Here is a 144,179-nt window from a genome sequence, read left to right as displayed (position 1 = left end):
AATAATTTTGTATTTGGTTCAACAGGTAGAAATATTATAACCATATCATCTGATCACAATGCAATACAATTTACTTATTAATAAAATGTTAAATCATCTCCCTAAAATATGTAAACATATAGGTAATTCCCTAAATAACTCTTGCATCAATCAAGAGCTCATATATTGTAAAAATGAATAAAGGATACCTGATTTCAGATGAAGTCTGGATGCCATGAAGAGAGAGGTCTCACACATGGACCATTCATCTCACCTTACATGACCAGAGAGGAAAGAGTTCCAAATACCTCAGTAACTTCCCACCACTTGCAGCCAATGCGAAACCACTACAACAACCTCAAATTCTCATTCTCTCCCAATGAATTTCTGTTCAAAACAACTCTTCCCAATTTCCTCCCCAAACCTAATAAAAGCTGGTCTTCCCTTTGGCTCTTTGGATTTGCCAATGGTTTGTTATAGTTTGCTTGTCCCAAATTTCAATTCCACGGCTATTCCTGAATAAACTCATCTTTGTTTAATTAAATGCCCCTAATTTTTTTTGTTATTTTAGATTGACAGATATTTGAAAAGCAAACAGAAAGTTAACAGAACAATACTCAGAGGCAAGTGTTTAAAGTCATAAAATATTATCCTTAATAATAAAAAAATAAAGTTAAGTAAAATAATCATTGAACAACTGAAGTTATTTACATAAAATGAGTATTAGTTCCATAGGAAGGAGGTAATACATATATAAAGGACAAATTAGGCAAGAATTAGAAAGATAAAAATACATTTTAAAATCTAAGAAATTTTTTTTTTTAAGATTTATTTATTTGACAGAGAGACAGTGTGGGAGCACAAGCAGGGGGAGCTGCAGAGGGAGAGGGAGAAGCAGGTTCTCCGCTGAGCAGGGAGCCCTGATGTGGGGCTCGATCCCAGGACTCTGGGATCATGACCTAAATGGAAGGCAGATGCTTTTTTTTTTTTTTTAAGATTTTATTTATTTATTTGACACAGAGAGAGAGAGCACAAGCAGGGGGAGCGGCAGGCAGAGGGAGAGGGAGAAGCAGTCTCCCCGAGGAGCAAGGAGCCCGATGCGGGGCTCGATTCCAGGACCCTGGGATCATGACCTGAGCCGAAGGCAGTCACTTAACCAACTTAGCCACCCAGGTGCCCCTGGAAGGCAGATGCTTAACTGACTGAGCCATCCAGGCATCCTTCTAAGAAATTATTTTTTAAAAATATTTTAATAGAAAAAAACTTCCAGTAAGATTGAACATGAAACCAGAGAAATGATGGAACTATCAAGGTTAGAAATGGAAAAATAATATAGTCACAAATATCAAGTATATTCAAACATTTAGTAAAATACTGTATATAATAATATGCTAATACATAGTATATCTTTATAACTAGACATGTTTTTTGAATAAATAAATATGAAAGATTAAAATAACTAACTGTGCCCCAGAGAGATTAAAATCTCAAGTTATCATTTCTCAAAATATCACCCTCTTTTTATTACTTATTTGTCCTCTACTACAAGTTCTATGCCTGAGAGTTAATACTTCCATGGCAATTTTATTTGCCTTTGGTTTTCTTACTTGCTCTCATTTTATGTAACACTCTGTATAAATGTTAAGCTTCCTCTTCTTTATTATTATTATTTCTCTTAGAATTAAGCATATTCTTCTTAAATCTTTTATTATCTATTCAGTACATTTTACCTATTTCTACAATGTCTGAGATGTTAGGATCAGTACTTTAAGCATTTTATAACCTCTACCGTTATTTTTAAATCTGATGGATTATTCACTATGTATACCAGCATATCTTATGAATTTCATGTATCTGATATTTTACTTTTATTCTTCTACAGTATAACTAAACATCCTCAAATATTAACTAAAGTACACAGTACACCGATACAGATTAAAAGGAGTCATGAGGGGTAAGAATAGAAAGCTAGATGATAGATACAAATATACTTAAAAATGTACATTTAATAAATATTGTAGTCTTTATGAATAAAAATTAGTATCCAAAATCTTTGGCTGACTGTAGGCATTTTTGTGTGTGTGTGTGAAAGAAGGGGTAAACTATCATTTTTAACTAGTATTTTAGTACAAAAATTCCTCATGTATTCAAGATCGGATTATAAATAAAAGAAAAAAATCCCACCAAACTCTATATGACTTTATGTCTTTGTGGTTGGGAAAATTAAAATTACTAAAATCATTTTATCATGTCATTTAGAAAATGCTTTGCTAAGACAGTTTGATGACATGTAAACTAAAATTTGAGATTTTATTTACAAAAGCTGAATTTAGTTATATGCATTCCTTTTAGTATTTATAATTCTACTCAGGATACTGAAGAATGTTTGACTGATACGAATTATAAAATATGACCTCAGCTAAAGTCACTCATCCAACTGAGACATTTTCATGAAATATATACATACTATTTTATGGTCATTACATAAGCAGGCTGTTTTATCTTCTATTACAGTTTCATTTTGCCCTAGGGAATCCAGCTGCCAGAAAATGTGTTATCATTACATGCATGTCAAAGAAGATACTACACACTTCACTAAAATGCACTCATTCAACACATTCATTTGGCAACCCCCAGCTGCTACATATTTAACACAACATTGAAATTATCTGCCATACTGGGAATTGAGAGCAAGATTTATTTCAGTGGAAATATAAAACTAACTGGGTAATGTAATTTGCAGTTTATTCCTTTAAATTCCTGTAAAAACAAACCTCTTTTAGCTAGATAGATTTTTCTTTAACAAAATGAATTCACTACCCTCAATCAGAATATTGTAATATAGCCATCATGATTTAAAGGCATGAGTAAGTGGATTAGGGAAAAATAAGAAAAATATTGATTCTTTCAGGTATATTTTAGGCATGGATTTAGGGGAATTTTTTACACGTGTATAACCAATTGCCTTTTTTTTCATTCTCCTGGCATTTGTGATTCACTCATTTTGACCAAATACATTTTTGTGAGTCAACTCCAGAAAGCTTTTCCTTTTGTCAAGACATATTCAATTAATTCCAGAAATCATTATCTAACCATGAAAAATTCAAGTCTAATATATTAACAATAAAATATATCTATACTTACTTCAAAGCTCTTTTTGATGGCCCTGCTTCAAGATAACAATACACAAAGCTAAAAATTTGCATGCATTTCCACTTTGTCATCAATTGTTCACTTCACAAATATGAGTGCCCTTTTAATCAATATTTTACATAAAAAAATCAAGACTTCACATATATAATAGGAATATGTATATATGTATATTATGCGTACATGTATGCTAACAGGTCTTTTATTTTAAAGACATTAAACAATATGCATATTTGTTATAACAATATTTTTCTAAAATATAGTTTTAATTTCTAAAAATATAATTTCCAACACTGTTTTACTTATAAATCATCTGGACTCTATTCAGATCAACTATGCAAATAGCTCCAAATATCCAAATACATGGTCCTATACCTTAAAATATAAAACAAACTTTTCATCATTAGGGTTTTAACCTTCAGAAATATGAGTTAGAGAAACCAGACAAAACTCACAAACATTCGCAAACACACAGAAGAGACAGAAAGAGAGAGAGATTGAATCTTCCTCCAAAAGTATAGCTCCCTGGAAACTAAAGAAAATATAATCTGGATTTTTTTATCCACAATGAGTATACGTACACAATGCTTCGAATTGCAAATGACCTTATCTTTTGGTTGTTAAGGACTCTGTGAGTCACCTTGTGAAATCAGTAGCTATATTCAGAGCAAATCATGGTATTATTTACAAACTCTATGAGAGCAAAGGAGATTATTTATACCCAAAGGACCTACATACCTCACCTATTGCTTTTATGGATTTAAAGGCGTTAGTTCTTATCTTTTGCTCTGTATCAAAATCCACTGATGGTACCTCTAAAAAGAATTGGGCTAAGGAGATAAATATAATTTGCAATATTTCTGGTGAATGCAAAAAGGAATGCTATGTGTGGTCCTTAGCAATTTGACTGCTTAGCACGGGTAATAAAAATCTGCCTCACTACTCTGTAGTGGATGACTAACATTGAAATACCTCTATGCTACCCAAACTTGAGAAAGCAGAAACAAATTTGAACTTTGGCAGAACTTACAACTGAAATAATTTTGGAAGTGCCTTTTCCTGTAGGACAGGATGATTCTATAGAGAACGGTCACACACAAAGTGATCTCCCCAGCATACTGATGTTCAAAGAAATGTCATAATTGACATCAGTCTCCAAGGCCATCATTATCCAGCTATATGCAAAAGCAAGGTAAGTTTCACTCGTCAGCAAGGATTTAAGTGGTGCACATGTGTATTTTAAAATGAAACAAAGAAATATGGAGTATAAAAATCATATTGATAGGTATGTTTGATAGTCCAAAATCTGTCTCCTCAGTAAATAGGAAATATTTTCAAACAATGCATAATTTTCTTTTTCATGAAATAATTTCATAGAATTAATTTCTCAATGCAACACTTTTTATTGTCTGTGTTTCTTCATTTATTTCTGTTTTAACATTAGAAAATAACAACCCTGGGAAGATGATCAATCTTATCATTTCTTAGATGAGGTAACCAAGGTATTTATTTCTTACAAGGGCTGAAGAACTTTTAAAAAAGCTTCTGATAGGGGCGCCTGGGTGGCTCAGTCATTAAGCGTCTGCCTTCGGCTCAGGTCATGATCCCAGGGTCCTGGAATCAAGCCCCGCATCGGGCTCCCTGCTCAGCGGGAAGCCTGCTTCTCCCTCTCCCACTCCCCCTGCTTGTGTTCCCTCTCTCGCTGTGTCTCTCTCTGTCAAATAAATAAATAAAATCTTTAAAAAAAAAAAGAAAAGCTTCTGATAAACTTCCTTCCTGGATTATATCAATTGTCATTAGATCATCTCCTTCCACTTTTTCTCTTTCACAGCAAATTCTCCTCAAAACAGATTAGAGCAATCCCTTTAAAACATAGATCATATCATTCTACTACTCAATTACTCACATAATCATCACATCTGGGTTAAAAAATGTCAAATCCTACCACATCTCTTCATCAGCTAGCTGCTGGTTCTTCTGTGTCATCTGCTCTGGCCACCTTGTCCTTCATTTGGAGTTATTGTCTTATGGGTGGGTATGAGGTGTATTCTCTCCATGCACTCAAGTCTGTGCTAAGATATGCTAGACATTGGTCAGCTGCTCCCCAAGCCTGCTTTTCCTTACCAGGACAGAGCTAGCAACAGCTACATTGCAGTTCCACTGGAACTGAGGCCCACAAAACTCTCTGGTCAGTAGATGTGGTATGGGCAGGGGTTTGTGCTGGTCTTTGGGGGAGGGGCCCCTCATGCTGGGACAAGACATGCATGACTGAGAAGGGCAGTTCCACACTGGAGCGCAGGGGGTTGTTGCCTGGTGTAAGCAAGTTAGACAGTAAGTGTTGGTATTGTACTGCTTACTTCAGGTGGCTCTGTGCTTATGCTGAGGGGAGAGGGAAAGAAATGGACCGGCCAGCTTCTTAGTTCCTAGAGAGTTATCTCTGTGAATGCTGCCACTCAGGGACATGCTCCAAGAAGTGAGAATAATCTTCCCACTGTGTGCCTCAGGTGTTCTTAAGATTGCTGTTTCCATACTGTCTGTCCCTGGGTTATTTTTTTGCCTTCTCTCCAGGAGCAGTGCAGTACCATTTGGGTTCTCTAGGCCAAGCCCACTGACTTTTAATACTCCAACCCCACCCACTGGTTGCAAGAACTCACAAAATTGAGCCCCTCTTGTTTTCCAGCCAGTGGGTTTGGGGAGATGTTCTCCTTGTGAGTTCCTCTGTGTGTTCCTCTCTGTCTTGCCCTTCTCTGTAGCCACAGCTCCCTCCCCTCTGCAGCAGTCTTAACCCCTTTCTCTCCTAAACCATGTCCCCACACTTCCTTACCTTCTTCAGTATGGCATATTCCCTCCCTTTAGTTGTGAAGTTTCTTCTGTCAGTCTTCAGGTTGATTTCTGAGGTATTTAGGATGATTTGATAGTTACCAAGTTGTGTTGTGGGATGAGGCAAGCCTAGGGTCTTCTTACTCCACCCACCAGCATCTTCCTGCTCCCCACTAAAGTAAAATAAAATTTGTAAAACTTCAGAAAATAAAAATACTTATAAGAACCTTCTAGAGGTGAGAAGAAAATGTCTTTGGTGCATGAAGAAATCACATTAGTACCTCCCTTCTCTACAGCAACATTGACTACTACAATATAATGAAACTTGTCTTAAAATTTCTGCAGGAAATCTTTTTCCAACCTACAATAATATCCAGTCAAACCACCAAATATAAGGATATAATAAGGCATATTCAGATATGCCAACTACATTTTCTTAAGAAGCAGTTGAAGGTTATTCTTTAGCAAATGAGAGAATAAACCAAGAAGAAAGCCCTGATATCTGGGAAATAGTGTAGCTAATAGAAGGGAATGGTTTCAAGAAATGACAAGATGAGAGCTCTGTTTCAGCATGAGTAAGAAAACGTACAGGTTAGAAAAGAAATATGGCTGTCCTAGAAAGAAAGTCTTCAGAAGAAAAAAATTAGGAACCAATTTCATGAGGACATTACCAATATGTCTGTGACAAGGATGTCAGGGTGTGTGGTATATAATACATGATATTTACTCTGCTCATCATTTGCCTACAACTCTATAATTTGGTCCCCATCATTCCTGTGTCCCACAAGAGGCTGACTCCTGCCGACTAAATGTTCCAGGCTTCTTTGTTAAATGGATTCCAGTTAGGTTAGGCAATGGAAGGTGATGGCAGGCGATTGAGAAGTAGGGGAAGGGAGAAGTCAGTGTGTATGTACCCTCCCTACCTTCACCACCCCCCCACACACTGCTACCATTGGCTTTTCCATCTTTGGCTGAATTTCTTCCATGTTCTAATTCTTACCAGCTAGCTCCTCTGTCTTGTGGCCCAAGTTTCTGCTGATCAGGCCTTATAGTAGTTACAGTGTCCCTCAAAGTGACCCTGATTTTTAGGTTCTAGTAATTGTTCACTTGCACAATATTTTTATAAACAATACAATATAAACAACGACTTCTGGTTATATCAAAATATGGTGATAACTGAGGAAGAAGAGAGTGAGATGGGGTAAATATGAGGAAACCTACCCTTACTAGTCAGGAAAAGGATGAAAGTAATGCATAAGATTGAAAAGAATCCAGAAAAATGCTTATTAAATTATGTCCGTATTGAATATAAATGAAATTATTTGGTAAATAGTGAAGTATAAAAAAACAAGAATACTTGAGTTGTAGACTTGCGAAATAATCTTGTTTATTATAGGTCCTTTAGTACCGTTTGATTTTTAAAACTATGTTTAGGAATTACTTTGATATCAACAAAATTATTTTGTTTTAAAATGAAGTACATTGCTATAAAGTGTTGTAGTATAAATCAAGTCATACTTTCTTTTACTTAATCTATGATTGCGATAATTAAATACCTTGCTAATACTAAATATGGTAATTTATAATACTATAGTGCAATTTGAACTGTCAACTATCACATTCTAAAATCCCATCAAGTCACAAATATATCCCACTCATTAGACACTAGTAGTAGATGAAATTGAACACTATTTTATATAAATCAAATTTAAGACTATCTTTGTCAGAAATTGCCCAAATACCATTATTCCTACATAAATAACAATTATACATAGTGTTGATTTTTTTCTGGTTTTTAACTTTCAAATTATCAAGTTTAAGACTATCTTTGTCAGAAATTGCCCAAATACCATTATTCCTACATAAATAACAATTATATACAGTGTTAATTTTTTCTGGTTTTTAACTTTCAAATTATCAAATGCCCAAATAAATATGATATTCTATTGAGAATACTACACTTCAATAAATGTTAGGATGTCAATTACATTTAGTCTATAATGACTCTTAATAAACTTTAAATATTCAGTATTGTTTATTGCTGCCTTAGAATGCGTACTTAAAATACTACTTGCCATTAACATGATGTTACTTATTTTGACTTACAACCACTTATACCTTATGATACTAAATTTAAAAAAGCAGAATACAAACCTCATTTATTAGACACTGATTTAGAAATTTGTGATTTTATTTTAATTCTCTGGCAAGTTTTACATAATTTCTTTACATATTTTAAAAAGATCACTTCATAGAAGTTTTGTATTTGTTTTCACTATTGCAGAGATGATTTGTCCTTCTTCTTCAAAGCTCGGGCATGTTGTGTCAAATGCCAGCATTCCGCACATCAATTTAGGCAATTCTAATTCATGTGTGCAGAAGAAAGGGAAATATTTGATGTATTAAATATTCTTCCGCCATTTGATAAAAAAATATACAGAAGTAGGAAATTGTTTTATTTTTCTTCCATCTGGGAAAATAATGAAAGATATAGATTAAAAATTCAAGAGTTATTCTCCTTGTAAGTTAATCAATTAGCCAAGGAAAGACACTACGTTGATTTAGCTGGGACTTTCATTTCTTTCTCAATAACTTTAAATTATCTTTAGCTTATCATTTAATTCAGGTTTTCCAATTCTTTCCACCAACTTGATAACACTTTATCCTGATTTATTCTAGTAATAGTGGTTCATTCAGGACTATTTTATGAATTATCTTCATTTTGTCATTTAACTCTCAGGTTTTCCGATACTGTTCAGTGATCACATGTCACTCTGCCCTGATTTGTTCTAATAGTCTCTAAGATAATTTTGAAACAAATCTGATGTTATGCCTGGAATTAAATTCTACTTTCCTTATTAGCAAAAACCCTCACATGATTCTACCCATAAACTCAAAAACATATTTGGAAAAAAAAACCCTATTATTTTAATTGGATGTACTCCTAGTATTGTTGTGCATTCCCAAGTTATTTCAAAAATAGAAAATTTGAGAAGTGGCATGGAAATAAATTGAAGCAGAATATAAATGGCATAAAATATGCATACAATTATTGTAATATAACGTAGGTTTGGTATAGATTGACATTTATTTGACTTTGTAAATCATCAAAATGTCTGCTTTTTGTTAGATATTTCATTAAGGGTACATATTGCCATAAATAATATTTATTGAAAACATATGCTATGTATAACCTTGAATAAAGCCTTAGGGAGAATATGATGGCTTTTGTATTACCTGAGCTGTCAATCTAAAAGAATTATTATACATACACAGAAACAACAATTACAAAAAAGTCATTACCAAAATAAAGAATTTAATGAATTATTACATGGATTCCTAAAAGAAGTGTCTTTAGATGGAGAAAGACCTATAAAGAAATATGTAGAAGTGGGCTGTTTATCATAGCCATGACAAATTATATAAAAATTCATATTATGTTCTTACTTTGAGGAGATTTGGAGGTCAATCTCGTTCAAAAGGCCATTTTCTTTGACTCTATTCTACCACATGTCCACAAAGTTTCCTTCCTGGTATATCTTTGAATAACTCCAATCATAAGTAACTTTATATTTTCCAAGGTAGCTAATTTTAACTGTACTGTGTTTAATAGAACAGTTTCAATGGAATATATTTCCTTACAGATTGTAGATATATCATTAAAAGTTCCAACCCCATAATACATACAGAAAAATTTAATAAGATTTATTAATTGCTCCAAAGAGATTGGTTCATGAAGGGGTAGGGGTTATACGTAAACAAACCCACAAACACATTTACACACTTATACAATGAAGATGTGTTGTTAAAATCACTTATACATTCCCATTCTGCTTGAGATAAAATTTTTCAGGAACATATTTACAGGTCACATAAACCTAATATTTTTAAAATTCATTACAAGATTATAAACATAATCTGTTCTGAATGTACTTAGAAGATATCAAGATTTTAATCTATTCTAAGCCAAAAGAGAAACTGTATTTGAGAGCATCTCTCTATTATTATCATTTATATATCCCTTGATTATTGTTGTTTGTGATAGTGGGAATATCCAAATAGTTGGTATTTAATTAGATTTATTACTATGATTTTATCCATGAATATTTTAAACAAAGAGGATCTGCCATTTTGGTAAGATCTCATCACTAAGAATCCCTTAGATGGTATTGAAAAAGTCAGTGATCTACTAAAAATTTCTAAGTTGCTCTGATTTTATGAGAGAGTCACATGTGCCTAAGAGATCTTCCTCTTAGGGGACAAAACTAATAATATATTTATACTTAGTCTCTTTGTTTATTTAGAAAAGAACTGGGGGGAGAGGGGAGCGTTGGCACCTGGGTGCTCAGTGGGTTTAAATATCAGACTCTTGGTTTCAGCTCTGGTCATGATCTCAGGGTCCTGGGATGGAGCCCTCGAAGCTTCCCACTTAACAGGGAGTCTACTTCTCTCCCTCTCCCTCTGCCCCTCTCCCAGCTCACGCATTCTCTGTCTCTGTCTCTCGCTCTCTAAAATAAATAAATCTTAAAAGAAAAGAAAGGAAAAGAACAGGGGTGTCTGAGTGGCTCTGTCAGGAGAGCGTGCAACTCTTGATCTCAGAGTCATGAGTTTGAAACCCACATGGGTGTAGAGATTACTTAAAAAAATTTTTTTAATTAAGAAAGAAGAATAATTTTAATGTAATGTATCCTAGAGGCTATTACTTTCCAAATTTATTTGTTCGGATTTACAATACAATATATGAATGATAGACAAGTAATTTCATTTTTACTGAAACATATTTATTAAAGCACCTACTCTATAAATGTCATCCTGTTAAGTTAAATGGGCTATAAAAAGTGACTACAGCATAATTCCTACCTTGGAAACATAAACAAAATGAGATCAGAAGTATTAAAATGATAGCGTGTATTACAAACTACATAAATATTTTGTATAGTTGAAAAGACTGAATTTAATATAAATGTAGTTTTACAAAAAGATCTTAGGATATAGCATTCACTGTTGGCCAAAATAATAAGAAAGATAATTTCCTATAAGGATATCACAATTCAATTGCTTTTAAAATTCAGTGAATTTTTGACATTAGAGATGACTATTTTTCCTTCACCTCAAATTCAATAAACATAAAGACAGTAGCTTTTGGTAAAGTCCTCTGCTGCACAGTAGGAACTCAATAATTCTTTGCTTTATGACTAATTGAATACATCCCTTTAGGATATTTGGACATCTTCATCCAGAAACAAATAAATTAATAATAATAATTGAATAAAAGGTAGTCATAAATGTACACATATTTGTAAAAAATGTACATTGCACACATTTTTAAATGAAAGACTGAATTAACTTAGCATTACTAATATAGGTTAATGAAATAGCTATAGGCTTTCTAATTTTAAAATTTTTGTGAGTTTTTTTGTCATTTTTATTTTTATTTTTTAAATTTTATTTTATTATGTTATGTTAGTCACCATACAATACATCATTAGTTTTTTGTTGTCTTCCAGTAAGCCACATCTACGAAATATATAAGATTATATTGAGAAATCTGTCAGATACCCTACTTTTCACCAAGTGCTAGACACATTATATTCATGCAGCAAAGCACTTAGAAGAAAGAAAACACAGTTTTGAATCTTGGTCTAGAAAACCAAACCAAAGACTGAACAGAGATTACATCTTCAATAAATACTTACAACAACTAGAGCTTTCAAAATAAATGTTTTTAGTTAAGTTTTATTTTTATATTGTGTTCCTTCTTAGAGTTTTAAAAAAGAAAACCACAAAAATTTTTTTTAAAGAAAATGGAATGATAACTTATTAACACTGCAAAATAATGATGTTCTCAGATGAGAAGTGAAACATGCTTCTCAATTTAGTTGCACAGAGCATGCCTATATTTGTCATGTCATGGAAAATATTACATTAATATTAGGAAGTAGATTATTGCATGGGAGATAGAGTTCTGTCTGGGTGCTGACTGATATGTAAAGGATGTGGCCCTGCTTAAATGCTTAAACACGAGAAGAAACCCATATTTTAAGCATTCCCACAAAAAAGCCTCCATAAATCTTTGGTAGACATTTATCTGGATTGGTGATACAAGCCTGAGGGCTAAAAGAATGCTAGTATGGAATCCTTATTTCAGTTATGAAAGAAATTGATACATACATTATCTAGTGACTCTGTTTGCAATTCCTACTCTATAGTATGACACTTCATTCTTGATTGACTGTGTCTCCAGACCTTGCATAGGTCGATCACATGCTGCTCTTTCCCACCTCAGGGACGGCTCAAGCAATTCTCTTTTCTGTGAACATTCTTCCTTCCACTTTTGTTTTGATTTGTCATTCAGATTATAGACATTTTTTAAAATGCCTTATCCTCAAAGTTCCTACTTTAAAATCCTGTTTAAATATATCACCACATATTTTAATTCAGCACCTGGTTAATGTATTTAAATGTTATAGATATATATTTTTCACACACACACACACACACACATATATATGTAGTGAGAACATTTAAGTTCCATTTTCTTAGCAAATTTCAATTATATAGTATAATGTTATCAACTATGATGAGGGATAGAGGCAGAAAAATATTTACCTTTAGCCCAGAAGGCTGACCTATAGGTGGCGTAGTTTTGATAAAGATCAAATTTGTACTGTTTGCTACATTTTTAAAGGGTCTCATGACTGCCTGTAGATCTCATCGGATAGTTAATATTGAACTGAATGATAAGCACCAGGGAAATCTTGGGAAAGCAGTTTTACAACTAAAAAATAGAAAAAAACATTTATGATCTAATGCTCCCTGCACATCCACTCCCCCTTGAGCACTAAGCATATAACCACCAGCTTCATACAGCGGAAATGCCACTCTTTCTGCCCACTGGTCCTGTTGCTGTGCTACTTAAATGCACTTAGTAAGTTGCACCACACAACCTCTCAAGAATTCTCTCTTGGGCGCCTGGGTGGCTCAGTTGGTTAAGCGACTGCCTTCGGCTCAGGTCATGATCCTGGAGTCACAGGATCGAGTCCCACATCAGGCTCCCTGCTCGGCGGGGAGTCTGCTTCTCCCTCTGAACCTCCCCCCTCTCATGTACTCGCTCTCTCTCATTCTCTCTCTCTCAAATAAATAAATAAAATCTTTAAAAAAAAAAAAAAGAATTCTCTCTTGATGCATGACCCCTCACCCAACTATAGTAACTATGTTTCACTTTAGATGCTCAGACTTTATTCATCTCATCTTTGACTGTACCCTTTTTATCAACCTCTCCTTATTTCCTCCACTGCCTAACCCCAATCCCTGGGAACTAATTTTCTACTCTATTTCTATGAGCTGGTTTTTTTTTTTTTAATTTTATCTTATTATGTTAATAACCATACATTACATCATTAGTTTTTTTAAATTATGTTATGTTAATCGCCATACATTACATCATTAGTTTTTGATGTAGTGTTCCATGATTCATTGTTTGTGTATAACACCCAGTGCTCCATGCAGAACGTGCCCTCTTTTTTTTTTTTTTTTTAAAGATTTTATTTATTTATTTGAGAGAGAGAGAATGAGAGACAGAAAGCACGAGAGGGAAGAGGGCAGAGGGAGAAGCAGACCCCCTGCTGAGCAGGGAGCTCGATGTGGGACTCGATCCCGGGACTCCAGGATCATGACCTGAGCTGAAGGCAGTCGCTTAACCAACTGAGCCACCCAGGCGCCCACGTGCCCTCTTTAATACCCATCACCAGGCTAACCCAACCCCACACCCTCCTCCCCTCTAGAACCCTCAGTTTGTTTTTATTTCAGATTCCACATATAAGTGACAGGCAGTATTTGTCTTTCTCTGTTGCTTTTTTCACTTATATGTTGCCTTCAAGATCCATCCCTGTTGTCACAAATGGCAGTTTCTTTCTTTCTCATGGACGAATAATATTGTATTATGCATATATACCACATCTTTCTTATTTATTCATCTGTTGAGAGATACTTAGGTTGTTTCTCTATCTTAGCTATTGTGAACATATATATTATAAAGTGGATTCTTGTTCACAGCAGTTATGTTCTAAAAATCATCACAAACACTGAATTAGACAATAATGAGACTGAGGGACTTCTTAGGTCTTTTCTAGACGTGCACACAATCCTGCACGTGTACATGGTCTTCTAGATTTCCAGGAATATTTTGGAGTTTTTCAAAGCTCACTATGGACATCTAATTCCTTAGTTTTTCCTTTTCATTTTTATTTTCTCAGCTTTTGTTACTCCCCATGATGATGCTTTGCTGCCTCAGGTAGCTGCACTATTAAACAGTTGCTGGTAATTCTTTTTTCCCCACAAATGCTCTAGCTATAGGGTTCTTGGCACATAATAGCTCTGAGTCAGTTCAAATGAAGACAAGCTCTGGAAGTGGCTGTTTTAAGGAGGTTCCACACGTGTCAACTGGTGGCAATTATGTGGGAAGGAAGCTTTGTGGGAGCTATTCCACCCCCTTCAAATGGCTTCAAAGCTGCTGATTTCATAGCTACTGTACTTGTAAGGGAGGGATGCTGGTTTTCAAAACTACTTTGGATTTGCGGACTGAGATGGCAATCAGACAAGTGAAAATGTCAAAAGCCTCCTGCTCTAACACCCTTTAGACCGTTGCAAGCCTTTGCTAATTTCCAGAGATGTGAAAAAGCTAACTTCGATAATTTTGGCTAATATTCTCATCACTTTTATAGTGGAACAGATTTCTAGGCTTCCTTACATTGCCATTCCTGAAATTCCTCTTGTGTTCATATACATTTCCAATGAACACCTGTGAAAGATTGTATTTAATTTGTTAATTAAGAATGAAAATAGCAATGAGGTAAATTTGTTCCAAGAACATTTGAGGGTATTATATTGTTCATCAGAAAAGTTTCTCTTTTAAAAAAAAGTATATTTGGATAAGATTTCTGAATCTTGTTAATATCCTAAAAGGAAATAAAACAAACAGGGTCACTGACTTTGGGGTTATGTAATTCTTTTTGCAAGTATGTTTATAGGTTAACTTGTAACTTCACTGTGTCCAGGCTTTAAATAAATAAATGGCATAGTCAAACACAGATAGAGTCTTCTGGAAAAAAAATGCATAAATTAGCCTGTTAAACATCTATATTTTGGCCTACCCTCCAACACATTTCCTCTACCTCCTCCATCCGTTTCCTCTTTCTACCAGAAATTAATGTTTCGGTCTTACTAATACATCTTTAGGGGATTCATATATACATTATGCAACCTAAATTCATTTTAAAGGAAGCAATATATGCAGAAAATATTGTCATGCATAAAATAAGATTATGTCTTGCTTAATTAAAATTAAAATTAAAATTCTTAATGTATTTTGATAAGTAAAATCCATAACTCTGTAATGTATGTGAACATTTTTTCATTACTTATAATTCACTTATAATGTCAGTATTATGTAAGCAGTTGCTTAAGACATGACAAATAATTCTCAATATATGTCACTAAGTGATTTAAATAAGTCCTAATGAACTAAAATCACTGTGAAATATTCTGCATTTCTATTTTTCATGAAATCTGTAGTATAAAAGTGAACTTTATTATTTTAAACAGTTTGACTTAAATTTAATACTTGCAAACATTTTATTAAATCCAGTTTTAAACGACAATTTGTAATAGAAGGTACTAACTAGAATATAATCATTTTTGCATTAAAATTTCTTCAAGCTATAAAGTATCATGCACCAAAAAATAATATATAAAATAAGATTACTTTACATAGAAATAGTAATTTAAAAATAAATTAGTAATAATTGAGACACTCAAAAATGTTTTCCTTTTTTTTTTTTCCCAAAAGGATAATTTTGCTTATTCTCCCTATCCAGATGTAACTGCATCCTCATATAGGTATGGTCCTGTATACTAATTAGTTGCCCCAAGGTCTCTACTAGACTTTTGCCTCTATCTCTAGAGCTGCCAGATGAATTAGCAACTGGGATTGCATTTTATATACAAAGGACTATAACCTACTTTTAAAAACTTAGACATTCTGCTATTTGCGCTAATGGACTACTTTTTAAATAACTTGTAGAAGTGTTATCAACTGAAGCAGTGTTTAATGAACAACTGTGTAAAGCTTTAAACAACAAGCACACTGATATGCATTTTGTTTATAAAGACAGTGCATTTGGTGAATCTGTATATTTTTCGTGTTTAATCTTTAAATACATCTGAGATTAAATAGTATGTTTTACATTGATGAATTAGCAGATATAGATATCTCAGAGAATTTCCCGGAAAACCTTTATGAAGTGACATACTCCGCTGGACGGAACCAGTCTCATGTGGATATTTTCCCTGTCCTGTGATGTTATTAATCCAAACTCCAAAAATAAGACATTATATGTAACATTACATGATCCCCCATTGGCATTTTAATGTATCCTCAGGGTGTATTTATAGTATCTACAACAAAATTTGATTGTGAAACTTCAAAAAATTAATGCCTTAGGATTTCTTATATTTAAATATGTACACTAAATAATTTGAAAAGCATAAACTGTCTCAGAGATGAGAATTGGTAATTCTTTGTGAAAATAAATTTGGTGAAAATACAAGTACTATGGAAGGAAAAGCAGGTTTGTATTGCACATTAGGCACTATATGTCTATTCAGTAAAAAATTTGCTTTAGCAGAAATAGTGTTGGAGAAAAAACAGAACGGTAAAAATCACCTAGGAATAAATCATATAACATTGAATTAGAGTTGGATTCATTAATATGAACTTATGTTTAGATATATTTGCACATAGATTTGCACATATACCAGCAAATATATGGTATATGTAAAATTATGTGTTATATATTATATAATTATATTTATAGAGGTCCTAGAAGCAGTGAAATACCAGTTGCAACAATCACATCCTGTACCTGGATCTTGTTTTCTAAATACCAATCTCTAATAAAAATACTATTCTCTGATTTTCAGGGATCCCTGAAAAGTGGCTTATTCTAACACTAGGGCTGTATAAATACAAAATGAGCCTGGAGCATCTTACATTGCCAGAAATAAAGTGTCCCCCTTACCCCCAAAAAAGATGGGGGTTAATAAAACAAACAAGAAAAATAACAGGAGCCAACCCACAACAGTTTCTAATGTGAAAATCTGGGACAATTTTGTAAATAAAATTAATCTCTTAGTATTGTATTATAAGAGATAAAGAACAAAATAAATATCTATGAGTCCATAGCAATATAAATAAGGGATTGAATAATAAATAAATGCCGAAGAGGGGACAATTATTCTGTATAGAAAATTCCAACTTATTTATAATTTACACAGATATTGCCCCATCCATTCCCTTGAGTATGTACTGGGCTTACTGACTAGTCTGAAAGAGTAGTGTACAAAAGGGGAATGAAGAATCTCTCCAGTGGACAAACCTGGAAGATTCTACCTCGATGAGGTGATCAAGGTTAACAATTACGGTGATAAGTCATAATGATAGTATGTATCCCCTGCATTGATATAAAGAGAAATTTACTTATTTTTTTGGTATTTCTTTCCCAAATTCCATACCTTTGTATAAACATGAGGTCAATATCAACAAAACTCAAGTAGAGAGACAGCCTACAAATGTCCAATAGATAATTCTTAAAGCTTTCAAGGTAATGAAAGGTGATGCAAAAGTATTACAGACCAGAGTAGACTAAGAAGGCATCATGAATAAATACAGCGTGGTATACTAGACAAGATCCTGGAACAGAAAAAGGGCACTAATAAGAAAACTAGAAATGTGAATAAATTTTGGAATTTAGCTAATACTGGTGTACAGTTTTTTTGAACAACATCAGTAACAACAACAAGTCTCTTGCAACAATATAGGTGGTTATTGATGAAAACTATGAACAGGGTGTTAAATTAGGAAAGAAAGGAGTGCAAGAGACATAACAAAAGGCAAATGATTAAGCTTGAATTTGATATGACATAGGTACAAAATATCAGAATTAAAAAATTTAACCAGGAATCCTGGGAGAAATGTCAATTATTTAAATAGAATTAGCATAAATCTGAAAAATTTGAATGACTGTAAAATATTTGTGGGCAGTAAAGTTGAGGGGTGAGTTAATTACACATTTGTCAAACCCATAGAATGTACAACACCAAGAGTGAACCTTGGGATAATGGAAATTATGAACTTTGGGATAATGATGTACCATGCATTTGAACACCTAAAAAATATCAGTGATAACTAACCCTCCTTCAGTTTCCTTGTTCTTCAAGTCAGGTAAAATTAAAATATTTAAGGTTTTAATATGCCATGCCAACAGGGGCAGCTAGTCAATTACATGCATATTTATAAATAACAAGAGTATTACTAAAGGGGATGGAAATTTTAAGCTCCTTTCTCCACAAGTGACTCAACTCTGACTACTCTTGTAGTGCTACGTTCCCAGTAAAGAGAGGGTTATTAATTTGATTGATCAAAAATCAGTGATTGGACCACAGTGAGTACTGGACATTCCTTATTTTGTCTTAATAGGAGTGAAACAGAAAATGGCTATTTAGAAAGTTCTGAATCACACTTATACTGAAACTTTGTGTGTTTAATTGCACTGTTTTGTTTCTTATTTTAAAGAGTATGTGACCCTAAAGTATGCGGGTCTTTAGATCAATTACTTTTACAATACCACCCAAGTATTTTTGTAGCACATAACTTTCATCTTCAATCATTTTGAAAGCTCTCAGAAAAACAATTTGAGGTAAATGTAATAAATTATAAGATGGAAATTTTCAATGTCAAGGTATGCTATTATTTTAGTATTATAGTAATATACTTTTAATCATAAATAACTCTTTTTCCTGGGCAGAAATCATGCATTTCTCATAAAAGTGATTTATCTTTATAACTTACATAACTACAATGTCTTTATGTCCACATGCTTTGTAAAGAATTTGATGTGACTTTGGGGTGAATATTTAAAGTTGCACCATTAAAATACAGAGCAGTGGAAAATGATTATACAACTAATCTCGGCTTTTATTATATAGTGTTTAAGTACCTCATTCAATTCTGAGCTTCCTATAAGCCAAGGACAAAATGAAATATACAAAGTGTAAGCATCTCATTTTCTGAAAATTATAGCAACATTATTTTTTCAAGAGATAACACTGTTTGTCTAAGAAATATATGTTTGTGTGTGTTTCACACATTCCAACAAAATTAAATACGATTGAGTTTTCAAAATGGGTATTATAGATTATGCAGAAATATCCAACTTAAGAGTATTTCTTAGACTTTCCAGAAAATGGCAAAGCATTTAAAAAAAATAGTCATCACTTCTTAACATATCTATACTGACATTTGTGAATATTATCTTCATAGTGTTAGGGAAAAAGATAGTAGTGTTAAAAGAAATTAGTGATTAATATTTTGCCGTATGGCTATGTCTAGAGTTATTTATAAGATTTGATTTTAAACACCACATATTTATTTTGTGATGACAGCATTAAACACGGCAGCAGGATGTTTGAGCCTACTTTCCATTCCTCTTGAACATGGATCTGTGAAAAAGCTGTAGCAGCAATGTTAATCAATGCATAAAGGTAGGACTACCATTCCATAATTCACCAGGATAGAGACAAGAAATGGTGGATGCAGTGTTAATATGTGGCGGCACTCGTCTGGATTGCAGTCAGTTTAATTTTAGCAGAAGCTGAGTAGATCATTTATCAGGACTGAATGCATTACTATAATTCATTGCAGTGATTGTAGGGAAACAGTGGTATTATAGATGTGCGGCTGTAACTCATAATGACAACCCCCCCCCCCCCCCCCGGTCGCTTTCTATCGTGCTATTTTCAGCCAGACCAGACTTTCTCCCAGAAATTTTAGTATACTGTTGACTTATTCAAAAAATAAGGTCAGATAAACAAAGCAACATCTTCTAGAATATACTGAGAAAGATTAAAAGTCTGTCAACTCATTTCACAATAAAAGAAGCTCTGGTAAGGCAATTAGGCAATAATTATGATCCCTGATCCTCCCCCTTCTCCTAAAACCACTGTTCTCTGTTTCAGGATGAAAAAACTCTGGCCTCATGCATTCCTTGATATTTTTATAGCTTCTTGCAGAATTTAAATATTTGATCCAGGTGTGCCCATAGTACTTAATATTGAAATCCTAAACCCTAGGAGTTACTTTTTTTTCCCGTCTAACATCGAGCCCCTCCTATCAGTTAAGTGGAAGTGATACGAAGTTATGCATGTTTTCTTTCCTAATCTTATTTGCTTAAAATATAATTAAAACAATGATGTGATTCTAAATTATGTAAGCTCATTTTAGAAACTCTTTAGTGTTTCTAAACAAACCCATGAAGGGCATTATTTTTTTAATCACCTTGGTAATCAAATAAATAATAAATACAGGTACTTTGCTAGGTTTTTCTTTTCTTTTTTTTTCATATTCTGACTCACATATCCATAAAAAGCCTTATTGACAAGTTGCCCTTTGTAAGCAATTTTAAAAATAATTTTTTAAAGATTTTATTTATTGGGTGCCTGGGTGGCTCAGTTGGTTAAGCGACTGCCTTCCGCTCAGGTCATGATCCTGGAGTCCCGGGATCGAGTCCCGCATCGGGCTCCCTGCTCGGCGGGGAGTCTGCTTCTCCCTCTGACCCTCCCCCCTCTCATGTGCTCTCTCTCTCTCATTCTCTCTGTCTCAAATAAATAAATAAGATGTCCTATCAACAGATACAAAAAAGCAAATCTAAACACATAGCAATTCTATTTTAAACTCTTCATAAGTAGATTCACTCTCTAAAACCTCAAATTTACGTCTGAATTCCAGGCTGCCATCCATTGCTAGACTCCTGAATGATTTTTTATTTCACTGTCCATCCCTCTCCCACTCACATCTCACTTTTCACCACACGGTCTCCCTGAGCGCCTTCCTGTTTTAGTGGTGCTTGCTTGCCCAGGCTGTTCATTCTGCTGCAAGAGTCGCTCACCTTCATCAAACCTCTGCTAATCCTCAAATGCTTCACCTCTCACCTGTGTTTTGAGCACTTCTCCGAATTAAGTCCTCCTCCAACTCAAGTGCAATTTTAAGTTATATATACACATACCAGCATGTCTGCTATGCAGTGTATTTGCAGTTGTGTACATCCATGGCTATCCTAGTAACTGAACTCAATTTACTTAATTTCTGCCTTTTTATGTACTTACTCATGACTTTTTTCAGGTTATAAGGATAATGTTGCAGGAACAAAGATAAAAAGCATGCCCTTTACTTTCAAGAAGTTGCAAGTTTATTGTTACATGCATGCACATCTAGCATATGATATATATGAATCCTACGGGAATATGAACTGAACAAATACATGAAGAATTGTAGTCTTCTACACATCTGCTTTCGATGATATCATCAAACTTCTTAGTTGAGACACTTGTAGGCTTATAAGGATTAAATGAAATACAATATATATGTGGCCCTATTTTATATATCTACATAGATAGAACATAATTAATTCTATAATCAATACATAGATCTACACAGATATAACATAATTATATATAATTTATTATATTTAATATAATTTAAATGGATTAATATTTTCACAAATAAGTAATATATGCAAATTACATGTAATATATCAATTTTCTGATTATTCTTTATCTAAAATGTTTTTTCAACTAATTAATTAGCATAATAAAGGGATTCAAATTTGAAAGAATGACAAAGATATCAATTTTGAGATTTCACCTATATCTGCTGAAAATATTTAATTTATAAACTCAAATAGTATATAAATCCTCAGAAGGAAATGATGAACATGTAAGTGGAAACTGGAGAAAGTGCTATCTTTGTTATTTGTAGCAGAAAGCTTAGAAAAATTTTGTCCTGCAGTTATGTGAAAAGCAGAACATGCAAGTGATAAATTACATATTTAGCCAAGGAAATTTCTAAGGAAAGTATTGATGGACATATCTTAGATTCTTCTGCCTTTGGTGGAGAACCTTGCTCTTTTGAAAATAACAAAATGAGAGCAAACATTTTTTTTTTAAAGATTTTATTTATTTATTTGAGAGAGAGAGAATGAGAGACAGAGAGCATGAGAGGGAGGAAGGTCAGAGGGAGAAGCAGGCTCCCTGCTGAGCAGAGAGCCCGACACGGGACTCGATCCCAGGACTCCAGGATCATGACCTGAGCCGAAGGCAGTCGCCTAACCAACTGAGCCACCCAGGCGCCCCGAGAGCAAACATTTTAACTGAGATTCAGAGTTGGAATAAGAATTTGAAGAAAGTTATGACACAGATGTAGTTGCATGGAGGTATCATCAAAAATGATCACAGTTTAATTTCAAGAGGTCAACTTGGCTAGCTATATAGTATCAGTTATTTGGTCAAACCAAGTCTAGATGTTGCTGTCAAGATGTTTTAAGATGTGATTGATATTTAAATCAATATAGTTTGAGTAAAGCAGATTATTCTCTATAATGTTGGTGGGCCTCTTCTAATCAGTTGAAGTCCTTAGCAGTGAAAACTTTGGACTCAAGACTGAAACATAAAAACTCTGCTTAAATTTCCAGCCTGTCTATTCTGCACTGTGAATTGTGGATCAAGACTGTAACATCAACTCTTACCTTAATATTCAGCCTGCTAGTTTGCCCTACAGATTTCAGACTTGCCAACATCCATAATTACATGAACAAGCTCTTTAAAAAATCTCTTTCTCTCTCTCCATATATATAGAGTTTTTAATAGAATATATTTAGATCTAGGGTAGCCTGGGTGGCTCAGTCGGTTAAGCATCTGCCTTCAGCTCAGGTCATGATCTTGGGGTCTTGGTGGGATAGAGCCCTGCATCGAGCTCCCTGCTTGGCATGAGTCTGGTTCTCTCTCTGCCCTTCACGCCACTCATGCTCTGTCTCCCACTCTCTCTCTCTCAAATAAATAAATAAAATCTTTTTTTTTTAAAGAGAATATATTTAGATCTACATATATCTATCTCTCTGGATAACCCTGACTAATGTAGACTAAATTTACAAAATATATTAAATGAACAACTTTATTTTTAGAAAAAGAGAGAGCACAACAAATGGGGGGAGGGGCAGAGGGAGAGGGAGTGCAGAGCCCAATTTGGGGCTTGATCCTAGGACCCTGAGATCATAACCTGAGCTGAAATCAAGAGTTGGATGCTTAACTAACTGAGCCACCCATATGCCCCATGAATTACATTTTTTAAAATAAGTATTTCATCTAAAGAAGATGTCATTCTCAAAGAATGTGTCTTTAAACTTCCACTGTTTGAAATGTAATGGTTGATTTCCATAAGCATTCACAATCTGTAACAAATTTTATTAATTATAATTTTTAACAGTGACCCTATGTACAAATCCTATTGTGTCTGTCTCCCATGTAATAAATAATACGAAATTTCAATTCAGTGAAATTATATAAATGTATATATGTAGTGAACTTAAATGGGTAGATAAAATAAATAATTAGGCCGGATTGGAGGGTTTATAAAAGACCTATAAATTAGTCCTGAATGAGAAGAAAAGAGAAATAAACTAAACATAAAACATATATAAACTAAATATAAAAGTGAAAGATAAAAATCAATGTTACATTGAAATGAAAACAAAATTAATGCTGAAATTTACTAACAGGAATGGAGTGAACTGTGTAGATTTAAGGAAGTGACTTCCCATTAATTGTTCCTTCAGAAATTAATGCTGGGTGATCAGCAAAGGCAGGTTGAATTTTTGCTTATGACAGAACATAATAAATAAGTAAGTAAATAAATAAAATAAGATAAATAACCTTTTTAAAAAAACTATTAAAATCTGTCTTGTATATTATTAAAATGTATAACAAAAAGAAAGGAAAGTGACAGCAATTTAGTGCACACTATGTGCCTAAAATGTATTATTTGAAAGCAAATACTGTAGTGCATTTGTGTGGTTGTAGAAAATAATCAGTGCCTTGAAAGAAAATTCTTAGTATCTATAACAATTATTTATAATATTAAGTCCCTAAGTGAAATAATGCATGGAACAATAATGAAAGATACACTAAATCTGCCACTTTTAAATTTATCACTCTCAAATCTGATCATATACAAATTAATATTTTTAATTGCTTCCATACCCAGTTGCATTTGAAATATGTTTTAACAGATTTATTAATCTTTTGAGACCAACTACAGCTTTTTATTATTTTTACTTCTCAGGCAAATTTATCTCTTTGCTGTGAAATTAACAAATAGCCTACAACAAAAAGGGGACTTTTACACTGATATAGTTATGATATAAATTAATAATGATGAATCATCACACTAGTAGTTATTATTATTATTTTTTAGCACCTGAAGCCAAAGTGTTAACAAGTGGAGCAGAACTGATAAACTTGGGGGAAGAAAGGTCCTTAATTATAGGCTGCTCCCAGCAAGTCGGTATGGGCTGCAGATATTTTCAAGTCACCAACAATACGGATAGTATCAGAAAAGAATCCAAATGGCTACTAAATTTCCTTACTGGGGTTTATTTAAAAAAAAAAAAAAAGCAGAAAAAGACCAAGTGTTCTAAGTAAAAATTTCCAGAAAAAATATATCCTGGGATAACAACTCTAGGGGGAAATGGTAGAGGAAGAATCTAGTTATCCATAAACTAAAACTTTTAGAAATGTCAAGGCATTCACATTATTAAATACTTCAAACTTTCACATAGCAGACCCAATAATCTAAAACCAAAATCTGCAATAAGACAGAACATATGCATTTAAGACTTTTAAAGTAAAGATAATGTGTAAAGTTGGTATAGCAAGAAGAAATCTTTTATGGGGGTGGGCATCACCCATGCTTCTCCAAAAATACAGCTCTAGGTGGAATAGTAATATCCCTGGACTAAGGAAAGAATTTTTCTCCAGCAAAATTAAAGTAATAACTCATCCAATCCATACCATGCCATCTATAGCCATTCTTTTTTTTTTTTTTTAAAGAGTCAAGTGACACTTCTCCTTTTGAGTTGAAACTTGTTAAAAATCAAATCAGAGGACCAGAATCTCTAAATAAATATACTGCCTTCTAAGTCCATATGGAAATCAGCTTCCAAGTCAGCCTAATTCCTGTCAGGCTCCTTAAGAGGTGACCATTTTATAAGAGTTGTTTTCCAGCAACCACCTTTGTCCCCCACCAGCCAATAAGGGAAAGACGAAGAGATAGATTCCTGACTACAAGGAGTAAGGTGCTGAGTGGCCACACCAAACAACTTGTAAGGTTAGGTTTCTGAGGGAGTGGGTGTCTTCCACCCAGGTGCTGGTGGAATTTTCTAGAGAAATGAAGAGTCACTGAAACCCTCAGAAAACATCATGCTGCTGAGATGAAGAGAAAAAAGACAACTGAGAGATCTGAGGCTGTCTTCTCAAGTCTTCTCATGCCATATGTAGAAAATGGATGTCTTGGAATGTAGTAAAGATTAAGAAAGTTTTCTGTTCACTTCGCTCCTCAGGAAATCTTCCTGCTCAGAAAGGGATAGAGGAGAGATTATCTGTGGCAGGAGGTGATTGGACCTAGAAAAGGTGGAGCAATGTGCATAAAAATGAGCAATGTGATGGTCACAGGGGTTCTAAATATGCCTCTATGTACCCCATGGGAGGCAGCACTTGAGTTTCCCAAGACTCAGGTCATTGTAGTCACTAGTCAGAGAAATAGCCACCACCACTAGACAACAGATTATTAGACTCTTACCAACATCTTCTAGTCATTTGGGATCTTACATATTTTTTCCATCTCTTCTCTTAGTATTACCATTTTAAGAAAGCTTAATTTTCTGAGAGCCAGACCATAGCCACATCTTTCTCTCTGTTTCCTAGTTACAACTCAAGTGTTTACTAGGCCAGGAGGAAAATTAATTTTGAATTAGATACAAAATAAAAATTTTTTAAAAGGCAAATAAATGTATACAAATGGCACAAAGAAACTGAAAAAATATGGAATCTGGGTAAGAGGTAGTTAACAGAACCACTATCCAGTGGTGAAGTAAACATGGTTGAGGGACAGTTTTTGAAACAGATTTTTTTCTTGTTTATACTATTGAAGTTGAGATGTCTCAATAAAATAAATGCATACAGTAATGGTGCAATGTATACTCTTCCATCAGTTTTGTGGTACTGCATGCTAACCAGTTTAAGGAGCCATTAGGCTTGACTTTTCATTCTAACCTGAAAAGAATGTAAACAAAAATAAATAACCACTAATTTATGCAACATTATTTTTGCGGCAAACAGGAAGTCTTTATTTTTAAAATGTCTAATTATTCAGATGAATAGTACAAATCAGTAAACCTTTTACTGATTTATAGCACTATTCTTAAGCATAGAAACAATGTGGCTGGGGCAGAGGGGTGGGGAAATTTACTTTTCATCCAGTGTTTTGGCCTTTCAAATTCACAGTAACTGTGTCACAAATTAATGAATCATCAGCTAAATGTTTCTGTACCTCCCATGTAATTGAATGATTCAGAAAATTCTCAGGGATCTTAGCATGATTCATTATTTCACTTTTAACCTTCTTGGATTTAAATATGGAGCTTAAGATAGCCACCTCTATTTTATTTCTATATTTATTACAATAACAATCAGTGGATAGGCAATTATGTGATCTGCCATCCATGCCCCACAAATAGCAATTTTAATAACTTACAAAAACATGACAGTGGTTTCTGCCATAATTATTTATGCTTAAATGACTTCTTTGATAAAAGATAAGAGCCAAATTAATCATAAGCCAGATCTTCCTTACTCTTTTTTAGTACTTCTGATGGTATAGAGTTTAGAGATGTTGATGAGAGGGATTTTTAGCCTGACTTTAAAGTGAGAAATTATAGAATCTAAAAAAAAAAAAAAAAAAAAAAAAAGGCGATTTCTGAAATAACAATCAACATTTGAATGAAGTATTTTGGTTTCATTCCTCTTTTTTCAGATCGTAGGACTAAACACACTGTAAGCTTACATTAGAGAGTATAGTGTCTAAATATGATAGTTTGCTTTTCCCAGATAATTTGTCATTTTCATTTATATCAAAGGATATAAGCAAGGATTTGATTTTGAAATGATGTTACTAACATTCTTTAAAACCTGTCACTGCTCTCAAGCACTATTATAAATAATCACACACATATTTCATATTTAGATTAGGAACACTTTTTATCTCGGGGCACTTATTATTATTTGTGTTCATCCCCAGGGAATTGTAATAGCTCCATGTGAATCTAAAAAATGAAGACTGGTATGTATAACTCAAGTTAGCACCATTGTATATTTATAATTTCATTTTTATAATTCCTATAAATAATTGGCTTTCTATGAAAGCAGTGAATATTGATGAACATAATTTATTGTCTCACTTGAGCAGATTATTGTTTTTGAATGATGACGGGGTACATTATTCTCTTTGCTTTCAGCCAATAGTAGTAGAAGACCTAGTTAGGTACCATTCATTATTGCAGATGCACTACCTATAGATTAGACATGCAAAATTATACAGTCTTACACTTTTTAGTCTGCTTTCCAACGTAATCAATATCCTGTATACACCAATGAGACCCAGCAAGCATGTAGTTTAAATACAGGATCTGAACTGCAGTGACATCTGCTAGGTAGTTTTTCTTACAGAAATATATCCCAAATAGATTCAGAAACAGATTGAGTATAGCTACTCTTAAGACAGGCATATGACTAACTAAATGAAAATACATAGCCTTCTCTCTCCCCTTTGAAAACTGATATTAGGCAAGAACTGCAAGATATTAGAAGAACTCAAAATTCATTCAAAATAAAGACAGGCAATCCTAGTATCAAAACTAAAATTATTTACACAATTTTACTAGTTTGAAATCAATAGTAATAATGTGGGTTTCTCTCTAACAACGGGAGAATTTTCTTTGTTGCAACACTTATTATATTAGCTAGAAAAATAAAGCCAAAATGAAAGTAAGTATATACAAGATATACAAGCAAAATTAAGGAAATACTTGTTCAGAGTAAGTTAAAGTATGTTAATATTCCAACCCAGTAACCCAAATTAGTTCATATTTATAAATATCTGTATTGATTTTTCTCTTTTTCTGACTGATGCTTCCTTTTTTTATATATATATATTTTATTTATTTGACAGAGAGAGACACAGTGAGAGAGGAAACACAAGCAGGGGGAGTGGGAGAGGGAGAAGCAGGCTTTCTGCTGAGCAGGGAGCCCTGATGTGGGGCTGGATCCCAGGACTCTGGGATCATGACCTGAGGGAAAGCAGAGGCTTAATGACTGAGCTACCCAGGCCCCCCGGACGCTTCCTTTTATGAGTCAAATGTTTATCTTTTAGCAACTGTGCCAAGATTACTTAGGATAAATGGCTCAACACTTTATAATTTTAATTATTTGTGATCATTATAGCAAATATGTAATGCAATTGCATTTTGAAGTTAGTCTAATAATGTTATAATTTTGTGTTTATTATAAATAAAATTGTAGTAATCTAAGTATCTGATGAATCATTAAGGAATATGTGAGGTAAATAGTTTCAATGTACATATGGTATTAATTTTTACTTGATATTGTAAGTACTTGAGTATATATATATATATATAGTATCATGACTTTATTAAAACAGTGCTTTTTATGTAACCTCAAGAATAATTGCTTAAGATGAAGAAAAATGTCCTTAAAACAAATTGAAATTTGAATTTAAAGTGAAATTATCTTGTATAGTCGGTGATTTTCCTCTTTGGAATTTCTTAGCCTTGTAATTCGAAGTTGTTTTTTCCCAGACATGCTAAAATGTACTATAGAAGTAACATATCACATAACAAGAATTTATTGGACAACTACTGTATTGATTTTGCATTGTTTCTGCAACAAATTACCAGAAATGTAGTGTCTTGAAACAGCACAGATATATTATTTAAAAATTTTGGAAGTCAAGTGCCTGAAAAATGGATTTCATTAGGCTAAAATCAAGGAGTGGGCAGGGTTATGTTTCTGGAGTCTCCTGGAGAGAATCCATGGCTTGCCTTTGCTTCTAGAGGGTGGTCCCCTTCCAGCAATAGGAAATGACCCCTGCTTTCATTTTCAAATCTCATTTTCTGACTCTGATAACCACCTGCCTCTTAAAAGGACCCTTGTGATTACATTTGATCTATCCACATATTCCAGAATACTTGGTCACTCCATCTCAAGATCCCAAATTTAATTAAATCTGCATAGTTCCTTTGCCATGTAAGGTAACATACTAAAAAATCCTGATGATGACGATGTGGATATCTCTGCAGAGTCATCATGCTGCCTACCCTACCTACTGTAAAAAATCCTTGGCATGTCATCAAAAACAGAGTGCAGTGGTCTGTGTTTTCATGGAACTTGAAGGCCAGAGAAGAATGCAAATATTGAAAATGTGTTCACAGCTAAAATGAGGGCAATGAAATAGAAACTGGATAAAATGAGAGGTAAACCAAAGAAGACATTCTCTGGAAGTTATATTTCAGTGAGATATTAGTAATGAGAGTAAGATATATGGGATACATTTCTAAATGTGGGAAAAATTCAGATTGTGATTGTCCTTTAAGTCATTTATTTTTAATATATTTTATCTTCAGGGCTATTTATCATCTTGGAGAGAATCCATAAGTTGTATGAATATTGTCTATTGTAATGTACTCCCTCATTGCAAAGTGGAGAATGGAGTAACAACACGACAGAGCTAATAATGTTACAACAGCTGTAGATGGTTGCATCAACTATAGTATGAACAAGTTTGTTATGAGATGATAGAGAAAAAGAAAACACAAAAAATGTTGGAAGGAGAAGCAGAATGAATACACTGGGGGATACAGAGTGGATACACTGGGGGCAATGAGTGAGCAAAGTAACACAAATATTATATATTATTACAGCTGCCCTGTATTATTATTTGAATTATTATTTCCAGATGGTGTTGATAAACATGACTTTGTACTGAAACTTGTTGCAAAGCTTTCTTCAGTGGTAGCTATCGATTTGGGTTTAAGCACAAGGCGAGGCATTGCCAGGCACATATACTAAAAAATAAACTTGCAAGGAAATTTAAAATATATGCATAAAAGTAGTTGAAGTAAATAGATTACGTGAGCTTAGTCAAGTACAAGGAAGTAAAGACAGAGGGGTTCTTTTGGAGACACAAAACAGTAGAGAAGGAAGAGCAGGGAGACTCGTGACAGTTGCATTAGGAGTAATGACCAAGTAATCTGAATCAACAGGAAGCTGTCCTTAAGAAGACAAGTCTTTCCTTGTGAAAGTTATAACTTATCTTGTGAAATTTAACAAGTCTTATCTTGTGAAACTTATCTTGTAAAAGGTATAAAGTTGTCAAGTTAAACATTCTATTATGAGGCCAAAGAAAGGAATAGAAAAGAAGTCTAGAGATAAAAAAGGCATTAAACTGACAAGTCAGATGGTTAAATGTTCAATGTCTGGTGGAGAAATATGTTGCCATTTCTGTCATTCCCACTGGTTCTAGGACATACTACAAAAGGAGAAGCTATTTTTCATTACATCATCTTTTCTTGATTACCCTTTCTTCATTCTCCTTATGACTGCTCATTCAAAATCTCTCCTTGCCCCTATTGAAAAAATTATTTTATAATTTAAAATATTTGCATTTACATATCTAAGATTAAAAAAAAGGTTTTTTTTCTCTATTTTAGACTCCTCCTTTTCCCCATAGTAGTTAGTTTAAAATATCTTTATTAAAGCTTATTCAAGGAGGTAGATGACCTTTTAATAAGAAGTTTAAGGGGTGTCTGGGTGGCTCAGTCGATTAAGTGTCTCACTCTTGATTTTGGCTCAGGTCATGATCTCAGGGTCCTGGGATAGAGCACCGTGTCTGGCTTGTCCCTCAGAACTGAGTCGGCTAATCCCTCTCCCTCTGCTCCTTGCCGGGATCTTGCACGCATTCTCTCTCTCTCTCTCTCTCTCAAATAAATAAATAGAATCTTAAAAAAAAGGAAGAAGTCTGAGATACAATTTAGCCTTTGAGGTTTTCCTGCTCTTTTCTGATCTTTACCCATGGATTTTCTGACATATTTCTTAACTTTAGAAAAATGGAAAACTAAAATAATATGTGGAGAAGTGGAAACTGTGTAAAAAAAGTGTCAGCAAGTCTCTTAGCTTTTGTAAAACTGACTAGGAATGCAGATGAGGAAAAAAAAGTTTTGTTCAGAAGATGGGATTATTGGGAAAGGGAGAAAAGTCATCGAGGTCAGTAAGAATAGGTATTAAATCCCAGCACACAGAATTAAGGAGTTTTCATCAATAAGTACGTGTAAAATAAGTGACAAATGATTCATTAGCACAATAAGGACTATGGATCTTGGAGGAGGATTTTTTGTTGTTATATTAGTCACAAAAATGTCACAGAGAAAATTGGAACTGAGTGCTGTATGGAAGAAAGGCAATGAATGGGTTGCTAGTGTGGTAAATGATATAATGTACTATGATTATGCATTGGTATCTGCTAAATTATTTGGAATTTTCACTAATCAATACATTACAGGAGTGGGAAAATGGAAGATGTCTCCATCATGATACACAAATCTAGATATAAAATTTTTCCGTATGTTTCAGAATTTTCTGGCTAGTATCTTCTCAAATTAATATTAGTTATTAATATTTAAATATATATCATGCACTTTTAAAAATTTCCACAATTACCTAAGGAGTTATGAAGTCATATGTGACACTTTCATATAAAAAGTTTCCTTTATAGGAAATGCCTAATTAAATTAATAGAGAGTCATAAAAGTTAACCAAACACACTTGAAAAACAAGTCCAACCATTAAATCCTAATTTAGGAAACTTGCAAAGGGTTATAAAAAAATAGTATGTTTCAGTATAATGATTTAAACCTAAGAGCACATTGAGTACATAGATTCGCATGTCAGCTTGTCTATAAATTCTGAGGAATTATTATCTGAAATATTTACTGAACTCATACAACTCAATAGCAAGAAACAATCTAATTAAAAAAAAAATGGGCAGAGGACTTGAATAGGCATTTTTTCCAAACAAGACATACAGATGGTCAACAGGTACATGAAAATTAACATTTTTAGGTACATAACAGGTACATAAAATTAACATTATTAATCATCAGGGAAATGCAAATATTTTGGTTCCTCAATGTTACGGTTGAGCTGCCTGGATATTTAAGAACCAACAACCTGCAAGCCCCAGATAGGCAGAAATCCAAGCCAAGTTCCCAGGACACAAAATAAGGAAAACAAGAAGGCAATGGCTGTTCCTGGGAGAGAAAAAAGATCAATAGCCAATAAGAGACAACATGGAATTTTACTTTCTCTCCCAACCAGTCAGAGATATTTAGGAGAGCAGACTCTGGTAAGAACTCTCACCCTTTGCCATCTGCTGCCAGTTTCCCAGGATCCCATATACAGGCTCCTGAGTGTGTGGGATTTAGAGTTTGTAGCCCTGTTATCTAATCAAATTTGGCAAGGCCTTCCATTCATTTTAAATTTTAAATTCCCCTTGGCTATTTAAGGGAGTAACTGAGAACAGTTTACTAGAAAAATCCCTTTAAATCCCATCAACTCTAGGAGGGGCCTTTTTCCAGGGTTGATATGGGGACATTCAAATTGGTGTGGCAGGATTTGCATACAAACTTTAAGGACAATTTTTTTCCACTGTTTTTTTTTTTTTTTTTGAGAATAAGACACTGATTTCTGGCCAGTGTTTTGATGATGAACTCTTTTGGGGTTCAGTGGGGGAGGCCCAGGTGTTTTAGGTTTCTGGTCTTGGAGCTGTTCACAGTTGTAAGGTCACTACCTTGGTGGACTCCTGTTTATGGGCTTGTGGTCTCTTTGGATAGAGAATTAGTAGAATGAGTACTCCAGTAGAGTAGGATAAGAAGAAAGCAGTAGGAGTGATATTAGTCTTACAGTCTTTTAGGTGCCTCTGTGTCTTTAATTTTTCATTAACCTTTTGTGATGAATCTTTCAATGAAGCTGTTTTGGAGTCTTGAAGCCTTTTGGAAGCTTCTGCATGCCAACTAAAATAGGTATAGCATTCTGTTTGTGTGACTTGGGAACCCTTGCTTTCTTTTTTCTTTTTTCTTTTTTAAAGATTTTACTTATTTATTTGCGACAGAGAGAATGAGAGACAGAGAGCATGAGAGGGAGGAGGGTCAGAGGGAGAAGCAGACTCCCTGCCGAGCAGGGAGCCCGATGCGGGACTCGATCCCGGGACTCCAGGATCACGACCTGAGCTGAAGGCAGTCGCTTAACCAACTGAGCCACCCAGGCGCCCGAACCCTTGCTTTCAAGTGCACTTCTTAGATGAACAATCTTGTCTAAATGGAACACTCCCCATAATGGCCATGTGACCCTAAGTCATTTTAAATTTTGCCATTTTTTTGTAGATATCTCCAGCTTCTGGGACCACAATTTTTAGACATAAAATAAGCAGATGTGCCAGAGGGTGGAGTGTTCGATTCTTTGTAACTTGACAATCCTGTTTCTTTAGTTAAGCCTTGGGTATCTTGGAGCCAAATTAACACCCAAGAGGAATGTACCACTGGATTGGGGATTTGTTGGTGTTTTACAGTGTACTTCATTGCATGGAAATTGTCTTGAGGCCGGTAGGTGACCTAGTGTCTATCTAACTTGTTCTATGACCAACTTCATCTAGCTCAGGAGTCAGAGTTATTTGCACTAACAGCTTTGAAGTGCTTGAACCAAACCCACCAATCTTTTTTCTTTGGCTTCCAATATTCCCATTACCAACAGATCTATAGTTCCTTTCACAAGATTTCTTTATAGTGACAGAGACCCTAATGGCTTTTAAATTTTTTTTTTTAAGATTTTATTTATTTATTCATGAGAGACAGAGAGAGAGAGAGAGAGAGAGAGAGAGAGAGAGAGAGAGGCAGAGGGAGAAGCAGGCTCCCAAGGAGCAGGGAGCCCGATGTGGGACTCGATCCCAGGACCCTGGGATCATGACCTGAGCCGAAGGCAGACGCTTAACCATCTGAGCCACCCAGGCGCCCCCTAATGGCTTTTAATAGTCTAATATGTTTGATTAGATTTCAGTTTTAATGTTCAAAACAGTCTGAAGTTTTGTCCTAATTTATTTCCCCAAGTCCCCAGCACTTTATGCTGTGGACTTAGGCCTCTAAGCTTTGTGACTCCCCCAGTGGCTGCCACCAATTATGGACACTGGAATTTCTTCTTGAGTCCCCCTAACTGCCACCCATGCAGACCCCAGTATCACTGCAGGGACATCTCTGAAACCGCAGAACCTTTCCGGGGACTTTAAGAAACTCTGGAAGCTTTCTGGGGCCTCAGATCGTTTTTGCTAACTTTAAGAAACCCAGAACCTTTCCATAGCTGCAGAACTTTTCTGAAAACAATTTTTTTTGTTTGTTTGTTTTTGGTTCCCTAAGTGAAGGTTGGATCAGCTTGCTGCACGCGAGGGAGCAAAGCTGCAATTTCTGACCTCCTCAGGCTTCCGTAAAGGAGGAGACTCTTGAAGTCAGAGGGTCGGGGGGGGGGGGGGGGGGGGGGGGGCTCCGCCACAGCGAAGCCTTTGCCCTGGTCCCCACAGGCCTGTAAGACCCAGATTGGGACCCCATTCCTCGTCACCAAAAACTCCAGAACTGATTAAAGAAGACAATTTATGAGATGCAAACAGACTAACACTTCATGACGAGAACTGCAAAATGCGGCAAAGGCAGGAAGCTTTTATAGGGTAAAGAAGGAAGAATGAGGACAAGGAAAAGTAGAAAATACCTGACTGGCAGGGGCCCAAACTGCCAACCTTGTTTGGAGTGAGAAGAAGCGAGGAAATAAGTATAGAAACCAGAGTTGGCTTGACGTTGGCGGATTTGTCTAACGAAATACACCGTGTTTCCGGTCCAGCGGAGCTTTTCCGGGAAGTCGGAAGTTCGGTTTGCTGACGTCACACCTCGGGCAGGAGGGCTCCAGCTTGGGCCGGGACGTTTACTTCAAAAGTGGTAAGTACCCCTTTTTGGAAAAAGGTTTCTCTAGGGCACATGCGCTCCACGTGGAGTCATGCCGGTGTCTCTCTCCTAGGACAGATCGGGCCCAGTTCGTGTTTCTGCAATTCCAGTCCAGGTTTTGCCACAGATCTTGGTCAAGTCTGGTCCTAAAGCCAGTTGTTATAGTTACATTGTTGGAGAAGCAAATCTGGGATTGTAGTAGTTACACACACATATATATATATTTTAAAGATTTTATTTATTCATTTGAGACACAGAGAGCGAGAGAGCATGAGCAGGGAGAGGGGCAGAGGGAGAGGGAGAAGCAGGCTCCCTGCTGAGCCAGGAGCGCAATGCGGGGCTCGATCCCAGGACCCTGGGATCATGACCTGAGCCGAAGGCAGACGCTTAACCACTGAGCCACCCAGGCGCCCCAGTAGTTACACATACTAAGTGCATATTTGGCTCCGTAGATCCTAACGGATATTGATTTTCCTGGCACTCTGTACCATTATTATCGGTGTAGTTGCTGCATGTAGAGCATTGCAGAGGTAGAAGTACCATTGTTGGTAAGAAGAAATTCTAACTATAATTAGTCAATTTAAAGGATGAGGGATTTAGAAGAGGTTTGTCCCATGCATAATGCCCTGGTCATATATACCAGTTGATGAAAGATGAAATACAGTCGGGGTACATTTCCGCGAAACTGAAGTAACGTGCACGAGGATTCCATGTCCAGGATGGGACTTCACCTCTAGCATTAACTTTCTATTTGTTATTGATGACATTGTACTATATTTAGGTACAAGTCATTTATTTCAGAACAAAACTCATGGGTTAAGTGTATTAAGCCGTGTTGAACATAATCAATTTAGAACAGCAGATTCTTTTCCAAATTTGAAAGGATCCTCAGAATTACAAGCTTTCTAAAATTATACTTAATTATACATTATACATTATACATTAAGTATAATGGTGTTTGGGGGTTTGCCTCAAAATAAAGAGAAATAAAGCAGAATGACGTTAACAGGGCACAGTGAGCTCTGGAAATCTAATGTGTACACTTGTATAAGAAAACATTTGTTATTTGTAGGAGGCAAAATTATTTTTGGTCAGTTAGAGGTCGCAAACAGTATTTGGGAAAGAAACTGTTTGAAATTAGGACATAAAGTGTGTATGGACCTCTACATCAAGAGGGAGAACAATCTAACCTGTAAGAAAGAATGAGAAGAAAGTATCGTCCTATGGGCAAGTAAAAAAAAAAAAAATATATATATATATGTATATACACACATGCATATATTTGTATACTTAAATACATATAAAGTTATGTGTACATCATATTTACATATAGAAGTAAATATATATGTGTGTATTCATGTTTAATTCAGCAGTTTATCATTTCATCTAATTAAGATAATTACTTGATTCATGGGTTTCTAGTGTCTGCAAGACATTCTTAAATGGAAGCAATTATAAAATTATCATTTGGTTATATATCATTTTATTTCTAATCTGTTTATTTTTTTGTCCATTCTGCCTACATCATTGCAGAGGTGTTAAGTTTAAAATTGGTTTGCATCTCCATATGATTTTGGAGGTGATTTTATTGTATATATTTTTGAGTTTAAAAAGTAATTGAAAAACATTTAGTCACTTATAAGTACTTAAGATCATCTTCAAATTGACGCAAGAATAGCTGGATCATCTCCTAAATGAGTCACCTCCCTTTGCAATGACTACTGATAGTGATTTTGTCTAAAGTATTCAAACTCACACTGTTTCTTTGACCCTGTTTATATTTATATGACTGCATTCTGACCAGAAAAAAACAAAGACTATTCCTCTGAGTTGCTGTTTGGTTCAGGTAACTTTACATAGTATGATGGATTTTCTCAGACCCTAAAGTCTAGGCATTCTATTGTGAGAAACTGGTAGGGTACTTAAAATATCTGGGCGCCTGGGTGGCTCAGTCACTAAGCGTCTGTCTTTGGCTCAAGTCATGCTCCCAGGGTCCTGGGATCGAGTCCTGCGACCGCTCCCTGCTCTGCGGGAAGCCTGCTTCTCCCTCTCCCTCTGCCTGCCGCTTCCCCTACATGTGCTTGCTGTCTGTCAGATAAATAAGCAAAATCTTTAAAGAAGAAAAAAAAATATCATTCGAGAGAAATATCCTGATCTGGGGAAGGGTACTTATGTTGTTCTGTAATCTGAACAAAGTTACTTTGAATAGCTGATGGCAGGGGTTGTTGGTTGTGTCCGGGAATGGTTTACAGACTGAGTTATAAGAGTTTGACTCATAGGGGCTTAAATCATAAGGGTACAAGTTATATGGACTTTGAAATAGCATGAAACATTGCCATAAAGAACATGTGTTGCTATTTAGCTTGATAGATTAATCTAATGCTGCTTCCTACCATAAATGTGTATACATTCTATGATCTTTATTTGTTTATTAATTTATTGATTTATTTCAGTTTGGAGTCATTATAGGATCAATAGAGTAAAGGGAATTTTTTAAAGCCACTTATGATTTGCCTTGACACGCATTTTGGACAAATGGTATTTAGAAAGAACTCATTTCTATTTTCTTTTATTCCATTAGTCTGGTAAATATGGAAATAGTGTAAGTGATTTCAATCTGGAAGACCAAGATGTCTTTACAGATTTCTTAGTAAAATATGTCAGACTTTACTTTGATAGGAGGAGTAATCACATTTTTAAAAATTATGAGGTAATTTTTCAAAGGAGAGGGGGATCCTACATGTATAGACCAGGGTGTCAAAAGATGACAAAGTCCAAAACCACAAAATATTATAACTGAGAAAATTTACTGAGAAAATGACTTTAAAAACTTTTGATCAGAAGTAGAGTGTAGAAGCAGATAGTTTTTAAAAACTGAATGGTGTATCACTGTTTAGAATACTAAGATCCTTGACAAATTCAGAAGGCAAAGGAAAGTTAAAAGGAAATCTGTTTGGCATAGATTTCCTTGCCCCATTAAGTATCAAAAGCTCAATTTTAAGACCTGCACTGGAAAAAAATGAATCATTTGGATTTAGAGATACAAGCAACTGAAGACAAACTTGATTCCCTTTAGCTCTCCTGGTATGTTTCCAACAAGATCATTGCTGGATTTTGTTAAGAATCCTGTATTAGGATTCTGAAGTGCTAAAATTTCCAGAGCTGTACTTGCTGAAATCAATGACATATTTTGGAATGACCTGAAAATTGGTTATCCTTTTTATCAGTTTGATTTGTTTTGCCTCTTTGTTGGATAATGTCTCCTTTTTAGGGGCATCATGCTCTTGTTAATTTTTGAGCCAGAATCCTGAATTTGAAAGGCTATTAATTTTGATTCTGTCTTCTGTTTTGATAAGGCATTTTTCACAGCATTTAGTTAGTTTTTTAGGCTCAATCAAGAGTTCTGCTTTCTAGATATGGCAAAAAAAATTTTTTTAAAGATTTTATTTATTTATTTATTTGAGAGAGAGAGAGCACAATGGGAGGGGCAGAGGGAAAGGGAGAGAGAATCCCAAGCAGACTCTCTGCTGAGTGCAGAACCTGATGTGCGGCTCAATCCTACCACCCTGAGATCATGACCTGAGCCAAAATCAAGAGTCAGATGCTCAACAACTCAGCCACCCAGGTGCCCTAAAACACTCTTAAAATTAGAGAAAGAACAATTGAAATTGCAGAGCCTAGAATAAGAATTTGCCACTTGCCAATATTTTACTTGGTCATCAGCCTCTTAAACTTCTTTTGTGGTAAGCAGAATAAGAGTGATCCTGTAACTTTCAGTGTTACAAAAAAAGGGAAACTGTGATGTTTAGGGGATGGCACAAGATATTTCTACCTTTCCTAAGATAAAGACACCATAGGGTAGTGGAAAACTAAAGTTTCCTTTCAAATTTAAGTTTGCAAAATTATTTCCCATTTTATAAACCTAAAATGATTTCATTACTATGTTTAAAAGGTCTTTAAAGAGTGTTTAGTCTCATTTAAATATTGAGTTAATTAAATAGCCTAAAAACATTTAAACATACATTCATTAACTCAACTCCATCTTAAGTATTTCAGATTTCTGAGTTAATTAACTAAATCTTCTGGTACTAAATACTGCTAATAAATTTGATAAAATAATCTTACAAATAAGGGAAACATTCAGTCTCTTCACATATTTCCACACGTTGATGATAAACATTGTAAGATTTCAACTTAAAAGGATTCTACATCAATTATTCTGTTACAAATTTCAAATAACTCATAATGCTTTTACTCTAAATAAGCCTATTTCATTTACAGATTTAAATACATCAAATACAAAATATACACAAGTGCTTTTCAACTAAAAATACTATTTTTTTATTATTTTAAAAGCTTCCATATCTTTAAACCTTTCAAATCTTCTTTAATTGGGTATTTTACTATCAAAATTTTGACTGAGACATGGACCTTTACATATTCAGAGCCATTCTTCTCAATACCAGCTAATTATATACCTCTAGTAATTTGGGATCACCTTCTCAACTCCTTGTAGGCAAAAGGTATAGGAAACTGACTTCAATGAAGCTCCCATCAAATTGTTTCATCTTGGATGTTGACTATATATTAATTGATGTTTTTATTTTGAACTTCATAGTTGGTAACAGATAACATTTCGAAATGCTTAGAATGTGCCAGCTCAGTGTTTGGTCTCTTTTGATGACAACATTCAGTGACCAAAGGATGGCACTTTCTGATACTTTATGTTGGAGGCTAGGGGAAAGCTCTAGCAAGTCCGTCATGAAACACTGTGTATAGGTTTAATTTTGCCTACATCTGGCCACTTAGTGTCACAGAATGGATATTAAGGAGTGCAGGATTCTACTAAGATTTCCATTAGACAAATCCATTCTGGATTTCATTTAATTTCTAAGAATGTTAGTACTCAGACTTTTTCATCTATTCAAATTATTTTAACTTTTTAATTTCTGTTTTGCTTTGGATTTAGGTTTTTCCTCTTTTTTCCAGTTTCCGAAGGCAGAAAGCTTGGCCACTGATTTAAGGCCTTTCTCCCCTCTCCCCCTTTTTTAAGGTTTTATTTATTTATTTAAGAGAGAGAGAAAGCAGGAGCAGGGGGAAGGCAGAGGAAGAGGGAGTAGCAGAATCCCCACTGAGTGTGGAGCTCAATCCCAGGATCCTGAGATCATGACCTGAGCCAGATTCTTAATGGACTGAGCCATCCAGGTACCCCCCTTTCTCCTTTTTTAATAAAGGAATTTGAAGCTATAAATTTCCCTCTGAGCACTGATTTTGCTGCATACAATAAGTTTTGGTTTATTGGTTTTTTTGTTTTCATTCATCATAAATTATTTTCTAATTTTCCTCATGATATCTTATTAATAAATTTTAGTTTTATTTGAATCTTTGACCTGTGTTGTTGTAGTAATAGGAAAGGAACTTTTACAGTTTAATGTCTATAATCACAGTCTATTATAGACTTATAAACAACATATCTCAGTGATCTTTTATCGTGTTTTCTCTACCTAGGGATACTATGCTTAGAGAGCAAAATAATGAAATTTGATTTTTAAAATGGCATTCCATTTCATTGATTCATTGCTTCCTTCATGCATAATAGGTCTTTGACTTCAGCTGTTATTTTTGTTTGTTTTATTTATCAAGGTAAATATAATCATTACAATCAAACTAAAAAGCTGGAGGAAAAAATTCTTAAAACAATCACAGTTTATGATCTTTTTGTCTGGATTTTTCTGATCATGTAAAAATGTCTAATTTAGCATTAGATTATTTTTTTCAATTTGTACTTGCCAACCAAAATACTTAATTTTTTAAAAATAATTTATTTATTTATTTATTTATTTATTTATTTATTTATTTATTTATTGGCCTCTGCACTGAGCAGGGAGCTCCATATGGGGCCTGATTTCACAACCCTGAGATCAGACCTTAGCCAAAACCAAGAGTAGTAATGTCAATTGACTGTTCCACCCAGGCTCTCCTGACCAAAATAATTGCGTATTTTACTGAACTTTTACATTTTTATTCTATATACATGATATGTTTCAAAATAAATAACTTCCTGTTGTAATTTCAGATGAAACCTGTTTGCACATTATAATAAAAGCCCTTACAGAATATCTCTAGAGAAAACTTAAAAGAATTTTAACTATGATTAGACTCTAGAGTGTTGTTTAAGCCTTGATTCAGTTAGACTCCCAATACAATTTTTAAATGAGTGATTGAATTCCCTTCTTTTAATCTGCATTTAGTAAACTTCCATAATTTTATTTTTATTTGCCTTTTTTCACTGTGTATTATAGGAATAATCCCTTAGAGGGCAGGACCTAATTAATTAGAATCTTTAAGGAATAATATGAACATTTCATTTATATTCTGATTATTTAAAGACCAATTAGAAAGTCCTTTTTGTTTCCATGCTCTGGGGGAAAAATGTCTAAAACATAACATTTTAATGACTAAGGAAAGTATAATTTATAAATTATTTATGATAATTGATTAAGTTATATATTCTTTCAGTGATCATTTTTAACATTTCTTTTATAGAATGAAGGAGTTTAAAATTTACATGCAGAAATGAATATAAGTTTATTAATAATTAACTGATGCTGGTTGACTGCAATAGCGTTTTTTTACACTAACATAATCTTTGAATATACTCCCAGATAATTAATATTTTCACATAGTTAAGTATTTAATTGGAATTTCACCTTTTTTAAGTAATTGTTTTAATGCCTATTATAATTTCAGGTATATAACTGATAGTGGAAAGTGAACCTACAGATTTTAAATTTAATAAATCTATAGATCTCATGACTTAACATTTTAAACGGAGGTTTGTGAAAATGCCAATATAATCCTACTTATAGCCATATATCTGTGAGTTGTAGTAAGGAGTGATGGTAGGGGGGCACCTGGGTGGCTCAGTCGTTAAGCGTCTGCCTTTGGCTCAGGTCATGATGCCAGGGTTTTGGGATTGAGCCCCAAGTCAGGCTCTCTGCTCAGCGGGAGGCCTGCTTCTTCCTCTCCCACTCCCCCTGCTTGTGTTCCCTTTCTCACTGTGTCTCTCTCTCTGTCAAATAAATAAATAAAATCTTAAAAAAAAAAAAAAAGAGTGACGGTAGGATATCTTCTGAAAAGGAAAGTTAAATAATAAAATAATAAAATTTTCTCCAAAATATCCAACACTCATCTATCACACAGTTTTAAAATTCTTTCTTTTTCTTCTATATATAACTTTTCTTACGGGAATAAAATCTATAATTGCATTATCATATTAAAAATTAATCAATTTATTTGGCTTAAATTTCTCTATTGTGTGTACTGCATTAGTCTGCCCTGTCTGCCATGACAAATGCCATGGACTGGGTGGCTTAAACAACAGAAATGTATTTCTCACAGTTCTTAAACCTTGGAAGTTAAAATTCAAGATGTCAGTGTGGGCAGTTTCTGATGAGAACTCTCTTCCTGGCTTGATGGTTGCCTTCTCAGTGTGTCCTCACATGGTGAAGAGAGGGATCTCTCTTCTAGCTTTGTCTTCCTTATCATATAAAGGCACCAGCCCTCTCTGATTAAGACTCTGCTCCCCCATGACTTCATTTAACCTTTATCACCTTCTCACAGACCCTATCTCTAAATACAATCATATTGGGTTGGGAGTTAGGTGTTCAACATGTGAATTTGGATGGTGGACGGGGACATGATTCAGTCTGTAACATAAATAAGACTAAGTTAGCCTTGGTTATTCATTATTATCTAGCTCATAATATCTGTCTTGTCTTTTCTTTTCTTTCCTCCTCTTTTCTCTTTTTCCTTTCCTTTCCTTCCCTTCCTTTTCCTTTCCTTCCTTTTCCTTTCCTCTTCCCTCCCTCCCTTTCCTTCTTTCCATCCATCAGTCCAACTTTCTTTTTGTTTGTCTTTCTTTCCAGGATTCTCTTGAGAATCAAGAATCTTGAGAATTCAACATGATTATTTTTAAAAATTAGTTGGAATAATTTTGGAAAATGCATATAATATAGTATTTTACATCACCAGTATTATATTTGTTACAATTCAGTAGACTTGAAATGTGTTATATCTTCTATGAATAATGACAGATAAAAATGGTCTACATTGTGAAACAAGAATAAAACTGGTAACATTTTAATTTTTCTTCAGATAGTGTTTATGATTATGCCAATTATTTTTAATTATATGCTATCAGATCACTGCTCTCATGATGATTATGATGATGAAGAAGATAATGAAAATAGTAACAAATATATGGTGAGAATTATATGTATAGGTTATATGTAAAATATTTTACATGGATCATCTAATCCAATCTTTCCACTACTCTGACTTATGTTTATTATTATACCATTTTTTGCTTTGGAAAGTTTAAGAAACTACTCTAAGATCACATATCTAGAAAAATAGGAGAGCCTTTGGGAATAACATTTTTTCTACCAAAGATTATGTCCTTAACCACTTGTTATACTGCCTACCTAAGAAGTTTTCTGAGTTAAAATTAATACTTTGGGTTACATTACATTTATGGTTATCATATATGTTGTGATCCGGTAATGTTTGGATAATTGCATATTTGAAGATAAATGAGCAATAGATGAATTTGCTATTACAGTACATAGCTTTCATTTAATAAAATGTTCAGGCATTATGTTTGAAAGACAAAAAATGGTCAGGATAATTCTATAACTTATTTAAAGAAGATATATAATCTTTGAAACTCACAGAGAATTGATATAGTATATTAAATTCAAATCAAGAAGGGAGTTGTGTTCCACCTAGAATGCAGGAATTTGGAAACAGCATTGGTCCCATAATTACAGCCAAAAAAAAGCTAGATAAAACTGTTTTTAAACCATTAGAGAATTGGGATCACATGGCAACCAAGCAGCCTGAATTCTATGGGAAAATTTCGTGCCACCAAGGAGAGAAAGAACTGGAGCCTGCATCACGTGATGGAGCACGAGGGGAAGGAATACAGGGCACCACAGAAGGGATAGAGGGCATCATAGAAGCAGGGAAGAAGAATTCAGCTAAACTTAAGCAAATTGCTAATGGGAGAGTGTGAGCTAACAGAGAAGCTCTGGAACCACGGACACAAATGAAGTTAAAACATTATGATGGTGTCTTCACCCAGGATTGCCAGTAGGTCCTCATAAGAAATATTGTGGGCAGGGAAAGAATTCAGAAAAAGACTCCCTAGGTGGTGAGGCTTGCAGGAGAGAGTGGTTAGCACTGCAGAAAGACTGAGCATTCCTCCTTTTATCCCCAGACTTTTCTTCCCTGAAAAATAAAAGCCTAAGTCACTAGGGAAAGTATATGGGGTAGAGAGGGGAGAGAAGTTGTTATCTACAAAGGGGCAAGAAGGAACTTTGGAGAAGGATGAAACTGTTCTGTATCTTGATATTGGTGAGGGTTATGTGATTATATACATCTTTCAAAACAGAGAATTCTACACTGTGAAGGGTCAATTCACTCTTTGTAAGTAATACCTGAATAAGCCTGTCTTGCCCACCCCATAAATTTGAAGCAAGTTGTTACTTCAGTGTGGATCTGTGGTTTAAAGTACATGGGTCAAGTTATAACATCTGTATACAAGAAAATCACTTTATTTATTAAAAACATAGTGAAAGATAAGTACTCTGATTATATTTATAGAAAAGCAATAAATGATGTCATAAATATTTAGAAGACTGAGCAATATTTGTGCCGCTGCTTCCTTTTAAATGTCTATGTAAATGTCCTCTCATCACATATTAAATTGTCAGTGCGCTAAGTTGGTGTAAACCTTTGGCCCATAAGTAAAAGTAATTATTTGTAGTTTATCTGATCAGTTTTAGTTAACATCATATTTGCTTACCAAGATGCAGTTCTCAGTGCTAGTAACCATTACTCTCTAAAAATGACCTATCTTTCAAATGCTGAAATTGATACATTTTAAAACTAAGTAGCATTAAAATGATAGCCCTTGGATTTATCATCAGAGATAATATAAAAAGAAAGTTAAAGTTTACAAATAACAAAGGCAGGTTAATGAACAGGAGTCTGAGGAATACATTTTTTCTCTTTGTATGATTGATATGAGGGTCCATTAGGTTGTCCTCTAAACTTAAGATAACAGTTAAATATCTTTGTCTTGTGTTGGGCTTGGGTTTCTCACTTGATAAAGTAATAAAAATATTGGACTTGATTTTTTTTTTAAAGATTTTATTTATTTGACAGAGAGAGACACAGCGAGAGAGGGAACACAAGCAGGGGGAGTGGGAGAGGGAGAAGCAGGCTTCCCGCGGAGCAGGGAGCCCGATGCGGGGCTCGATCCCAGGACCCTGGGATCATGACCCGAGCCAAAGGCAGACACCCAATGACTGAGCCACCCAGGCGCCCCTGGACTTGATTTTTGATATGTTTTTGTGCAATTTATTATATAACTACTTATCCTCTGTTATTGCTTATAATAGATGTGTATTTGGAATATATTTTGTTACTATTTTGAATTTGCCAATATTTTATGAATTTGGTATGTTTAACTGTGAATGTTAGGCTGCTTCAACAAATACCATAGATTGAGTAGCTTAAACAACAGAGAAATTTATTTTCTCACAGTTTTGGAGGCTTGCACGTCGAAGATCAGGGTGCCAGCAGATTTATTACTGGTGAAGACCCTCTTCTTGGCTTGCAGATGACCACTTTTTTGCTCTGTGCTCATATGGTAGAGAGAGGGAGAGATCTTACTTCTCTTTATCTTATAAGGATAGTAATTCCTGTCTTGGGAGCATTATCCTTACGACCTCATCTAAATCTAATTGTCTCCCAAAGTCCTCACCTATAAATATCATCATATTGGGGGTTAGGGCTTCAACATACGAATTTTAGGGAGATATAATCAGTTCAAAACTCTCTCTTTCTCTCTCTCTCTCTCATTTATCCATCATCTGTCTAATAGTCCTTGACCTGTATGCTTCTCTAATTATGTACTTATTTCTCCTTTTATTTATAGCAAGTGTTCTCAACTAAATCACCATGCATCATTGTGTTTATTTTCTACCTTCATCTGCTTGTGAGTGAAAATCAGGATTCTGTCTCTATCACTCTGCCAAAATTATTTTTGTGAATCTAGCAAAAGATTTTCATATTGCCAAACAATGTCTTCAAATTTCTACTTTCATCTTAATTGAATACACAGAAGCATTTGATGTAATTCACTCCCTCTTTCTGGAAACATATTTTATTTTCCTCAATCACTTTATAGATGTTTTCATTTCATCATTTTTTTCTGGCTTAATTTCTTCCTCTTCAACTGATTACTAAAACTCTCGGATTCATTCCTGAGTCCTCTTTCCTTTAATTAATTTTTTTATTGGACGTACTTATAGATTCACATGCAGCTATAGGAAATAATACCAAGAGGTCCTTCACATGTAGTTGGTGTTTCTTGCTTGCTTGCTTCCTCAACTGCAAGTCTTGGATATATGAGTCAAAAAAACAAAAACAAAAATAAAACCGGATACTTGCCACAGTGCCATTGTGTGAGTCTGGAGGTTGTTAGTTGGTCCACTTTTTTATTTCCACCTTCCAGATTTTTCATGTTTGTTTTATATATAATGTTCAGGGTTTAAGTTATTCCTAGTGGAGAAATCAAGAAATATGCATCTATTACGTATTCCCGGAAGTACAAGTCCAATCCTCTTTTTTAATTTTTAAAAAATTATTAATAGACTATATTTTAAAATGGTTCAGTTTCATGGTAAAATAAGTGGAAAGAACAGAGAGTTATCATGTATCTCCTGCCCTAACATGTGCATAGCCTCCCCAGTATTAACATTCCTCAACAGAGTAGTACATTTGTTACAATTGATGACCCTATGTTGACATACTATTATTACCTAAAGTCCACAGTCTCCATTCTTGTTCATTTTTGGTATTGTGCTTTCTGTAGGTTTTGACAAATGTGTAATGACATATGCCCATCAGTATACTATCATACAACATAAATTTACTGTCTTAAAACTCTGTGTGCCACCTCTTCATCCCTACTTCCTCCTAATCCGTGGCAACTATTGATCTTTTTACTGCCTCAATAGTTTTGCTTTTTTTTTTTTCCAAAACCATTTCTTTCCTTTTTTTTTTTTTTTAAAGATTTTTTATTTGTTTATTTGACAGAGAGAGACACAGCGAGAGAGGGAACACAAGCAGGGGAAGTGGGAAAGGGAGAAGCAGGCTCCGCGTGGAGCAGGGAGCCCAATGCAGGGCTCGATCCCAGGACCCTGGGATCATGACCTGAGCCGAAGGCAGACGCTTAGTGACTGAGCCACCCAAGCGCCCCTCAATAGCTTTGCTTTTTACAGAATGACATATAGTTGGACTCCTGCTGCCTTTTCATTTTGGCTTCTTCCACTTAGTAATTTACATTCATATACCTCCCTGTCTATTCACAGCTTGATAGCTCATTTATTTTTAGTGCTTAGTAATATTCTATTGTCTAGCTATACAATAGTTTACTTATCCATTTGCCTACTGAAAGAAAACTTTGTTGTTTTTGAGTTTTGGCAATTATGAATAAAAATGCTATAAACATGCATGTGCAGGTTTTTGTGTAGACACGTAAGTTTTCAACTCCATTAGGTAAATGCTCAAAGAGTGTGATTGCTGGATCATGGGGAAAGATTATGTTTAGTTTTGTAAGAAACTGCAAGACTGTCTTCCAAAGTGGCTATACCATTTGCATTTCTCCCAGCAATGAATGAGAGTATTCGGTTGCCCCACATCCTCAGTAGCATTTGGTGCTGTCACAGTCATATGATGTGTGAGTTTTTTTAAGTCCTTTGTTTTTAAGACTTTTTTTTTAAATCACAGAGAGTTATCTTCCAGTTATTTGGTGTTTCATAGAGTATGTAGACTTATGTTTCCTAAGGCACATCTAGCACAGTGTTAGTAATATTGTTACTACTTAATATGGTCTTGATGCTATGAGTCAGAATTTGGGGCTTGTCTGAATTGTGTGGTTCTTCTAAAAATCTTACCTGAGATAACTTTTATGTAGTTACAGTTTGTGGTGTTTTCTAGTTGGTCATGAGACAAGGAAGATTCAGTTTGGAAAACTCCTCTCTCCACATTTTTCCCCAGTAGTCTAGCCTGCAGTTATTCATGTTAGACTTTTAGTAGAATGAGATAATAAGCCCATTGCACATTCCAAGCCTCTGTTTGCAACATGTTCATCTATGTCTACTTGAGCAAAGGAATTAATGTGGCAATGCTGGGGCCAGTGTGGGAAGAGACTGCAGTGAATCAAGAGATCTTGATTCATAGGACAAAGGTAATAATCCGCGAACACTGACCTTTCATCAGAATCCACTTGGGTATATATAACATCACCAATGAACTATCTAATAAAAATCTCAAAATTGATATCACAAAAACTGACTCATTGGTTGTCCTCATCCTTCCAAATCTGTTTCTTTTGCCATGTTTCTCCTTTCTCATTTTGGTAAATGGTATGCTGTGAACCCATTTTTCAAGCATAATTAAAGTTCAGTCTATCTCCCTATTGTCTTTTCATCTGAACTGTTGTTTTGTTATTCCAAGTCACCACTTTCTAATACTGTTATTTCTTAAATTGTTGCTGTGATCAACCATTCTCTGAAGAGCAATAGTGTACTCTTCTAAAATGTAAATTGGGATATGCTATACATTTGGTTAGAATTCTCCAGTGGGTTAAAAACCACCTTGCAGCTAGATTAAACTAATATGCACAGCTTACATTCAATTTTTACTATCTGATGTTTGCCTAACAGAATGACCTCATTTCCTCTCAATTTCCACTCTGTCTTCTTTCTGTTCCCCCAGCCTTTTAAACTCATATCCATCTTAAGAGCCTTATATACCTTTTCTTTTGGTTTTCAGGGATCTTATTTCTTCCTTTTAAAAAGATGTCAGCACAAATGTGATCTCCTCAGAGAGTTCTTTTTCTGACATACATAAAAGTTTGAAAGTACCCTTGTTCTGCCTGTGTATCTCTACCCAGTTGTCCTGACTTATTTTCTTTGTAATGCTTATCATTACCTTAACAGTTATTGCATGTTTCCTACTAAAGAAGAAGCTTTATAAATTGCTATTTCTTTGTCTGGCTACCTAACCTTATTATCCACAATACTTAAAATAACCCTGACAAGTCATAGGAGCTCTCTAAATATAGATAAATTAATTAGTATAAAATACATACATGCTTTGATGTTCAGTTTCATCTGTCAGCTCATTCAGGCTGGAATACCCAGTTATTCTGTAAAGGTATTTTGTACATGTGATTAACATCTAAAACCAGTTGATTTAGAGAGGAAATAAGATTATATTGAATAATCTAGATGGGCATGTTCTAACCAATTTAGATGCCCTAAGAGCAGAAATAAGATTTCCCTGAAGAAGAAATTTCACTTTGGACTGTAGTCTCAGCCCCTGCCTGTTTCCAACCTGCCCTTCTGTGACCTGCCATAAGTTACTCAAAATTGTCTAGCCAGCCACAATCACATAAACTAATTCCTTGCAATAAATCCTTCTCTCTGTTCTTTCTCCCTTTCCTCTCAGCCCACCTCCCTCTTTTTCTCCCTCTCTCCCCATCTCACTCTCTTGCCCTTTCTCTCTCTGTAATATACTGGTTCTGTTTCTCTGGTATAACACTGACTGATATACATGCATACATATAGTTATTAGTTATACTATCTATTCCATGTTCTCAAAGTAGACCATATGGAATACCTTATAAAATTTGGTAATTACTACAAATTCTATAGTTATACACCACAGAAATAAATACAGAGTTGTTTTGTTTTTGTTTTGTTTTTCAGGGAAATAAGTACTTTTTTTCTTAGCATAAAAAAACGAGTAAAATTAAGATGTAATCACAAAAATTTTAAAATAGTGAATTTTCTAATTTCTTCTTTGATAAAATGAATTAAAATGGGAACAAAATATAAGAAAAGGAAATAGAGTAGTAAAGTTTAGCTAGGAAAGTGTATATAATAAAATTTAAGTTTTCGTTAGGTGCACAGTATTTCTTGCTTGCTGTGCATCACACACACACATATGTGGGATTAAGTATAGCCTCCTACACTTGATTAACTGTAATTAACATTATAGTAAAAAGTTAACAAAAATTTTTAATTATGTCTAGTAAATTACTAATACAGAAAATAAAAGAACTATTTTCTCTCATCAATCCCTGAAAATAGATGATCATGGATTTAACTTAATTGACAGGTCATTGTATCCCAGAAACTCTGAGAGGAAAAGGGTTGTGTTAAATGCATCTAATTTTAGCAGCTACATAGAGTGAACAAAAATGTAAAAATACAGCATTCAAAGGTATCAACTAAGGGTATTTAAGATGGCATCCTAAGTATAAAAAAGGAAAATTAAAAAAAATGCAAGTACTATATAATAAAATAAACATTTCATCCATTGTTCTCCAAAGTGAAACATAACCAATAAAATGATCTCAAAGGATCTGGGCCATCAGTAGTCCTTCCTGCATTGCATTATTTTAGTTTTCCATTGACTTTAATCACAGTCAATTAAAACATCTAGGCCAGCAAAGCGTAAGTTCATTGAGACAGGAAGCAAACATTTTGCTAGTGGGTTATTAGGAGTAATAGTGAGATGGTCATTTGAGCTCTCTCCATATTTTGGCCATTTTTGATAATGCTGCTATAAACATCAGGGTACATGTACCCCTTTGAATCTGTATTTTTATATCCTTTGGGTAAATACGTAGTAGTGCAATTGCTGGATCACAGGGTAGTTCTATTTTTAACTTTTTTTTTTTTTTTTTTTAAAGATTTTTATTGATTTATTTGACAGAGAGAGACACAGCGAGAGGGAACACAAGCAGGGGAGTAGAAGAGGAAGAAGCAGGCTTCCTGCAGAGCAGGGAGCCCGATGCGGGGCTCGATCCCAGGACCCTGGGTTCATGACCTGAGCCAAAGGCAGACGCTTAGCGACTGAGCCACCCAGGCGCCCCTATTTTTAACTTTTTGAGGAGCCTCCATACTGTTCTCCAGAGTGGCTGCACCACCTTGTATCCCCATCCTCATCAACATCTGTTGTTTCCTGTGTTGTTAATTTTAGTCATTCTGACAGGTGTGAGGTGGTATCTCATTATAGTTTTGATTTGTCTTTCCCTGGTGATGAATGATACTGAGCATCTTTTCATGTGTCTGTTAGCTATCTGTGTGTTTTCTTTGGAAAAATGTCTGTTCATGTCTTCTGCCCATTTCTTTTTTTTTTTTTTTTAAAGATTTTATTTATTTGTTTGAGAGAGAGAGAGAGAAACAGCATGAGAGGGGATAGGGTCAGAGGGAGAAGCAGGCTCCCTGCCGAGCTGGGAGCCCGATGCGGGACTCGATCCCGGGACTCCAGGATCATGACCTGAGCCGAAGGCAGTCGCTTAACCAACTGAGCCACCCAGGCGCCCTTCTGCCCATTTCTTAACTGGATTATTTTTTTGGGGGGGTGTTGAATTTATTAAGTTATTTATAGATTTTGGATACTAACCCTTTATCAGATATATCATTTTCAAATACCTTCTCCTATTCTGTAGGCTGCCTTTTAGTTTTGTTGATTGTTTCCTTCACTGTGCAGAAAATTTTGATCTTGAAGTCCGAATAATGACATGATACTCTATGTAGAAAATCTGAAAGACTCCACTAAAAAATTGCTAGAGCTGGTACATGAATTCAGTAAAGTCACAGGATACAAAAGCAATGTATAGAAATCAGTTGCATTTCTATACACCAATAATAAAGCAGCGGACAGAGAAATCAAGGGATTGATCCCATTTACAACTGCACCAAAATCCATAGGTACCTAGGAATAAACCTAACCAAAGAGGTAAAAGATCTCTTATCTGAAAGCTATAGAAAGCTTATGAAAGAAATTGAAGGGGACACAAAGAAATGGAAAAACATTCCATGCTCCTAGATTAGAAAAACAAATGTAGTTAAAATGTCTATACTACCCAAAGAAATTTATACATTTAAAGCAATTCCTATTGAAATACCACCAGCATTTTTCACAGAGCTAAAACAAACAATCCTAAACTTTGTATAGAACCACAAAAATCCCTGAATATCCAAAGCAATCTTGAAAGCAAAGCTGGAGGCATCACAGTTCTGGACTTCAAGCTATATTACAGAACTATAGTGATCAAGACAGTATGGTACTGGCACAAAACCAGACACATAGATCAATGGAACAGAATAGAAAACCTAGAAATGGACCCACAACCAAATGGTCAACTAATCTTCAACAAAGCAGGAAAGAATATCCAATGGGAGAAAGTCTCTTCAACAAATAGCATTGGGAGAACTGGACAGCAACATGCAGAGGAATGAAACTGGACCACTTTCTTACACCATACACAAAAATGAATTAAAAATGGATGAAAGACTTAAATGTGAGACAGGAAACCATCAAATTCCTAGAGGAGAACACAGGCAGCAACCTCTTTGACCTCAGCCTTAGCAACTTCTTTTTTTTTTTTTTTTTAAAGATTTTATTTATTTATTTGACAGAGAGAGACACAGCGAGAGAGGGAACACAAGCAGGGGGAGGGGGAGAGGGAGAAGCAGGCTCCCCGCAGAGCAGGGAGCCCGATGCGGGACTCGATCCCGGGACTCCAGGATCATGACCCGAGCCGAAGGCAGTCGCTTAACTGACTGAGCCACCCAGGCGCCCCCTTAGCAACTTCTTACTGGATATGTCTCCAGAGGCAAAGGAAACAAAATTTTATTCCTAATGGATCTGAAGCATTGATAGCTCTGCCACTATTTGGTTGTGAAGTTATTTCTAATTTTTTTCTATGGAATATTCTAATAACAGAAAGCATCCTAAAATAGGCTGAAAGTTTTACCTTATTCCTCACTGACTAGATCATGTAGCAACAACCATTTATTCTCTTGGAAATGTGTATAATAATGGCAGTAGTAATCATAACACCTCATTTTGCACGTTAAGTCATTGTCCAGAAGACCTCAAAATAGTAAAAGGGCTCTTCTAACTTCTAATTGACACCAGTAGTTTCTCTTCTGTTGAAAACATTCTTTTGAGAGCATTTTGACAAATAGATGGTTAAGACTTGGGACTGGAAAGTTTAGGTGGTGATCAATTCAACAAATATTCATTGAGTACCATTGTCTCAGATACCACAAATTCATGGATATAAAAGAGAGAAGAGATCTTTTTGAAGGACATATAGAAACTCCATTACATTATCTTGCATTCAATTCATTATCATGAGTTCTCGGTGGACTATTGAGATTGATTTTTTTTTTTTTTTACTTTATCATTTCACCCCAAAGCCTTTACAGTATCATCCCCTCTACACTAAGAGCAGTTGTCGCTTCGTTCACCAAATAAGCACATCTGGTAACTGCAGTAACTGTTTGACTGGATTGAGCACCATAGGCCAGCTGATATCTTTCCTGGCATAATAATTGGATCTTCATTTAGTTCAAACTCAGCCAGGTTAGTTATACACTCAAATTCTTATTTCCTTGAAGTTAAGTTACCTGCACACATTCCTGGTGAGAAGTCTTTATTTTTTATTTTTATTTTTTTAAAGATTTTATTTATTTATTTGAGACAGAATGAGAGAGAGAGAGAGCTCATGAGACGGGGGAGGGCCAGAGGGAGAAGCAGACTCCCTGCCGAGCAGGGAGCCCGATGCGGGACTCGATCCCGGGACTCCGGGATCATGACCTGAGCCGAAGGCAGTCGCTTAACCGACTGAGCCACCCAGGCGCCCCGGGAGAAGTCTTTATTGAATGAGAGACACAGAATGGATATACATCACCCTCGTCACCCCCAGCCACGTTCAGCTGATCCCCAGATAAGTGAGTAAAACTTCTTTTAGTCTGCCATTGACATTTTGGAATTGTCTGTTATGCATATGACAGTGGATAACTGATTCAGCCATCATGTGTCTAGAGGTGGAAAGCAAAATTCTGAATGTTTTAAGACTTTCTTAGTAGAGAGGCAGAGTTCTATGGAAAAGAATAAATGTAATTGATTAAAAAAAGGAATGCTGATCTAAATTTGCTGTTTAGACACATTTTCTCTGAATATGAATGCATTTAGGGAAAACATTCAGATTTTAAAATGGATAATGCTTTATGGGTAATTGATTAATAACAATTGTTTTTTATATAGACATTTTAAAGTAAATACTTGCATTACTTTTGAAATTTGCAGAAAGCAAGTCAGTGTAGTTATTACATGTAACATCAACATAAGGTCACAGAATAAAATACAGATTTTTGTTATCATTACTTTCAAACTGCATCAAAAGAGAGAAATAATAGGTACATGCTTATTTCATTATAGTGCTTTAAGAAATTCTATATGTATGTTTACTTTTATATTCTATTGTATTTGTATTTTACTGGATACCTGAAAAGAATGTTTTATTTTTAACAATATTTGTAGCATGTCAAAAGTTACACTCTTTGTAGAGGTGCCTGGGTGGCTCAGTTGTTTAAGCATCTGACTCTTGGTTTCAGTTCAGGTCATGATCTCATGGGTCATGGGTTGAGCCCTACATTGGGCTCCATGCTCCATGGGGAGTCAGCTTGAGGATTGTTTCCCTCTGCCCCTCTCCCCCTCAAATAAATAAATAAGTCTTAAAAAATACACTCTTCGCATTTATTTAAACTTATACCAGACTTTGTGCCAACCTAAAAATGTGTGAATGTTTTAAAAATTCTTTTAGGAGTTTGTGAGCATAAAAGTTTGAAGGCCACTGAATTGGAGTATTTCTAAACCTTATCTTTGCTCTTTCTTATTTTCAAGCTTTATGGCTTTATAGAATAATGCAGGTGTTATGTGTTTTTTCATTTATTTAGTTAGTTATTTTTAAAAGATTTTATTTATTTACTTGAGAGAGCAAGAGAGAGAGAGAGAGAGCACAAGTGGTGGGGAGGGGCAGAGGGAGAGGGAGAAACAGATTCCCCTCTGAGCAGGGAGCCCAACGCTGGGCTCATAATCTTAGGACCCCAGGACCATGACCTGATCTGAAGGCAGTTCCTTAAATGACTGATCCACTCAGGCACCCAGATTTGGTTTGGTTTTGTTTTGTTTTGGGAACACATGATTTCCATCAGGATCTAGAAAGAACCGAACCCTGCCACGTATGTTTGTTTTAAACTTAATGTTCTTAGTTTGCTTTTCTCTGTCACTTAATACCTAAATCTTCATGTACCAGGAAAACCATTGCTCTGTCAAAATTTATCCTTTTAAATTAGTTCAGTTTAGAAGTAGCATGCATGAAGTAAATGAAATAATAAATTTTCATAGAAATTATAGAATAATAGGATCTTATACATAACGTAAGCCATTTTTTTTAATACAGAGCAAGATTCCATTTTATGGAATCCATTATTCAAAAATTGTATGGATGCTCTGATGGTCGTAGTGTTTACTAAATCATAGGGCAACTTGTTCTAATGTGCAGTTCCTTAAGTTTCCATAAATTTATTTATTTTTTTAGACAGGTATTTTTTATTTGTATTGGTGAGACAGGCTTCGGCTAGCATTTAAAATATTGTGTTCTCTGAGGGATCATTAAAGTAAAGAGGTTATAGAGGTGACATGGTATATTGAGAGCAAATGATTAAATTCTCCATGACAGAATTTAAAGGAATACAGCTAGTATAATATCTAAAAATATAGGATCAATTTAGACAGTAAGAAGGTTTTTTATTAGTGGTTTGGATTTTACAGATATCATGCAGTAGAAATGATCCCTTATCCTATCCCATCCTTTAGGATGGGATTCTTTGTCTAATTTCTTTCATTCTCAGCTGTATAAAATGGAGTGTACCAAATAGCTCCTAACGGTAAACAAGGTGCTGGTGCTGATCATTGGTCTAAAAAATGCTAACGTATGGAGAAATAAGGAGGACAGAGGAACTGAGCTGAGAGAGCCCTAGCAGAGCAGCCAGCATTGCGAGTGTTTGTTGGGTGAGAGATACATAGTTTCTCTTTAATAAAACAGAGTTTCTCTGGGGGTTATACTGACATTAGTGTGGGTTTATTAGTTTTCGGTGGTTTTGCCTGAGGCTTCCATAATCATACCTCTAGTCACAGACCAGTTAAAGAGAGCCTATTCCAAAGGCAATGAAAGTGACCATGCATATCAGTAAGTAGTTGAGCCCTAGGCACATGGAATACACTCTTAGCTGTGCGTGGAGAGCTTCCGGTGGCCTGCCAGAAATCAGTTCATCCAAATGGGACGGCCAGATTTTGTAAGCCTGTCATACAGAGAAAACAAGTTCGCAACTAATGCTATACTAGAAGCAGTAAATCAGCACATGATTAAAGATAGCTGTGTTAGGGAAATAGACAAACTATAAACAAGTACTTCTTGCTCTCAGAACAGCTGTGGAGCAAGTAGACAGGAGTGCTAAAGCGTATGTTTCCTCTCTCCTCCTCAGAACTTTATCTAGCCTTTATGGGAAGAATGAAACAGATAAGATATAATGTTGGCACTTATCTTATCACACTAAGTCTTATCACAATAAACTAAAACACCAATAATCAAAATTACATAAGCAGTTTCAGAAGCAGACTGAGATATCAATAAATATATCAATTTCAATCTATCAGAAAAAAAGTGGTTCAGTGGAGCATAGTTGATAACTGTTATTGGAAAAATAAGACCAGATCATATTTATACCTCAATACATTGAGATTTTTGCTTTATGAACATATGTATACATACATATATCTGCATATATATGTGGATATGTGTGTCCGTGTTTGTGTAAGTTAATCCTTTTTCTACTTGTCTGCTCCTTTAATTTTGCTACAAATATTAGGAAATATACAACAGAAGTCTAATTGATTTAATATATATACAAAAGTGATTTGTAAAATTTATGAATTTAATATTTTCTATTAAATATGCATTTACAGTATTAATATTTATGTGATAAAACTCTCATAAGAATTGGCCATTATTATTTCATTGTTACTTGGATGAGAATAGCAGGACTGTTGTCTAATATAGACATGTTTAATCTTCATTCCCACCACAGGCAGACTTACCATGGGGACATGGGACCAGGCCAAGGGTACAAGACTCTAAAAGCTTTAAGTTCCCATAAATTCTGTCAGTTTTCTTATCATCTTCAAGGTCATAATTATTCAGAAACTTGAGAAATATCTTACCTGAGGGATTGATAAAGATCGTATTGTCTACTCACTTTAATACGGAAAGGTTTACTTTCTTAGAAATTAGAAACTTTCACAAAGACTAAAACCAACAGAAGAGATGTATTCAAGCCTAAGTTAATAAAAATGCCCTACAGCTATGATCTGTAAGATTGGAGTCTGATGGGAATTGAATGCATCACTTTACACTCGGAATACTCACATCTTTTGAATTTTTAAAGTTAAAATAAAACCTAGCCTAAAACTTTAAATTTGAATGTCAGTAGAAGACATTTTAAATATTTTATAACCGTGAGCAATTTCAAATTTCTATCGAAAGTGAGAAAAAGCTTTTAAATAAAATAATTTTTTTTTTAAAGATTTTATTTATTTATTCGTGAGAGACAGAGAGAGAGAGAGAGGCAGAGGGAGAAGCAGGCTCCCAAGGAGCAGGGAGCCGGATGCGGGACTCGATCCCAGGACTCTGGGATCATGACCTGAGCTGAAGGCAGACGCTTAACCATCTGAGCCACCCAGGCGCCCAAATAAAATAATTTTTAACTAATTTATTAAAATATTGTTTTAACCAGTTATCAAGAAAGATAAGCTATCATGTTTTAAATTAAATGATCATTACTCTTTAAAAAAAAAAATCTCCCTATGAATTTTCCCAAAACAATAATGTAAAGAGCCATACTAATGCAAATATGTAATTAGAAGTTTTTTCTTTTTTATTCAAGTATCCAATCTACAAGTAGTTTCTGATTGTCCACTACTTCCAGGCACTATTCACAGTGCTTTGAATATAGCAGTGAAAAAAGAAAAAAAGTTCCTTCTAGAAGGAAAAACAAAGGAAACATCCTGTCAGAGTTGGAGGAATAATAGAAAATTTAGATGATGGGTAGAAAACAATGTGGTGTAGGGTGTTGGAAGCAAGGAATAGGGGCAAGTCATGTATGGCCTTCACGTTCAATGTAAGGACTTTATGTGTTAGCTTGAGTGAGATAAAAACCTTTGAAGGATTTTGAGGAGAGTAACATGATCTGAAATGCTTTGAGAAGGATTGGTTTAGATATGTAAGGAGACTATTTTACTAATCTAGAAAAGAGTTGATATACAGAGAATAAACAGTAATGAAATAAATGTGGAAACAGGAAGATAAGAGACTAACTGTAACTGTTTAAGAAGGATGGAAAGGAAGAATAAGGAACAAGTTGAAACTCAGTTTCTGCAATCACAATATGGATAACTCTAGAACTTTCCAGGACCCATCTAATGGGAGTATATTTGTGAACATTTTGTGTGTGTATTTGGGGTTGTGAGGGGTGGAAGATAGTAGGAATAAGCTGCGAAGGGTGTTAGTCATTGTCCTCAGGAGACTAGGTAACAGAGCTCACTTTCTAAAATATGCCATTTTCCTGCCATCCTTGTGCATTGTCACTCACAAAAGTTACTGCTTTGATTAAGCCTCAGCTTTTTGTCTTCCTCCACCCCCACCAAAGAGGTGGGGTTTCTTAATAGTATCCCATTGGATATTAAAAAAAAAAAAAATCCAGATTTTTAGGGGCTTCAGTTTGGAACTGCACATCCAAAATCTTTAGCGACTATGATTCAGGGACTCATATAATTATACAAAAACATTTTCAGTGTTCCTTTCCCTCCTGGGATTACTTCAGAGACTTTTTTGAACATCAGTAGACCACATTAGTCAGGGCTTCTTTTGGGATGCTCCAGTCCTTTCCATTGATCTACATGTTATCCTATGTCGGTACCACACTGCTTTGATTACTGTATCTTTATAATAATTCTTGAAATCAATATGTCTGAGACTTCCAAATTTGATCTTCATTTTTGAAATTGTTTTAGCTCTTTTGTATCATTTACCTTTTCATGTAATTCTTAATGTGAGATTTTTAATTAATTCCAAAAAACGTATTAGGATATCTGTGGTATTACACTATACCCACAGAAAAAATTTGAGAGGTTTGCCATCACAGCAATTTTTAGTTCTTTATTTTATTTTATTTTTTTAAGATTTTATTTATTTATTTGAGAGAAAATTAGAGAGAGCATGAGATGGGGGAGAGTCAGAGGGAGAAGCAGACTCCCTGCTGAGTAGGGAGCCTGATGTGGGACTCCATCCTGGGACTCCGAGATCATGACCTGAGCAGAAGGGCAGTCGCTTAACCAACTGAGCCACCCAGGTGCCCCAATTTTTAGTCCTTTAATTCATAATCACAGTATTTCTCCGTTCATTCTTCTTTAAATATGATTTGTAATATTTGATAGTTTATATTGTACAGATTTTATACACCTCTTAAATTTATTTCTATATCCATTTTAATGATAATTGTGAATGTAGCTTTCAAAAATATTTTCTAATTGTTAATTTCCAGCATATTTATACAATTGATGAATTTATATTGATCTATGTCTTGCTGTCATGCTAAATTCATTGATTGGCTTTATAGATTTTTTTGTGGAAGTAAAATCCTAACCCTAACCTAATAAGGAGTATTTTACTTCTTTCTGTACATTTTACATGACTTTTATTTCTTTCTTTTGCCTTAGTACACTGGCTAAAATTGTCAATAAACTGTTACATACATGTGGTAAGAACACACAACTTTTGTCTTTTTCTTGATGTTAGGTAGAATGTATTGAATCTTTCACCAGTGAGTGTGATGCTAGTCAATAGTGTGCTAGTCAGCCTCTAAAATTCCCCAAATGTTTAAGATTGCAAAAAATAAATTTTGTTTAACTGAACTCTTTATAATGGTAGATATATATATATATATATATATATATATATATATATATATTGAAGATTTTATTTATTTATTTGACAGAGAGAGACACAGCGAGAGAGGGAACACAAGCAGGGGGAGTAGGAGAGGGAGAAGCAGGCTTCCCCGCGGTGCAGGGAGCCTGATGTGGGGCTTGATCCCAGGATCCTGGGATCATGACCTGAGCTGAAGGCAGATGCTTAACGACTGAGCCACCCAGGCGCCCCATTGGTAGATACATCTTTAAAAATAAAAAAATTAATTTATATTCCAGTTCACACACAGTATGATACTAGTTTCAGGTGTACAATTATAGTGCTTCGACACTTCATCTAACACCCCGTGCTCATCACAACAAGTGCACTCCTTACTCCCCATCACTATTTAACCCATCCCCCAGCCCCCTTCCCTCTGGTAACCATCAGTTTGTTCTCTATAGTTAAGAGTTTGTTTCTTGGTTTGCCTCTCTCTCTTTTTTCCCCCTTTGCTTGTTTGTTTTGTTTCTTAAATTCCACATATGAGTGAAGTTGTATGGTATTTATCTTTCTCTGATTTATTTCACTTACTCTCTAGCTCCACCCATGTTGTTGCAAATGGCAAAATTTCATTTTTTATGACTGAGTAAAATTCCAGTGTGTATATATTTATGCACACATACATATACCATATAAAATGTTTACTCCAAAAGAGTATGTATTCACTAAGACTGTCTTAATATTTCCCTCAGCTTAATTAAACTGTAGTCAGACTTCTCTTCTCTGTCCTCCTGACTTTCCTCTCATCCCTGCCTTTACAAAGTCTAGACATCTTGACCAGAGAGATTCTTCTCCTCCCTTTTCTTAGAGGATTTACTATAGGAATCATAAATATGCAAATAATTTCTGCTCATGTGAGTTGTAAATCTTTTTATTGTTTCTTTTTCAGTCATTGTCTATTACTGAACAGAAAAAAAAAATAGAATTACCCTAATTTTCTACTTTACAATTTACACTTAATTCTATAGTTCATCTGTCCTTTGGCCATTAGGGAATAAGTGTTCCTCCTTTCATTTTAATTCTTGGGGGCAAGGATCATGTCTCATGCTTTCTGTGTGTCCTGCCTTTTTTCTTTTTAAACTAAAAATTGTACTTATTTGAAGTGTTCAACATGATGATTTGATATACATGTCCATAGCAAAATGATTAACTGAAGTTATACAATCAAGTTAATTAACATGTCATCTCCTTACTTTGGTGTATGTGTATCTGATGAGAGCACCTAGAATCTACTTTCTTAGCATTTTTCCAGTATTCAATACAGTATTATTAATGAAAATCATCATGTTGTACACTAGTTCTCTAAACTTATTCGTCCTACAAAACTGCAATCTTGTACCCTTTGGCCAGTATCTTCTCATTTCCCCGGTTCCCTGCCTCTGGCAACCACCATTCTACTCTGCTTCTATATATTTAACATTTTTAGATTCCACATGTAAGTGAGATCATGCATTTATTTTTCCTTATGCTTCTGGTTTGTTTCACTTAGCATAATGTCTTCAGGTTCATTCATGTTGTTGTAAAGGCTCCACACTGATCAAGGATCTGCTTGGGTTTCTCTCTCTCTCTGTCTCTCTCAAATAAATAAATAAATCTTTAAAAAAAACACACACACACTTTGGAGAAAGAGACTGCAAAATATCTTGTGTCTGGGTTGTTATGCATTCATGTAAATGCTAGTCATTACATTATAGGGGTAGAAGAGTATTCTAAATTCTGGAAGAACCAGCTATCTACGCCAGAGATACTAAAGTGCTGGCTCTTGAATCGAGAGTTGATGATGTAAGAGGGCTTCAACAAGTCTAGTTCTAGAACAAAAGAAAATGCCAAAATTTTTTTTTAGTAACTTAATGCTGTAAGTCTAAAACAAATGTAAATGGTTGTTTATATGCCTAAATATTGAATTCATCTTAGATGTAACTAATGCATGTCACCATTTTTCTCTCAAACAAAAAGATTTTTTAAAGTAGATAATAGCTAACATTCTTGTGTTCATAGCATTTAAATATTACAACACATAATCTGAAATTAGTTCAAATATACATAAATACACATACATTGGAAATGCATAAGTGGATAAATTTTGACTAAAGATTTTATGGCAAGCTTCTCATACAAACACTGTAGCATATTGAAATATGTCATTGGTTATTTTCTTCTGAATTTCTCCATATTTTTATCTAAATCACACGTGTATAAATATGTTTTTATGCGGAATCAAATAATACCATTGGGTGTATTGTAGTTAAAAGTAGTTCCTATGCCTGCTGTGAACTGAATAGTTATCTGTATTTTAAGCAAAACTTAACTGCCTTGGTTGAATGTGCTACATACAATACAACAATTAAAAATCATAGCAATGAGGGAGACAAACCGTAAGAGACTCTTAATCTCAGGAAACAAACTGAGGGTTGCTGGAGTGGTGGGGGGTGGGAGGGATGGGGTGGCTGGGTGGTGGACATTGGGGTGGGTATGTGCTATGATGAGCACTGTGAATTGTGTAAGACTGATGAATCACAGACCTGTACCCCTGAAACAAATAATGCATTATATGTTAATAAAAAAAAATCATAGCAATGATATATTTTTAAGGAATGGCGATGTATATTAAAATTTTACTTAACACTTCTGTATCCATTGTTCTATGTAATTTACATACTTATTTTTATCTTAGATTAACAGTTTTGGGTTCTTATAGCAAATCAAATATGCCAATTAAGTGGTTAATTAAGTCAAATATAAAAAAGTTATGTTTACTTACAAAAAAGATTTAGGCATTTCTATGACTAGTTTTTTTTTTTTTTTTTTCAAGATTTTATTTATTCATTTGAGAGAGAGAATGGGAGAGAGAGCACGAGAGGGGGGAGGGTCAGAGGGAGAAGCAGGCTCCCCGCTCAGCAGGGAGCCCAATGCGGGACTTGATCCCGGGACTCCAGGATCATGACCTGAGCCGAAGGCAGTCGTTTAACCAACTGAGCCACCCAGGCGCCCTCTATGACTAGTTTTAAGGTGCTTCTTGTTTTAATTTAAATAAATTCTCATCATAAAATGAAGCCCTCCTAAAATGTGACTGATATCTTGAGGAGGAAGGTACTGACTAATCTTTGTCTTTTATTATTTGCCTCTAGTATTAATGTCATCTTAAAATTTGGAATGTAAAATCGACATTTTGCTAAATTTATCAGATATGTAGCTGAATAATAGACTAGATCTAAAATGTTTCCCAAATATTATAACATTATTTTTTCATTTTAAACAATATGCAAATCGTATCAAATTATTAAAAAGTGAGTGCTTAGGCATATTTAATCTTACAGTTACTTAAGAAAGTAAAGTTGATGTCTGTTGGAAAACTATGAAATTGGTTATTAAATTTTCATTAAGTAACAAAACTATGAGGAATACAAATTGAATGTCAGTTACAAATTATCTATTATTTTGGACCCATTTATAAAATAGCAACTGTCAATTACTATTGGATAACTGAAAATCTTCTATATAAAGTTTGATTGAATTATAAACTAATATCTCGTAAAGATGACATTATATTATATGGAAGGCATTCATTCTTTTCTTGTGTATTTCTGTTATATCATACACCTTTATTTTTAGAAGTAAGTATAAGCAGCAGTTGCCTTCTGGTATTTGAACCGGTTTTCTTTTACTTTCATGATTGTTCTGCCCTCAATTGCTGCATCATTTTATGTGTTTAACATGAAATGAATAACCAAATTGTTTAATAATGATTCTTTTTTTTTTTTAAAGATTTTATTTATTTATTTGAGAGAGAGAGAATGAGAGAGAGAGAACACGTGAGAGGGGATAGGGTCAGAGGGCGAAGCAGACTCCCTGCGGAGCAGAGAGCCCGATGCGGGACTCGATCCCAGGACTCCAGGATCATGACCTGAGCCGAAGGCAGTCGCTTAACCAACTGAGCCACCCAGGCGCCCTTTAATAATGATTCTTATAGCAGATTGCAACATAAAATTTAAATAGGTGTAATGATTGTGGTCATCCAATTTTTCCTTTCAAAACAAGACATCAGGTTGTATTAACTTGCTAAATTTACCTAGAATTACTGTGCTTATGTTTGGAAAAGACAAATATAATAATCCCTGTGAATTTAATCTGAGCAATTACTTACATAAACCAAATTATTTGAAATTTGCAATTCACTTTTATCATTTAATGGCTGGTAGTAAAGGCTAAGATGTTTGCTTGTTAATAGTTTTTCTGGTTAATGAATGTTTACAACTATTTTTTTAGTACATATATCAATCATATCTTGAAAATTCAAGCTGAACCTACTTTCAGAAAAGTGAATTTGTAAGCATAATTAACAAGTACTGCCATAGGTGCATATATAAGAAAAAAAAACTGACACAATTGAATTGGCTGGCATATGGGCATGAAGTGTGATAGAAAGATTCTTGCTCTGATTAATCCTGTGTAGACTCTTGATCACCTGAAGCTTGATAGATCTGACAGAACAATTCAATTTTCATTCTTCTGAGTGACTCTCTAAAATCATTTGCAAATTGAATTAATTTGTTACAATTATGTACATCATAGCTAACAACAGATAGCATAGATAACAATGAAACAGTATTTTCTTACTAGAAATTTTATATAGTAAAAAGTATGAATGGGGTGTAAATGATAGCTGAAGATAATTATTATATCTTAACAGAGCTGAGTAAACCTACCTAACTCCAGATATTTAACAGTGAAATGAGATGATGCCATCCCATCGTGTATAGACAAGTAATTGATTTATACCAGTATGGGCTGAACTGAGGCATGATTTTATTTCGAAAGTAAAGATATGTTCTAATTTTTGTATTTCATGAACTTAGAAGTAATTTAACCCAGTAGTGAGACTATTGATTTATTTTATATATTCAGGGATATATACATATAAATGTGTAAATCCCTTCAGATGCTTCTGCAGAACTCTGTGCCAAAATGTAGAATAAGTGGAAAATTGTACACTTCATCATACGTGTATCCTATATACACTGCATCACACACATATATATCCCACACACAGATGAAATCTATACATACACACACAGGCTTTAATGTATAGTGTTAGTGTAAGACATATACATATACACACGTATGTGTGTATCATTTATGTATGGATATATGGATATATATATATATATGGGTATATGATCATACATGTGTGATACAATACATATTTTGTACACGGTGATGTAGTACACAAGTCTTCACTTATTCTGTATTTTGACACAAAGTCTTGTAGAAACATCTGAAAGGATTTACATTATGGACGAGAAGATGCATGGTACAAAGCCAGTCAATGCACGTTCTCATTCAAAGAGGGGAGTTCCACAATGATTTTATGTACTCAAATGACACACAACTTAATTTGATCAAGTTATGCTGTTGCCTTGAAAAATTTAAAACCAATGGGTGGCATGCAAAATAAAACAAATATACTCAAATTACCTTTCTGGGGTGCCCATTCATTGGTCATAAGTCTTAGAGGAAAACAAGTTTGATAATGTACCTATTTCTCCAGGTTGTCCTGAAGGATCAAATATGTAGTCACAGTTACCTTTAAATTTTCTGCTTTCATGTACCATGTTCAATTGATTGCCAAGTTTGTGAATGTTCTTAAATATCTTCTGCATCAATTATTTCCTTCCATGCTCTGTGCCACACATTAATTAAAGGCCTCATGATTTTGCAAAATTATTCTAACAGCTTCTGACAAGTCTTCATAAATTAGTCCTTCACAGTGTTAAAATATCCAATATGCAAATCTATTCATATGAGTTCTCTATTTAAAATCTTCTAAGACATCTTATTGACTATGTGATAATATTGTTTGGTGTAGCATATGAAGTATGAAACCTTTCATGGTCTGATCCTTCAATATTCAACTTCAATTCTGCTAATGTTTCATATACTCTACGTCATCCAAACATTTTAAATGACTGTGATCCTTGAAAGTCAGCCCTGCAAAAATCATTCCCACATTCTGTACTCTTGTTTCTTAATTAGCTGTCAAATGAGTAGCACTACTTATCTGTGAAGATATACCTCAAATGACACTTGTTTGTGGAACCCCCCCCTATTTTGTATACTGTTAGACTACCCCTACGACATTTTAGTCACATCTTAGTGGGTAAGAGCTTAGCCTGATTCATCTTGAATCCTTAGAGCAGGGTAACATGCCTTGCATATTTTCTGCATTTTAGTAAAGAAAGAGAGAGGGGGAATTAATTCTTGTAAATGTGCACTTCTATTTAGACAATTATAATTACCTATCTAGCGAGTATATGCTTGTGCATATACATGCATAAATTTATATCCGTATGATGTAATTATATATATCAAGATGATTTTTTCCTATATTTTTGTTAGTTTTTTAGTAATTAGATGTGGTTTCTCTATCAAATATTTTTCAGTTTTCCTATAATGGTTAAGTTATGGCATTTCTATTTTCCTTTCAATGGTCTTAGATACTAAAATGTTAATGCCCATTATGTTGCTAGATAGTGTTTTCCATTTGTCTATTACATTTAGCAAGATGTTTACTTTTCTTATCGAATACTCCATTGAGAAACTGTCACTTGCTTTCCAGTATTAAACTCATTATCGTTTGCCTTCAAGAAGATCTCTGAAATACTTCAAATATATTACCACATTGCTAGTAGTTTCCACATTATAGATCTTTCAGTGATCATTTAAAATAATGTTACATTAAACTAAAATGACTCTTTTTTGACATGAAAAAACACAGCTTGTATTACTGAGTGATACAGATTTAGGGAAGAAATATCTGTGATGTCATTTCATATATTATAAAAAGATTATTTTGAGTAATAAGAAAAGTCCTATCTGCTCTACAGAAACTGACATTGTAGATATTTATTTTTGGCAAAGATAGATTTGTAATGCAGTTTTAAAATCTGATAGCAAAATTCATCAGCTTATGGTAAACAAAAAGGTTTTCATTTCATTTATTAAATATTTATCTCATTAGTAAAAACTATATATGCCAGGCCTGCATTTCATATATATGTACACATATACATATGCATATGTAACAGGAGCCACTAAAAAGAAGCATGTAGAGAACAAGAAACATAATATAAAATTTGAAATATTTCCTTAAGTGATAATACAATATCTGAATAATATACACATTAATTTAGAATTTATAATGAATTTAATTAAAAGTTTCTTATATCAGACTTTGTGGTTAGATACTGTTATTTAATAATATTAAATAAATTGGCTCTATATTGAAAAAACTTACTTGAGTTAATTTGCTATTAAACTTTGTAGTAATGGAAATATGAATCCCCTTTTGCTCTATTTATACATTCATGGTATCTTAATGGTTAGGATCCACGGAAGGGTAAAGGTATACAACATAAAAATTACAGTGTACTTTATAAGATATATTTACAAAGCAGCTCTGAAATAATCTTCTGAGAATATATGTTGTTACTGCAAAGACCCTTGGTAACCTCTTTACACAAAGAGGCCATGCATGACATCATTGACTAGAATACATAGCAGTAGTTACTACTACATCATTTTGGTTTTAGTCATACCCGCTCTGGGTTATCTATGACAAAAGAAAATTAATTATTTGAATTATATCCTAAGTGATTATCTTGTTGTGGGAAAACCATCATCTATGAATAGTACTAATGTGATAGTTTCAATCCCTTATTTTATAGTCTTGATTGATATGGAATGTGGGTCATCCATCATATAAAATCTATTGAAAACAAATGAAAAGAAAAAAACTAGAAATTACTCTAATTTTAGACTATTTAGGGTGATCTTTTTAAATAAAGATATTTAATAAATGACTTGTCAGTTTGTCAATGAAAGAATAAGCTTTACTGACAATTGATTCTTCTTTATTTATATACCACATGTATAATAAACATGTTTCTCCAATATTTAAATATATTTGAACTTAAAAAATTTCTAGAGTATTAAAATCATACCTAAGATCGCTGATTCACTAAATGTTTTATTTTATTTATTTATTTTTTTTAAAGATTTTATTTATTTATTTGACAGAGACACAACGAGAGAGGGAACACAGCAGGGGGAGTGGGAGAGGGAGAAGCAGGCTTCCCGCGGAGCAGGGAGCCCGATGTGGGGCTCGATCCCAGGACCCTGGGATCGTGACCTGAGCCGAAGGCAGACACTTAACGACTGAGCCACCCAGGCGCCCCTCACTAAATGTTTTAAACCCATTAAACAGAAAAACATACATGAAATGTTACAATGAAAACAAATCTGTAATGCTGCAGTAATATCATCAACTGAATGTAAGAATCAGAGATTTTAATTCAATAAATATACTAATTTTTGCCTTACCGTTTTATGGAGTTAAGTATACTTTGTTATATATTTTTGTTTTTTGTTTGTTTCTTGTACCTACTTTCAGATTTCTACAAATCAAAAATAAAGTAAAACAAATCAAAAATAGCAGACAACACAGTATCTGATTTATTCTTAATAAGATCTTGCTCCAGTCGCAGGTACTTGGTTTTTAGCTCCAGGACATTCTGAGGGTTCTTTTGTCACAGAATTTTATTTGTTACATGGTGGGACACTTTCATCCTATCATGAATATCATATCTATCTATCTACCTATCTATCTGTCAATCGATTGGTCAGTCGATCATCTATCTCTTTAGAACTTTATTTTGAATGCACATATTCCTCATTAATATTTTATTACAATTAGTAGAACTACCATCTTTTATGAAACAAGGGCTTCAGTTTGCATAGTTGCTTTTCTTTCAGGATATTTTGTTAATTCATTAATAGTGAACATACTACTGGAATAATCCTTTTAAGTGCATATTTTATATGATCCTATTATTTTCTGCATACTTACTGTATGACCTCAAAACTGATTGGCTTACAAACTTTATTTAACCATTTTCTACTTCTACAGTAAAACAAGAACATATTGAAACTTATAAACTAGATTTTACAAAGGAAACAAAGCCATGCTAACATCTTACTACTTAATAAAATCAAGACATAAATACATACAGTGATATACAACCTTCTGACTTAGAGTTGCCTTGTCTATGCTGTATATTGACATGCCTGTCAAATACTATGAATTCATCAAGTTTTGCCAAGTTTCTTTACTTTTCCTAATTTATTTCATCGTATTATTATTATTTGATGTTCCAAGTATTACAGCTTACTGAAAAAACCCGTTGAGCGGTCTTCTGGATCTTACCATTGCCTTTTGCTTTTCCTTGAAGCATCTCTAGTTCTGGTGATAGCAGTGTGTTTCAGATGCATCTTGATTTTTCTTGTCCTAGGGTGTAAGATCAACGCTTGCGCAGTGCTTCCTGGTTTCCTTAGCAACCAATTATTTTAGGGATCAAATTCTGAAACCTAATGGTGCTTCTGAGTTCGATAGCGGGCAAAATGATTTGCAGTCACTATTTGTTTACTTCAACATTGACAGAACAAGAAAGTACATATTTTAAGAATGTATTCACAGTGAATTTTTTCCATTTGAGCTCCTTTTCTTGGAGTAGTAGTTGTATCAACTATTAAGATTTCTTCGACTTTAACACAGAGTTTCTGAGGTCAACTTAACCTGACATATGGATAATAATAGGGGTTAGGAGAAAGGGGGAGTTTAAATAGAACACTCATATGTTGAAAGCACAGTGTATTTAAAGAAAAGAAGTATTTTTTTAGGGGAAAATTGCATGAAATAAGCTTGTGTAACATATAGGGAGATAATATGGCCTTTTTTTTGTTCATTTCAAAAATATGTGGTTTTGTTTGTATTGGTTTGTTAGTTTTGTATGTTTAAATTTTTGGTTTCGTTTTGTTTTTGTTCTTGTACTTTTTTCTAGTGACAGTGGGAATTGATTAACAGGGAGATGGCAGAAACAGATATTGTTTTAAAATTTCATTTAATTACTGAGCAGACTGGTGAGTAGGCAAGTAGTGAAAGTTACTACATTAGCACAGTTAAAGAGTTGGCTTGCACCAGAGTGGTGGCATCGTGTACAGAGAAGCAAGTGGATTCAAAAGATATTTAGAACGGAAATGCAAAGATTTTGCATTTAATTGGAAAAGTGGTCAGAAAGGGGAAAAATAATGAAGTGTGAAAGATAAATACCAAATTTAAACCTTTCTGAACTGGGCAGATTTCTGACACATTTATTGTAACAGAAAACACTGGAAAAGGAAGAGTTTGTTTTGTCTTTTTATTATTAACATTGGTAACCTTGAGATATGTTTAAATTAGAATTGTCATTTTGATTATTCACATCAAGATATACTGTAATTAGATTTATGAGGACTTGAAGAAACTGAATCCTAAAGGATAGTAAGCACATAGTTTATCAGAAGTGATAGGTTTGACATTTTAAATGAAGGGAAGTGATTGTGAGTACAGTTCTGAACATGTTATTCATTGGAGTGCCTGTGAGATACTTATTTGAGGGTATCCAAGAGATTCTTTTTTTTTTTTTTAAAGATTTTATTTATTTATTTGAGAGAGAGCACAAGAGGGGGGAGCAGGAGAGGGAGAAGCAGGCTCCTGAAGCAGGTTTTATACATGATAGAATATTTTATTTTATTTATTTATTTTAGAGAGAGAGAGTGTGTATGTGCACGTGAATGAGCCAGAGGGAAGGGCAGAAAGAGAGGGAGAGGGAGAGAGAATCTTGAGCAGACTCCCTGCTGAGCATGGAGCTGATGCTGGACTCTAGCCCAGGACCCTGAGATCTTGACCTGAGCTGAAAACGAGTTGGACGCTCAACCCACTGAGTCACCCAGGAGCCCTAAATATTTTATTTTTTAATTAATTAGATCAGTGAAAACTAATATAGCTTTATATTAGGGGGCATGATGATAATTTGCTTAACTTGTAGCCTGTCATTGGAACACTAAAATAAATGTAATATTTGTGAATGCCAAAGGGTTAATTAAGCACAAGTGAGCACATTTCAGCATCTGCTTTTTAAAATTCTAAAGCAGTTAATACTAATGTATCACCTGTCATATGTATTTATAGTTGGATAATTAATGCAAACTTTGCCATTTCTATGAAATCATGAGCTCTTGAACTTCAGATGGATTCCAATAGGAAAAGTTTGGTTAATGGAGGGCATACTTCGCAGGTGTAATGTCACTTCTGGGCTGATTTCTCTTATTAAAAATCCTACAAAATTAATGTGTTATGTCTGAAGGATCTGGCTAAGATTGTTAACAAGAATAAAATATTTTAAATTGGTATTTGGAAATCATTAAGAAAGTAGAGAATGAGAAAATACATGAATGTTTATGGACATTAGAAGGTTAGAAGTAGAAAGATAATTGTATCAAACTATAGATCAACGTTTAAGGTCAAGTTGTGGTTGACTTTGAATTTTCTGGACTTAAATAATTTTTGGACAGTAGAAATTTATTGTAGTTTTTTTTTTTTTTTTTTTATTTGATAGAGAAATAGCGAGAGCAGGAACACAAGCAGGGGGAATGGGAGAGGGAGAAGCAGGCTTCTTGCCGAGCAGGGAGCCCGATGTGGGACTCGATCCCAGGACCCTGGGATCATGACCTGAGCTGAAGGCAGATGCTTAACGACTGAGCCACCCAGGCACCCGAAATTTATTATAGTTTTACGAGGGCTGTATTTGTCTTGTAATATTATACTTATTTATGTGTACAAGAATGGTTGGAATCTGAAAATCAGATTAGGAGGAGATATTAATGCAAGTGTGATATATTGAGGTTCAAAGTCATTATGGAGACATTTTATAAGATTTGATAACCCTTAATTGGGTGGGGGAATTAAAAGAATATTTCATGGACAGCTAAAAGAGTTGAAGCTGTTAATACTAAGCAAATGCAAGAATGGTGGTAACATTATACTGTGGAAAAACAAGATTTTTGCCAACTGGAAAGTGTGAAAATGAGTTCATTTTGGATGGAAAAAAGCATAAATAACAACTATCTGTGTAACAATTGACAAGTACTTACTGAGCATCTACTGCAAATTCTAGCATGTTGTTAGCTCAATGAAGACCAAAATATATAAAATGTATTTTTTTAGAGTTAGTGAGGGTGGGCAGAGAAATGAAAATAGATTTAATTATTCAGTGATTAAGTCAATCTTGGCAAGGATCTGAATATATGTTCATTTCCATAAGGTGCATCCAGTAGAGTAAGGGACATGAATAAAGGAAGAGAAAGTATATAAAAGAGGCCCAAGGGCTACATTAGACCAAGGACGCTAAGCGACAGCATGGGGGCAAAAGTAGGGGATCAAAGTTATCAACATTTGCTTTCAGCTAGTTTATTCATTCAAGATTATTTATTTTTGCACACTATTTATCAGGCATTGTAATAGAATAATATTTAATAGTTTTACAGTGGTCCCTTACTATATAGAATTTACAATGTAGTAGTAGAACCAAACTTTGAACAAATAATTAAGAACAGTGATGTAATTTCAATTGACGTAAGTGCCATAAAATAAAAATCAAGGTTGAAGAGATTATTTTTTGGTGTGTAACTTAGGAAACAGTACATCGGGTATCATGAAAGTTTTTTGGAAGAAGGGGTATTTACATATGGGACTGAAGGATGTGTAAAAATGTGTGAAGCAAGAATAAAATGGAAATATAAGAATAACAGATGTCATGGCCAGTAGCATTCCTGAGTAAGATAAACGCCTGTTTCTGGAAATTTTCCAGACAATAATAAGAATAAAGAGAGGATTTTAAAATCCTCGTAGTAGTATGCCATGATAAAACTTGTGCTTTAAATGAGGGATTGGCAAACTTTTTTTTTTCCTCCTTAATGGACAAAAAGAGTACATATTTTGGATTCTGCAAACCTTTCAGTCTGTCACAGCTTTTTATATTATTAATAAACTAAAGTTTTTAGAAGAGTTTTAGGTTCAAAGCAAAATTGAGTGGAAGGTACAGAGAACTCTCATATATTCCTTGTCCCTACACATGCCCAATCTCCCCCAGTATTTACATCCCACACCACAGTGGTACATTTGTTACAACCGATGAACCTACACTGACACATAATTATCACCCAAAGTCCATAGTTTACCATCAGAGTTCACTCTTGGACTTATAAATTCTACAGTTTTTTTTTTTTCTTCCCCAAATGTATAATAACATGTATCCACCACTGTAGTGCACAGAATAGTTTCACAGCCTTAAAAATCCCCTGTGCTCCACCTATTTATTCCTCCCTCCCCTTGAGCCCCTGAAAACCACTAAAATATTTACTGTTTCCATAGTTTTTTGCCTTTTCCAGAATGTTATATCGATGGAATCATACAAAATAAAGCCTTTTCAAACTGGCTTCTTTCACTTCGTAGTATGCATTTAAGTTTCTTCCACAGCTTTTCATGGCTTCTATGGATGTACCAAAATTTATTTATTCATTCATCTACTGAAGGACATGTTGGTTGCTTCCAAGTTTTGGCATTTATAAATAAAGCCTCTATAAACAGTCTCTTATGTTTTGCTTCCCTCTCTCTCTTTTTCCCCTTCCCTGATGTTCATCTCTTTGTTTCTTTAATTCCACATACGAGTGAAATCATATGGTATTTGTCTTTCTCTCACTGACTTATTCACTTAGCATAATATGCTCTGGCTCCATCCACGTTGTTGCAGATGGCAAGATTTCATTCTTTTTGATGGCTGAGTAATATTCCGTTGTGCATATGTACCATTTCTTCTTTATTCATCCATTAGTCAATGGACATTTGGGCTCCTTCCATAATTTGGCTACTGTTGGTAATTCTGCTGTGAACATCAGTGCATATGCCCCTTCGAATCAGTATTTTTGTAGCCTTTGGGTAAATACCTAGTAGTGCAATTGCTAGATTGTAGGGTACTTCTGTTTTTAACTTTTTGAGGAAGCTCCATACTGTTTTCCAGAGTGGCTGCACCAATTTGCATTCCCACTAACAGTATAAGAGGGTTCCCCTTTTTCCACATCCTCGCCAACATCTACTGTTTACTGTGTTGTTAATTTTATCCATTCTGACTGGTGTGAGGTGGTATCTCATGGTTTTATTTGTATTTCCTTGATGGTGAGTGATATTGAGTGTCTTTTCATGTGTCTATTGGCCATCTGGATGTCTTCTTTGGAAAAATGTCTATTCATGTCTTCTGCCCATTTCTTAACTAGATTATTCGTTTTTTGGGTGTTAAGTTTGACAAGTTCTTTATAGATTTTGGATACTAACCCTTTATCAGGTATATCATTTGCAAATATCTTCTCCCAGTCTGAAGGCTGCCTTTTAGTTTTGTTGATTGTTTCCTTCTCTGTCCAGAAGCTTTTTATCTTCATGAAGTCCCAATAGTTCATTTTTGCTTTTGTTTCCGTTGCCTCTAGAGACATGTAAGAAGTTGCTACGGCTGAGATCAAAGAGGTTGCTGCCTGTATTCTCCTCTAGGATTTTGATGGTTTCCTGTCTCACATTTAAGTTTTTCATTTATTTTGAATTCATTTTTGTGTATGGTGTGTAAGGTGTAAGTGGTCCAGTTTCATTCTTCTGCATGCTCCTGTCCAGTTCTCCCAGCACCATTTGTTGAACAGCCTTTTTTCCATTTGATACTCTTTCCTTCTTTGTCAAAGATTAGTTGACCATTTGGTTGTGGGTCCATTTCTGGGTTTTCTATTCTGTTCCATTGATCTGTGTGTCTGTTTTTGTTCCAGGACCATACTGACTTGATCACTACAGCTTTGTAATATTTCCTGAAGTCCGAAATTGTGGTGCCTCCAGCTTTGCTTTTCTTTTTCAAGATTGCTTTGGCTATTTGGGGTCATTACTAGTTCCATAGAAAGTTTAATATTGTTTGTTCTAGTTCTGAGAAAAATGCTGGTGGTATTTTGATAGGGATTGCATTAAATGTGTAGATTTCTTCGGGTAGTATGGATATTTTAACAATATTTGTTCTTCTGATCCAGGAGCATGGAATGTTTTACCATTTCGTTGTTTCCTCTTCAATTTCTTTCATAAATATTCTATAGTTTTCAGATAAGAGATCTTTTACCTCTTTGGTTAGGTTTATTCGTAGGTATTTTATGTTTTTGGTGCAGTTGTAAATGAGATCAATCCCTTGATTTCCCTGTCTGCTGCTTTATTATTGGTGTATAGAAATGCTACAGATTTCTGTATGTTGATTTTGTATCCTACAACTTTGCTGAATTTGTGTATCAATTCTAGCAAGGTTTTGGTGGAGTCTTTCCGGCTTTCTACGTAGAGTATCATATTAACTGTGAATAGTGAAAGTTTGACTTCTTCCTTGCTGATTCGGATGCCTTTCATTTTCTTTTGTTGTCTGATTGCTGAAGCTAGGACTTCCAGTACTACGTTAAATAATGGTGGTGAGGTTGGACATCTCTGTCTTGTTCCTGACCATAGAGGAAAAGTTCTCAGTTTTTCCCCATTGAAGATAGTATTATTAGCTGTAGGTCTTTCAAATACGGCCTTTATGATGTTGAAGTATGTTCCTTCTATTCCTACTTTGTTGAGGGTTTTTATCAAGAATGGATGCTATATTTTGTCAGATGCTTTTGCTGCATCTGTTGGGAAGATCATATAGTTCCTATCCTTTCTTTTATTAATGTAGTGAATCATGTTAATTGATTTGCAAATATCGAACCACCCCTGCAGCCCAGGGATAAATCCCACTTGATCATGGTGACTGATTCTTTAAATGTACTTTTGGATTTGATTTGCTAGTATCTTGTTAAGAATTTTTGCATCCATTTTCATCAGGGATATTGGTGTGCAATTCTGTTTTTTAGTGCAGTCTTTGTCTGATTTTGTAGTCAGGTAATGCTGGCCTGGTAGAATGAGTTTGGATGTTTTCCTTCCATTTCTGTTTTTTTTTTTTTTTTAAGATTTATTTATTTATTTATTTATTTATTTGAGAGAGAGAGAATGAGAGACAGAGAGCATGAGAGGGAGGAGGGTCAGAGGGAGAAGCAGACTTCCTGCTGAGCAGGGAGCCCAATGCGGGACTTGATCCCGGGACTCCAGGATCATGACCTGAGCCGAAGGCAGTCGCTTAACCAACTGAGCCACGCAGGTGCCCCCTTCCATTTCTGTTTTTACAGTTTGAGAAGAATAGGTATTAACTCTTCTTTAAATGTCTGTTAGAATTCCCCTAGGAAGTCATCTGCCCCTGGACTTTTGATTTTGGGGGGATTTTTGATTATGAAAGTCTGTTTTGTTTTATAAGAAGCTGCCAATCTATCTTCCAAAGTGGCTGCATTTTGCATTCCCACCAGCAGTGAATGACAGTTTCTGTTGCTCTACATCCTCAGCAGCATTTCAGGTTGTCAGTGTTTTGTATTTTGGTCATTGCAATAGATGTCTAATAGTATTTCATTGCTATTTTAATGTACAGTTTCTACTGACATGTATCTTGAACATCTTTTCATATGCTTACTGCCACCTGTGTATCTTTGGTAAGTTGGTCTGACATGAATCTTTACCTCTGCTCTTGTGTCAAAAAATCAGCCATGACAATAAATAAGTTAATATATTAGTGTGGCCATGTTTCAATAAAATTTTATGAACATTGAAATTTGTATTTCATTTAATTTATTTTTTTAAGATTTTAATTATTTATTTGAAAGAGAGAGAGAGAGAGCGTGAGAGAGCACAGGGCGAGCAGCAGGCAGAGGGAGAAGTAGGCTCCCCACCAAGCAGGGAGCCAGTTGCAGGGCTCCACCCCGGACCCTGGGATCACGACCTGAGGTGAAGGCAGACGCTTAACCGACTGAGCCACCCAGGTGCCCCAAATTTCATATAATTTCTTTGTTTAACTAGGTATGATCCTTCTAAATTTTCCAGTCATTTTTAAAAAATATAAAAACTATTTCTGGCTTCCAAACTGTGCAAAAACAGGCAGTTGGCCTGTAGTGGTCTGTGGGTATTAGTGTGCTGACTTCTGGCCTAAATCACTTAAGTAGGCCACAAATGGAGGCAGGAAAAAGAGTTAGGAAACTGTTAGAGACAGTTACTCCAACAAATAGTTCTGATAGGTGGAAAGAGTGTAGATTTTTAAAAGATAACTAGCTGCTATTTTTCCTATGCTTATTTCCCCCTTGATTTTTTTTAAAAAATATGCTATAATAGGTCCATCACATCTTTGATTGAGAGAGAGACTCAGCAGGAGTTGTCATAGGTTTGGATATATAGGGAGTAAGTTAGAAAAGAAAGCAAGAAAAATACTAAGAATTTTGGGGAAATTTAAAGGACAGTGAAGTATTAACTTAAATGATACTATTGGTGAGATCCTAGAATATATTAATGAAAAAAGGGGGAGGAAGAATATGCATTAAAATGCAACAGTGAGTCTAAAGATTTCACGGATTTTTCTGGAACCTTAAAGATGGAAGAATTTTGCCATGTATTAATAGAGGGGGGCATTCTATGTAAAGACAATAATATGAATAAATATGGGAGAATACGTGATGAATGTGTGTGTATGTGTGTCTGTGAGTTAAGCTTATTCTTTTGTTACATAACATTTTACAGCTACAGTGTTTATTTATAAATAAGGATATTGGCTTCTTGAATGGTTGTGCAGAGATGATTTCTTAAACTATTTTTTAAATTTATTTTTAGTAATCTCTACACCCAATGTATGGTGCTTAAACTCACGTCCCTGAGATCCTGAATTGCATGCTCTTCTGGCTTAGCCAGCCAGGAGACCCAGAAATGATGTTTATATTTAGTAACATAAGCAGGCATAAGCTAGTAGTTACTAAGGTATTAAAATAATTTATTTTAATAAATATTTACAGTGACCCTTTTATAAGGTAGGCATGCTTCTCATTATTAAAATATAGTTAAAAATAAATAACATGGTCTTGATCCCAGAAAGTTCAAGAACTATTAGAAGGTTGAAAACCTTTAGGTAAGGGGCACCTGGGTGGCTCAGTCGGTTGAGCGTCTGCCTTCGGCTCAGGTCATGATCCCAGGGTCCTGGGATCGAGCCCCGCGTTGGGCTTCCTGCTCCACGGGAGGCCTGCTTCTCCCTCTCCCACTCTCCCTGTTTGTGTTCCCTCTCTCACTGTGTCTCTCTCTGTCAAATAAATAAATAAAAATATTAAAAAAAAAAAAAGAAAACCTTTAGGTAAAATGTGATAGCTACTAAATCAGGGATATTAATTAATAACATGCAATATGGGCAACAAGGAAGTATAGACTAATTTTGTTTTACCTTGGGCAGAGGTGGAAGGTAGAAAAGATAACCTGTTCACAATGATGAAAGTTGTGGAAGTGATTTAATATTAAAGAAATAGGTCTAAGAATATCAATAAAATACATTTAGTATATACTGATGTATATATACTTAAAAATGTCATTTTCTACATGATTCTAAATATAACATTTTGGGACATAGAATTGCCTGTTATTTTCTAGTGAGGCAAAATATAGAAATCTGAAGGGGTTTTCTTGATTCAAATACAGAGTATTTCATTAGATTTTATTAAAAGTTGGGACACAAAATCATGTCTTCATTATTTTTCCTTCAAATCTGTAAGCTATATAAGAAGTTGTTTTATAGTTTCTGCTCTATCTAGTGAAATATCCCCAGCCCAAATCAAGTCTTTTATTGCATTTTCCAATCCTCATTACTCAATTCAGAAACACTGTATCCCTGCTTTGTGTGGTTTTATATGTATATTTTATTTGTATATTTAGCCTCTAGATGACTTTACTCCAGTAACACTTTAATTTAATCTCTCTTGGTCATTTGTTGGTAATTGTATCTTGATACATATTGAAGAAATTGAATGAGAAACTTAAAGAAAAAGTTTATTTGTAATATAATGAATATCATGTTTCATTTTTTCTCCTCTCTTTCTCTCCCTCTTTTTTTTCTCTCTCTCTCCAGAAAAAAAAAAACAAGAAACTGAATTTTCACAGAAATGGATTTTCCGAAGTCATATTCTCTTAGCTATGCTCTGTAATTATGTTCACTACCTATAGCAGAGTCATTTTATGTTTAGGTCAATTAAATGACATTAAAACCTTAACTTGATGCCTCCATTTATAAGTTACTGGATAATATTCTCTTGATTCATTAACCCTCATAGCACTGTTTTGCTAAAGAAAAATAATTGCCTTTGAGGCAATTCTATCTCATTCTTTCTGTTCATCACATAGGAGAAAAATGTGATGCTCTATATAATTACGCCAATACATACTTCAAAGCTCACACTATATTTCTTTTCCGTAGCTTGTATAATTGCTTCCCAATCTTAAATTGCTTAAGGCCAATTAAATGGACAATTATTATAATTTTATTATTTCAATTAACCTTTTGTAAACTTTCAAATACTAAATTTTCCTTTATCATGCCTGATGGTAGTAGGTCAGTGTAGCTAATTCTAATTTATGTTTCTGACAGAGATTTAAAACGTATTTGTAAAAGAAAAATTTAAAGATGTGCACACTTCATTATAACTGGATTAAGCTGCTATCATATTATATTTCATATATGTATATATTTTCTCTTTTACTAAAATATGTATCTTGTCATGGTAACATAGGGAAGCAATATAGCAGACTAAATAAGAACATGCATTTGGGGTGCACCTGGGTGGCTCAGTTGTTAAGCACCTGCCTTAATGCTCAAGTCATGATCCCAAGGTCCTGGGATGGAGCCCAGCATTGGGCTCCCTGCTCAGTGGGAAGCCTGCTTCTCCTTCTCCCACTCCCCCTGCTTGTGTTCCCTCTCTCGCTGTGTCTCTCTTTGTCAATTAAATAAATAAAATCTTAAAAAAAAAAGAACATACATTTGCAGTTCAAAAAAACTAGGTCCATCAAAATTCTATTGAAAAACAAAGTAGCTTATATGACTTTGGCAACCTATTTAAACCTTTGAATTTTAGGTTCTTTCCAATCACTCTGTGTGTGTGTGTGTGTGTGTGTGTATGCATGTGGGGGGTAGTATTGCTTCCTTAGTGTGTGAGAAGAGTAGGATTGTATATATATAATCATAATATTTTGCTTCTTTTAGAAATTTAAGGCATGATATTTGGCTCCTCTCCTATGCATTTGCTAATGGAAACAAATGCTACATTTTTGTCATGCTTTATAATGCCTTCTGCCTTCTAATGCCATCCATGCTTATAAAATCTTTAAAAATTCATAATGAGTGTATATGTATGTATCACTGTCTTTTTGTCTTCTGTTTAAAGGCATGATTTAAACTGAGTTGATTTGTAAAGCTTTAAAACACTTTAAATACTTGAGAAGCTAATAGTTTCCTTTAAGTAAACCCTACGTTGACTGATTTGACATCTACATTTGCCATTTTACATTTGCTTTCTTATTTACCCCAAATCATAATCTTGCAAAACAAATTTTGATAACCTCAGCTGTTATTCAAAATGAATGTTTATACTTTTTCTTGCAAAATAGAAGTTCTTAATGATTAGATAAATTTCCCATTAAACCATGGTCAAAAATATAATCCTTTACTTGGGTTTTTCTCATAAATCATGTTTCTGCTCCAAGGTTTAGTGCGCAGCCTCTGAACTGATCTGAAGTAAGTGGCCAGATGTTTGGATAAGTCTCAGACATTGAGCTATTTATTCACAACAAAAATCTGAGTATGGGAAATGTACAAATTAGAAATATACTTTTGGACCAAGATTGTTGAGTAAAAATCATAATATAATAAATCCTGTAAAATATATTAGCAGTAACTAAAGTCAGAATTTAAAAAGTATTTAAAATTGAAAATTGTAGCACTTATATAGTGGTATCACAATGGAAACATCAAAATTTATTTGCCTGCAAGTGTAAAATCACAGGGTAAATGCAGAGCTAAAGTGTTCCTTCTGAGAAAAATTGAAGAGATGAGCAAACCACAAATGGCCAGAAAAAAAAATAAAAAGTATTGCAACAGAAAGAATAGTGCTCATCACATTAAAATGCTGATAGGAAGTGAATATTTATCAGAATACATGAGGCTTAGTGCACCTCAACACAGCTCCAAACTGTACAGTTTATAGAAACACGAAGAAGGTTAACTGAGCAAATTGTATCTTGGAAAACTTATTATCTTTATCTTGAAAAAAGCCAGAATGAGCAAGTATAAGAACTATGGGGAGGAAAGGATAAATTTAAAGAAGAAAACCTTTTCTAATTACCTCCTGTCCTAACAGAGATTACAAAAAATGTATATTTTGTGTTTGCCAGCTATGAGAAAAATGGTAGAATAATGAGAGAAAGATCATCAAAGTTCCAGCGTAATTAGATTCTTCAATAAGCATTTAGCTAAAGAGCAAAATTAGATAGATAGATAGATAGATAGATAGATAGATAGATAGATAGAGGGATGATTGGTAGATAGATAAATGGACAAACAGGTAAAACAGGAAATGGAGGACACAGGAGAGCAAAAACCCAGAAAAGAATATGAATAAATCCAGGCGCCTGGGTGGTTCAGTTGGTTAAGCGACTGTCTTCGGCTCGGGTCATGATCCTGGAGTCCCGGGATCGAGTCCCACGTCGGGCTCCCTGCTCAGCAGGGAGTCTGCCTCTCTCTCTGACCCTCCCCCCTCTCATGCTCTCTATCTCATTCTCTCTCTCAAATAAATAAATAAAATCTTTAAAAAAAAAAGAATATGAATAAATCCTATATAACATCTTGTTATCATTGGAGTGACCATCTCATCACCTTTGCTGGTGGAGGTGAACTAATCTGGAGAGCCAAAATCCCATCATATTCAAGGTCCTATGCACTCTCAAGGGGAGGAGATCACACAAGATATATGCATTAGGGTTTGGAAATCTCGTGGGCCACCTTAGAATTCTGCCTACCACAGTTTACCCTATGGGCCCACAATTGTCCTCTCTCTAAAATGCAAAATACAGTCATCTCTTTCCAAGTTTCTCAAAAATATAATTCCATTATAGCATCAGCTCAAAGTTCAAAGTCTCATTACATGCAACCAGATCTCATTATTTTGTCAGTATAAAGTCCAAAATCCAAATCAGATCCAGGTAGGGATGAAGTTCCTGGCTGTAATCTATTAAGTGCAGCTGATAGAGCACAAGTCCTCTCTCTGTAGAACTTTGAATCTATAGAGACAAGTCATCTGTCTCAAAGTGCCAAAATAAATAATGATGGAAAGGCATAGGACAACAATTATGGGCATTATAATTCAAAAAGGGAAGAATGAAAGGTAAAAAATAAATCAGAAAACCACAACAGTTATGAAATCCAGCCAAGAGAAAGTTGGCTCTTTCTAAATTAGGTTTTAAGTCCTGGGAATCAAGTTTCTTTAGCTCTTGATCTTTTGCGTTGTCCTTCTTTTTGCATAAAAGGTAGAATGTGTTTCTAGTAAAACGTATGGTCCGACAGCCTCTTGCATTTTGTAGTCTGTCTTTCACTCCAAGCTGACAGTTGTTATGCTGATAATGATTTTCTCAAGAGCTTGTGTCTTACATGTATTTTGAGATTTTTTCCATTAGAGAAAATCCATACCCACAAATCGCTGTAAGGTAATCCTTTCTTAAAAATTAGTTGGCCTTATATGCTTTGGTTTATTTTTGGGTTCTCTATTTTGTTCCACTGGCCTATGTGTCTATTTTTTGCAGTACTAGACTGTTGGGATTATTATAGCTTTATAGTATATAATATGGTATACACCTTAAATATATACATTTTTTAATTAAAAACTATTGAAAATCAATGCAATGTGGAATCCTGGGGTGGATCCTGGACTAGGAAAAGGACATCCTTGGGATATCTGGTAAAATTAAAATAAAGTCTGTAATTTAGTTAATTAAAAAAAAAAAGGGGGCGAGAGATGGGCACCTGGCTGGCTCAGTCAGTAGGGCATGTGACTCTTCATCTGGGATCATGAGTTGGAGCCCCACATTGGGCATAGAGATTACTTGAGATTAAAAAAGAGAGAGATGATCTTTTCTCTACCTTTGCCTCCTGCTGTGATGGCTGAGAGAAAATTTTCTTAATCTTCCTAGAAGTCCTCGGGTCTGGTTGAGAAGTTTTACCCTTAATGTCTTGAAAGGGCACTTTGCGTGACTAAATGCACTGAAGTTTTGAATTTAGTTATAGCAAAAAGTTCAATGACACACTCGGTTTTTTTGTTTGTTTGTTATGTTTGTTTTTTCTGTGCCCCTTTGGGCAGCCATATCTGACCACTTAACATCTTCTATCAAACCGGAGGCTGAGACTTTTCAAAATCACCCAGTCCTTGTTCTTTTTTGTTTAATGGTTCTTTCATAAGTTTATGTCTGTACTCTCACCATTCATTGTAAGCAAAGAAATCATGCATCTTCAGCACTTTATTTGGAAATACATCAACTAATTATGTAAGTTCTTTGGTTGCAAATTCTGCCTTCCAGAAGGCAAACCGTATTACTTTTGTTTGAAACTCAATTATATTTTAAAGATACTTAAGCAATCAGAAAAATACATGGTTTATATATTCCTACATGTTCATCACTTTGCTGCACTTCATTTCTTTATGTAGATCAAATATTGGTCTGATACCTTTTCTGTTCCTATCCCTGTATGTAGTGTAGGTCTTCTCTTGAGCAAACTTGCGAGATTTGTATGCTTAAGATATCTTTACGTTTGTGTTTGAAATATACTGCCTATAGGTATAGGACAAAAGTTGCCCATGGTTTTGTTTTCTTTTTCCAATCAATACTTTAAATATGTTGTTTCACTGTTTTCTCCCTTGTTTTGTTTCTGAGAAGAATTCTGATTTGATTCTTTGTTTCTTTGTATGCAGTATGTCTTTATTCTTTGGCTACTTTTAAGATACCTTCTTCATCATAGTTTTAAACAATTTGATTATGATTTACCTAGATGTAGTTTTTCATCTTTTTTTGTGTGTGTTTGGGTTTCATTAATATTCTTAGATCTTTGAATTTATAGTTCTCACCAATTTGGAAAATTCTCAGGTGCTATTACTTCAAATATTTTTATGTCTTCCTTTCTCAGGGCTATCCTTCAAGGACTCCAATTATGTTCGCAGTATTTAAGAACATTTTAATATTTCAGTCTGCTTAAACATTTCCCAAAGTATACTAGTACTTTATTACTTTCAGACTATTTTTTTCTACTTTCAGTTCCAAGTTTGATATTTTCTCTTCTTTTGTCTTCAGGTTTACTAATTGAACTTCTTCCCTTCCGTGTCTAATTTGCTACCAATAATTTTAAGTGCATTTGTCGTCTCAGACATTGTATTTTTCATCCCTAGAATTTTAATTTGGTTATTCTTAAAATATCTTCTGCTTCCTTACTTAACATACTAAATCTGTATTTCTCTACCATCTTAAACCTATTCAGTATAGTTACAGTAACTTTTAATATCCTTGTTTACTAATTCTGTGTTATTTCTGGATCTATTTCTGTTGATTGATTTTTTAATCCTCACTATGGATTTTATCTTCAAGCCTGTTTGTATGCAGCTAATATTTTATTAGATGCCAAAAATCGTGAACTATATTTTGTTAGGGTCTGAATATTTTTATACCCCTATAAATTTTCTTGAATTTGTTATAGGACTCAATTAAATTATTTGGAAACAATTTGAAAGGTCAGAAGCTGACTTTTATGGTTGGTTTGGAAGGACCAGAATAAACTTTAATTCAGAGCATGCAGTGAACAGAAAAATGAAACTTAAATGTTACCTTTCATTCACTGGGATCATCTGATACAGGATGTTACTTGTCTCCTTGACTCCCTAAGCCATTCCAATGTATGTAATGGGGCATAATGACATTTTGGGTCTTGTGGTGTCAGTAATAGTTCAGAACTTGTAATCAGTACGTTTCAAAGTATGTGAAAATTTTCCTTTCCTCAGTGAACACTTACTCATATAAATGGCCTTAAATTCCTCTGGTAAAACATTAAAGAAATCCTTACCTTATGTATTTGCTATCACACTGCAAGCATGGTCTTTTCTCAAGTTGACATTGCTACTCTTTTGAATCAAGGATCTTTGAGTCTGAGAATCGGTTTGAATCTGGAACTAGGTGAAGAATGGTGTATTTCTCACTATGGTGGCTAACGTCACCCTTTGTCATCTGTTCCTGATCATATTTATTATATAGAAAAAATGACAGAATTATGCTACTTCAAGTACATATACATTATTTTAAATTTCCTAAGTGTAGACATATAAACAAATACTAAATTGAATTTTTAAATTTAATATCATAGTCTAAGTTTTAAGATGATAGATTATGTTATCACCACAAAACAGCTTCAGTATAAGATCTTGGCACAAGGAGGACTGGAAAAAAGCTGTGTAATCACTATTCATCTGATTACTAAAATACTCTATGATATAGAACAGTATTTTTATTAGCTAATTAGTTGAGTATATTTTAACATTCTCATTACTTCTTAGTCAGTGGAAATAGGATGCCAAGAAGAGAATTATAAAAAGTTACCTTATATATCCAAAAGGTTAAACACATTAGTACATATATTAAATTTTGTTTAGTTTGTCTTTACAAAAAAAAAGTGTATTAATTTTTATGTTTCAACTAAAATCTTCTTTCTCCCTTACCAGCTTTGTCACTTGTCTTGTATTATAAAACTTCCAAACATTACCTCAAGTCCACCTTAATAAGTAGGACACCTAAAGGAACATTATTAAAGAAGCAAATCTTACCGCCATTAGCAAATTGTCAACTTCTGACAATATAGAGTTAAATAAATCAGTCTTACAGATTTTAGGCATAAGCATGGATTTAGGTGTAATTCAGAATCAAAATCACATGTTAGATTTATTTGTCAATGTGTATTTATTAGGAAAATATTAATAAACATTTTTAAAGGTTAAATTTAGACCCTTTGCATGAAAAGGTATTCATATGTGAAAACCCTTGATTTTCCTTTTATGTCATAATTAACTGTCCAAATTCTAGAGGAAAAAATAGTATACAATGAATAATAAAATAATCTAGATTGCAAACAAAATAATCTGACAGTGTACTTTTGTAGAAACACAGTTGACTATATCTAAAATTGATTTCCTTCATGAAAAAAAATGTTTCAATAGTGCCAAGTATTTTAAAGCGTTAAGGCATACCTCATTTTATTGTGCTTTGCAGATACTGAGTATTTTTTACAAATTGATGGTTTGTGGCAACCCTGCATGGAGCAAATCTGTTGGTGCCATTTTCCCACCAGCATTTGGTCACTTTGCATGTCTGTGTCACAGTTTGGTAGTTCTCACAATATATCAAATTTCTTCCTTATTATTGTATTTGTTATATTGATTTGTGACTACTTATGACTTGCTGAAAGTTCAGTTGATGTAAATTAGGATTTTTGTCTATAAACTTTTTTAAATTAAGGTATGTGCCTTGTTTTTTTCTCAGAAACGATGCTATCGCACATTTAACAATCTATAGTATCGTGGAAACATAACTTTGTATGCACTGGGAAACCAGAAAATTCATTTGACTCATTTTATCGTGATGTTTGTTTTATTGTAGTGATCTGGTTTGCCTGTTATGCGTTTGTTTGTTTTTTTTTCCCAATAAGTTTGAATACAGAAGATTATGCCAGGCTCCTTGCTAGTTTATACAGTCAGTACCTGTGGTACTTGGTTCATACACGCAGGTCTTATATTTTGTTCATGCTATTTGCTCTAAGAGCAGCTATATGTATATGTCACTACGTTGTCAATATTTAATAAGACACCATGCAGGTAGTTGAAAATATTTGTGTTTTGGGCGCCTGGGTGGCTCAGTTGGTTAAGCGACTGCCTTCGGCTCAGATCATGATCCTGGAGTCCCAGGATCGAGTCCCGCATCGGGCTCCCTGCTCGGCGGGGAGTCTGCTTCTCCCTCTCCCACTCCCCCTGCTTGTGTTCCCTCTCTCGCTGTGTCTTTCTCTGTCAAATAAATAAATAAAATCTTTAAAAAAAAAAAAAAAGAAAATATTTGTGTTTTAATTGATCTAATTTTGTTGTACTCGAGATATTTTAATGGACGTTTTTTAGTAATGTTAGAAACAAGCTATAACATTCTTCTTATAGTGAAAAAGTGAAAGATATATAGTATGTGATAGTAGCTTTATTATACATGTTTATTAAATTTGTTCAAATAAGTAGAATTTAGAATTCATTATTTTATGTGACTTCAACGCTATTTCAGTTTCTAATTAAAATTGAGCTTTGGGTTTTTCTTCTTTTTCAAGTTTGATTATCTTCATTTCTTTTTTTTTTTTTTTTTTTTAAAGATTTTATTTATTTATTTGAGACAGAGAGAATGAGAGACAGAGAGCATGAGAGGGAGGAGGGTCAGAGGGAGAAGCAGACTCCCCGCCGAGCAGGGAGCCCGATGCGGGACTCGATCCCGGGACTCCAGGATCATGACCCGAGCCGAAGGCAGTCGCTTAACCAACTGAGCCACCCAGGCGCCCCTATCTTCATTTCTTAAGGCCCTTAAAATTTGTTATTGAAAATGAAAGAAATGGTGCCATATATTGCATGGTAATAATTAGTTCCCTTTTTTAAACCGAAGTTTATAATACACTGACTGAAAATTTCTGCTTCCACAGTAGTTAATAAGAAAATGCTTTTGAAGAAATCCATTTATTCTCTCCTTACCATTTGCCTAAAGACAGAGAAATTTCTACATAGATCAAAGGAATGATTGTAGCTGTTTCACTTGTCTGTGAGTTACAACAGTCTCTACACATTAACACATTCAGTTTTTCCGGTTATTGTTATTGAATCTTTCGCATACCAGGCCTTAAGTGATTTTTGAGTTGATGTACATGCTAAACTGTAAATTATATGATTGACCATTGTGGAATTTCTAATAATGTAGCTCATTTAATAAGTATTGTATTATCATATAAAGACCTATTTTATTTTACTTTTATCATTAATAGAGCCTACTTTAACACTATACCCAGGTATCTATAGCATTGATAGTATTAGAAATATAATTCCCATTATATTCTAACATTTAGGATTATTCAGATGGTCATTTCAAATATACAGTGCTATCATAATTGCAGTAAATTTGCTCGTGAATATCAAGCATCCAGTTTCCTGGAATAAATACTCATATTAAATTTTTATGATGATACGTATAGGTATAAATTTATAATGTTAGTGTTGAAAATTATGAATTAGGAGAGGATATCGTTGCTGATTATATAATGATATATTTCTGGCTCTTGAACTACTCAGGAAATCTTGATATGCTGAAAATACACATTAATGTATTTATTAAATATAAGCAAATAATTAAGTTATTCTGTATAGTTTATATAGACAATATTATTTTAGTACATGGTTATTTTTATACCATAACAAAGTTAAATATAGTGAAAAATACTGTACAAATACCCAAATGTATGTTAATATTATACATTTATTTTAACATATTAGGTAGTGATATTTCATTACTGTTGGCCAAAAACAGTGGATTTCTTACATGGCAAAATTATTAAGAAGTCTTTCTTGAATTAAACCCCTAGAAAATATAAATGTTTCTAAGTATGTTATGATAACCCACCCATTTTTGTGAGAGGTATTGTATTTTATAAACACTTGACAGAAAACTCATTTTATAGAAACACAAGATAATTTTTATAATCCCCTCTTGCCAAATTCACTATTTTATCCACAAATATTTCTGAATGAAATTGCTTTATAACCTTTCTATGACAGCCCTGGCAGCCCTTCTGATTTATGCGATTCTGAGTATACCATGTAAAAAATATTATAATGACTTTAGTTGTATTGGTCATTCCTGTTTGACTTTTCCACAAAGTAGCCCCTCTGGTAAGTGTTTCATTTCTAACCCTTAGGAAGAATTTGCACTGGGGGCAAAGAAACTCATTACTTTATAGCATACCTGTCCTAGTTTATGAGTACCTAACAGAAATACTCGCTTGCATTTTTTTCCCTCCAGTTCCCTATACACCAATGATTTGATGTTGCCACACTGTTTATCCAGTGGACATCACCAACTGTAGCATCAAGCATCAGTGCTCAAAGTTGTTGCAACAAATTCCATAAAGAAAGGCCATCAGCGTTGATTCCGGACAGTAACAAAACAAAACAAAACAAAAAAACAAAGGAAAATACATGAATTTTAATTTTTTTTTCCCTTCAACTTAACTTCTTAATATCATCTTACATATACCTCAACCACTGCCCTTTCCCAAACTGCACAAAAACACTGGGCCTGGAAGTCTTTTTTCTCCCTAAGCATTTTTCAGAAATTTTTGTTTTTACTGTGGTTGTCATTTATTGGCTGTTTGGTTTGTTGTTCCTGGAATTAGTGTTTATACCTCTTTTATGATTTATCTTCAGTCGATTAGAACTATGGAGCCACAAACCTATCCTAATTCATAATCTTGGCAGATACTCTCTGGCAAAACTAAAATGGGTTATTTAAAACATCTACTGTGAGATTCTGCTTGCATAGCTGATTCAGCAAATTCCTGTGCAGTCTAAACCCAGTTGTTCATTGACTTTCCACCCACCAGTTTAGTAGGCAGCATTTCCATGGCCACTAATTCAGTGACCATCCATGCATCTGCTTTTCAACCTTCAAGATACCTTTTTTTTTTCTATTTATTCACCACTTTTCCTCTCCCCCCCCCAAGTTTATATGTTCAAATAGTCATTTTAATGGAGTTTGGGGTAACATGATATAATGAGTACATTTAATCTGTCATCTTTTATCAGAAGTCAGCAGTGTATTTTATGTATAGGGAGAGAAACAACTATTTTTGGGGGAAGTATTAGAAGAGAAAATTTATTTTACCTTTGAAATGATGTAAATGCATATCTTAAAGCCAGGAATGAAAATCCAACATGCAATAAATATTTTTAAATCAAAGGCAACAGGAGGATTTAAAAATATAGTGGTATGCTTTTATTACTCCACTGAATGCTCCATGCTTATTAATATTTGTATCATGGAATTCTTCTTATTTAGTTTGCACTAGAATTGATTTCTCATTCAGGCTGTCGCAGTACACAAAATCCATTCACATCTTGTTATGAATCTGTCAAATTAACACTTTTTATTTATTTTTTATTTTTTTTATTTATTTATCTCAGAGAGAATGGGAGACAGAGAGCATGAGAGGGGGAGGATCAGAGGGAGAAGCAGACTCCCCGCTGAGCAGGGAGCCCGATGTGAGACTCGATCCCGGGACTCCAGGATCATGACCTGAGCCGAAGGCAGTTGCTTAACCAACTGAGCCACCCAGGCGCCCCAAATTAACACTTTTTAAATAGAGCACAGGGTGCAGGATGGTGAGCTGAGGTTCATTAAGAGACCATAAGAGAACTTGAATGGAGAGGTTTATCACTCACAGATCCTGAAGGAAGTACCTGGCATGCCTCAAGGGGCCACACAAGAAGGTCAAGGCAGGGTGCAGGCAAAGATAGAGGCAGGATCTGGGCTACATGCCTTTTAGGGTATGTGAGTGGAAGTGATTTGCAGTTCCCGAGATAGTGCCAGACTGGGAAATTCAAACCTAAAGAGCAAGTTTTGATAAGCTTCTCTGGGATCTTATCTAGAGTGTCCGAAAGGGGAAGGCACTGAGAGTCAGGGGAGACTGTTGATCTCAAGGGCTGTTGGGGAAGTCTTATCAAGAATTTATATTTCCATGGACGGAACTGGAGGGGATTATGCAAAGTGAAATAAGTCAAGCAGAGAAAGACAGTTATCATAAGGTTTCACTTATATGTGGAACATAAGGAATAATGCAGAGGACCGCAGGGGAAGGGAGGGAAAACTGAATGGGAAGAAATCAGAGAGGGAGACAAACCATGAGAGACTGGACTCCAGGTAACAAACTGAGGGTTACAGAAGGAAGGGAGTGGGGGGATGGGGTAACCAGGTGATGGGTATTAAGGAGGGCATGTGTTGTGAAGAGCACTGGGTATTATACACAACTAATGAATCATTGAACATTGCATCAAAAAACTAATGATGTACTATATGTTGGCTAATTGAACTTAAATAATAAAGAAAAAAGTGGAAAAAGAATTTACATTTTCTTGTGACTGTGGGTTGCTGTCTAGGCAACTGTGGGTGGCTGACTGTGGGTTGCTGTGTGAGGGGCTAGTTTAAGTTTAAGGTCTCTGCAGGCTGCTGGGTCAAACAAAATAGATGCTGAGGCATCAGTACCATGGGGTAGTTTAGCTAAACTCTGCATTCACCTTTAGCCAGAAGAAGCAGTGACAGCTACTTTTGTCTAAGACAAGCCTAGGAATTGTCACCCTCTGTGAATCTATGGGATGAAAGCTGTTTCCCGCTTACTTCAGTCATTTCTTAATCAGAAATATTTAAATTATGTAATTCTTACAGAAGTCTCATCCTAGGTTTGACTGATAATTTATTACATTACATCATAATAAATGAAAACTTCATGTATTTAGAAACAGCTGTTTGGTTTGTGATTTATAAAAGACAAGAGCTTAAGTGAGTCTTTTTGATCAGTTTAAAACTGTTTTAAAAGAACACTTTCCTAAAAAATAATACAATGCAATTAAAACATGTTTGTAGAGAATTTCTAATATTAGAGTTTACTATATTTTCTTAGATTTTTTCAAAATTAAAAAATATTTATTTATAGGTATTTGTGATTATTCTTTCCAGTGATTTTTTTTTTCTTTCAAATTAGGTCAGTGGTGGAAGGAGGAAAGAATTTTCACCCCCATCACAAAAATACAATTATAATGGGATCAGTTGAAAAGTTAGTAAGAGATGTCCCAGTTTCTTGGCTAAGTAAATTGGTTCTTTATACAATAGTACAATATTCCTTAGAGGATTCATCAGCAAAGAAAGATAGCTCTCCTTTTTGGGATTTTCTCTTTACCATTTGTAAAGTCGTATTTCCTGTCAACCAGCAAGAGATTCCAATAGTAATTGTTTTGTCACTCAAAAAAATGAAATTTCTGAAACTGTGTAGCAACACATAGCTACAGGGCTATTGTAGCAAATTAAAGCCATTTCTGTTCAAGTGCAAGTATACCCCATTATTCAATAACAAATAAGCTTTATAATCAAATGGGAGTATCCTTTTAAAATAGTTTGTTACTTCATATATTTTTGTTTTTCATTAAAGTGACTGAATCATTTTATTCTATCTTGAGTTTCATATTTCAGAAATAATTCATGAAAATTTGTATTAAGGTAATTTAATGTTTAAATAGTTTTCTTCTTAGTAACAATGCAAATATTATTTAAATAATTTAACTAATTTAAGTATTCATAAAATTCATTTAAATCATTATAATTATGAAAAATGAGTTCCTAGTAAAATAATAAACACATTATCCATGCAGATGAAGTTACTCAATTCAGTCTACTTTAACACCAACATTGAGATGCAAACTCTGTAGATTTGTCTGATGGTAGACTAAATTATTTTTCTTTTTCTTTTTTTTTTTTTAAGATTTTTTATTTATTCATTTGTCAGAGAGAGAGAGCACAAGCAGAGGGAGAAGCAGGCTCCCCGCTGAGCAAGGAGCCCGATGCGGGCCTCGATCCCAGGACCCTTGGATCATGACCTGAGCCAAAGGCAGATGCCCAACAACTGAGCCACCCAGGCACCCTAAATTATTTTTCTTGACAAGAATCTACTTATATGAATATATAAGGAGCCCAGCAGGAAAAGAGTTCATTCTCTGAGAAGAATATCTTTAATAAAATTTGGCCTCATATTTTATCATAGTTTTTTAAAGTAGATATTTTTCTTGACTAGGTCCAATTTTTATAACAATAAGAAATCAGAGGAGAAACTAATAAGATACAGGTGTCAAAATAAGAATGCCACGGCAAATGGAAGGAAATGCATCCTCCCCACTTTACAAAACACACCATATCTAACACACCATTTGTTTTTCTAACAAAAAATGATATCTATGAGAAGTCATACTCTGCATTGACAGAGTAAGCAATAGTGATGAAGAATTAGGATATTTGAATAATATGTCCATGGAAGTGACCAGAAATTTTTATGAAAAGACAAGGCATCCGATGAGAACCGAAAGTTGGAAAAGGGTGGTGTTCAAGGGAAAAATGCAAGAAAATGTAATTGAGATAAGAAATAATAAGCATCATAGTAACACTCTATTTTAAACACTGGCCTGGAGGTGACTGAGGGGTTTACATATCTATATGTCTATATCTGTATCTGTTTCTGTATCTATATCTCTCATCTGGTATTCTTGAACATCAGTTCCATGGAGCATGTCTCTACCATTTTATTTTTTTAAAGATTTATTTATTTATTTGAGAGAAAGAGACCATGAGAGGGAGAGGGAGAGAGAAGCTTGAGCAGGCTCCATGCTGAGCATGGAGCTTGACTTAGGGCTGGATCTCAGGACCATGAGATCACAACCTGAGCCGAAACCAAGAGTTGGACACCTAACCAAATGCGCCACTCAAGTGCCCCTCTACCATTTTAAAGAAGAAGAAATTAAAGCATAGAAAATTTAAGTGATATTTAAAATTGCAAAATTAGTAATTTCAGTGTCTAGAGTTAGAATTGATTGTTTCTAGTCTGATTCCAAAACCAGTGCTTGTTCTTTACAGAAACTTAGGTTTCCTCATTGGTGCTTCTGGTGCTACTGGTGATAAAGGAGTATTGAAGATTAGTGAACAAATTAAATTAGTTGGGGTAGAAGGCACTGTGTAAACTAAATTATTTTTCAAAATATTAAAACCTGCACTTGCCAAACCAAAATGGGGAGGGTATTAACCCTATCACATTGACACTCTATGTGATTAGCCTTTGCATCATGGTTAGTGAAATCTCTTTCCTCAGCTCTGGATGTTAGTCTTATTCATGTGATTTGTATTGCTCCATAAGATGTTAGGGTATTATGCTAAGCGAAATAAGTCAATCAGAGAAAGACATGTATCATATGATGTCACTGATATTAGGAATTCTTAATCTCAGGAAACAAACTGAGGGTTGCTGGAGTGGTGGGGGCTGGGAGGGATGGGGTGGCTGGTTGATAGACATTGGGGAGGGTATGTGCTATGGTGAGCACTGTGAATTGTGTAAGACTGATGAATCGCAGACCTGTACCTCTGAAACAAATAATACATTATATGGTAAAAAAAAAAAAAAAAAAATGAAGGGGAAATCGGAGGGGGAGACGAACCATGAGAGACTATGGACTCTGAGAAACAAACAGGGTTCTAGAGGGGAGGGGGATGGGGGATGGGTTAGCCTGGTGATGGGTATTAAGGAAGGCACGTATTGAATGGAGCACTGGGTGTTATACACAAACAATGAATCATGGAACACTGCATCAAAAACTAATGATGTAATGTATAGTGACTAACATAATGTAATAAAATAAAATTTAAAAAAAGATGTTAACAGTGGTTATGCAATCAGAAGTTTGAAATGTATTTCTGCAGTTGGCTCTGTGCTCTTGTAAATCTGCTGCTGTCACGTGAAGAAATGGTCCAGATAACCCATTGATTGAAGGAGGATGAGACATTGGAGCAGACACAGACTTTGGAGCCAAGCCAAGCTGAGCCCAGCCTTTATTGATCAATCCCCAGCCGATTTTCAGACAAATGAGGGAGAATAATTGGTTATTATTTCAAATAGTTGAGTTTTAAGATGGTTTGTTTAAACAGAATTTTTGTGGAAATAGCTGATAGACACAGTCAACAGCAACATACTTTAACTATAGAATCTCCACTTTAATACTTGAATATATTAGAATTCCAAAAAATTTTTCTCAAAATAAGTTACTCCTCCTTAAAGAGATATAAAACCACTGTTTTATATTATGCTATCTTTAAATTCATTGATACATCATGAAAATGTTAACATCACATTTTTTGCATATTTCATTCTGATCTGTATTCCTCTAAATGCTGTAGAAGCTATATATAACTGACTCATAATCAGTCAAAACATTGTATAGACATTTTAGTAATCTGTCCAGTTAAATCTGCAATCATTTGAGCTACAAATATTTGGAGATTTTATGAGTAGAGAAGCAAATTTTGCCTCATTACTTTCCTAAAAAAGTAGTTTATAAAGAATGTGAGGGAACTGAAATATGCAAAAGAATCCCATATTTATTAACCAAAAGGTGTATCATCATTAACATAAATGAGCACCTGAAACCAAACACAGCCAAATTTGCATAGAACTATGTGACTAGACATACTATATTCTTAGTTCTGGAAATAGAAACACATTTAAAGCATAAAAATTATTCACAATTTTTTTTTTTTGGAGTTGTGTAGCCCTTCATTAGCACACAAAATTTTCTATTCCCTCTTCTTAAGTTCTGAAATATTTATTTATCTGTGTGTGTGTGTGTGTAACTGCAGCATTATAACACTTTAATATCAAATGAACACTTTCATTGAATGCAATGTAAACAAGAGTAATATCTCAAAATAAACAACTATTACTATAATATATTCAACTATTTACTAAAACAATCCAAGAACTTGTTGTCTCCTAGCTTCTGACTAGTTAGCAAAGACATGTACAATTTCTTCTAGAATATGTTTATACACAAAAATCCATCAAGTCTTTTTTCTCTTACATAAATTTATTAGTAATTATCTTTAGAAAAAGAGTTTCTGCTGTCTCATAATTTGCCTGATAGAGTCAAGGTTATGCTTGATTTTAATAATGAATATCTGAACACTGCCGGAATCCACACTTTGGTTAAAAGACATCAAGGGATCTGGCATTCTTTGAATTAGCATATTTGCTAAGTTCATTTCCATTTTTTATTAACAGCATTTATATGGCCCTTCTTAAGACCTAGTTTTTTTTTTTTTAATTACTTGCAAATATTAGCTTATTTAATTAATGTGGTCTTCCTAACAACCCTATGAGTAATAAGAGTAGAACTAATTCAGTGAATTCCAAAAACTACACAGGACAAAATAACACCTGAAGCAACTCCAATTTTGCACTCTGAGTTAGGTCAAAGTCAGCAACCTTTTTCAGTAATTCTCATACAAGTGAATATTTTAGGCTTTATAGGCCGCAAAGTCTCTGTGGCAGTTAAAGTCATGTCTGCTAACGTTGTGCTAAAACAGCCATAGATAACATGGAATAAGGGGGCATTGCTCCAATAAAACTTGCTTTACAAAATGAGGTAATGGGCTGGGTGGAGCCAGTGGGTCATAATTCCGTGTCTCCTAACTTGGATGGTAAGCACAGAATATGATTCTGGTCCTATGAAAGTGTGAAGGAAACCAGGACCACTTGGCACTGAACGCCCCAAACGTTTCCTTGAGGCACTCTCCTTTTGGGGGAACTAAAAGCATTCCATGCTCATTAAAAAAAAAAAAAAAAAAAAAAAGGAACTGTGATAAAAGAGAAAGCAAAATAGTACATGGTACCATAGTTAAATATAATGGAGTCATATCATTCTGTATTTTTTTTTTTTTTAAGATTTTATTTATTTGACAGAGACACAGCGAGAGAGGGAATACAAGCAGGTGGAATGGGAGAGGGAGAAGCAGGCTTCCCGCGGAGCAGGGAGCCCGATGCGGGGCTCGATCCCAGGACCCTGGGATCATGACCTGAGCTGAAGGCAGGTGCTTAACGACTGAGCCACCCAGTCGCCCCATATCATTCTGTAATTTATATGTAAAGCCAAAACAAGCACTTTTTTTTTCATTTGCAATAGATGAAAGGGACTCAAAGAAATGAAAATTCATTTTGAAGATTTTTTATTTATTTATTTGACAGAGACACAGCGAGAGAGGGAACACAAGCAGGGGTAGTGGGAGAGGGAGAAGCAGGCTTCCCGCGGAGCAGGGAGCCCAATGCGGGGCTCGATCCCAGGACCCTGGGACCATGACCTGAGCCGAAGGCAGACGCTTAACCGACTGAGCCACCCAGGCGCCCCGAAAGTTCATTTTGAAAAGGGGTGGTAGTTAGTTATATAAATTTATATATTTATAGTTATATTAAATTATTTCCACAGATTGTACCTGTAATTGTAGACAATTATTTTGTCAGGATCTTTTCTGGGCTTTGACAAAATAGTTGATAAAAGTGAAAAGATCACAACAAATCTTTTCTAATCTTGAATTTTGAAAATACAGTAACTCAGAAACACTAACAGCAGGATAGTAACACTACTTTTACATATGAAAGAGATAACATTTAGTCTCCCTATTGATGAGAAATTTAAGACTTCTGGTATATTTGGCTAGCAGAGAGGAATTGAACAGCATGGCCCTGGTAGAAAGAATTAAATACATCAGTATACTTATTATGCCAAGCAAATGGAACAATTTACAGATTGGGAGCAGTGCAAAGTGTTGTCATTCTGGGCAAGAGCAACATCTATCATCTTATACAGGAATAGAACATTCTGTTCAGAGTGTTCCAGCCTTGGCTCTCAGTTCCTAAGATAAATCTCAACCCAGAACAAGTCAGTGATAGGATTTCAGCAGAGAGCATTATAGGGGCTTGACAACGCAGTGATTAGTTAATTAACCTGAGTACTCAGAAACCAATCCATATGATAGAATGTAGGGAAAACAAACTAGATATGCAAATTTTTCCTATATTTGAAGTGATTCACATTATAAAATAACCCTGACAATTTGCATATTGAAAGTAATAAATGTACATATGCCCTAAATATGGTATTTTAATTCTCAGTACTTTGAGTCAGATTGTTAACAAAGAGTCATATAATCCAATTTATTTGTGGAAAATGAAAAAAAGAATAGATTCTTCGCATTACTCAATAACTTATGTATGACCAAATGACAGATTTCTTTAGGCTTTCATTAAATGTTGTTAATGTAATTAGCAAAGACACTCTTGGATTGCTTTACAATTAATTGTTTACATGTCTATATCCCTTGAAAGAACTAGAGCTACTTGAAAATACAAATTGTATCCATTGGAATTTGTATACCTAATACCATAGTTGGCATAGAATATGTATTCAGTATTCAGCAAGTAATTGTAAAATTACTTCAGTTGAATATAATTTTTTGTTGTTGTTTTGGAAATGATACAGTAGTATATATATGGAAAACACTCTTTTTCTATCCCTTCTGATTCCAAGTTAGTTGCAAAGGTTTATATGTCTTGGAATTTTTAGCTTAAAGTAGCAGTTGAGAAGCACTGTCTGTTGTAGCATTTTCTATGAAACCAAGTAAAAGATCAACTCATGAATCCTAGATATTCAGATATATAAACTATGAAATTTCAAAACCAAGAAAGAATTTCTGCTATCCATATGATAAAAATTAAATCAAAATACTCTTATCTAGACTTTCTCTCAAGTCAAAATAGTGTTTTGTTTTAAAACATTAATTCATTGGGAAAAAAACAAAAACAAAAACTGCTCTAAAAGTCAGAGACCCAGTGTTATAGGTTTGAGTAAATAGTTCACTGAAATAGATGCATGAACCACAAAATGCACAGGCAGGTCACCCAATATACTAGTGTAAATATTAGAGAAAAAAATGTGTTGAATTTAATGTATATTTTAGTAAATAAAAGAGTTCAGATGTTTTAAATACCAGAAGCATCACCCCTTTTTTAAGTGTAAGCATATATAAGATAAGTGAGAACAGTGACTTTTCATTCACTGATTTTCAGATAATCAGTTTTGGTGGTGGCATCATTCAAAATGTGGTTCCAGCAGAGGACCTGAGCAGACATTTTTCCAAAGAGAACATACAAATAGCCAATAGGTACATGAAAATAGTGCTTAACATCACTAATCATCAGGAAAATTCAACTCAAAACCACAATGAGCTATCACCTCACAACTGTTAGATGGCTCTTATAAAAAGACAAAAGATATGTGCTATGGTGAGTGCTGTGAATTGTGTAAGACTGTTGAATCACAGATCTGTACATCTGAAACAAATAATACATTACATGTTAAAAAAAAAAAAGATAGCGGGAAGTTGGAAAAATGAAGGGGGGGAATTCGGAGGGGGGACGAACCATGAGAGACTATGGACTCTGAGAAACAAACTGAGGGTTCTAGAGGGGAGGGGGGTGGGGGATGGGTTAGCCTGGTGATGGGTATTAAAGAGGGCACGTACTGCATGGAGCACTGGATGTTATATGCAAACAATGAATCATAGAACACTACATCAAAAACTAATGATGTAATGAATGGTGATTAACATAACATAATTAAAAAAAAGACAAAAGATAACAAATGTTGGGGAGAATGGAGAAAAGGGAACCATAGTGCACTGTAGGTCAGAATGCACATTCAGACAACCAAGGTGGAAGATAGTTTAGAGATTCCTTGAAAAATTATTCAGCCATAAAAAGAAGAAAATCCAGGGGCGCCTGGATGGTGCAATTAAGTGACTGACTTTTGGCTTCAACTCAGGTCCTGATCTGAGTCCTGAGACCGAGCCCCCCGTTGGGCTCCCAGCTCTGTGCAGATTCTGCTTCAGGTTTTCTCTCCATCTTCTTCTGCCCCTCCCACCCCAGGCTCTCTCTCTCAAATAAAAATAAATAAATCTTTAAAAAGAAGAAGAAGAAGAAAATCCTGCCATTTGCGGCAATATGGATGGACCTTGAGGGCATTACCAGTGAAATAAGTCAGAGAAAGACAAATACTGCATGATCTCACTAATATGTGAATTCTGAAAACTCTAAACTCCTAGAAAGAGTGGATTGGTGATTGCCAGGGGCTAGAGGATTGGAAAAATCAGGAGATAATGGTCAAAGAGTACAAACTACCTTTTATAAGATGAATAAGTTCTATTTAATGTATAGCTTGATGACTATTGTTAATATATACTTAAAATCTTAAATACTTAAGTATACTTAATACTTAAAATCTAAAATACTTAACAATCTTAAATGTTCTCATCACACACACACAGGTCATTATGTGAGGTGATGGTAATCATTTCACAATATATATGCGTATCAGATTACCTTAAATTACACAGTATTATGTGTCAGTTATATCTTAATAAAGCTGAGGGTAAAAGTCACCAGAATAGGATACAGAGGAAATGTATAATGTCATGATGTAATTTCAGTAATTTTTTTAATCCCTAAATTTGGTAGGTCATCTAATGGTCTTAGTTTGCTCACAATCAAGGTAGATGCAGGTATGCAAATAAATAAATTATGTAAAGTCATAATGTGTGTTAGAAAAGACATCGGCAGAAATCAAAATAATTTTGTTAAAAGCAAGCAAAACAATTTTTTTTTGCATTTTATGACCTTTTATAAAGTTTTTTCATAGGCAATATAAAGATGTGAAATGAGTATGGGCTATAAGTAATGGACCAGAGTGTGATTTCACCACTTACTCTATATATAAACTTGGGCATATTGTATTATACTACTTAAATATCTTTCAGCCTGCCATTGCTATTTGTGAAAAAAGGAAAAAAAAAATTTTCTTGCTTCATTATGACACATTATTTAGGAAATGTATCAAAAGACATGTACAGGCTTATTAAAATGGTAATCACTATAAGTTTTAAAATATTTTATTGATGCTATTCATACGAAAAATGTAAGGTGGATATCATCAAGATCACACAGGTTAATGACACAGTACAAGTTATGACTCAAAAATCCTGAAAATACTCCAGTGCTAGAGGAAAAGTGAAAGTTATTTGAACAGAAAAAAATATACATGAGATAAGTCAAGCTGTTAAAATAATAGTAAATATCAGGCGGAGGCAGGCACTTGGTGGGCAGGCCTGTTGGGGGTGGGTCTGCATGGGCCTCGCAGCTGCCTGCCCTCCCTGAGGACAGAGGTCATAGAAGGAGCACACTGCTGTAGCTTGGAGGTCTGACTCCTGGGCTGCAGCCCTGGCCTCCTGCCCTCTGGAAGGGAAAGAGCGAATCCTATCTGTGACCTATGATAGCCATGAAACTCCAAGCAGTGCAGAGCGGATGCATATGATCCCAGGGATCCTCAGGAGCATGGATTGATCTTGCCAAATGGAGACATTAACTGGAACTGCCCATGAGAGTGACCCCAGTGCGGAATGGCCAGTGGCCCCTGTGAGGAACAGTTCAAGTGGGCCTTTTTCTACTTGCACTATAGCACAGAGAATGTCAAGCCATCAGACTGTGTAGACCAATTTTGGGCCATGCAGGAATGCATGCAGAAATACCCCAACCTCTATCTTCAGAAGGAGGACGAGGAGGAGAAGCCAGTAGAACATTTAGAACAGACAGCTCCCACTGAGGCCCTTGCAACCAAAGAAGAGCAGGGGTCAAGCGAATGAGGACCACAAGGCATTGGGTTCCAGTACTTCTGCTTCAGAGTGATATGAACCTTTTGCAAAATGCCTTTTGGTCATTCTCTGATAAGTCTCTTTCCGCTATTGTTCTGTGCACCATAATGTACAAAATAACTTATTTTGATGATCAAGGTTCTTGGTCCTTTGACATATATACTGGAAAAAATGTATGTGTGTCTTACATAAACCTGTCAGCAAATGTAGCTGTCACTGTTGAATTCTCTTCTCAGATTACTCTGAACTTTGAAATAATGTGCTGACTATGCTCAGCAACCAAAAATCATTATCTGGGAATGAGTGAGCTGATTTATTTTGTGAGTGAGCTGATTTATTTTGATTGATTATATCCATTTTAGTAGATTTTATACCCCTTTGGGAAATGAAATAGAAACAAACATCTTCCTTTAAAAATGCTGGAGCGGGACCATTCCTAATACAAGAGGCCAGGTAGATGATCAGATACTAATTTCTTAAGAGCCATCTTGACCTTGAGTATATTAGGAGGTACTGTATTTCATTTCTGATACATTTTGTTTCCATTTTTACATTGAACTCAAGGTTTTCTGTGTTTGGAAATTGGAGCTTTAGACCGTCAGATTCACAATCCTTTTCTAAGTGAAGAGAAAGGCTGGTTTTGCTGTTCTTGTGTTTGCAAAAGCCCTGGTTTGGGGCCTGTGTTCACACTGGCTCTGTCTGTGTCAGATGCAATGTTTTTGAAAGGTGGGGACTTAATTGTTACCAAAGTAGCAGCCAAGAGAAGAAATGATGTGAATTAAGTTGTCAATTAAAAGGAAAACATGGTTTTTACCTGGAAAAAATAGTAAATATCAGATATGAATACTCAAACAACAGAAGAGAGAGTAGAGTGCAGAAATTTTGTGAACCTGGGATAGAGATCCAGTTTATGGAAATATACACACATCTAGCTACTAGTTACAACAGTGGAGGGGAAATGATGACATAAATGTATAGACAGATTTGAGAAATAATGTAAAGGTAGAATGAATTTGTTGGAGTCAAGGAATAGGGAATAGAATAATTCCTGATACATGAGTTCTCTGAGAAGGAGGTTTTCTAAAAGAATAAGGTTAGATATATAGAAAACATAAAGGAGCTAAATGAGTTTTGAAATGGGCTTTTTCAGTGTTGGGCCAGATTCTCTGTGTGTGTGTGTGTGTGTGTGTGTACAGGGGTGGGGGGGTTATTTGATACATTTTGATGCCAAGTTTAGAACTAGTCAATAGATTAAAACACAACTGAAAAAATTTTAAGTATATTGAATGCCATTTCAGTCATGCATTGGTTTTCACTATTTTCAAGCATTTGTAATCAAAGTGATTGAGACTTCTATTGGTATCAACTAAAATAAATGAAACACATTTTTCTCTTGATCAATATTGATAGGTTAAAATTACAAATATGATAGTTTTGCCTCCTAAAAAGATGAAGGGTAGATTTTTGTTTCTGTTAATCCACGTAAAAGAGAAAAGAACCACTGGAGGCTGCTGTACTGTGGTTTCAGATGGTCATTGAACATCCTCTCACTTAATTTATTCTCATTGCTCTGGCCCAGTTCTGTCATTGACTTGAAAGACTTTTTCATATAAATGACACTAATGCTCTTTCACACTGAGTGCTGGCAGCTCATATAGGAATATCATCTAGAAAGTTTTTTTTTTTCTTTATCAACTTTTGATTTGTTTTATGAGAATTGCAAGTGAGTTCACTATAAGTTATTCTTAAAGTCTGAGGAATAAATCAGATTAATCACTATTGGAATAAAAAATAATAGAAAAAATAGAAATGCATTTTGAATCATTTATGTTTTCTTTATTTTATAACTAAATTTTAATATAAAATTATGAAATGAATATTTATTTAAATTAATCAACATTTACATCATGCTTTTTAATGAATAAACCACACACATGTACACACACACAAGTGTGTATGTCTAATAACAGAAAGCAGTACAAAATATTATAAAATTACATAGTAAAGATCCCTATGACATACTAATAATATATCCCCTCCCCAGAGGCAAGAATGTTAATGGTTCTTGTTGATCCTTTGGAAATAATAATAGAGCATCCCCCAGAAGGGATTTGAATGTGTTTCTTCCTATTTTCAATCAAAGGGAAGTTACTGTCCACAATATTTTAAACTGTGTGCTTTTTATTTAAAAAATGTTATCAATTCTAACTCTTATAGATTTGGTCTTCTGGGCTGTCAACCCATTAGGTTACACCATGAACCCATTATAAGGTATCCCACAAGGCTGTAGTTGGCTGCTGTGATTTAAGCATTAAATCTCATGCAAATATTATTTAAGGATTTTTTTTTTGTCAGCTGTAAAATTGGAAGAATAGTATGTAAGTTAAAATGTTTCTGAAAATCTTTGAAAAAATGTCCAACTCAGTCTTAGTTAACTCCCAAATTCTACTTCTGTTGTAAAGCACATTCTCAAGAAGCTAAGGGTCAACTGTATTGTTTTTAAACCTTTTTGAGCCAACATTACGCAGATCATACCTTGGACTAACAGTCTCACACCCATAGGAAAGCATGCAAAATTGCACCGGGAGGACTAGTTCTATGCTACAATCCTAATGAATTCCATCATGCACTTCAACTAGGTTTACCTTGTCTTCAGTAGAAGTTACAATTGCCCTGGCCATCCATAATCCTCTCCATTCTAAAATTTACTCAGAAATTGGTTATTTCCCCTGCAATATCAACCACATGTATGGCTTGCTGTTCTTTTGCTTGTTTACTCTTAAATGGTGACCATATTTTCTGCTCATTTCCTTGATTCTGTGATGGTCACATTTGTCATCAAACAAATCATACCATATTATATAATAATATACTTTGAAATATCTCACTCTTTTTTACACTATTTCTTTCAGGTCACCTTTTCAGGGTACTTTATTAAATTGTACCTCTAGATCTAACCAGAATCATGACATATTCATGGATTCCAACACTTTTTTTTTTGTTACTCTATTCATTTTCCTTTTTATTTTTCCTATGTCCAGACTAAAATCTTTGACTTATAAGAACAGTTACATAGTTGCAAATTATCTGATCCCCTTGTTTCACTTTTTTCTAACTTGCCATGAAACTCAACCTCTGGATAGATCCTACAGTTTATTCTGTCTAGCTGATTGTTGAAAGAAAACAATCTCTGCTTGACTCATTTCACTTAGCATAATCCCCTCCAGTTCCATCCATGTTGATGCAAGTGGTGGGTATTCATCCTTTTAGTAATATTCCATTGTATATATGAACCATATCTTCTTTATCCATTCATCTGTTGAAGGGCATCTTGGTTCCTTCCACAGTTTGGCTATTGTGGACATTGCTGCTATGAACTTTGGGGTGCATGTGCCCCTTCTTTTCACTACATCTATATTTTTGTGGTAAATACCCAGGAGTGCAATTGCTGAGTCATAGGGTAGCTCTATTTTTAACTTTTTGAGGAACCTCCGTACTGTTTTCCAAAGTGACTGTACCAACTTACATTCCCACCAACAGTGTAAGAGGGGTCCCCTTTCTCCACATCCTCTCCAACATTTGTTGTTTCCTGCCTCGTTAATTTTTGCCTTTCTAACTGGTGTTAAGGTGGTATCTCAATGTGATTTTGATTTGAATTTCCCTGATGGCTAATGATGTTGAACATTTTTTTCATGTGTCTGTTAGCCATTCATATGTCTTTTTTGGAGAAGTATCTGTTGATGTCTTCTGCCCATTTCTTGACTTGATTATTTGTTTTTTGGGTGTTGAGTTTGAGGAGTTCTTTATAGATCTTGGATACCAGCCCTTCATTTGTAAAGTCATTTGCAGATATCTTCTCCCATTCCGTGGGTTGCCTCTTTGTTTTGTTGACTGTTCCCTTTGCTGTGCAGAAGCAATTATCATACGGTTTCACTTATATGTGGAACATAAAGGATAGCATGGAGGACATTAGGAGAAGGAAGATAAAAATAAAGCGGGGGAAATCGGGGAGATGAGCCATGAGAGATTGTGAACTCTGGGAAACAACCTGAGGGTTTCAGAGGGGAGGAGGTGGGGGGATGGGTTAGCCTGGTGATGGGTATTAAGGAGGGCACGTATTAAAATGAACACTGGGTGTTATACGCAAATAATGAATTATGGAACACTACATCAAAAACTAATAAAGTACTGTATGGTGACTAGCATAACATAATAAAATAAATAAATAAATAAATAAAAGAAAGAAAACAATCACCCATGTTATAATTTAAATTCTTAATTTCACACTTCAATTTGGACTTGGTATTTTCTTAAAATACTTTTTTTTTCCTCTAAAAGTCAGTGGGAGACAGTTCTCCATGAATGTTTTCACATCCTTTCATGGTCCAGGATTTGGGCATAAAAAGAACTGGTAGACTTGGTAAAAAAAAAAAAAAAATGATTGGGTAGTAAATATGCCTTGGAAACTAGAGATTGAGTATTTCTTAGAAATGATTGATAGACTTATCTCCCCAGGAACCAGTTACTTACAATGCAGTGAAGTGAAGCTAGAGATCTTTTTCCTTTCCGCTATGCACCGTCCCCCCATGGGGATTCATTTATATTCCAAAGTGAAGGTGCTAATGAATGTTTGAAGTTATTTTACTGTATACTGTGGACTAATGGTATTCCATCTCCTACTGGTGGAACACACACACACACACACACACACCTACTTCATATCTAATCTGGTGAGGTAAACTAATACCAGATTCCTAACTTTTGGGTCTGTTACCAAATATTGATACTAAGTACAGTATCAGTGAGGTCCTAGCTGGAAAAGTGATTCACTTGAGGTGTTCTAAGTAATAAGAGAATTAGAAAATCTTAAACAATCATTGTAAGGGCTAGATGAGCGAAAGGTAGAAATCTAGGTGTTTAGAAAGTGCCTAAATTTCTAGGAACCTACAACTAGTGTCTAACCTACCTACAGCAATGAAACAAGTCGTTCACAGGAACTCAGCCAGAAATTAAAAGTTTTATCTTGCTTAGTGCCTATGCATTTTCCTGTAACTGTGGCTGGAAAATAATGTCTTCTCTTCTTTCAAATTTTGCACAACATGTCTCAATCTAGCCTGAATGCCTGCTCTCAAGGAATACCAGGATGTGCAGTTCTCAACCATCTCTTGCGTGGTGCACGAGTGTGTGTAAGATGAATGGAGACGAACAATCCAGGCCACACTGATTTTTTGACAAACAGCTTTATGCTAATGTTGCTTGCCTGTGAGATTTCTTATGCACTTAGCTTTTTTTCATTTTCTCTTTCCTCTGCTTTCCTTCTCCGTTTGACAGAGGGATTAAAGAAGAGTCAATATATCCAGTACCCAATGCTGCACACAAAATAAGGTTGAGTTTAAATCTCAGGATGTGCCATTTCCCTGTAGAAATGTGGTCTGCTTGTCCTTTTCTTGAAACACAACAATTGGACCTTCTTTCTCCATGTCCTTTATATGCTGCATGTCTGCCAGTGCCTTTAATAGCCTTTCCTTCTTAGCCTTAATAATAGTCTTATTATTAAATGCCATAATAATCTGCATTATTGCATGCAGATTAGGATGCCTTTCATTTCATCAAAAACACAGCCTATATCATGTATTTTATTTTCATAATGGTATGTGTGTGTGTGGGGGGGGATTCCTATGAAAAGAATGGGGAAATGCAACATTTTAGTGAGCCAAGCAGAAAAACTACCTTTATTCCTTTCTCAGTAACTGATGCTCCTCTAAGTACTGTTCTAGCCCCAACAGAGATTCTGTTGGAATTTTACTAGTATCCTCATCCTCAATGTAATTTTTTCCCTAAATACCCTATTAATTCCTTCTTAATGCTTGTATTATGTCTGAAACATATCTTAGGGTTTCAGAGTCCTTTGTAGTTTTCATTCACTTTCCACTTGCAGATTTTCATGTCCTTGGGTCTCACTGTAAGTATAACCTTGGATCTTACAATAGTACACTGTAGGGAACTTTAGTCCTTCTTTACCCACCAAGTAGGGTAGGGAGTGTAGGTTTTAGGTTCTTCCTAAGAGAATTTATTTTTCTTACTTTATTAGTGTTTGATCCTTCAATCCCTTCTTCAACCTGGTCTCATTCAAATTCTATCCATCCAGCAATTCTTAGTATTACCTAAATTTGAAATTAAACCTTACCAATCTTCCAGGATAATCATTTAAGAATTCTCTTAATTTAAATTGCTTTTTGATGGAGTGGTTATGTGTTGTACAAAAATTGTTCAATTCTCTATGTATAATTTAATTTAATTTACATATTTAAACTTTTGACCCTTTTTTTCTCTTGCCTCTTCTTTTCTACTTCTTTGTATATTTATTGCTATATTCTGAATATTATCAGTATATCCAGCCAATATAACTCCATCTTCCTCAGTTTACCCTCTGACCTTAGTCAATATCACCTCAATAAATATTTTCTAGATAGCTATTAATTATTTGTCTTAAAATATTTGCCGCAAAGTTTTATGTAAAAGAAAAAACCCTAATGACCACCAGGATTTAAACCATGCAGTAGAGTCTCCTCCACAGAACACAGTAATCTCAACCACATCCATCTAACATTCTTTTACCAGCTCAGTTACTCCTTCAGCTCCATCATCCTTTGTTGAGGGGGCACTTAATTCAGTATGTAAGTTTTCTAAGATGAATTGACTTCCTTTTTTGGTCAGCCCTCTAGGTGTTTTCTCAATCAGGGGCTTCAAGTCACCTTCCAAATACATATTTTCTTCTTGGGAACCATTGTTTATATAAATCTGGTTTTAATTTCATTTGTTGAGTGAATTAGAAGTTCCTTTATTACAACAAGTAACTGTGATAGAAAGATTAAAATAATGCCTTATAAACCAACAACCATTAAAATTACTGCATTGTTCTTTATTTCTTCTTAAAAGACACAACATTTTCTCATGTACCTAACGTTTCTCATAAAAACAAGGAGGGTGACTAGAAGCCATTGTTTAGTAAATTCTGCATTCTGAGTTTGGGATATAACACAGTTTGGGATGTAAAGATGTCACAGTGGAGCTTAAATAGCATCGGCTTTTAGGTATCATGATATAACACTTCTGTGCTCCCCAATTCAGTGCCACTGGTTGTTCCTTTCTAACCCCAAATGATTGCACCCTGGAAAAGGATAAATTCTCTTTCAATCTGTACTACCTGGAAGGTTAAAGACCCCACTGCGTCTAGTGACATTCTGCCATAAGTTAGGTTTGTCAAGTTTCCCATAAATTAATTTATTTTATCTAACTCTCAAACACATCTTTCACCAACAGTGACCTTTAAAAACATTCAATTCCATAGTTCCTACAATATTCATAAACCTTTATGGGTGATGAAACAAGAATGTTCACAGCTTGTTGATGAATATGATATTCTATTAGAATCATCATTATATGGTGAATCCATCCAAATAATGCTTTTGTATTCTCTTCAAGCTGATTTTCTGACATGGGGTGTCTCCTGGAACATAGCTCTCTCTATTGTCCTTATTTACAGCTTTTTAAAATTTCTTTTTTTAAAGATTTTTTTTATTTATTTGAGAGAGAGAATGAGAGAGAGAGAGAGAGAGCACATGAAGGGGGGAGGGTCAGAGGGAGAAGCAGACTCCCTGCCGAGCAGGGAGCCCGATGCAGGACTCAATCCCGGGACTCCAGGATCATGACCTGAGCCGAAGGCAGTCGCTTAACCAACTGAGCCACCCAGGCATCCCTCAACTGTGTATATTTTAACCACTGCCCCCCCCCCCAATTTATCTGTTTGAGGAAGATACCATAACCTTTTTAGTAAAGTCCTTTATGTTAACTTTGGAGAACAGTTATCTGTAATGTCATGACCCCGTCTCTCTTGAAACTGTCGAAGTACTATTTTCATTTTCTTAAAAAAAAATTCTGTCCTCTTTCACATTTGACCTATTCAGAGAAGGATACTAATCTGAGAAATTTAGACCAATCCTTCTCAATATTTGGAGAAATGAAGTACAGTCTACTTTCTTCCCTCACTAGGAAACTGTCCTAAAACTGCTACCTTGATTGTTGAAATACAAAATTCAGTAACTCTACTGTTCAGTAACCAACACCCTACTCAATTTGTTGACAGTACTTTTCCAGGGTGTCTGAGAAAAATAACTAGAAGTCTAAACACAACCTACAAAGTGCATAGCAATAATAACTGTAGTCAACAACGCATAAATTGAGTCCTCAGGTGGTGCCATGTCATTACTTTTCTCTAAATTATTCAGAGGGAGTCTTGAGAATGTGTGTATATCAGCAGGAATCTAATATTTTTCCAAGAAAACAAGTGTATATTTCCCAGCATTTACACCTTTAGTGAGTGTAAGAGCTGAAAGAGATAGCTTACCCTGATTGGCTCAGTGGAAATAACATGTTTAAGTCTTGCCCTGGACTTGATAAACTTCTATGAACACTTTTTCCATTGACTATACTCTTCCTCTATTTCCATTTATTATTTGTTTTGATTATAAATTGATTATAAGTTGACCTAGGGTAGTGTTATTCATGTTTCTTGTGCTTAGTTCTCTGAATTTCTTACACATGTGGTTTAGTACTGTTTTTCCAAATTTGGAAAGTACTCCATAGTCATATCTTCAATTTTTTTCTCTTCTACTTTCCCTCCTTTAGGAACTCCGGTTACCCACATATTAGGCATCTTAAAGTTGTTTCACAGTCCACTGCTATTCTGTTCATTTTTATTTTTCAGCTTCTTTTCCCTTTGTGTTTTATTTTGGATAGTTTCTACTACTTTGTTTCAAATTAATTAAACACTTTTTTATTTATTCCATCAAATATATATATTTATTTATTTATAAAGAGATATCTATCTGTCTATCTCAGGCATCATCATCCTAATCTATAGAAGTCCAGTTAATTTATGTGTGTGTGTGTGTGTGTATGTGTATGTATAGCCTCTCTCTATGTGATACAGTCATTCTTCTAGCTTATTAAACATGTGGAATATACTCAGAATAACTGTTCTAATATCTTTTTTGACTAATTTTAACATCAGTTCTGGTTAGTTTTGAGAAACTGATTTTTCTTATGGATTGTATATATGTATGTATGACTGCTAGTTTTTAATAAATGCCAGACACTGTGAATATTACTTTGTTGGGTGCTATCACCTTAAATATTTGTATTACTATAAATATTCTTCATCTTTGTCCTGGAATGGAGTTTAAGTTACATGAAAACAGATGCTTTTCCCCATTGAGGCTTGCTATTAAACTTTGTCAGGCAATACCAAAGAAGGATTTAATCTAGAGTAGGTCTAAATACTCTATCTAATGTGCCTTGAATTATGTGGCATTCTACTTTGGCTGATAGTAACAGGTGGTATTCACAGTCTTTTGTGAGTACAGGCAATGTTTCTTTAATCATTTTAGGTGTTTGTCCCCTGGTCTTAGGCAGTGTCCTCACATGACTATGTAATAAGTACTCTCCTGAATTCTTGAGGGTGACCGCCTATGATTCTCCAGAGTTCTTTTTCTCTGCAGTTTTCTCTTCCTTATTGCACAGCCTTGTGAACTTTAGACACCTTAGTCACTCCAGACTCATCTCTTTCCTCATTTGGGACTCTGCTGACTCCCCCTGCTTTTCACCTTCCTGTACTGTGGCCAGCAAACTCTCCCAAGGCATTAGTCTATGTGCAGTCATAGGGCTCATTTTATTTTTCTTTCACTGCCCTTTGTTAACCAGACACCAATGTCATGAGAACCATAGCATCATATATTTTGCCTGGGTTTTATGTGTTTCAGGCAAGAAGGAAAATCCAGTCCCTCTTGTTATATTTTGGCCTGAAGTGACACTCTTAAATCCCTTAAACCTATTGCTTTAGAGTAGCAACACATAACACTTATGTCCCACTGTTTTTTGTGCTTCAACTCTGGAGATGAAGAAAGATGGCCTCACCAAGCAGAGGAAGCAAACAGCTAAACTGTCAGACTTATTTCCTGTAGATAAAACTTTTCCTTCTTTTGTTTAAGATCATAACTCTCTCTACAGTCTGACATTAAAAGCATTGGATCTCTCTTGGATATCATGCATGTTCAGAAGCCTTTAGGATAAAAATCAGATCATGTGTTATGTATCATCACATTGATTTACACGGGGGACATTACGTGGACTTTTAATGATACAATATTTGGAGATAAAGTGTACATTATTTTGATTCAGTATTTTAAAAATATGCTTTAACAAAATTCTTAGGCATTCCTTTAAGCAATGTAGGTGTTGGAATAACTGTGGATTTTATAACAATGTTAGCTCTACAAATGGGAAAAGAAATTCTTTAAGATTCAAAAAAAATTACTAAATTTTAAACATATTAGATATCTATATATTCTTTTTTGTTTTTAAAGATTTATTCATTTATTATTTGAGATAGAGAGAGAAAGTGTGGCGGGGGGAGGAAAGGAGAAAGAGAATCCCAAGCAGACTCCCCACTGAGCGTGGAGCCTGACTCCTGGCTTTATCTCACAAACTTGAGATCATGACCTGAGCTGAAATCATGAGTCAGACGCTCAACTGACTGAGCCAACCAGGCGCCCCAGATATTTATATAATCTAATTCATATTTTATTCATACCCAATGCCTGGAAATCTCAACCTGAGCATCATTTATTTTTCTTTTTAAACCAAATTATGCATAAGAGCAAAATGAATAAGCATTATACAAGTTAAGATATTAAAGAAAAAACAAAGGAAAATGGTTTCATAAGCATGATTTAAAATGTACTTGAAATTATCATTGATATAATTTTTGCAATTAAGTAGAACTCTGCAAGAGTTGATAAATAATGAGTTCATTACCATTTCAAAAAGAAACGACTCTTGATACAGCCAAATTGTAAAAAGACAGCCTCATGCTGACAAAGATGTTTTACACAGTGCATCGTTTCTTATCATCAGAATCAAATGAGCACAGTTGGTGTGTGGCACAGTTTATTCTTTAATTTTTGAGTTTTTCAATAGGAAAAACATAAAGAGTACTGAAAGGAAATGTTCATGGAATGTTATCTTATAAATAATGGAATGAATTGATTATCTTTTTTTAAGGCTTCAAATTTATTGTCTCAAATGTATGAAATCAATTTCTTGATTGACTAATCTACATAAGCTATTACTTAGAACATTATTGGGTACTTACAGAGTAAGCACTGAGGATACAGAAGTGAATCACAGACACCTCCGATTTTGGGATTTTGTGACACAATCACATTTTTGTAGATACAGACACATAAATAACTGATACACACTACAATAACTGCCATAATAGACATGTCTGAAAGGGTAATGGGAAGTAGATGAGTGAACCATAAATTCATCCCAGAGTGACGGTACTTGTTTGTTAAGACCTGAAACTTCTTTAGCCAATTTCACTTCCTAATACACAGGTTGGATGAAGTTTAGAAAGATTGCCATGGCTAATATTCAGCTATGCAACAAGAGAGAGTAACTTTAGCATCTTTCTTAAGTTCACTTTGCTGTGTCTATCGAAAGTGAAGATTAAATATGATAAAGAAATCTGGGCGCCTGGGTGGCTCAGTTGGTTAAGCTACTGCCTTCGGCTCAGGTCATGATCCTGGAGTCCCTGGATCAAGTCCCGCATCGGGCTCCTTGCTCAGCAGGGGGTCTGCTTCTCCCTCTGACCCTCCCCCCTCTCATGTGCTCTCTCTCTCTCATTCTCTCTCTCAAATAAATAAATAAAAGCTTTAAAAAAAAAAGAAATCTAATATAGAAACTTGGTAAATATGTGGAAATAAAGTTATGCAAAGTTGCGCATTAGATTACTTTTTTAGTGGGCCTTTAAAAAGATGTGATTAAAATAATAAATTCTGTAAGGAGGATTATTGTTACAAATATATTTGCTGCATTTCTTTTGAAATAATTTTCATTGTTATAATGTAAATTGGAGCTGTTTATGCCATTCAAAAAGACCAATATAATTGAAAACATGTATAAATTAGACCTTTTATTTGACATTGTACCATTATTTTATTTGTACCAATCTAATTATCTACCAGCTAATCCAAGATACTAAGTTTTTCACACACACACACACGCACAAACACACACACACACGTTCAATTCTTATGATGTTTATGATGTTCATCTAAGTGACTTAAATCACTGTGGAAGAACTAATATATGAGCTAAAGTACTCAAAATTGGGCAGGTTACTTGTATTTGAATAATTTGTTACTTTTGAGCAATACTCAAAATATCTAAGAAAATAATGAATTTAGCCAAAGAACAGTAAATTATGGAGAGAAGCTGGGTATAGTGTGCACAGCATATCATTTTTGATCCAACCTACAAATCACTGGGAAATAAATATGTGACTAAATCAAGCTGCTGAGTTGAGGCTAATGCTCTGCCTTCCCATGTGGCTTGGCTTCCTTTCATGTCAACCCATGTTCTGAAACATCCCACTCTAATTTCTTTACTTTTCCTACAATGCTGTCATGCAAACCCGGAAGCCATGGGCTGTCTGTGAAAATGATTCCCTTATTACCACTTTTTTCACTCTTTTCAGGAGAGTAATCAAACTTTTCACCTGGAACAATCACATGTATCAGCTGGAGGTCTCCTTATGCCATGAATGGAGTTCAGATAGTTTATTCCTTTGACACGCTACAGCATCAACTTGTTTTTTTCTGCTTTAAAAGAAAATGGAGAGTGGAGAAAGAAAAAAAGCATAAAACAAAGTGAAATAAAAAGAAGGAGCATAAAAAAATATGAAACAAAATAAGCTCCCACTATCTTTTCAATTTGCTTGAATATAATCTAAGCCTCTATATAAAAAGGAGCATAAACAAACAAACAAAAAGAAACAAAATCAGCTCCCACTATCTTCTCAATTTGCTTGAATATAATCTAAGCCTCTGTATTATTTTTCCACACTTGTTAAAATATTATCTACGTGTTTACTTTCACAAAGTATGAGTCACTTGCCTCTCTGCTTATTGCAAAATAAATCTAAATTTCTCAGAATATGATGACGGTAGCTAATAGTTAATGAAACATTACATTTACATTGAGAAAAGTATAAGCATTGCGTGACTGAAACCTTAAAAATAATTTTTTTTTTAAAGATTTTTATTTATTTATTTGGCAGAGAGAGACACAGCGAGAGAGGGAACACAAGCAGGGGGAGTGGGAGAGGGAGAAGCAGGCTTCCCGCAGAGCAGGGAGCCCGACGCGGGGCTCGATCCCAGGACCCTGGGATCATGACCTGAGCCGAAGGCAGACGCTTAACGACTGAGCCACCCAGGCGCCCCTTTAAAAATAATTTAAAAAAATACAGTGTAGACCTTGGTTATGTACCAAGTCTAGTTCTACTAGTAGTAGTAATCTAGTACTACTGAACAACTATGTTCCGATTTTATTTATGTAGATATATATAATGGTTATATGTACATTTATAAACATATATACATACTACATTTATACACATCTATATGTACATATAAACATTATATAGAGGTATTTACTGCTAAATACTACATTCATGTTACAAATTTATATGGTTTCCATTTGTTTTGTATTAAGATTCCATATGGTCACACGTCTTTGTTAGGGAATAGTTATTGGCACCTACTATATATTTAAAGCACAGTTGTAACTTTATGACATCAAAGGAGAATAAAACTGACAACAAATTGATCTCCAGCATATAGTTGAGCAAGGAAACAATCACAAATTTGTTATTTTGCCAAAAGTCAGATGAGTGGTTTCAAATGTAACAAATTTCTATATTACAGGTTTTGTATAATGCATTCAGTGAAGGGATGTCTTTTTTGGGGGGGGGGTCTTTTTTTTTCTTTGTACATTTCTTAAATTCCTCATATGGGTGAAATCATATGGTATTTGTTTTTTTCTGACTGACTTATTTCACTTAGCATTATACTTTCTAGATCTATCCATGTTGTTGCAAATGGCAAGATTTCATCCTTGTTTACAGCTGAGTACTATTCCATTGTGTGTGAAGTATAGTGTAGTAAAATTTCAAGTGAAATTAAATTAAGAGTATTAGAAAATTGAAAACGGAAGAAAAGGAAAAGCCTTTCAAGGAGTGGGGAAAAGTGCAATTATTTTAGGTCTGGAGAGAGCATGATTTATGAGCAATCGGGTGTCCAGTGTGCTTAGAGCTGAGAAATTGTATTGCCAGGTGATACTAAGTAAACATTTTGTTAAAAAGAAAAAAAAAAAAGATTTAAGTTTAGTACATAACATACTGAAATGTCTCTGATTAAGAAACAACAGAAATGTTTGAAATTTTGTTTCATTTTGAAAGCAGAATATTTTTTTAATTTTTAAAATTTTAATTCCAGTATAGTTAACATATAGTGTTATATTACTTTCAGTATACCGTATAGTGATTTGACAATTCTATACATTACTCAGTGCTCATCATAAGTATACTCTTTTATTGTTGTTGTTAAGAGAGAGGGATGGTGGGGGAGGGGCAGGGGAGAGGAAGAGAGAGAATCCCAAGCTGGCTCCATGCCCAGTGCAGAGCTCAATGAGGGGTTTGATCTCACAACCATGAGATCATGATCCAGCTGAAATCAAAAGGTGGATGCTTAACTGACTAAGCCGTTCAGGGACCCCCATGAGTGTTCCCTTAATCCCCTTTGCCTATTTCACTGTACCCCCACCGAAACCTCCCTTTTGGTAACCATTAGTTTGTTCTCTATAGTTAAGTTTTTTTGTTTTTGTTTTTGTTTTGTTTTTTGTTTTTTTTTTGTCTTTGTACGTTTCTTAAATTCCTCATATGGGTGAAATCATATGGTATTTGTTTTTTTCTGACTGACTTACTTCACTTAGCATTATACTTTCTAGATCTATCCATATTGTTGCAAATGGCCAGATCTCATCCTTGTTTACAGCTGAGTACTATTACATTGTGTGTGTGTGTGTGTGTGTGTGTGTGTGTGTGTGTGGATTCCACAGCTTCCTTATCCATTTATCTATCAATGGATACTTGGGCTGCTTCCACATTTTGGCTATTATCAATAATGCTGCAATAAACATGGGGTCCATATATCTTTTCAAATTAGTGTTTTTGTATTCTTGGGGTAAATACTCAGTAGTGGAATTACTGGATCATAGAGTAATTGTATTTTTAATTTTTTGAGGAACCCCCATACTATTTTCTACAGCGGCTGCACCATTTTGCATTCTTACCAATAATACAAGAGGGTTCATTTTTCTCCACATCCTCACTGACATTTGTTGGTTCTTGTGTGTGTGTGTGATTTTTTTTTTTTTAATTTCAGCCATTCTGACAGGTGTGAGATGATATCTCATTGTGGTTTTGATTTGCATTTCCATGATGATGAGTGATGTTGAACATCTTTTCATGTGTCTGTTCGCCATCTGTTTATCTTCTTTGGAAAAATGTCTATTGATATCTTCCACCCATTTTTTTAACTGGATTATTTGTTTTTGGGGTGTTGAGTTGTACAAGTTCTTTATATATTTTAGATATTAACTCTTTGTTGGATATGTCATTTGTAAATATCGTCTCCCAGTCAGTAGGTTGTCTTTTATTTTTGTTGATTATTTCCTTTGGGGTGCAGAAGGTTTATATTTTGATGTAGTCCTAACAGTTTATTTTTTGAAAGCAGAATATTTTATTTTATTTTTTAAAATATTTTATTTATTTATTTGAGAGAGAGAAAGGGAGCAAGAGAGAGCATGAGTGGGGAAGGGAGGGGCAGAAGGAGAAGGATAAGCAGACTCCATGCTCAGCCTGATGATATGGGACTCGATCCCAGGACCCTGGGATCATGACCTGAGCCAAAGGCAGACACTTAACCGATTGAGCCCCCCAGGTGCCCCTGAAAGCAGAATATTTTAAATTTAGATAATACTTTTTTCTTTTTATTACCTTTTTATTGAAGTATAATTAACATACAATATTATATTGATTTCAGGTGTACAAAATATTGATTCAACAATTCTATACATTACTCAGTGCTCACCATGATAAGTGTAGTTACCATTAGTCACCATATAGCATTATTAAAATAATATTGACTATATTCCCCATGTTGTATTTTTTATCTCCATACAAAGAGAAGTTTGTACCTCTTACTCCCCTTTATCTATTTTACCCAACCCCCACCCACCTTTCTTCTGGAAACCACCAGTTGTTTTCTGTATGTAAGAGTCTCTTTTTTAGGTTTTTTGTTCATTTGGTTTTTATTTTTTAAAGATTTATTTAATTTGGGGGGGTGGGGAAGGACAGAGAGGATGAGAGAGAAAGAATCTCAAGCAGACTCCCCACTGAGTGCAGAGCCTGATGCGGGACTTGCTCTCACGACCCTGAGATCATGACATGAACCAAAACCAAGAGTTGGATGCTTAAGAGACTAAGCCACCTACGTACCCCTCATTTGTTTTTCAGATTCCACATATAGTGAAACCATATTATATTTGTCTTTATCTGCCTGACTCTTTGCACTTAGCATAATGTTCCCTAGGTCCATCTATGTTGTCACAAATGGCAAGATTGCATTCTTTTTTATGGCTGAGTAATACTAGATTGTGTATATATAGTATATCTTCTTTATCCATTCCATTCATCCATTGATGGGCACCTGGATGGTTTCCATATCTTGGCTACTGTAAATAATATTGTAGTAAACATAGGAGTGCATATATCTTTTTGGATTAGTGCTTTTTTTGGGGGGGATTAAATACCCAGAAGTGGGATAGCTAGATCATATAGTAGTTCTGTTTTTAATTTTTGAGGAACCTCAATACTATTTTTCATAGTAGTTTCACCAATTTATATTTTCACCAACAGTGTATGTTCCCTTGTTTCTGTACCTCTCCAACACACATTTCTTGTCTTTTTGATAATAGCCATTCTGACAGGTGTGATATAATATCTCATTGTGGTTTCGATTTGCATTTCCTTGATGACTGGTGATGTTGAGCATCTTTTCATGTGCCTATTGACCATCTGTGTGTTTTCTTTAGAAAAATGTCTATTCAGATCCTCAGTCCATTTTTTTAAATTTAGGTAACAGTTTTTTTAATTGGATTTCATGAAAAGAGATTCATGCCAAAACAGCAAAGATTTTGCATTAAATTAATGAGAATACTAATAAATCTGTATCAGCAGAAAAGAAAACAATGAAAAAACAGAAATTCCCATATGTATGTGCAAAGTCATTACAGATAAACATAATTTTGTTATGAACGATACTACCCTGTTCTGAAATGTTCTGTGATGTAGACAGTGATTCAAATGATTTTGCTTGAGGAAGGAAGGATTGGATTTTAATTTCACACTTGTAGTCTCTTCCTCTGAATAATTTTGGCACCTTATTATAAATACAGTATGTTTTTGAATATCAAAATTTCTTTCAGAATATTGTACTCCTGATCTCCATGAGATTGTGAAATCCTACCCAAAAGTACAAAGAAAGCAAAAGGAGAATTCTTTGTAACTACCAGGGCTTGTGTTTAAACATTAATTTATGTAAGGCTATTTAAGGAAGTGGTCTTAAACAATGTACTTAATATCTAGATTATTAGTTACCTCATTTGTAAAACCAGGGTGCTTACAATACTCTCTCCATATGTATTCTGCAAGAATAAAATAATAAGCTTATGTGCAAACACACCTAGACATGCCTGAATCATATTGTCATATAGACAAATCAGAATCTAAATTAAAAGTTTTTCTCAGAATAATGTAATAAATAGTAATAGAAAATATAGTATTTGATAAATCTATAAACAACCTTCAGAATGACTTTTATTTTTTTTTTTTAAGATTTTATTTATTTATTTGACAGAGAGAGAGAAAGCGAGAGAGGGAACACAGGCAGGGGGAGTGGGAGAGGGAGAAGCAGGCTCCCCGCAGAGCAGGGAGCCTGATGCGGGGCTCGATCCCAGGACCCCAAGATCATGACCTGAGCCAAAGGCAGTCGCTTAACCAACTGAGCCACCCAGGTGCCCCCAGAATGACTTTTAAAAAGTACTTTAGTGTAATAGGCATTGGCTGGGTATATATTTTTCCCTTTCATGCAGTGATAGAATGAGCTCTGATTCCAGTGAGCTATAGCCAAAAGGAGATTGGGAAGGGAAGCCCTCTCTGACAGAGTCAAAGTGATTATAGCCACTTCTCTTCTAGGAGCCAACAATCGAATGGGGTTAGTTCCAGAAGTAATGTCAGTGTTTCTGATCCAGTACTGATGTAGTACTCTATAACAGAACTATTCTTCAAGCTCTTACCAACTTCCCCCTAGCACTGCTTCTCGTTGCTGGGTGGAGAATTAAACCACATTCTTTTTAAAATACATAAAATGATTGAAGAGGTATTTCCATATTCTGGAGAAGAGAGATTTGTTTCCCCAATTGTGACTTCAATCCACCTCAAAAAAAAAAAAAAAAGAGAAAAATGGAGGTGAGCTTGTATTACATAACTTGCTTCTCACAGAGCCTTTTGTTTATAAAAGGCCTCCTTTCTGGGGGTGCAGTGTAATATATGAATCTAAAACTCAGCTGTTCCAGGATGTTTCTGTTTATTCTGTCACACAAATACAAGGCCTTCATCGATATCCTTGTGTTCTTTATATATCACTAGTGCATGAAGAGTTGAGGCTAATAACACTCATCCTTGCTTAGAAGTGGCAGGAGTACTTACTAATCCTCAGTGTGACAATATCTTCTTTTTCCCTAAACAGATATATTTGTAATACCTGTGAACAGTCCTTCTTATACAATTAATTCTAAAATTTACAAGTATAGTTTATATAAGCACTTTTGTTTCTACAAATTTTGTTTACATAAACTTCTATTAACTCAATTTCCCTGATATTTTTTGAGAAAATCTTGAGAAATTTGCTCTTTTCCGGAAAAAAAAGCAGGTAGTCAGTTTATTTACAAAATGTTGACTTGCCGTAAGTGAGAAAATATACACAAACTTAAAATTGACCTCTATATTTTTCATTATAGAGGGAGTTTGAAGGCACTTCTGCGAAGAACACTTTATATTGAGCAGTATTTATTGAATTGTGAATGACTTGTTCTTTCCTCATAAACATCATTTAACTGTTTCCCATTTAATATTAAATGTAGACAGAGATAGGTTATACATATACCTGAGAAGCAAGATGTTTTGAGTTTATTAACCACAAAGCAGTTTAGCCAAATGGAAGCTACATCATCAGCCATGACGTAATAGCATGCCACACATTGCCTATTTTCAAGGCTTAGTTCAAAATATATTTCCCAGTTATAGATACAGAAACCATAGTCACTACAATTACAGCAATAAAGGTATAGATCAGGGCCCCACAGATTCATTCCCTTACTCACTTGTTTGTTCATTTATTCTTCCATTCTTCAATCATTTGAGCATAATGCAAAGAAAAACAGAGGAAGTTCAATGTATTGTATCAAATAATGTGTGTGACATAAAAGGAGAGATGGTTAGATCATTTATAATAAAATGAGTGATTTGGGTTTAATAATTTATATTGTCCATTCTATACCTTTACTTGTAAGACAGAAATTTATAATACATGAATAAATATACACTTATATATGAAAATTGCACTTAAGATCTAAATCCATATGCAGATGGTATCTAATTAGTATTAGTTATTTTATCTACCAACATAAGGAGTAAATATTGACGTTGAAAGTTTAAAGGATAGGAGATGGCTGATATTCTGGGCCTAAAATCTTGGAATTTATTAGAATTGGAAAGTTATATAGTCAGTATACATCCTACAGTATTATTCCTTAATCAACTTAGGAACAGTTATTTGTCTTTAGTATCATTCATATAATATTTTTATTGCACAATCTTATTTTTGGTATATTTCAAACAATTTTTCCCATAGAAATCAATTCTCCTGGGAAGGAGTTAATGTGTGTTGGCCCTATGAATTAAAAAAAAAAAAAATCAAACACACTCTAGAAAACACAGGTTAAACTTGGTTGAGCCATTGTCAAATCCTCTGTGACCTGCTTTCCTTCTACCTTCTTTTAAATATTTTATCTCTGCACTTCTTCATTACTTCTGGTCAGACACTCTCCGTAACTGTCAGGGATTGCACTCATTGAGGAACACTCACATCAGTTCTTTCAAATGTTGACCCTCACCTCCTCACCTAAAAATAACTTGCTGTAATTTGCATTTTCCTTCAGAAACAAGCTGATTAAAAAGAATTCACATTTTTCTGATTCTCATCCATAAGTTCAAGCATCTTCAGTTTTTCACCATCTTCCACACTGAGTTCCATTGTACCACACATATCTTCTATAATCCAACCACCTCCCCATTTTCCCTATTTTTACATTATGCCACCTGAAACTGGAATTCATGGTTACCAAAATTTGCTTTTTTTATTAAAATTACATTTTTATTGCTCCATCCAACTCCTTTCCTTATTTGAAACCCAGAAGTCTGTTGAGATCAGCTTTTCCCCAAAGCCATCTTAGTTTGAAGCACTTTATAATCCAAACCCTAAATAATTGAATACAGAGGCTGAACATACTTCTTGCTTCTCAATGCAGCTTCCAAGTCTTTATTCTCCTGCTCTCTAGTAAATATCTCTGCTGCCCCAAGGTTCAGGGAACCTACAATATTAAACTACTATATCTCCCCAGCTTTGTCATTTGCTCATACACAAGCAAATGGTCACTTTTGAATTTGGTTACTTCCCAAATTCACTGAGGAGTACTTGGATCACTCTTTTCTTTACTGTGCCGATTTCTGATATTTTCATACACTATTTCTCCATCAATGGTTATGTCTCCGAAAATGCACTGGAGTAGATTCCTTTATCTCCTTCTCCCTAATGAATTTCCTTTCCAATCCGTCCCAATTTGAGAACTCCCTGGATCTCATCATTACTTGGAATTAAACATAAAACCTTAAGTGGCCACAGTCCATCAGTTATTACCCCCTTTCTATAGATTTATCCATTCTCTGTTTATGAGTGCTTTCTCAAGATTTAGTGTTGTCTATATTTTTAGAAACAGAACTTTTCTAACATCAGCATCATCTGGAGTTTTTGTAAAAATGCAGATTGATGGGCATCATCCCCCCAATTTTTAATTGAAATAGGTATAGACAGATGTTTCCAGGAGAGATTTTCTGTCTACCCTTCCTCACTTCTCATGACCTCAGTTCACCAAGTGCTAGCATCCATACCCAACACTTTTCTGAAGGGTCTCTAGCTAACATCACCTGCATATTGTTATATCTAATCATACTTTCTGGCCCTCAATTACTTGAAAATTCATTACCTTGAAAGAGTGGACATCAGCATCTACAAATAATGTATTTCACTAGACTCAGTGACAGTCTCCCTTTTATTCCCTTTCAATTTGTTTTTTTAGTCTCATTTGGGAGCACCTCTATGCCACATAACTTTTTTTTTTCTTTTTTAAGTTTTTAAATTCCATTTAGTTGACATATAGTGTAATATTGGTTTCAGTAGTAGAATCTTGTGGTTCATCACTTACAATACCTAGTGCTCATCACAAGTGCCTTCCATACCCATCACATAAATAGGCATATTTGTATTTTCTTAAATACACAGTCATAAGAATATATGATGCTATTTTATGTGGTTCAAATATTACATAAATATTAAACTCTACAGATCATGAAGCAAATGCTTCTATTGAAAATATTAGGGAAATTTATTCATACTTAGATCCTTATGATTTGTACATTCACTAGTTGTTTAGTACTGCATTGTATTTCTAATCCACAATTTACCTATATATCCTCCTACTGAGGAAAAATTAAGTTATTTCTGCCCTGGGAGGATTAATGTAGTGCTATAATCTATATTCCTACACATGTATCCACATTCATCAGTTCCTCCAAGATAAACTACCTGAAAATAGGATTGTTGTATTTATTTGCTCTCTCACTTTTTCATGGGATTGCTAAATTGTATCCTAAAATGGAATTTATAGGGCAACAAAAAAAATTATCAGTTTGTATGGTGTTAAATTTTACCTCAAGGAACTGTTAATTTCTTGATTGGTAGTGAGATTGAACATTTGGTAATGTATCTATTTTATAGTCAAGTCTCCATATTTGTGAATTATACTTTATTTAAAAAGTACAACTTTACTTACACAGTTTATACAATTTATTATGAAAAGCCCAACTCCTCCAAAAAATGGCTACCTCCTGACAAAAGCAAACTGTCTTACTGAGGAGCCCCAGGTTGGGTAACTAAGAGTCAGTCCTTGTCTGCCTCTGTTTTCCTCTCTCATTCTCTGACCTTGCATACGCATATATTGATTACACTGATGCAAAATTAACAAATATAAACAAGGTGGAATTGAATATTTAGGGAACATATAAAGAGTTGTTTTTTAAATTTAAAGATAACTAAAGATCAATTTTAAGATATATAAAATGTCAGAGTTCATGTGTGTTTAATTAAACTGCTAAAAGTGAGTACTGAAAATATCGATCTTTAAGTTGAGTCACTGAGTTCAGTCAATCAGTTGCTTAATTATATGACATAGTGTCATGAACACAAAGAAAGTATTTTTTTATGTCCTTCTCTAAATAAAATGTGGAAGATTTTACTGTCAAATTCTAAACCTAGACATTTGACACTATACCACAATAGATACGCTAATGTTACAGGATAGAAATTTAATTTGAATTAATAAATTTTGAGTTAAACGCAGAGCTGGCTAGGAGGATATAAAAATTCAATCAGTAAAAAATGTACAACCCCAACTGCAACAATAAAATTACTAATGTCACTTTATTAATGTATTGCTGTACTTTGGAGCATATTTTTTAACACAATTAAAAAAATACCTATAATGTTTGCATAAGCAATATAAATGACATTATACTTATGAATATAATTTGTAAACCAAATACATAATAACAGGTGAATATTATAAATAGTGATGAACATTTCATTATAAGTAAGTTTGTGGTTGTGAAAATATAGCTACGTTGGGCACATAAAGACATGGGGTGCCTGGGTGGCTCAGTCGTTAAGCGTCTGCCTTTGGCTAAGGTCATGATCCCGGGGTCCTGGGATGGAGCCCCGCATCTGGATCCCTGCTCGGCGGGAAACCTGCTTCTCCCTCTCCTACTCCCCCTGCTTGTGTTCCCTCTCTCACTGTGTCTCTCTCTGATAAATAAATAAAATCTTAAAAAAAATAAACTAAGACAATTTTCTCATATTTTAAAGGACTGACAGGAGTTACTGACTTTGAGGATTTGTGATTTGAGGTTACAAACATACAGTGGGGACAAGGACATTCTTAGGGATGACCATTAAGAAAACTATGCCTCTTGGGACGCCTGGGTGGCTCAGTTGTTAAGCGTCTGCCTTTGGCTCAGGTCACGATCCCAGAGTCCTGGGGTTGAGCCCCGCATCGGGCTCCCTGCTCAGCGGGAGGCCTGCTTCTCCCTCTCCCACTCCCCCTGCTTGTGTTCCCTCTCTCGCTGTGTCTCTCTCTCAAATAAATAAATAAAATCTTAAAAAAAAAAAGAAAGAAAACTATGCCTCTTTTAATTTAGACTCCATTAAGAAATATTTATAAATTAAATGAGTTATATGATTACATGACATTCCTTTTATCCAGTTTACTTTTTGTCTGCCTCAGAGTTTATAGAATTCTGATTACTCTTAACTAAATAACTATAATTAAGAACCATTTCTATTGTGGATCTACTGGAGAAATTTCAGTGCCTTATGATATGAGTACTTCTTTCTCCATTCACCCTTCTCTGATCATATTGGCTAAAATATTTAAGCAAACTGTGATTACCAATGCCAAACCATAAAAGAAGTAATGACAATTGTACTCTTCTTCCATCCTTCAACAACCTAACCCCAAAAGAAGCCTGTGTTTATGGTCACTTCTTTATCATTGAGAAAGATGTGATTGCATTGCTATCTATTACTTAGGGTCATGAGGCATAACTAGGCTAAAGTGAAGGATCAGGGATTTGTGTACTCTTCACATGAGGAGAGTATGTGTATTGAAACCTTAACCTCTCTTGATTTATAACCTCTTAATTTTCTTTATATCAGCTTGTACCATTTTTAAACCATTAAGTTTCATCTTTATCTGTGTCCACCAAGAGACCATGAGTTTCATGAGGGAAGGTATTTATGATTTATCCAAGACCACTCAGAAAATTACTCTTTATTTCCACAGGAAAGAGTATAATCAAGTGTTCATGTAGGATTTCCATAAAACTTAATGTTTAGCAAATTTTAAAAATAAGTTAGAATATTCATTTGCTTTATTGTTTTTTAATCAGACACTCTGGAAAACAGTATGGAGGTTCCCAGAAAGTTAAAAATAGAACTACCCTGTCATCTAGTAATTGCACTACTAGGTCTTTACCCAAAGGATTAAAAAAAATACTGATTCAAAGGGATACATGTACTCTGACGTTTATAGCATCATTTATCTACAGTAGTGAAATTATGAAAGCAACCCAAGTGTTCATCGACTGAGGAATGGATCAAGAAGAGGTGGTATATTTAGTCAGTGGAATATTACTCAGCCACAAAAATGAACTCTTGTCATTTGCAATGATATGGCTAGAGCTAGATGCTAAGCAGTAATAACTCAGAGAAAGACAAATATCATATGATTTCACTCATATGTGGAATTTAAGAAACAAAGGAGCAAAGGGGTAAAAACAAAAAGAGAGAGAGAGAAATCAAGAAACAGACTCTTAATTTTAGAGAATAAACTTATGGTTACTGGAGGGGAAGGGGCTGGCGAATGGGTTCAGTAGGTGATGGGGATTAAGGAATTTACTTGTGATGAGCACAAGCTGATGTATGGAAGTGTTGAATCACTATATTGTACCACTGAAACTAATACAACACTATATGTTATCTAACTGGAATTAAAATAAAAACTTAAAATAAAAAAAAGTAAGTTAGAACATACTATGGCCAGATGGTTAGTTCATCCAAAAAAGCTTAAATATAGATTTTATTGAGTAATTGTGTCTTACATTATTATATTTTTATGTAATTATGTTTTAGTGTTATCTCTAGCAAATAGATGTCGTGCACTTGCTTCAGATTATTTAGAGTACTTATGTATTTCTGATATTTACTATTTGCCTAGCATATAATTAGATGATAAACTTTCAGCTCTCATATATATGTAACTGAAGTACAAAATATTTCTAAAGTTTGAAATTATTTCAACTTAATTGAGATATAACCTGCTTTATTTGTAATAGTATTATACTATTTTTATTGATTTGATAATGTGATAATTTTCAAATTCTGTTCATTTTGTTATTATATATCATAAGATATAAAAATAAGAATATAAATATTAATTAAATATATTGATTAGTGTGAAATATTTCTTGATTAAATGTAATAAGGCCATCATAGAAGAAATAGTTTTCTAAAATACAAACATGATACTTAGCTTCATTAATTAAAATAGAAGATATTCTGATTTTTTCACAAGATATTTAATATTTCACTAGATAGATAAAATCAATTGCTTTTTAACAGCTATGAATTACTAAAAATAACTGATATTTTTACATGAAAAACTTTGGTATAGCATATAAGAAGATATAATTCATCAGAATGGTTACCATAAGTCAAAATTCCTGAGGGGAAAAAAAATTTCGGTTAATGCAAGCCCTATTTTTTTATTTCAGTAAGAATTATCTCTAACTACCTTACAAACAGCTTAGGGATCTAGAATATCTGTTTCTGTCATAACATTTCCTTAGCATCTTAACACCATGAGCTAATAAGGCTGACAGCACATAAATAAGGTAAAAATTAAGCTGCTTTGACAATTCATAGAAAGGGGAGACTACCAAAATAAATTGGGTGTTTAAGAAAATCACTCAACTGACTAAATCTCCTTTGATTTTCTTAAGGCACTCGGGATTGAAATAGTGACCTTTTAATCCCTTTTTGGTGTTTTTTTTTTTTTTAATCTAACAAAATCTAAAATAGATTGAAATAAACACGTAATTCTTCCTCTTAAACAGATAACTTAATCTAAGCTGTAACAATATCACACTAATTCCTTAAAGCTTAAATATTTTAAAGAAAACATAGCCTGAATGGAAAGCATCTTGCATCACATTATGAATTTAGGGAATACATGTTTTCGTGAACACTACACCAAAATCTAATGATGTACTGTATGGTGACTAACATAACATAATGAAAAAAATAAAATTAAAAAAAAACCAACCACCATCTTTTAATTCAGCAAATAAATTAATCTGGTTCTAAACCTATCATCTACAAAAATTGCACCCTCAAATAAATACAGTACTTGTTTATAGATATTAATGATGTCTGTAGAATTTTACTTGTGGTATTAAATAGTCAAGGTAGTCAAGGTATAATTGATATGCTCAAAGTATAATATATATTTTATAGAGATTAATGGGTATATTTTGCAATTTTCTAATTTGAATTCCAAATGGTATCTATTATGCAACCAATAGTTCAGAAATGCCTTTCAATTTCTTGGACACTATGTCTTGCTTTCAAGGAAGAGGGGCCTAGATTGGGTGCTCTCATTTTTCCTACCTATATAGTAAATGTAAAAATGGCACTTATCTGTGGGATCCACATTAAATAGGATCATTTATCTGCTTTTATTAGAATATTTTCTATAAATAATATCCAGCAAATATGAGAGGCTGTTGTGATTATAGTTTTTATTATCTTAGACTCTGAAATATCTAAGGTATGAGGTAATACAGAGAATTAAAACTAATTTAGATACCATTACAAATTTGCCTCTCTCTAGTAGGTCTGGTTAACAATGTTATTGATTGTGATCCATAATTATTTATTTTAAACACTCCAAACACATTATAAACTCATTAATTTGCACCTTTATACATTTATATAAGTTGATATGTTTTCATATTCTCAACATACATATAAATATAAAATTGGTTGAAGATATATAATGTATAATACTATTTCTCTATAATTTTCTCCTTTTTGAGAAACTGAAAAAAGTGGCGATGTGGAAGCATGCAATTCATACATCTTACAAGGACTTTTATTCAGGATATAGAAAGAACAATTCTAACTCAAAAATAAAAAAGACAACAAAATTAAAATATGAAAATTACATCAATAGGCAGTTTTCCAAAGAAGATAGGTAAATGCACAAAAATCACATCAAAAGGTATTCAACATCTTTTGCCATCAGTAAAATTCAAATCAAAATTACATTAGGGTTGGGACACTTGTATAGACTCTGTGGTGGCCGGCAACTTTCTATGATATGAGTGGCGAGATATATGGGTTTTTTTCTTAAATAGTTCAGTAAACTATGCATTTATTTTGGGTGGTTTTCTGTATCTGAATTTTATTTTACAACAGAGTTGAAAATAAAAAAAATTACAACAGGAAATTACTTTACATCCACTAGGATGGTAATAGTAATAATAATAAATAACAAGTGTTGGTGAGAATGTGGAAAAATTGGAATCCTCATATGCTACTGGTAGACATGTAAATTGTTGCAATGGCCTTGTTAAATGGTCTAGTTATTCCTCCAGATACTAAAGATAGAATTACCATATAACTCAGCAGTTTCACTCCTAGGTATTTACCCAAGATAAATGAAAACTATATTCGCACAAAATTTGTTCATGAATGTTCAAAGCAGTGTTATTCGTAGCAGCCAAAATGTGGACACAACCCAAATGCTCATCAGTTGATGAATGGATAAATCAAATGCAGCATTTGCATATGGTGGAATATTATTCAGTAATGAAAATAAATCAAATGCAGATATATGCCACAACATGAATGAACCTTGAAAATATTTTTCTGTAGAAAATATCATTCAAAAAAGACTGCATTATTATATAATTCCATTTGCATGTAGTGTTCAATATAAGAAAATCTATGGAGACAGAAAGAATTCTTATTGCTTAGGACTGGGACTATAAAGGAAGTTGGTATGGATAGCTAATGAATACAGTGTTTCTGTTTTGGGGAGATTGAAATATTCTAACATTGAGTGTATTATTGTTTTCATAACTCTGAATATGCTAAAATCCATTGTCATATATAGTTTTAATGGGTGAATTGTATAGACTGACATATTTCAATAGAGCTTTATAATCAAAGAATAAATAATACCCACTTTTGAACAGTTAAATGAATACACAGTAGTCATATTCAATGCCTAAATTGAAGGTGGCGGAACGTGAAATGAAACAAACTGAAAGTGTCATGTTAGGTAATATTTTTACCCATAAATATTAAATTTATTCACTTGCAGATATAGAATAATTAAGAATATAAAGTATCCTTTAAAAAACTTACAGGTGTGTCTATACACAAAAACTATGTATATCTTTGTTTGCATTGAGGGAGGCTGTTTGCAGTGACCCAGAGAGAAAGTGAATGAAGCTGCCTTAAAGCATCCATTCTATCCTTTTGAAATGTGCGGTTCTATATTTGACTGATTAACTGTATTTAAATGTTTACATAAGCTACATGCAGTTATAATAATTATTAATTTTTTAAAGCGAAACCTGTGGCTCCGACTGTATGTAAGTAGTATGTCAGAAGGTACAAAACTAGTCAGACAAAAACTGTGATTAAACTCTGTTAAAGTTTTATTCCCAATCCTATGAACTTTCTGGTTCTCTTAACTGCCACAGATAAATTAATATGAAAAAAAAGATTTAGTTAATCTATTAAGACTCAAGACTATGAATATGGTCTTCCTTACATAAAAAGGGTGAGAGAGATAAATGTTAGAATTTGCATAATGCTTCTCTTATTGAACATTTATAAATTTTGCAAATTATTCAACCAAACCTATTGAAAATCATATGCTCCTGCTTCATGTTTTTTATTCAGTTTTTATCATAGTACAAATTCAAACCAATAAGGCAGTTATTTGCTCTCGATTTAATATTCCCTCACTAAAATAAAAATTTTAAATACCCTAAGTTGGTTAATTTTAAATCTTCTCTCAGTGATTAAAAACAAACAAAAAACTATAAATACTGCAATTTCCCCATGAGCGAATATTCAGTATAGCAGTCTTGATCTATTCAGTTTACCATTAACTCCAAAGTAGCTCTTCTTACTCCCTCTCAAAAATCTTCAAGTTCTTGAATCTCAAAAGGGACTGTGTTATGTTGATACTAATGTATAATTTCATTTTGTAGAAGCAACAAGCATTATTTAATTTTTGAATATTCTATAAAGCTTCTGATTTACAAGGAAAAATATAATATTAATTTCTTCCTACATAATATATATGAATCTATTTCAGATGTTAAACTCTATATAGCATGACCACACCTTCTACTTGGATTTAAAATAATATTAATACTTAATTGAAAGGTATGTAATTTCTCCAGGTTGAAATAACCAGGGATTAAATATGTGTCCAGTCACTGTGAAATAATTTTTCGAAGGTTGACATTTTAATTTTCATGAGTTCAGTTTAATTTCCACAATATTTTTCTGTGTGTATAAGGTTTCAAGATCATATATTTGATATTTAAATCAAGATTATGTCATCAGTAGTGATAATATGGCAGATAAATTCACAAGTTTCATGTAATAACCTGTAAAACAGGTAGGAATATTTAAAGTATACTCAGAACTACAAGCAATTCTTTATTTCTGCATTTGAAATGACATTATATATTTGCTAATAATACTTAGATAGAAAAGAATGACAGTGAACAGTGTTCATATCTACCTTTATTTTAAGTAGATTATACTTATATGTTTATCTGTCTTCTATCATCTATCCATCTATTTAATTTAGTATGTTTTAGTCTTTAGAAATATAACTATCTATCTAAATTAGCATGTTTCATCCTTAGAGATAAAACTAACTGGGTGAGTTAACCTATAGACATGTAAATAAGTAAATGGACCATACTTCAGCTAAGGAGAAAGTGACTAGCATTTTGGCCATTTCAGATAGATTGAAAGAGTCATCTTCTGTAAGGATATTACATAGGGCAGAGACTTGAATAATAGTCACTGGAAATGTATTTAAAAAAAAATAGGTATCACCCCCAAATTAGAATTATTCTAATTCCTGGAAGGTTGGCAGAAAGACTGGAATACTGGGAGCAAGAAGAAAATGGTAAGAGTGAGGAAGGACACATGCACTGAGGTCCTGTCAAGTGAGATCTTAAGGGCCATGGCCCCAGGTAAATCCATGATCAATGGTGGAGAAGTTTTAAGGTGATGCTATGTATGATTTGAATTACATTTACTGATCTCGCTTATGGTGAAGTATGGTTGGTGGGGGAAATTAGAAGCATGAAAATCAATGATTTTCTAAAATTCTAGGAGAGTCTCTTATGGCCATTCAGAACAGTGTGATAAAGTTGCCTTGATAAAAATCGCTATATCTGCAGGCAGAACCAAGGAGAATTGCTGATGATAGAATATGCAAGGGAAACAAAATGGTAATGTGAACTCATATCTTTTTAACCCGATTGAAATGTATTTTCATTTACTAATATTGAGAATGTATAAAAAAATCGAGTTTGTCAAGATAGGAGAGACATTGAGTTTCAAATGCTTATTAGGCATCAGCAGAAAATTACTGTGATGGGGTATTTGAATATTTCTTAGTCATCATTTAAATAACCATGTGGAATACAACTAATGGCAGGTATACATGGTTTCAGGAGATTAACATTAACAACCTCTTTTTGCAAATACTTATGGAGAACATACTCCAGAAAAATGATAAATCAGGGAAGAAGTTGCATGATGTATAGGAAATGACTACAAAAGTACTCAGCAATGTTTATATTCTAAAAAAGTTTAAGATCAGAAAATTATATGTGATATATACCACAAACCAACACACATACACATAAGTAAATCCATGTACATACATACATCTAGTAACTAAAATTATTGTATAGAAAACTCAAAAATAGATGAGGTATTGGGTATTTGTGTGAAATCATGTGTGGCCATATGGGAGAAAATAAATAGTTCAAACTAGTGCCTAATGTTAATCCCCAATTAGAAGAATAAAAATAGAATGTTCTGAACGAAAATAAATCTAGTACATGAAAAAAGAAAAAGGAAAATAAATAAAAACAAAGCAAGGTAAATAAAATACAGAAAAATGAAATGCCATATAAAATCCTAAAATTATGTGAATAAATGTGTGTCTGTTTAATCTACTATAGCAGAAAGAACACACTACATATTTAAATTCATTAAGGTTATATGATGTACTTATCAAAGGCAAGTAGTTTAATGTGATTGGTAATGAACATGTAGCATAAATATGGCTGATTGTTAGAAAGTCTATATATTATTGAGGGCATGTTGATAAGCAAAGGTATTGTATTTCAGAGCAAACACTGGGGGAATGAGGTATTCAGTTTTTCACTCCATAGATAATCATTATGTCATCAGGGAAAATATGTCCTAATAATATCACCATAAGGATATTGCAAGTATCCAATAATTAGATAATGAACAATGTATTGGGGGTAGGGCAAAATATTATATACTGAAGATAACTTAAAGAGAAATCAACACTATGTGGAGACGGAATACTGGCAGTACAATGAAAGGGAGATTAGAAGTTATTCATGTTTCTTCTTTGGACTGACTGTGTGACATGATATTAAATAGATTGGGGGTTGCAGAAGACAGTGGTAAAAATGGGTGAGAGAGGCAGCAGTGAGAAATTCGAATTCATTTGGGGATATGTTGTGAGGCAGACAAATATAGGTATCCAATGTTAATGTGATAAATGTCTTGATCTCAGGAGAGAGAACACAGTTTATAATTCAGATTTGAGAATTGTGGAAGTTCATCATTTATTTGCCCAGATGTATTTGTTTTTAAATCTTAGATAATAGATCTTTCTGGTGGGAGATTTTCTTCCCTGAATGCCCAGATTCATACCTTCACTTCATATGTGTATGTATATGACACTTTCCAGACCAATTTAATTATTTCTGCTAGAAACTGGGGCAGAAATGTAGTAAATCACTCCTTTGACCTCTTAGGAAGATAAATCAGTTTCTGTTGCTGAAATCCAAACACTGTCATCTCTTCAAAACTTATAAAGCTCTTGTGGTTAAGCTCCTTAATTCTATAAACTATTTTCTTTTCTTTTTGTTAGTCATTGTTGGTTTCTGTAGCTGGCAAACAGAAAACTCAATAAATTATTGAAATTGGTTTCCAGAAAGCGACCCTAGAGGTATCATTCCCTCTGGAATATATGATGTGTTTGGAATTAAATACTGAGCTGCATTTCAGTGAATGGCAGTGAGCGTCTGATTCATATCTCAAAGTGGTAAAAGAACAGTTTATTTTAGGAAGTTCAGAAACAGGTGCTCAGACCATGGCTGTGGTCATATGGCACATGAGTTTGTTGAAGGAGATGCTGTGAGCAAGATAGTTGCTGCTATAGGGTGACTTAAAAGTTAATATCAGTATTGGAGCCACAGTTTAAGGAAGGTGATTTGACATTAATGGAAACACAGAGATCTATACACTCAAATATCAAGTGGGGGGTCTGTGTCTCAGGTGAAAATCTGTGTGGGCTTTTTCAGCTCTGACCATAGACAGTTACAGATGGTTTCCCTGGAGGCTTTATGGGAGAACGTTACCCACCCCACACTAGACTTGGTACACAGCCAGTGCGCTGCAGTCTCTGAGGGGAATTGCAGCCTTGAGGCTCCTGGCTAGGAATGCTCTTTGTATGTTTGCCTTCCTAAGCCCATGCACTTTAATCCGTAGGTCTCTTGATCTGAGGTCTAGGGTGGAAGTCTTCTTCAGGTACCTCTAGAGGCTTCTTTATGAAGGAGGGGGGATGGAGAAAACTGGAAGACACTTTTCCCCCTCTCTGACTCTGTTTCAGTGCTTTTCCACTTCTAGACCTTCCGCCCACTCCAGAGCCCATTAAACTTCTGGAGCCTTTGGTTCAGGGCTCTCTCAACAGTGAGACAATACACCTCTCTTGTGTACACTGATCAGTCAACCAGTGCATTGTTCCATGGGTGAAAATGGAACAGAGATAGTCCATTTTCTCCGGTTTTAAACTCTTGATTATTACCATTGCAATAAGTGCTTAAAGGCTTAACTCATTCATTTTTGTCTAGTTGCTTAAATCATGTACTTCCACACCTGAGACATCAGCTCTGTTCCTCTAGCTCAGCTGTGCTCCTGAAATCAAGTTCACCACACACCCAGAATGAAACCCAGTGTTTTTCCCCATTCACACTGAAAGATCCTCTTATTCATTATGACTCTAAAAATGAGATCATTTTTTTGGCAAACTGGTTGGTTCATTCTGTAGGTTGCTGCATTATAATGTCAGTGGAATTTACAATCAGCTGTGCCACTGTGTATGAACTTGAAGGCACTGATCGATAAAAAATGGGATAAGAAACATTAAAGGACTGCTGTCATGATGGATATGAAAAGCTTGGAGAAATGTCTCCACTGTGGAAACCTTGCCCGAGAAAGCCATTTCCTCTTGCAAAGGAAAGTAAATGAAGCTCAAAGTCCCTTTCCTAGTAATAATTTCATAAAAATTACTACAAAACCAGGATAAATGCCATGTAGCCCTTAGGGGTTTGAAGGTAAAAAATCAGAATACCAAAGAAAAGGATTTTACTTATAGAGTGTGTACAAATTTAGAAGTTTATAAGAAATCTTGCAAATGTGTGCATCTGCTTTGCAAAAGGGGATAAAATTATTGATATGAGCTTACTCATTAGGAGATTTACATGCAGAGTTCTAACTTGGGAGGATATATTCCCTTTAAAATGACTTCGTTCCCTTCCTGCTATTTTTTTTTTAACATATAATGTATTATTTGTTTCAGAGGTACAGGTCTGTGATTCAACAGTCTTACACAATTCACAGCACTCACCATAGCACATACCCTCCCCAATGTCTGTCACCCAGCCACCCCATCCCTCCCACCCCCCACCACTCCAGGAACCCTCAATTTGTTTCCTGAGATTAAGTATTCCTCATATCAGTGAGGTCATATGATACATGTCTTTCTCTGATTGACTTTGCTCAGCATACCACCATCCAATTCCATCCATGTCATTGCAAATGGCAAGATTTCATTCCTTTTGATGGCTGCATAACATTCCATCATATATATATACCACATCTTCTTGGAAGATGAAGGGGGAAAATCAGAGGGGGAGATGAACCATGAGAGACTATGGACTCTGAGAAGACAAACTGAGGGTTCTAGAGGGGAGGGGGGGTGGGTTAGCCTGGTGATGGGTATTAAAGAGGGCACATACTGAATGGAGCCCTGGGTGTTATACGCAAACAATGAATCATGGAACACTACATCAAAAACTAATGATGTAATGTATGATGATTAACATAACATAATAAAAAAAATAAAATGGCTTTGGTTTGTTTTGGGCTTATATTCTGGGTTCTGGAGAAAAAAAGATTTAGAATAGAAAAAGGTTTTGGCATAATATTATAAAGGCATTCAGTGATTGTAGGATAATAAATATTTAGATTGGCTCTATTACAGGCATGTGGCTCATGGATCCTCTCCATGTCTCCCTCAGATTCTGGACAACTATTTTTTTCCTTCTTCATGATGCTGAAGAAAATCAGAATATTTAAAAAAGTGACTTAGCATCAGCAGGCCAGGAATGCTAGCATGAATGGCTATAATAAAAATTGAGAACAGTTGTAGTGAAGATCAAGATAAATTTTGATGACCATGTTCCAGTGAATAAATATGATATATATAATCATGTGAGACCAAACATTTAATCAGACATCAAGAAGCAACAAAATATGTCAATCATATTTTTTATAAATTTCTATCTATGCCTACTTATTTGTTCATATATACAATGGAATATTACTCAGCCATCAGAAGGGATGAATATCTACCATTTGCATTGACATGGATGCAATAAGTCAATAAGTCTTAAGTCAATAAGTCAATAAGTCAAATAAGTCAATCAGAGAAAGACAATTATCATATGGTTTCACTCATATGTGGAATATAAGGAATAGTACGGAGGATCATAGGGAAAGGGAAGGAAAACTGAATGGGAAGAAATCAGAGAGGGAGACAAACCATGAGAGACTCTGGACTGTGGGAAACAAATTGAGGGTTACAGAAGGGAGGGGTTGGGGGATGGGGTAACCAGGTGATGGGTATTAAGGAGGGCACATATTGCATGGAGCACTGGGTGTTATATGCAACTAATGAATCATTGAACACTGCATCAAAAACTAATAATGTATTATATGTTGGCTAAGTGAACGTCATAAAAAAAAAATCCTGACAATGGGGTGACAATAATGAAAACAAACAAACAAAACAAAGAAAACCTCTCATCCCACCAAAACCTTTAAAAATAAGCCATGTTGAGTCATCACATTAAAAATACACAGCCTAGGGGCACCTGGTGGCTCACTTGGTTAAGTGTCTGCCTTTGGCTCAGGTCATGATCTCAGCGTCCGGGGATTGAGCCCAAGTCTCGCTCCCCACTTAGCGGGGAGTCTGCTTCTCAATCTCCTTCTCCCTCTCTCTGCCTCCCCCCCGCCAACTCATGCTCACTCTCTCAAATAAATAAATAAAATCTTAAAAAAATAAAAGTAAAAATGCACAGCCTTTTACTGAGTAAGGAATTTTATTCTTTCTCCTGATGCAGACATAGAGCTGTTAGTGGTGGTAGTAGTACTAGTAGTTGTAGCAGAAATAGAAATAATAGCACCAGTAATGATAGTAGAAGTAGTAGCAGAAAGAACAAGGAGAAATTATAAGACCCTTGAAGCATGTTATACCATCCTGCAGAATACTGCATTTTAAGGGAGACTACAGAGATTATCATCACTGTCAAAGACATCAAGGATATTGCTCATCCCCATCACATTACAGTATAATTTATCATGTTGGAGAAAGATTATAAAATATGTTGCTATAAATTTTGTTGGGTGTTGATATCAAATATACTTACTTTCCAGATGTGGTCTCCTTATTTGAGAAAATAAATACAGTTCTTTATATTTGGAATAAACGTACTGATTTTGCAAATACATTTTCTCGGTTACAATAGAAGGAAAACATGAGAAATAAAAATTTTTAAGATGTAAAAATATTTACCAAAATTTTTCTGTGAGTTTCTAAAAGAAACAGGAGGGGTTACCAGGTCATTGTTACACACACAATTACAAAATATAATTATTCTTCTAGTTATGCATCATATAGTCCAAATAATGCATACACATAACAGTATATAATAATAACAATGTAGTATACATAATATAAATAACATAATAATATATACACAAAACACACAAACAACAGAGAAAAAAATCTCTCTCCTGGGACCAATCTTCTGTATACTCTGGTATGCTGCATGGCCTCCCACACTTTTAGAAGTGAGGCACTCATCCCTCCAGGTTCTGGAGTTGTGGTGAATGTTGACTCTTTGCTAGTAAGATAGTCAAAGAGAGAGGGAGCTGCCTCATCTGATGCCATCACTCTCCAGGGCTGCTGGAATCCAATGGCTGGTCAGTATGGAGGCATATAGGTCCCAGTGTGGTTGCCTTAAGGCATACAATTCTGGAGGTTATTCAGAGTTTACTGGGAGGTTGACTGGCATCCCTGTTGCAATTGCAATCTAGTGTTCTCACTCTGTCCAGTTCTTTCACCACTGCCAGTCATTTCTTGATACCCATGGTCGACTCAATAAACTACCTAGATGCATATCTTCATTTCAGAATCTTCTGTACGGAAACGGACCCAAGACTGTTAGTGCCAGAAGTGATCTGAAGAAGCACTCTAAAGAAAAGGATTTTAGAACCGAATCATCCATTGGCTGGTTAGCACCAATAGTAGATGAAACATGAAAAGTCTCAGGCATGTTGTAATAGCATAATATTTTATAGAGACATCAGAGGAAGGGAATGTACTGACAGGTACAATGTATTAAGCACTTGGGAAGTTTTTTTGAAAGTATTAGTTGTAAGGATACTGTATGATTGCTGCTGGGGAAAATTTACATACTGGAGAAAAACAGATACATTCATCAACAATTGAAAGTGAAATATGGAAGTCAGAAAGCTTCCTTAACTCTCACCTTCTACATTCAGAGGGCAGAGAGGATCAGGCCCAAGATTTATTTTAAAGTGTAGCTGAGTTCCAAAATAGGGTGAATTCTCAACAATGGAAGTTCTACTATGCCAAAGTCAGAGACATGATTGGGGATAGATGGGTTCCTGAGACATAGGATACTGGGATAAGTAATCTCTTTCTTAATTTCACTCTTCCTCTCTCCTGAAAGAGAGATATTGCATAAGATTCCATATCCAATTCAGTGTCCTTCCCAATTTATTTGTAGTCATTTATCTGTTCTTACATTAATTCAGTAAAGGAGTATGTTTTTGAATGCTTACTATATGCCAATCATATACTCTATGCTATCATTTCTGGCAGTTGTAGGAACAGAATCAATAAAGGATAGAAGATGCTAAGATGAGGAGACTCAGTCTGATTTAATACCAGCACCAGAACAAGAGAAAAACACCTTTCTAATTTTCCATTCTTTTTAGATGTTAAGTTTCTATTCTAGAGAAATATTTTCTGTTCTATAATTTTGATGGTTATAAATTAAAGCTAATGAACACAATTTATTCATTTTTATAGATCAAAGTATTTTTGAGGAAAGCCACTGGTCACAAATAATGGCTATGCATATTGTAGATTATTTGCTTCCAGGGATTGTGAGCTGTAAGTTAATTTTAAAGTAATGAAGGGATATAAATTACATTACCTAAAATCCCATTGTAATTTTAGGCATATAATTCATATTGCTGAAAATAAGGTAATTACATTAAAGTCTTTTACTTTTTTTTTTATTCTTTCCCCGCCCTCCCCCCCCCCAGGTTGTTTGAGATGGTCAAGCTCTAGGATAACTAAAAAAACCCAGAAAACTTTATATATTCACCTAAAAATTTATATATTCACCTAAATTATACACACACACATATGATTTCAATTACAACACCATTGGCTTTTTGACTGTAATCTGTAAAACACAATCATAACAGGAAATTATATCTGATTTGTGTTAACTAGGTTTCTCTTGGCACTAGCATTATATGATGCTCCTAAATCTTTTGATTAGTATTGAATTGTCTCTGAGTTGTGTGTCAACTTTTGTAAGCTTCTAGGGCTGTGCACCTCATTTTAATCAGGGCTTAGCATTAATCTTTGTGAGTGATACAACGTGTGCCATTGGAAAGTAAATTGATTTAAGTGCATGTCAACTTCTAGTTACCATACAAAACATTTAAGATCTTCATGCTGTGCCTTTGAAATGTGGCATTATTTGCAACATGTATACTTTGCTGTCTTAATTTTTAATATTAATGAAAATAATGTTAAATGAGTTTTCATGAACTTTTTTGGGTGTGGGATTGATATTTTTCATAAAAAACAACACAGAGGCATCTTAGAATAAGTATTTGAATGAACTTTTTATTTTATTTTATTATGTTATGTTAATCACCATACATTACATCATTAGTTTTTGATGTAGTGTTCCATGATTCATTGTTTGCATATAACACCCATTGCTCCATTCAATACGTGCCCTCTTTAATACCCATCACCATGCTAACCTATCCCCCACCCCCCTCCCCTCTAGAACCCTCAGTTTGTTTCTCAGAGTCCATAGTCTCTCATGGTTCATCTCCCCTTCCAATTTCCCCCCCTTCATTTTTCCCTTCCTGCTATCTGCTTTTTTTTTTTTTAACATATAATGTATTATTTGTTTCAGAGATACAGATCTGTGATTCAACAGTCTTACATAATTCACAGCGCTCACCATAGGACATACCCTCCCCAGTGTCTATCATCCAGCCACCCTATCCCTCCCACCCCCACCACTCCAGCAACTCTCAGTTTGTTTCCTGAGATTAAGAATTCCTCATAGCAGTGAGATCATATGATACATGTCTTTCTCTGACTGACTTATTTCACTCAGCATAACACCCTCCAGTTCCATCCACGTCGTTGCAAATGGCAAGATTCCATTCCTTTTGATGGCTGCATAATATTCCATTGTATATATATACCACTCTTCGTTATCCATTCATCTGTCAATGGACATCTTGGCTCTTTCCATAGTTTGGCTATTGTGGACATTGATGCTATAAACATTGGGGTGCACGTACCCCTTTGGATCCCTACATTTGTATCTTTGGGGTAGATACCCAGTAGTGCAATTGCTGGGTCATAGGGTTGCTCTATTTTCAACTTTTTGAGGAACCTTCCATACTGTTTTCCAGAGTGGCTGCACCAGCTTGCATTCCCACCAACAGTGTAGGAGGGTTCCCCTTACTCTGCATCCCTGCCAACATCTGTCATTTCCTGACTTGTTAATTTTAGACATTCTGACTGGTGTGAGGTGATTTGGATTTCCCTGATGCCGAGCGATGTTGAGCACTTTTTCATGTGTCTGTTGGCCATTTGGATGTCTTCTTTGGGAAAATGTCTGTTCATGTCTTCTGCCCTTTCATGATTGGATTATTTGTTCTTTGGGTGTTGAGTTTGATAAGGTCTTTATAGATTTTGGACACTAACCCTTTATCTGATATGTCATTTGCAAATATCTTCTCCCATTCTGTCAGTTGTCTTTTGGTTTTGTTGACTGTTTCTTTTGCTGTGCAAAAGCTTTTTATCTTGATGAAGTCCCAGTAGTTCATTTTTGCCCTTGCTTCCCTTGCCTTTGGCGATGTTTCTGGGAAGAAGCTGCTGTGGCTGAGGTCGAAGAGGTTGCTGCCTGTGTTCTCCTTGAGGATTTTGATGGACTCCTGTCTCACATTTAGTCTTTCAACCATTTTGAGTCTATTTTTGTGTGTGGTGTAAGGAAATGGTCCAGTTTCATTCTTCTGCATGTGGCTATCCAATTTTCCCAACACCATTTGTTGAAGAGACTGTCTTTTTTCCATTGGACCTTCTTTCCTGCTTTGTCTGAGATCAGTTGACCATAGAGTTGAGGGTCCATTTCTGGGCTCTCTATTCTGTTCCATTGATTTATGTGTCTGTTTTTGTGCCAGTACCATACTGTCTTGATGATTACAGCTTTGTAATAGAGCTTGAATGAACTTTTGATTGAAATTTTATTTTTTGGCAGATTTTGTATTGAAACCTCTGTACTTTCATAATCCTAGAACACGAAGAAGAAATATTAATTGTCCTTATATCCAGGTAAACATTGGAGATGAAATATAATTGACAGAAGTGAAATTTTCTTAGCTTTTTCAGTTATCATTAAAAAATAAACTGAATTGGGGCACCTGGGTGGCTCAGTTGGTTAAGCAACTGCTTTCAGCTCAGGTCATGATCCTGGAGTCCCAGGATCGAGTCCCGCATCGGGCTCCCTGCTCAGCGGGGGAGTCTGCTTCTCCCTCTGACCTTCCCCCCTCTCATGCTCTCTCTCTCTCAAATAAATAAATAAAATATTTTAAAAAGCACTGAATCAAGAGGATTATGAGATAGAAGTTATGTTTGTGGAAACCAAAATTAAGTGCTAAAAATAATGTATCTTAAAAAAGTAATTTCTCATCAAAGAAGAAGTTCTCATGAAATGCGGAGCAATTATAGAAGTTCTTAATGATATTAGAGACACAGGGCCCTTCTATCTTTCTTCTCAGCCATCCTTTGTATAGCCAGTTGCTTTGTCTCCACAAGATAGCTGCAGCTCTGCAAGCGTCAAACTCATGTTCCAAGCAAAAGTAATGAGAAGATTAAAGGGCAAACAACACATACCAGTGAGCCTGCTGGCATTGCAAAAGTTTTACTAGAATCAGCACAAAAAATTTCTACATGTCAATTGCAGAAATTCTAGCCTCAATGAACTTACGGAATGCAGTATTCCATTTGGGAAATTTTTAAGTATGCATAAACTATAGATGTTGTTAATAAGGCAGTGAATATTAGGTAAGCAATAATCAGAACATGTCTCAAAATGGGAGAGATACAATATGATACATCAGATATAATTTGTCAGAAAAATCCTTTGGATTAATGGAGTTGACATTCAAATGAAGTAGAAAATAAATAGGCAATAAATATGTGACACGTCAGAAGTTGATAAGTATAAGGAAAACTAATTCAGGATAAGGGGATTGTGATAAGAAACTGCTATTTTGTACAAAGGGAGTGGGAGATGTTTTTCTTGATAAGCTGACAATTAGTGGAAAGTTGAAAAAAGTGCTGCAGTAAAGCAGTAGATATTTGAGGACAGAGCAGGGAGGCAGAAGGAAGAGCACATTTAAAGTCTGTGAGTTGAAAGAATATTCCAAGAACAGCAAGCATAGCAGGTTGTGCATGTAGAAAGCAAGAGAGATGGCGCCTGGATGGCTTATTCAGTTAAGCATCTGCCTTCAGCTCAGGTCGTGATCTCAGGGTCCTGGGATCGAGTCCCACATTGGACTCTCTGCTCAGAAGGGAGTCGGCTTCTCCCTGTCACTCTCCTGTGCTTTCTCCCCCCACCCCCAAATAAATAAATAAGATCTTAAAAAAAAATAAAAGAAAGAGAGGATGAGAGGCCACGGGAGGAAGTAGAATTCACACAGGCTGTAATGTCTCTGGATTTGAATTAGAATTAAATATGATGTAAATCATGGGATTTGAGTTTACATAATCTGACTCTTTTTCAGATTGCTTTATGGAGAATAGAGTGGAGGCGACAATTCTATTTTTATATTCATTTCTGCCATTTTCCTGTATACTATTTATCACGCCAGTTGACTTACTCTATTTAAAATAGTGGTATAAATGCATATTGTTGATCTATTCTGTCTTCCCATGTCACCCTTCAGAGGGTGAGAATTAATTAGCAATATCCTAACCATATTCCAGAGTTTATATCTTTGGTTGGTTGAAATCCTTAAAATTTGGGGCGCCTGGGTGGCTCAGTTGGTTAAGCAACTGCCTTCGGCTCAGGTCATGATCCTGGAGTCCCTGGATGGAGTCCCACATCGGGCTCCCTGCTCAGCGGGGAGTCTGCTTCTCCCTCTCCCGTTCCCCCCTCTTGTGCTCTCTCACTCTCTCTCTCTCTCAAATAAATAAATAAAATCTTTAAAAAAAAAGAAATCCTTAAAATTTGATTATGTGTGCTGCAATATTTGTATACATCTTATTCGACTTTGCCTTGATTTTTTGTTTGTATTTATTAATATAAATATCAAAATATTTTTCTTGTTACAGCAATTCACACACACACATACACACACACACAGAAATGCTAACAATATACATTACTCATAATCTTTATTCCCAAACATGTTCTTTTAGTTTTTATTCTTATATTTTTAAATAACCTAAAAATTCAAGTTCAGATAGATAATTTAAGATTGTATATTAAGAATATTTCTGTTTAAAAAAATTCAGTTCTTCACAGTTGTGTTAATTTCACAGATGCATTATTAATGAATTTTTAGTATCTCTTACAAAGTTTGGTGTCTGAGTTGTAAACTTTCTTTTATTCCATTTCTCTTTCAGTTTAACTTTCTGTTTCTATATTATATTTTTCCTCTTTGGGAGTGTACATAAGTAATATGGTTTGTGTCTTTGTCTACTTTTAAAATATACCTTTTTGTTGCCCTCTGTGGTAGTCATTAATACTTCTCTCGTAGTTCTGCTATCTCTTTGACTTTCAAACAGATATTTAAGATTTCTCATAATTGTCTATTTCTGGTTCAGCTGGTCCATGTGATTAGTTCTGTTCAACAAGAAG

General features: G+C 34.6%; 1 pseudogene; it reads left to right on the top strand.

Moving 5' to 3' along the window:
• The first annotated feature begins 43,794 nt into the window (after positions 1 to 43,794).
• LOC123839257 (mitochondrial intermembrane space import and assembly protein 40-like) lies at positions 43,795 to 101,317 on the top strand (annotated as a pseudogene).
• Positions 101,318 to 144,179: the final 42,862 nt, after the last annotated feature.

This window comes from Mirounga angustirostris, unplaced genomic scaffold (assembly GCF_029215605.1).
Source record: "Mirounga angustirostris isolate CCGP_5_RB_7025 unplaced genomic scaffold, mMirAng1.0.hap1 SCAF_3, whole genome shotgun sequence".
Taxonomy (NCBI): Eukaryota; Metazoa; Chordata; class Mammalia; order Carnivora; family Phocidae; genus Mirounga; species Mirounga angustirostris.
Note: the sequence above shows the minus strand (reverse complement) of the source record. Positions and strands in the feature narration are given on the sequence as shown.